This window comes from Benincasa hispida, chromosome 4 (genome assembly GCF_009727055.1).
Source record: "Benincasa hispida cultivar B227 chromosome 4, ASM972705v1, whole genome shotgun sequence".
Classification (NCBI taxonomy): domain Eukaryota; kingdom Viridiplantae; phylum Streptophyta; class Magnoliopsida; order Cucurbitales; family Cucurbitaceae; genus Benincasa; species Benincasa hispida.
The window spans coordinates 12,562,020-12,706,198 of NC_052352.1; the positions used below are offsets into that span (position 1 = coordinate 12,562,020).

The 144,179-nt window shown below is 34.4% G+C and overlaps 6 protein-coding genes across 15 annotated transcripts; 2 read left to right on the plus strand and 4 right to left on the minus strand.

The window, feature by feature from the left end:
* The first annotated feature begins 4,034 nt into the window (after positions 1–4,034).
* Positions 4,035–7,974, plus strand: LOC120075455 (protein NDL1). Of its 2 annotated transcripts, none has more exons than XM_039028863.1 (11): positions 4,035–4,312; positions 4,898–4,997; positions 5,586–5,683; positions 6,006–6,094; positions 6,268–6,328; positions 6,451–6,537; positions 6,612–6,689; positions 6,874–6,930; positions 7,027–7,082; positions 7,219–7,354; positions 7,461–7,974. In XM_039028863.1, exons 1-11 carry the CDS (start codon positions 4,253–4,255, stop codon positions 7,680–7,682), a joined length of 1,044 nt encoding a protein of 347 aa, XP_038884791.1. In that variant the 5' UTR covers positions 4,035–4,252; the 3' UTR covers positions 7,683–7,974. The 2 variants fall into 2 exon arrangements, with proteins under 2 accessions (XP_038884791.1, XP_038884792.1); XM_039028864.1 differs by having other exon boundaries at positions 4,289–4,312; positions 4,898–5,001.
* A 132-nt stretch (positions 7,975–8,106) lies between these two features.
* On the minus strand, positions 8,107–13,487 carry LOC120075453 (homeobox protein ATH1). 8 transcript variants are annotated; one of them, XM_039028855.1, is made up of 9 exons: positions 13,043–13,486; positions 12,839–12,935; positions 11,465–11,660; positions 10,676–10,768; positions 10,123–10,237; positions 9,055–10,052; positions 8,620–8,975; positions 8,476–8,536; positions 8,107–8,392 (listed from the first exon to the last, which is right to left on the minus strand). In XM_039028855.1, exons 5-9 carry the CDS (start codon positions 10,145–10,147, stop codon positions 8,261–8,263), a joined length of 1,572 nt encoding a protein of 523 aa, XP_038884783.1. In that variant the 5' UTR covers positions 10,148–10,237; positions 10,676–10,768; positions 11,465–11,660; positions 12,839–12,935; positions 13,043–13,486; the 3' UTR covers positions 8,107–8,260. The 8 variants fall into 8 exon arrangements, with proteins under 8 accessions (XP_038884783.1, XP_038884790.1, XP_038884788.1 ...); XM_039028862.1 differs by lacking the exon at positions 10,676–10,768 and having other exon boundaries at positions 9,055–9,962; positions 13,043–13,487; XM_039028860.1 differs by having other exon boundaries at positions 9,055–9,962; positions 10,676–11,660; positions 13,043–13,487.
* Positions 13,488–74,934: 61,447 nt separating this feature from the next.
* Positions 74,935–75,375, minus strand: LOC120076076. The gene has a single exon (XM_039029857.1). The coding sequence runs from the start codon at positions 75,373–75,375 to the stop codon at positions 74,935–74,937; it is 441 nt and encodes a 146-aa protein (XP_038885785.1).
* A 16,508-nt stretch (positions 75,376–91,883) lies between these two features.
* Positions 91,884–94,340, plus strand: LOC120075239 (probable transcription factor At5g61620). 2 transcript variants are annotated; one of them, XM_039028450.1, is made up of 3 exons: positions 91,884–92,273; positions 92,778–92,977; positions 93,854–94,340. In XM_039028450.1, the coding sequence occupies exons 1-3, from the start codon at positions 92,006–92,008 to the stop codon at positions 94,166–94,168; spliced, it is 783 nt and encodes a 260-aa protein (XP_038884378.1). In that variant the 5' UTR covers positions 91,884–92,005; the 3' UTR covers positions 94,169–94,340. The 2 variants fall into 2 exon arrangements, with proteins under 2 accessions (XP_038884378.1, XP_038884380.1); XM_039028452.1 differs by having other exon boundaries at positions 91,895–92,273; positions 92,781–92,977; positions 93,854–94,244.
* A 4,429-nt stretch (positions 94,341–98,769) lies between these two features.
* On the minus strand, positions 98,770–108,653 carry LOC120075657 (K(+) efflux antiporter 6). Its single transcript, XM_039029250.1, has 20 exons — positions 108,118–108,653; positions 107,545–107,588; positions 107,313–107,371; positions 107,143–107,218; positions 106,992–107,053; positions 106,844–106,919; positions 106,654–106,728; positions 105,643–105,714; positions 105,477–105,560; positions 105,117–105,185; positions 104,931–105,008; positions 104,715–104,803; positions 104,028–104,124; positions 103,861–103,914; positions 102,770–102,865; positions 102,076–102,264; positions 101,905–101,982; positions 100,163–100,207; positions 99,316–99,405; positions 98,770–99,213 (listed from the first exon to the last, which is right to left on the minus strand). Exons 1-20 carry the CDS (start codon positions 108,353–108,355, stop codon positions 99,130–99,132), a joined length of 1,755 nt encoding a protein of 584 aa, XP_038885178.1. The 5' UTR covers positions 108,356–108,653; the 3' UTR covers positions 98,770–99,129.
* Positions 108,654–112,642: 3,989 nt separating this feature from the next.
* On the minus strand, positions 112,643–113,062 carry LOC120076077. Its single transcript, XM_039029858.1, has one exon. The coding sequence runs from the start codon at positions 113,060–113,062 to the stop codon at positions 112,643–112,645; it is 420 nt and encodes a 139-aa protein (XP_038885786.1).
* Between the last annotated feature and the right edge of the window lie 31,117 nt (positions 113,063–144,179).

The following is a 144,179-nucleotide window of genomic DNA, read 5'->3' on the forward strand; positions in this document are numbered from 1 at the left end:
CGGGGAAGGAAGACGACCTGCAAGACAAGAAAATAAAACATTGATGGGGTGTTTGCCACAAGACCTCCGATGTCTAAGTTAGCATTTAGCAAAAGGTCAGAGCAAACTAGAGATGAAGGAGATGAACTTACCTCTAGATGTATATATGGCTCCCTATTTTATGGTGTGGTGGCTTTGGATTCCTAACTCCAAAGAGGAGTAGGAAAGATAAAAAATGAGTAAGAAACGTCGATTCAGGTCGGCTAGGGGGACTTGGATCATGACTTCATAAAGGCAAACCTTTCGGAGTGGAAAAAGGTCCGTCTCGACCTCAGTCTTCAAGGGGCGAGGTGGGCAAATTGGGCAAAATTAGCCCAAGGCCAAAGTCGAGATGGGCAAGTTGGACCAACTGGCTCACCTCGCCCCAGCCTCGGCCTCGGCCGTGGAGGGCAAGTTAGGCAATTTGGCCCAACTTGCCTCAACCTTGGCCTCTGAGGACGAGGGGGGCAAGTTTGATCTTTTGGCTCGATGCCTCTCACTTTCTTCTTACAGGTCTATCGGTCCATTTTTTAAGCTCCTCCCGTATTTATAATTTTTGGTCTGAAAATCCCAAGTAGTATAAAACTTTTGTTGTTTGACTATAACTAGAATAGGATAATTCAAACCACAAACCTTATGGTTCCAGCACACTCTTATATCAAAATTTTTCATTATATTTTCTTTATAAAGTAAGGCCTTAGATATATATATATTTTTTTAATAGTCTATGGAATTAAATATCCGTGGTAAAAAAAAAAAAAAAAAAAAAAGAAAATCTAAAATACACATTATGGCGTACAATCAAGTTTGGGCGAAGAACGGTGCGTCGCATTGGGTGCGTCATGAAACCTCACTTCCATGGACTGACGTGGACATTTCAACATAACAAAGGACTTTATCAAATAAACGAATGAAATTCCTCCACGTGTCTTGTTTTAAAGTTACGTATCACATCATTTTCCCCGCCCGAGTGAAATATTTGGGTATAATTTATAAAACATAATATTGTATTTTATTTATTTTTCTTTATCAGGCATTCTTTTCTCTTCATTTCATTTTTTCTTAAAGACGCATTCCCTCCTCTTTAGTGGACCAAAATTCCAAAACAAATAAAGCATAAAGAGAAAAGAAGATAAGAATGATAATATATTATATGCTTCCACTTCTCTTAACAAATAGATGTTATGCTTATGTGTTAGATTTCTGTGTAATTGTTTTATTAGAAAGATAGAAATGTTTCGATAGACTAAGAAAAATCTAATACATGTTCAATTGTAATGATTAAAATGATAAATTGAACATTCTAAATGAATGATAAATTCGACATTTAAAAATATAAATACTAAAAAATAATATTTTAACCTTTAATTTAAGATTAAGTTTGATAAAGTAAAATATTTAAGGTATTAATTATCCCATAAAATTGTGAGGGACAACATACCTCTATACATCTCTATGATGTTACGGTATTGTCCATTTTAGACATAAATCCTCGTGTTTTTGTTTTTTGGATCCATCCAAAATGGTTGATATCATTAGAGATAGTTGTCATCCTTTTATATACATATGATAATCTATTTATTTAGCAAATTATGAGACTTTAATTGCATTTCTAACAATTCCCTCCCTCAAACAGAAGACCTTCGAGTCTCCCTCCTCAAGTTGTCCTTTTCTTTGAATTATACTTGAGCACATTGTCTGTCCAAAAATTCACAACTACAAATATATACCACCATGATTACGTCTTCCTCTATACTCTCCACTTCTTTGTTTGGTACTCAAGGAATCTACTACATGGTTAAGTCAATGCATGATTTTGATACCACCTCTTAAGTACATACAGATCTCATTATCTCTATGTAATATGATACTATTCATTTTGGATATATGCCCCTGTGATTTTACTTTTGGTTACACCCAAAATGCCTCATATAAGTCATCATTCACTTGTGCCACACTTGTATGTCAGTTGAACTATGCTCGCTTTAACATCGGTATGACTATCTTAATCATCTATATAGTGATATATAATATCACTCATTTTTTAATTTGTATAACAATTTTATTTATTAAAGAAAAAGCGTCTCATTATAAATGTACCTCATTAAAACGATGCAATCCAGGAAAAATATTATAGTAGTAGTTGGTTTGTCTTCGTGCATTACTGTTGGTATTTTCTTTTCATGAAAAAATTTATTTTATTTCTCAATTGACCTAACTCACTTACCATCACAATACACTTCGTCCATACTTAAAAATACATACATTTTAAAGATAGCAACAGAGCGGAGCAAAATTGGGGATGCACTCCTCATTCTCGTCTTTGTGGACATTTTTCATCTCCATCCCCACTCCATTTCCCATTTTGGAATATCGAGATCAGGGTCGGGAAATCCCGTTTGGGGATTGGTCCCCGTGGAAAAAAAAACACTATTTTTATTTGTATCTTTAATTATTATTATTTTTTTAATTTAAAATCAACTAAATTTTAGTATTCATATTGAGATTGTCAATATTTTATATAATGAATTTGTATTACTGTTGTTTATATTTATTTAAATAATATATCAAACATATTTTAGCATTTTTATTGCAAAATTAATAAAAAAAATGAACTTTTAATATTATGAAATTAAATTTAAGAAAAAAAAAAAAAAACTAACACTAAACTAGTATGCTATTGAATAAAAAGAACAACACTAAAATTAAAATTTTTAAGTTACTGTTTATCACAGGAGCTTTGTAGGTTAGCTTAGAATTATACATATAATGTTACATGTATATGTATATGTATAATATATTATGGATAATATTAAGAAATATATTAAAAAACTATTTGAGGCGGGGATGGGATGGGATCCCCTGTCCAGACCCAACTTGACTCCGGTCAAATCGGAGATTCTCTACGGAGATCGAATCCCGTAGAAAATTTTGTCAACTCTAATACATTTTCATTCTTTAATATAAGAGTTTGGTCTACCATTCTTCATTTGTGGTAAAAAAAAAAAAAACTTTATTATATTTTTTCTTGAGCATTATGAAAAGTTTAGGCCTCGTTTGGTAATCATTTTTGTTTTTTAAAATTAAGTCCATGAACACTACTTCCAACTCCAAATTTCTTTATTTGTTATCTACTTTTCATCAATAATTTAAAAAAAAAAGTCAAATTTTGAGAATAACTTTTAAAAAGTTAATTTTGTTTTTAAAATTTAGCTAAAAATTCAACAATTGTATTTAAGAAAAATGTAAATCATAATAAATTTGAATGAAGTGGGTTTAATTTTTAAAAATAAAAAAAATCAAAGGATTATCCTAAGGAATTTTAATAAAAACAAAATCATTTATTATTCGATAAAATGATTAAATCTATTTGCCCAAGAAAAGAAGGTATTTAATAACTAACTGTACTAAAAGAAAAAAAAACCTCAACTTTAATGGCGCAACAATACTATTAAAAGCTCAACTGTATTTCTGCACAATATTTAACTAAAAAAAAGTTTTATTTAAAACAAATTAACAGACACAGAAACTAATTTAAAAACACAATTAGATCCTGTAAAATGATTTTCATGAAATCCACCCTAATTTTAGGCAATGCAATAAACAACGAAATTACACTACCATATTATAAAGGGAATTTCTTTTTTTTAAAAAAATTCTTCCCAAATTTGTGACAGATTATATAATATGATATTAATGATTACGTTACTTTAAATAAACGCAGAGACAAAGTATGGGGCCCACAATAAAATACACATCCTTATTTTATTTTTATCCCTTCCTAGTCAAAGCTTAACTACTTACTATTTCCCTCTTTATTACTAATTAAAAAATCAACGTGAAGAGACGGAAATCACCCTCGTTCGTGTGGCAGGAGAGCGGGTCGCCATCAAAGGAAAATGTGGGTATTTAAGTAATTTCAGTTGAACTGTCGGCTTCCTAACCATGGTTCAACCAACCATGGTATCGGGTTAGAGTTTGTTCGTTACAGGGCGCTCGTGAGGTTTCTGTCAATGTGCGATGAAGGGGAACGCGGCGTCGGTGACTCGTCTCGACTCGGACGATTCGATGCGACGAGTTGAAAAATTTTCCCAAAATAATGTAGAGGAGGAATTGTTGAGGAGATTTGGTGATATATAAAAGGAAGAAGAAGCATTCTGTGTATTGAGTAGCGAAGAAGGGAAGAAGGAATTAGGGGAAGAGAGAAAGGAGAGACAAATAGGGATAGAGGGAAATGGGGGATTCGAGCGATTCGGTTTCGGTGGATATGGAGTCGATCTCTTCTGGTGGAAAGGTACCTGCATTTCCGGTCTCTTGTAAATTCATATGATTAGATGTGTTTGAACACTGTTCTTTGTTTGCTTGCTGAGAAAATGTTGGAAAATTTGGATAGAATTGAAACATGGGGTTCGTGATGTTTTATTTGGACGAATTCGTGGTATCAATTATCGTTTTAGACGAAGTTAATTAACGTTTCTGTCCCGGGTTACTGGCTGCATTCGTCCCTTTTCTTTTAGGGTGTGCATTGTTGATTTTAGTTAGGTTTTGGAAGGATTTTTGTTTGCATTTCATGGAGTTCCTTTCTTTGTTTTCAAAATTCAACGGTCTACGTCTACCAAAATTGGATGGATGTTGGGTTTTTACTAGTTTAGACATACATTTTGAATTTGCGTTGACAAAGTTTTTTTATGGGAAGCAAAGATATTATGTTTGCGTCTTCAACTATGAATGTTTATATATTTAAGCTTTTGTAATTCTCTTTTAATAGTAGTTCATATATGTTTCTCTACTGCTTGCCGCCTTTTTTAGGTGCTTCAATTCTCTACTTCAGATGATTACCTATCGAAATTAATGTTTGTCCAATCAATTTTTTTGGCAGGAGTATTTTGTGAAAACCTGTTATGGTGTTGTTTCTGTCACTGTGGTTGGAGACCAGGACAAACCAGCTCTAATCACTTATCCTGATTTAGCTCTAAATCGTGAGTATGTAGAATGTGTCATGTAAATTGTTATTCATAACTTGATTTTGAGAGCAGAAGTAGATCTTTCAATAAATTAGATACACTTTGGAGTTTTAAGGTTGATAAGAATAGAGTTTTTGCATCTTTTCCTTATTTCAGAATAAGTATATACATTTTTTTTTTCGTTACTTGTGTTACATGGTCTTGTTTTTGTTTTAAATTTTACATGCTTAATTTTTTGGAATCGAGAATATGGGTCACCTCTATTATCTACCGTCCTTTTGCTGGTAACATCCGACATTTTGGTTTATTTCTCTAAAAACAATTGTTTTGTTTTCACCTACATAATTGTTTTCTCTCTTTCAATAGTAGCTTTTGAAGTCCATTTATTTTCGTTAGACAAGCTCATTTTTTGAAAATAGAAAAAAAAAAAGTTATTAAATGAGGACATAGCTATACGAAATCTAGAGGTTCATAAATCATAATATGGGATTAAAAAGAAATGAAATGATCTATGACTTATAACTTTGAACTTTTAGTATCTATCTTTAGTTTGTTCTGGTAATTTACCAATGTTTAAATGTGTTATGTTTCATTATTTATCAGATATGTTCTGCTTCCAAGGATTAATGTTTTGTCCAGAAGCTTGTTCGTTATTGCTTCACAACTTTTGCATATATCATATCAGCCCTCCTGGACATGAGGTTTGTATAATTGGCAGGGTCTGATCTCTCTACTAATGTCATTATTTATTTGTTCATTATTATTACTATTTTCCACTGTGTGTGTATATATATATATTGAAAAGTAATTACTTTGTACGTGTGAATTACTTTTTAATCTATGCTATGTAGAAGATAACCTATTATATAATTTTTTTTTTATTTTTTTATTATGTTTTTTTTAAAAAAAAATTATTTCTTGTGTTGCTTCAATGAAACTGAACTTTCCAACAAGTAGAGTACGCTGTTTTTTTTACTTTCACATGAATTCTTCTCATAATGGGACCTTGTTCAAGAGTTGCAGTTAGGAGCTGCTGCAATTTGCCCTGATGATCCTGTACTTTCTGCAGATGACTTAGCAGATCAAATTGCTGAAGTTCTTAACTATTTTGGGTAATTTGATATTCCCTTTGGGTATCTTCAATTTAGTATATAACTTAGACTTAAATTACTTTAGAATTCCGCTCGCCTGATGCTAGGAAGTTTTATTTGTTTTCACACGAGTTCTATTCAAAATGAAATGCACAAATCCGATGACTTACTCTTCTTCTATCCCTTTCTCCCAGACTTAGTGCCGTGATGTGTATGGGTGTTACTGCTGGGGCATACATCCTCACTCTCTTTGCCGTAAGTTCTCTCTTTGTTCACCATGCTCGTGATTGCTTTATTTTTAAATTCTTTTTTCTGTCTTGTCTTTCAATTCCTCTTGGAAACTTCTCTCATATATTGATTTCACTTGTTGGTGACAGATGAAGCACAGGCATCGTGTTCATGGTTTGATATTGATTTCTCCCATATGCACAGCGCCCTGTTGGACAGAATGGTTGTATAATAAGGTCTTCTTTCTGAACTATTACGATCATCTTCTGGTTTACTGGAATCATCTTATAACAGACTTTTCTATATGCAGGTGATGTCAAATTTTCTTTATTTCTATGGCATGTGTGGGGTAGTGAAGGAGTTGTTGCTAAAGCGGTATTTCAGTAAGGTAGGTCTAAATAGCTTGCGGTTAGACAGCAGAATTTACATCGTGATGTTGGTTTTTTCTTAACTCAGTTTTTGGATTTGTTAAATCCTATACAACTCAGGATACTTAAATCCAGGCTTTTAAAACACTAGTTTAGGTGACACATTGATTGCAAACTTTTATTCTTTTGGTTGTTTGGTTGTAGGAAGCTCGTGGTTGTTCTCAAGTACCAGAGTCCGATTTAGTTCAAGCATGCAGAAGAGTGAGTACTCCAGCATTTTTCTCGTTTTCTTTCAGCAACTTTAAACTGCCAGTTATTTTTTTGATCTGACATCATGCACATGTTCTATTTCAACAGTCGCTTGATGAGAGGCAAAGTTTAAACGTATGGAGGTTTCTTGAAGCGATGAATGGGTAATGTATCGAACTCCAATCTTTGATACGTTAAAGAATTTGTGCTTGTCAATTGTTGGGGTTGATTTTCATCAAGTTATACTTTTGATGTATGGGGTTTTAAGGTCCTCCTGAACTTTGTTTTTCTTCAATGCAGGAGACCTGACATATCAGAAGGGTTGCGAAAACTAAAGTGCCGTTCGTTGATATTTGTTGGGGACAGGTCCCCATTCCACTCAGAGGCTCACCACATGGCTGTTAAACTAGATAGAAGATACAGTGCCCTAGTGGAAGTATGTTGAACTTTCTGTTTTCTTTTTTGGAGATTAAATATACACGAAAATCTTAAACCGAGCTTTATACCACAATGAATTAAAAGGGGCTATTCTCACTACTCAGGTTCAATCATGTGGGTCAATGGTGACGGAGGAGCAGCCTGATGCAATGTTGATACCTATGGAGTATTTTCTCATGGGATATGGTATGTATAGGCCATCTCATTTTAGCGTCAGCCCAAGAAGCCCTTTGAGCCCTTCTTGCATAGCTCCTGAGCTTCTATCGCCAGAAAGCATGGGCTTGAAGTTGAAACCAATAAAAACAAGAATCTCCTTGCAAGTCTAGACGATGGACGATGAAAGGAGGCAGAAGAACAGAAAATAAAGATCACTTTTTGTATTTATGTGTACGTGAGGACAGTTTTTTGGTTTTTCTCTGGCAATCCATCAGTTCATGAGTAAGAGGTGTGGGCTTGGGGTGTAGATAAAGAAGGAAACAGGATAATTGGTAATGAAAACTTTTAGGCAGAAATCAGAATTTGTCATTCTTTCATTTGTAATCAAAAGAGTTAGTTGAGGAGGGCCATTCTCTGTAAATCCAAGAATTATTTATTTCCAATAAATAAATAATGTTTTTAGATTGAAAGTTCGCCTCTTGACCCTGTTCTTTTTACCTTTTCCTTTCAGAATGAAGTTTGTGATGATGCTTTCTTGCTAGTAATGTTTCCTTTCCTTAAATAATTGCAAGGAAGGCGAAGCTAAAGACATTCTTCAGGTTTAATTGTTTCAATTCGATTACCAAAAAGAATATGTAGTTGGAATTCGGTCCAATACACTTTTCTAATCTATTCAAGTCCCCCATACAATGCTCAATCCCGCTTATCACATTCACAGTTCAAGCTACCATCTTCTTGCTGCTATTGCTTATCTGGGTCGATGAATTCTTTCGATTCCTTCCTCGTTTTGACTGGATTTTCTTCTGCTCATTTCAGCATACATTTCTTCAATCATCGGTTTCCACAACCGGACACGAGCATTGATGAACCAATTAGACACCTGTCCAAAGTCCAGAATAGCAGAACTCAGTAAAAGTGACAAGAACTCATGAAAGTTGAAGGAAATCTTGTAGCAGCAAGAACCTGATTTCTAGTTAATCCACTTTTTACTGCAAGTAAATGCTTCTCTGTGTCCTTGGGATACCTGAAAATCCCCAAAGAAAAACATTCCTTCAACTTAATTTACATATCTTCAAAAAGTAAACCAGATTTGTCACAAAATCTTACGGATGGAGAAAGTTTTGAAACATCCATGCCCTTAGAACGGAGACAGATTTCTCAGGCAAGCCTCTCTGTGGCCTCCATAATTGATTATCTTTCCTTTTCAATTGCTGTAGAGCCCACTGCTTCTGGATGAATGTTGCCTCAAAGGATTTTTCCTTCTCCTTGGTGCACATTGTGTTAGAATGCATACCCATAGCAAAAATACAATTGGTAATTTTCTCCCTCAGATTTTTATACACTGAAGTGATTGTCTGGAGAGTATAGTGAGTATGCAAGCAAGGGTCCAAATCAGTGGCGGCATGAAACGCAGATGTAACGGTATGAATTTCGTCTAGGCATTGAGTGTACCTCTCATCAATCTGAAACATTATTAAGTTGTTCAGTATAAGAACGGTACAAAGACCAAAATCAGAGAGACATTATATTTAATTAACCTACCAATTGTAGTAGAGTCAACAGATGGGATTTCTTGGCATCAACCGATGGTTTTTGACATTCAGGCTCCATTTGAGAATTGTATCTAACAGTTACATCAGAACCATATTCAATTGTAGCATCATCCAGGGATGGCACAAACCCCACAGTAGTAGTTGAATGACAAGCTTGCTCCGAACTTTCCAGTGGATATCTTGCAATTTGGGAGAGTACGTCCTGAATGACAGAAAGATATCTTGATCCTGCTATTGCACGAGAAAGGTGAACAGGACTACCACATCCATAACTAAGAGGGAGGTCCCTGGAGCTGCCTGAATTCAGGTTCGAGGCTAATTCCGTGCTGTTCAAACAAGGCTGATTAGAATCAGAAAAGGTCAACTGTGGATACTGGTCCAGGAAATTGGTTCCTCCACTGAGGACAGGTTCGGATGTGGCAAGGCTTAGAGAAAGCTCATTCCATAACTTGGAGTTCATAGTGTTAGATGGCATCCAGCCATTCTGATGCAGGTGTTCCATTGACGAGATGGTCTGGAAATCTGATCTTTCTGGATTCTCCCTAGAAAGTTGCTGAATACAATGAAACCTATCACTTTCCCACTTGTTATTTGCATTACAAAGAGACTCATCACCTTCACATATCAGAGAACTTGCAAATGAAGAATTAGAAGCATTAGAGGAACTGTGTAAGATGCACGTTCTAAAGGTTTCTAATTGCTGAAACTGAGGGTCTGGAAATGCTGAATCTTTTGCATTTTCACGAATATCATTTACTGGAGCAAGAAAGGTGGATTGAAAGAGAGAAGTAACAGGAATTTCTCCTGCCAACTGATTTTGAAACTCGACATTACCAGATGGACTCAAACAAGCATCCCCCAAATCGATTCGTTGCAGGGCAGTAGACATTGGAGAACCTAAAAATCCCAATTGATCAACTATGTGATTATCAGCACTAGTAGCAGAGCGTCCAGATTCCCGCAGAGTCAAAAGGATAGGAAATCCGGCTGCAATATGGCTCTGATCACTAACTGAGCATATCAACTGAGTTTTGAAAGCCAAGAGGAAGAATCTCACCTACAACAGAATTTGGGCTTGCCATATCCAATCCACCAGAGCATTCATCAAGTCACTCTCCAACAATCCAAGCAACAGCACAAGTTAACATACTCGAACTACTATATCGTTTTGGCTGCAATTCGAAGTTATTTTCAACATTGATTGTTATGTACCAAACAAAGAATAAACTTTCTTTCCCAGTTCAAGGGAAAAAGAAAAATCATGCAGCTCAATCCAGACATCCAAATTCACATTAGATGAGAGACTGTCTAAAATATATGAAGATTCTTCAATGTTGGAAAGGGAAATTAGCAGTTGTCCCATGTCCAGACGCAATTGCCACAATAAGGAAAAAATTAGAACAGATAAGGACAAACCAAAAATTTATATTGATAAGTCATACTCTGAAGCTTTACAATTTATTTTGACACACAATGCAGACGAGGGAACAATCACAACAGCATACAAGACACAAGGAAATAGTGGTCCACATCAAAACTCACTCTGTAAACCACAAGGCAGAACATAAAGATTGGACACTGATTAGCACAAAATGACAAAAGAAACCAACCTTCCATTTGATAAATATTTATCATCCTAAAATAGGATGAGAAACTTAGAGTGAAAGCCCCACAACAAATCTTCTGAAAGGAACACCGTGGTCCTGAATTAGGCAAATAAATGGATGTGATGGCTTAGTGAAGAACTTCAAACTTGCAACGTATAAAACGCAAAAAAAGTTGTTATACTGTTCACATGCTTTATGGTTCTTCACTCACAGGAGATCAAAGACAACCTAACAAAGCAAAAGGAGAAGATTCAAAGAACTTGGTTTCTTGTTTCTCCAGAAAAGGGTAACATTGTGAAAATTCAGATAAAGTGGACGAGAAGCTTTGCTTTTATAGAAAAAAAAACAAGCGGAAAAGAAGCAATAATGACTGGTGCTGTATTCCCACTTTTCCGGCTTCTGCCAAATCACAACATAAAGCTGATGGTAAAAGAAAAGTGATACAAAATTTTGCATGAAAAAAGGAGAATGGAATAGCTTCAAGTGCCCAAACCCCGAGAAGCTTAAGTTTGGAGCATTGAACACCAGGGAGGTGTATAATCTCAATCTCCGGTCTCAAACTTTAAAGCTAAAATAGGTACAGCTCTGGAAAATGAATGACATCCATCTCAGAGAACCATTAAAAGGAAGAAAGAGAGAGTCAAGAGGCAAAAAAGAGGACTCTGCATGAAGGTGAAGATGGAGGAAATGAACCCACTAAATAAAGATAGAAGGAAGTAACAGTCACATAAGAGAAAACCGGGGGGTGGAGAGAGAGAGAAAGCATTGCTCTTGGGTGCAGAAACCACTTACTCTTTGTTGCAGGCTTTAAAGGGCCCATGCCCTTCCTCTCTGTGCCATCTCCTTTGTCCTGCTCATAACCTCTTATTATCTGATCCACTGCAATCATCATAATCAAAATATCTGGATTCTCTCTGTTGAAACTCCTGTTCCTGCCAGGTCTTCTCAGCACCATTTTTCAGACGAAGTCACTTTCTTTTTAGCCATCCTGAACAAGAAAAACCAAAGTGATGAGAAGCAAGAGTAAATACAGTAACAAAGTATCACACTTTCTCTTCGGAATCAAACAACTAAGAACTTATGGCAATCAAATGTGAAAAGAGAGAGAAAGTTTACTGTTTCAGCAGTGTACTTTTGAACAGATATAGTCTCAGAGAAAAGGGAGAGAAAAGAGTCTGATAAAAGATGATGCAAGCAAACCAAAACTGACGAGAAAATCTTGTGGGATATCTTTGACGAATTTAATGGCTCGCAATAAACCAACACCCATCTGTTAGTTTTGGTCGTATGTACTTCTTGAATTATCAGGGTAACCTTCCTTAATGTTCATATTCTAACCATAATGGTTATTGATTAAGTAGCAAGATAATGATGAAACAATGCAATTAGATAGTCTTCATTTCTCGTATCAGGATTCCATTTTCCATTACCATGCCTTCTTGTTAAATCTAGAGCTCTGCCATTGGATCTGATGTGATACAACCCCACTTTTTCCCCCATTTTATAAATCTTTTCTCTGATTTTTCTTTAGATTTCTGACCAAGTGGCTATAATGGGATCTGGGTGATGACCAGAAATAACTAGAGGAAATAATGTGTACCTACAACCTCAATGCTGGCGCAACTCTTCCATCTAGCTGTTATTAGAGAGAATGCCTTCTGGTTTCTGCCTTTTTCTCTGCACTGCAGGCTTGGTAAGTGAAACCATTAAAAGGGTTTAATTTCTAACCATCTCAATTGTCTCTCTGAAGTCTTAATCCAATCTCTGTCCTGTCAATGTCAACTAACATTTCAGGTTCAGGAAGTTCCAAGCCAGACCTCTCTCTCTCTCTCTCTCTTATAAAGTGGCTTTAATAATTACCCAAGTAAGAAAGAAAGAGAAGGTTCTTTCTTAATGAAATAAGAGTTTATTGGACAAAATATGCTTCAAAGAGTACGGTTCTTGAAAGGATTAAGAGAAAATATATTTTCACAGAAAAAACAGTACATTCATTAAACTCAAGTGTAATTATCTTTAAGCTTCCACGTTGGATGATTGAAGAAAGAAACTCAAAGCTCGAGATTGATTTCCAAGAACAAATTCTTTGACAGCACAATGACAAAAAAGAAAACTAAAAAACTAAAAAAAAAATTGACAGTAAAAAGATAAAACATATGGATTTCTTACCATTACCACATGGTTGAGTGTGAACATTTGGGGACGTGGGGTCTGTTCCTCGCTTGGTTACCTGCAAACCCAAACAGAGAAATGCTGCCAATCCACACTGCAAGACAAAATAGTTCAAATTCAATGTCTCTTGGCTCTTTTTTCCTGACCCATTTTTTGCTTTAGCATACCGTACTACTACTAAAAGAGATCACTGATTACTACCTTTTTCTTCTCTACTTGGGTTTGCTTTTTGTGTATTTCATAACCCAGAAATTGGAATCGATTCGAAGAAACAAACAATTATGACGAAGAAAAAGGGGTTTCAAGGGTTTTGGGTTGGTCAAAACACCCCAACACCACCCCCCAATTCTCTCTCTTTAAGTAGAAAATTTCGACCCATGATTAAAGAAAACAAAATTGAGCCAAAAATCGAATCCATTTGGTGAAATTGAAGAAGGGCAGAAAGGGTTATGAGAGGTTCACAGAGGGATTCAGAGAGAGGTCCCATGGTGGGTCGCCAATATCCGGACCTCCCCATGACTCAGAGTCAGTGTGTGCTCAGTTGAAAAGACGCAGAGACAAATCATACAAAGCAATATGGGGGTTCTCTCTTTTCTTCTTGGGCTTCTCATTTTCTTCTCATCTTTAGGTTTTTTTTTATTCAAAATGATAACTAGACCATGTATAATTCGTAATAAAAACAAAATATAATTGAATTATCAATCATATGTCTAAATGATAAATATAATCGAATTATTTTTAATTACATTCATTTTGAATGGGTCATATTTGCTGTTTCCATTTGACCCTAATAATAAAAGTAAATATGACAGATTTATAATTTTATATTATAATGATCATCGTGATAATAACGATAAACATAGTGAATCCCATGTAATTTTCAAACACAATCAAATTGAAAATTAAATTTCACGTTTTGATTAAAATTTGGAGTTGAGCCCCCAATTATGAAACACAAGTAAACAACCATAAATGTAATCCGATGAGACACACTTTTCAAACTATCACATATGAATTACATTGTCCTTGGTTAAAATAACATCTTGGTATCTTTAAATAAATCTAAAAAATCAGAAGCATAAAGTACAATGATAAAATTTAGATGATTGTAAATATATTGGCTAAAATGAATCAAGGTTAGAAGTCACATTTTGTTCAATATATTTTTCTAAAAATAATTGTTTACTCATAAATTTTATCTAATAACCTTAATCATTGTATGTTAAATTTTGTAACAATTTAGTATTTGAATAGTAGTATGTGACAGTTTAATTTCTATGCTTTAAATTTTGTTATGATTTAATGAAATTTCGTAAATGGGTAGATTGATAAACTAATTAGGAACTTATTGTTCTTATACAATAAAAAAATTAATATTTAATTTTGAAACTTTATATACAATAAAATTTAAATTATTATAAATTTGAGACTACATAAATAGAATTCAAAATATACGAATTAAATTATTACTTTTAACAATGTAAAACTAGTTTTAAATATTGTTATTATAATTATTTTGAAGCATAAATTAATGCCTTTGCAAGGTCTCTTTAGCAATAAAGTGAGAGAATGGATGTCCCCTAATAATTAGCATTTTTGCGTGCAAAGTGCTATGATAGGTTTTAAACGACTCTTTTCGTTTTGTCCCAACCAACTTTTTACTATCCTAAATATTAACTCTCTCTCTATATACATATATACCTGTCTCTTATACACATCTAGATGTGTATAAGAGACAGACCATGAAAAGTACCTTAAAAATTATGCAAGTCCACAAACTCATAATTATTTTAATATTCAAGGACTAATGCTACATTTCCAATTTAAAATTTTATTTGACATGAAATTAAAAGTTGGACCAAGTTTATGGTCTATTTGATAAAATTCTCGTTTCTTGTTTTTGTTTCAGTTTCTCATTTTTTTAAAAACTATCTTGTTTGATACCTATTTTCATTTCTTGTTCTCAAAATTTGAGAAACGTTTATGAAAATTGAGCTAAATTTTTCAATATAAATATTTATATATTATTTTAAATTTAAAATTATTATTTTTAGTATATTCAAAACTGGTTAGAATCTTACGTTATATAAATTTTCTTTACTAAGACATTCATTTAGGTTCATTTTAATATTTTACAATCGTGATATTTACATAATAATATAATTAAATTAAATTTGAGTCAACATCATTTAAGATAAATAAATTAAGTGAGAAGTAATATTTCAAATCAGATTTTAGCAACAAATGAATGATAGAAACAAGTGTATTATAGTTATTAATTTTACATTAGGACTTATGTGTATTTGATTATGTAAAATTTTTATAATTATTTTTTATATTTTAACGCATGCTTTATTTTTTTATTTACATAATTAAATTATATTTAACCTATATGTTGGGAATGTTCTAAAACTCACAGTTCGTAAATTTGTGTTAAACATTCTATTTATCAATAAAATATTATTGAGTATTTTATTCAATAAAGTTGATATTGCATTTTATTATGAAAATCCAATAAACAAATCTATTGCTATAGTATGAATACTTTAACTTTATGTAGTGACATAAATAGGATTGTCATAGTATATAGCCTAAATGGTCTGTGAGTATATGGATGAAATTGGATATCTCATCCTAGTAACACTATTGGATGCGACCCATTTTGTATGTTGATACAAATGATGTGATCCACATATCATTCATGCAGAGACATGTGAGTGAAAGCATCCTATGCAAGTGAGTTTGCATAAGACCGAACCTCGAAATAGTCACTTTTTCTTTATAACGACCGTTTACTGTTAAAACTGATTATTCATGCCAAAAAAACTTAGGATAACTCTATCTTAATCCTAAGCTAACTATGAACTCCTGTTTATTCGGGATTATCCTTTGATCTGCATAGGTGAGAGTAGTCCAACAACACTGTTCAATAAGCCTCCCATTATGGGGATAAGATCGGATAAATAGCTGAGGACATAGCCTTGCAAGATGGTATTTACTACTACCCGTCTAAGGGTTATAAGATAGGTTTTTCTCTTAAGTGTTGATTCTTGGTATTGAACAACGGGGCCCCGCCCTCTCTTGGTAGAGAGGGACATGAATCAAAAGTGGAATTGTGAATTAGTTGTTCAATAGAGAGTCAGTGGGAGCTAAAGGAACAAGATGCATTCACAGGGGTAAAACGATAATTTTGACCCAATTGTAAATATGAACGGCCTGTGAATGATCGACTTACCGATTATGGTTAAAATGGATAGAAATATATCTACAGTAAGGATAGTGTAACGGTAATTTTGACCCAACTGTAAATACGAACGGCCTGTGAATGATCGACTTACCGATTATGGTTAAAATGGATAGAAATATATCTACAGTAAGGATAGTGTAACTATCGAGCTATAGTGGTATGTCTTGATAGTTAACGAACTATGATTCATTCGGTTTTAAAGAGTTTAACCAATTAATTACAAATCATTGAAGTTCATGATCTGTAGATTCATTAGGTCCCTCTACTAGCTCATAAATTGGATTAATAAATTGAGTATTAATAGACGAAACTAGGGTTATGAATTTGAAATGTTCAAATTCAATTTTAGAATTTTTCAATTGATTGTATATGATACAATTAACATGTTTAATTTAGTCGAAATTAAACAAAATTGGATAATCAATTAATATTTAAATTATGATTTAAGTATCAATAATATGAAATTGAATCATATTGATGGAATTAGTGTTTTATTAATTTAATACTAAGATATTAAATTAATAACAATTTAATTTAAATAAAAGATTTAATTAAAAATTGAATTTAGTTTTATTTAAATTAATTATTTTGAATTAATTTTATAAAACTAAATTATTTAAATAAAGTTGTTTTATTTAAATAAGAAAATCAATTTTACAAAATTGATTAATTGAGTTAGTGGATTTTAAACTCATTTAGGTGTTTTATCACCCAATTCCACTTACCTCTTCAATTAAACTCCCAAGTAGAAGTTGTCCTACATGCAGACATCCTTCATGCATAAAATTGGTCTATAAATTAAACTTTCATGCTGAGATTTGAGAGGATCTCTGAGTTTTTGATATTGATATGCTGCTGAATTGAAAACCCTCAAAACCCACCAAAGTTCATTCAGAATTTAGCTCAATTTGAGTGTTTTCACCACACATTCCTTCTTGAGTTTAGTAGAGAAGATCTTGGTGGTGATCTGCTTGAAGACTCAAGCTCAAATTCGTGGATATCCAGCTGAATTCGTGGAGAGGTATTCAAAGGTAATGTATAGTACAAACCCTCTTATGAACTTCACTTGTGTAGCATGTTTAAAACTCAAATTATGTGTAATTAGAATGCTTATTGATTTTGAATTCTTCCGTTGCGTGTTATTTTACTCCTTCACAATAAAATATGAAAAAATGTTCGGAAAAAAATACAATAAATGATTATCAAACAAGTTTTCAATGTTTTTTTTTTCCAAGAAACAGAAATAGTTACCAAACATATTTCAGTTTATAGTTATTAAAAAAATAATAGACAAATAACAAGAACAAAAAACGGAAATATTATCAAACAAGCCATTAAGATACTTTCTAAAGTTTGATGATCTACTGTACACATAAGTAAATATTGATGAACTAAATATTGTGATTTAACCAAATTGACCTGAGACAAGTTGGGGAAAAAATTACTTCTGTAATAAAACATCATGGATGTTTAAAATATTCTTTAACATTTGTTTTGATTTTTTTTTTTTTTTTTTTTTTTTTTTTGTAAGTTTGATGATATGTAGAGTGAGAGATTTGAATATTGGTCACCTAACCAATTGAAGTATACATAAGTTAGCTCAATGTTAAGGAGAAGTGCTAAGATATATTCACTCTGTCTTACTAAACCTATCAAAAAAAATATTGAAAAAAGGGTTACCCTACCATTTTGGCATCAATATTTCCGTTGTTCCTTATTTGGTACTTCTGTTTATCCATTAATTTGTGTCTTTCAATGTTCAAAAAAACATTTTTGGTTCATTCTTCTAAAATGTGATCATTTCGTCATCATGTTTTTATTTTTTGAAAACTCAAAAGTTTCTCACATTTGAACACGATATTCTTGATATATATCTTCAAAATATTACATCTTTTTTGTTATGAAATTGAGGAGCACAACAGGAATACGAATATAGAAAAATATAATATAATAATATATTTATATTATAATAATAAATAAATAAAAACTAAAATTATAAAATTGGACAATGAGAAATTTTAGTAGAATTTGTTGTGGATTTTCTCACCAATTGGTATATCATTTTAAGATCCACCAAATACTACTATTTATAGGCAAAGTGACAAGTAGGATGTGGACTTACATAAACACCATGAATTACTACAAAACACATGGACAACATGAATGATGACACATGACCTTTGAGACACTAAGCAATGGACATCTATTTTTTTATTATAATATTCATAATACTCCCCCTTAGATGCTCATATATATATATATATATATATGATATATACCTCGCTAAAACCTTTCTAGGAAAAACTCAATGGAAAAAACTCTAGTGAAGGAAAAAAAGTACACATTTCATATAATACATACTCTTAAAAGAATACAATATATTTACTCCCTCTCATAAAAACATCACTTAAGATCTTTAAGTCACCGCAACACCAATTTTTCAAAAGTTGCGGTTGGTAATGCCTTTGTAAATAAGTCTGTCAGGTTATCATTCGAACAAATTTGTTGTACAGTGATATCATCATTTTCTTCAAGATCATGAGTATAGAAAATCTTCAGTTGAAACATGTTTTGTTTTATCTCTTTTAATATATCCTCATTTGATTTGGGCTATGCAAGCTATATTGTCTTCGTATAATATTGTTGGAAGATTTTTATTAGAAGACAAATCAGATGTTTCACGAATGTGTTGAGTCATTGACCTTAGCCATACGCATTCTCGACTAGCCTCATGGATTGCAAGAATTTCAGCATGATTTGAGGAAGTTGCCATTATGGTCTGTTTCACCGACCGCCATGATATAGCAGTTCCTCTACATGTGAACATATAACCTATTTGAGATATAACTTTGTGTGGATCAAATGAATATCCAGAATCTGCATAACCAACTAGATCAAAATTTTATTTGAATAAAACAACTCATATTGATTGTTCCTTAGAGATAACGAAGTATATACTTAATTCTGTTCCAATGTATTTTTGTAGGAGAAGAACTATATCTAGCTAATAAATTTACTGAAAATATAATATCTGGTATTGTATTATTAGCAAGATACATAAGTGTATCAATTGCACTAAGATATAGTACTTCAGGACCAATAAATTATTCATTATTTTCTCGAGGTCGAAATATATATTTCTTTATATCCAATGAACGGACTTCCATTGAAATATTTAATGGATGTGTTTTGTCTATATAAATTTTTTTCAAAATTGCTCCGGTATAAATTGACTAATGATTCCATCTGCTAAATGCTCAATTTGCAAACCAAGACAAAATTTTGTTTTTCCGAGATCTTTCATCTCAAAATCTTTCTTAAGATATTCTATTTTCTTTGAAAGCTCTTCAAGAGTTCCAATTATATTCAAGTCATCAACATATATAATTATAATAGCAAATCCTGATTATGATTTCTTTATAAAAACACACTGACATATTTTGATATCATTCTTTCAATAAATAACCACTCAGGTGATTGTACCACATCCGTCCTAATTGCTTCAATCCATATAGTGATCTTTGTAACTTTATTGAATACCATTCTCGAGAATTTAATGTATATGTTTTAGGTACCTTAAATCATTCTGGGATTCTCATATAGATATCATTATCAAGAGATTCATATAAATATGTTGTGACTGCATCCATAAGATGCATATCCAGACTTTTATATACAATCAAGCCAATTAAATATCTTAAAGTAATTGCATCCATCACGGGATAATACGTCTCCTCAAAATCAATATCATGTCTTTGTGAAAAACCTTGTGCAGCTAGTCTTACTTTATATCCTGTGACCTCATTATTTTCATTTCTTTTCCTCACAAATACCCATTTTTATCCCACAGCTTTAACACCTTCTGGCGTTCGGACTACTGGTCCAAAAATCTGACGTTTTGAAAGTGAATTTAATTTTGCCTCAATTGCTTCTTTCCACTAAAGCCAATCTTTTCTATGTCGACATTCTTCAACAATTTTTGGTTCAGGATTCTCATTTTCAGATATAATATCAAGAGTAACATTATATGCAAAAATTTATCAATAATTACATTAATTCGATTTTTTTTCCTGTCATAACATACTTTATTGAAATTTCATTATTATCTTTAGGTATTTCACCTTCCTCACTAGTCATGTCAATGATTTCTTTATGGGTATTTGTATCCTCAACCAAGTCTTTTTCACTATTAATTATTTTTCGTTTTCGAGGATTTTTATCTTTTGAACCCACTGATTTACCACGCTCTTGGTGTGCTCCAGACTCATTAGTGACAACTTGTTGTGTTGGGATATCAATTTTTTATGAAATATTTGCAGCTGGTATATGTGACTTAGTTACTTTATTTGCATCTATAAATGGATTTGTTAATTGATTTGCTAAATTATGCAAATGAATTATTTTTTGAACTTCAAGTTCACATTGATCTGTACGGGGATCTAAATGAGACAATAATGATGCATTCCATGTAATTTCTTTTTCCAACTTCTTAATTCCTCCCTCTAATGTTGGATTAAAATGACAATCAATAAATCTTGCAGTAAATACATCACTCGTTAGAGGCTCAAGATATTTAATAATTGATAGAGAATCATATCCAATATATTTCTAACCTCCTTTGAGAACCCATCTTAGTACATTATGGTGGAGCAATTGGAACATATACTGCACATCCAAAAATTCTCAGATGAGAAATATTTGGCTCATGACCATAAGCTAATTGTAATGACGAGTACTTATGATAAGCTATTGGTCTAATGCGTACAAGTGAACACTACATATAAAATAACATGTCCCCATACAGATGAAGGAAACTTAGCTCTTATAAGTAATGGCTTTGCAATTAATTGCAAACGTTTTATAAATGATTATGCTAAACCATTTTGTGTATGAACATGAGCTACAGAATGTTCAACACGTATCCCAATTGACATACAATATTATCAAAAGCTTAAGATGTAAATTCACCAGCATTGTCAAGACGAATGATCTTAATTTTATATCAGGAAATTGTGCTCTTAACTTAATTATTTGAGCAAGTAATCTTGCAAATGCAAGATTTCGATTTGATAATAAGACGTATATGACCATTTGCTGGATGTATCTAGTAATACCATAAAATATCTAAATGGTCCACTTCGTGGGTTAATGGGTCCACATATATCACCATGAATTCGTTAAAAAAAATGTAGGTGATTCAGTCTTCACTTTAGTATATATTTTTTAGTTAATATATTTCAATTACCCGTATATGAGTATAATACAATCCAGAAGATAAAGCAAACAAGTCTTCCAATATACATTTTTTATTTGAGACAGTAGATATGATATATAGATATTCCACATTATTCTTACTATCAGTTTCAATATAATAACCATTGCAATGTATATCTTTAAAACTTAAAAGATTTCTCTTTGATTAACTAAAAAATAATGCATTGTCAATTATAAATTTTGTTCCTCTAGGTAAAATAATATTTGTTTTTTCAAAACTATCGATCAAGTTTGCAAAATTTGATATTTATTTACTTTTGCTTTCAGCATTGTCAATTTGGAAAAATATTTTTTATTTGTAAGTTTTATGTGTGTAGTAGCACTATCTGCCAGACGTAGGTCTTCTTTACTCATTTTTTAAATATCCAACATATGAAAATGATATATGTTTATTCATTAAAAGAAAATAATTACAATAAGAAAAACAACACTTAAACTATATAAAAGTTAATAAAAAAACACGAAGATAGATAAAAGAAAACAACAACATCAAATCTAGATATTCTCAAAGTCAAAAGAAACACTTGATGTGCCACCAACTTGAAGGAACTCTTATTCAAGAGAACCGGCGAGCAGAAAAAAAATCTTTCCAAGCCCATTGTGAAAGAATAAATGCATTCACAAGCATACAAAATAGTTATGCATCTTTAACAAAATTACAGTGCTCTCTTAATCAAATACAAAAAGAAGTGAGAGACATACCCTTGAAGAACTCTTCTTCTGGAAATCTCTCGCTCTCGTGATCAATCGACCAGCAACCTCTCGCTCTCGTGAATAATCGCCTAGCCAATCATCTAGCAATCACGAACTGTCTGATCCTTAACACTACCACTCGACAACATTGGTATTCTCGAAGTGAGAATCTAGGCGGTGTGAGCTCTGTGTGAATTTGGTAGAGCGAAGGAGGAATTAAATGAACGAACTACACGATAAAGTAAGTGGAATAATGGTTTTGTCTATCGCATAGACTGAGAGTACTTGATCATTTAGTAAATCTCGCTCTTGTGAGAATCGTCTAGCAAATCTCGCTCAAGTGTTTAGTCTCTCGCTCAATCGTTTACACGATCATTTAGTAAATCTCGCTAGATCGTTTACACGATCATTTAGTCTTTCACTAGATCATTTAGTCTCTTGTGAGTAAACGATTAGTAATGCAACTAATGAAGTGATGGTTCATAGAATGAAAACTCTTTTCATTTTATCCTTCAGTTATTCAAAATTGAACATAATCTCCCACTTCAGGCACGGTTAAAGGAGAAACCAAATAACCAACTAAACAATTATCTTATAATTGTTTTTATTATAAATAAATATAATAACCAACTTATCATATTATATTTATAACCTATAGTATTAATATCACATCATATGTAATATTTAAACCATAGTTCTTTTCTCCTTTATTTAATATAAATCATATTTATATCAATTTCTCCAATCACTGTATCCAATACATTAAATCAATTACATCATATATAATTGAACCAATTTAATTATATAATATATAATCAAATTTCCTCTTGTTAATTTGAACACTTCAAACTAACCCAAAAATTGGTTCTCAACTTGAATCCATTAAGCTACCAAGGGGACCTTATGGACCTGTAGCTTGAAGCTCCAACATTACGTGAATAACTGACTGAACTCTTTAATCACAAAATCTACCATCCGTTAACTATTGAACACTCCACTAAAGACCGACAACTGCACTCTTCTCACTATAGATATATTTTTGTGTCCATTAGATATAACCAATTTGTTGGGATTGGTGTCCTAATTCTCCCAGAGTCTCATTGTTTTGTAAAGATGCACATTGTTCAATGAATAAAATAAGTGTTTTTTAATTCTGGCATTTACTCATATCCAATAAACAAAGCTCCTTGGTTATCTTATGTGAACTTAAGCATGTATATGTGATATACAAGTGGATCATGCCTTAAGTGATAACCTAAATCGGTCTGTAGTATAAGGATTAAGGTGGGATACCTGATCCTGGTGACACTACGAATACAACCCACTTTGTAGAGGTTTGCAAGTGTTGTAAACTACTATAGATGGTAGATTCTAACCATTCATGTGGAGACGTGGAGCGGGAGTGTTGTATACAAAGAGTTTGTATAAGACCTGGACCATGAAATGACTAGACTCTATATATAACGCCATTGATACTAGAGACTTGCATATCACCTAAACGACCATAGGTGACACGACCTCAATCCTGAGTGTTTTTGGTGAACCCTGCCCTTGAGAGGGTCCTTTGATTATGGGTGAGAGTGGCCAGATTGCCAACCAATATGCCTACCTATTTTGGGGACTTGTCTGATCTAGGAGCTGGGAACTCAATCCACAATATGGAATTCACTCCTTTCCTGAAGTAAGGGATAAGTTAAGAGGATTGCTCCTTTAAGGACTGATTCCGAGGCTTGAACATAGTAGTCACAACTTCTCTTTGGAGAGAAGACTCAGTCAGTAGTAGGGCTATGACTTATGTTCATTGGAGGGATTAGTGGTATTAAGAAGATAGATGTAAATAGGGGCATAACGGTTATTGGAGCCAGCCTGTACTTGACAGTGATCTGTGAAAATTTGGTCGCATTGTTGATGGTAAGATGACAATAATATATCTTATAGTGAGAAGGATTTAGCTTCGGTCTTAAGTGAGTGCTTAGTAGTTAAAGATGGTGTCCGTGACTAAAAGAGTTTAATCCAGTTATCTCAGTATGTTGGAGCTTCGAATCTATAGGTCCATGAGGTCCCCTTGGTAGCTTGGATTAATGTTGAGGATTCCAAGTTCTTAGTGTGGAGTTTGAAATGTTCAAATTCACAAGAGGATATTTGATTATTATATGATATAATCGGTCAATATATATGATAAGATTTACACTGTATTGGATAATGGATGGAGATTGAAAAGTATATTTAGCTATAAATAAAGGAATAGAAAAAGAACATATGGTTAATGTATTCATATGATGTGATATGAAACTATAGGTTATAAATATAGATATGATAAGTTGGTTATCATTTATGTTATAAAATAATATTAATTATTGGAAATAATTAATACTTTTCTTTAAATAACAAAGTAGTGGGTGGTTATTTGATCATGGTAACCGTAGTTTTTAAAAGAAAAGTGGTTTTCCTATTTTGAAAAGAAGTTTTTACCAAAAGTTTGGAAAAGGATTTTTTTGAAGTTTTCTCTCCGGCAAAAAGAAACTCAGCGGAAGTCGTCAGTAAATACAGATTTACTAAACGATGGCTTAAACGATGCTAAACGATCGTGCAGTATTTTACTAAACGATCGCAATAGCTTTGCTAACGATCGCTGGCCCAAGGTACACGATCGTGTAGAGTCTGTAGGCGAAGACCGAGCTAAAACGATAGAGCTAAACAATCGCATAGCTTTTTCTAGACAATCGCTTAGTTTTATCTAAACGATTGGGCATCGACCTATACGATAGGTCTTCGAATTCTCCCACTTGCCCAGTCGTGTACGCGATCGTTCTTTCTTCCGTTCGTCTGCCTCACACCAAGTCTGAACAGAGCCCACCCTTTGGATTCTCACACTAAGAATCCCAAGGTCGCCTTGTTGGTGGTGTCAGACACATCTCGACACCGTCGAGATTTTCCGGAGGCCGTTCGTGGTACTGTGGTGGCCGTTCATGTTGCGGAAGAGTTCGTGACCGAGGAGATCATTGAGGACGAGCGCGAAGTGTTAATGTTGTGTTCGTGCAGTGTTGCAGTCGTGTAAATCGAGCACTCGTGGTTACAGTTGTTCGATCAGAGTCATGTATCGGAGCGTTGAGACGTTTCTGCATATGTGCGTAGAGTTCTCTTTATGCATTTATTGTTCATACTGTAATTTTTGGAATTATTTGTATAACTGCTTGTATGCAAATCGACTGTAATGATTTGTTGATTCATGATTGTAATTTGGAATAGTCTTGTTCTATTGCTCATAAAAATCTCGATTCCGATTTCCTTCAATTGGTATCCGAGCTAGGTTCTCTGATATTTCGAATTACAAATATGAATTGAACGATTTTTTACAGTCACGGTAGGTTTCTGCATTTGTGGTTAACCGTTTTCTGCATTTGTTGATGAGTTGATGAACATTTCGGGTTTGATTGCCTTTTTTTATTAAAGCTTTCGGTATTACAAAGTGTTACTTATAAGGGCCCCTGTGTTTTTTTGGGCGAAATTAACTTTGCAATCGAGTCTGTAATTCGAAAAGTTCGAGTTCGTTGAGTCGTTCATGATGAAGCTTCGACGTATGGTGATGCAGTTCTCAACGAAGAAGAAGATCAAGCATTGATCGGATTGTGTAGCCTCAGGTAAACGATCGTAGGGATTTTACTAAGCGATCGTTTAGATTTTTCGTTCTAGACGATCGTGTAGTATTTTCTAATTGATCGTTTAGCTAATGCTAACAATGGGGTAAATCGTTTACCATATCGCGTGGCTTGGTTGCGTGATCGCATAGGCGCTGGAGGTAGGCGATTGTAGTGGGAGCATGTGATTATCATCGTTCAGTGGAAGGTGCACGCTAGACGATCATATAGTTAGCAAGCTTCATCGCTTAGTTACTACCTATGCGATCATGCATATGTGATACGGAGACGCTAACTAAGCAATCGCTTAGGCAATGGTGCTTCACGGCATCGTAGTCACTTAGACGATCACGGAAGGCGGGTGTTGTGTGAAGCGCGCTAAGCGATTGTGTACTTCAGGTTTCATCGCTTAGTAAAGGTAGACGATCGTGTTGTAATATCTAAACAATCGTTTTGATTTTTCTAGACGATCGTATAGTGATTACTAAACGATTGTTTAACTCTATGAGTGCTGGTAAGCGATAGAGCAAAGAGTTTATTTTATCGTGTAGATGATCGCGGGGTGCTTAGTACACGATAGATGGTTGGAGAAGCGATGCTTTGCCGAGCAGTTCAAGACCCGGTTTGCTTGTTTGTACCAGAGACTCCTTGTCTTTGTAATAGTTAGCTTCTCTTTTGTCTTTTAAGGCAATTTTACCTAGTTCATCAACTTTTATTGCTTATACATGTGATGTATGATTCTTATATGTCAAAGTGTTTGTCATATAGTTAAAAACCCACCTTAGGTTGTGCAATTACTCATGCATCATGTATTATAAATGTTATAATATTGCATGAAGAAATTACTTGAAAGCATGCGCATGCACCATAAAATATACGAGTTATATTTTGCATGCATTGAGCATTATCATGCATCATCCTTTTATTATTATTGTTATAGTCTAAGGGTGAATGAAAGCATATTTTGCTTGTTTCATTGTGGATTTTGTATAAGTGTTATATAAAAGAAGTAGCAATGAATGGACAATGCATTGAGCATGACACTTAGGCCGTTTATAAGCGTTATGAATGTCTTGCATGTATTAGCTTCGTGTTATGGTTGTTTCCGTTTATAAGTGTTATAAAGGAAATTAAACCTAAAAATCAATAATTCAGAGTTACATGCGGACTTAGGGTGAACTCAAGTTTTTAAAAGGGTTTTAAAATTGGATTGAGATAGACCTAAGTTCAAATTATTCTAAAGCGTTTAGTAACCTAGATTAATCTTTTAAAATCGGTTTAATAGGATTAAATTGGTTGGAATAAAAGATTAAATTTGTTGTAAACCTATCTATAAGGGACCTTTTATCTAAGGTGGGTTCTGGCTAGGCTGGGGTTCTTAAGTTGATAGAAACGTAACACTCATACTTAGGAACCTACCTAGAAAGGTGAATTAGATAGATTTTCAAAAAGTATGCGACGATTTGGTCAAAGACTCCATTAAAAAGTTTAATGGATGATGATCAAAAGTTGTTCAACTATCCAAGGTAAATGTTACTCTTGGGAAAACCTAAAAGTCACTTAGTTAAAATTCTTCGCCGTGTTTTTTCTAAGTAAATTAAACCCTAGGTTATAAAATACTCAGTGGGAGGAGGAGGCGTATCAGATATGTTTATGATTCCACTCACCTTTCTCCCGTCTATTCACATTGTGAGATTCATGCTTGGCCTGAGATGCCCCCAGGATGCATCCCCCTTAGGATGGTGTTTGCATGAGTCAATATCAAGGTGAACAGAGAGTATTTACAGTAAGTGGGTGAGGAGTGTGTGTCAACACGTCCTATGGTCTCTGTCATTGGTTCACACCGTGAGAACATTCTGTATGCCCTTGTGTTGCCCTGGTAGCGGCCCCCTTAGGAAGGGTTAAGTATAGTTGGTCAATATAAAGGTAAACTCCAAAAATGGATAGGGTCGCTTTAGGTTTTGCCCCAATCATATTTTTTCCCTTAGGATTGGCCTTTTGGGACGGACCTCTAGGGCTTAAAATGGCGGGTCACACTTACGGGAGATTGTTAAGTAAATTAATGATCTCTTGGCCAAATCAAATGGCTAGTCGTCTATACGGAACAAGGAGTCCTGTCTGGTCATTAATGACTGGTTGAGATCTTCTCAATTCAGAGGAGGAAACTGACCTCCTAAGGCGGCTTTTGTCTTTGAAGCTTCATTGCGAAACTAGATGTCACACGGGGTTCATGTTAGTTTTGCTAAAACCTTATTGGATGTTGTTTTGTTTTACAACGGGTATTTGCTTAAAACCTAACATAGGTCAATGTGTTTTTCTTTTCAGCAACTCGTTAGTATTTCCGTTTAAAGCTTTTAAAAATGATCGATTTATTATAGTGGAAAGAATCATGTGAAACAAATTTTGTGGCAAACGACCTCCATCCCACTACTCTCCAAAAGAGGAGACAAGACAGTAAATATGATTTATTAGTTTTGGAGACATGTCTGGTAGAGAATGATGATTCTACCTGGATCCTTGATTCAAGTGCTACCAATCATGTCACTTTCTCTTACCAAGGATTTAGTGTAACGACCTGACCCCCTAGGACTTAAGTCAGGCCATTACTAAATGCATGCATGCATGGAACTTAAAACAACACTCTTTTATGGTGAAATAAATGCTAAATAAATAAGGTAAGTGCAAAAGGCTTTCATTAAATTCAAATATTAAAAACAACAATAGGGTACCCATAAATCATAAATGATAATAAATAAGTCTGAAAATGATTCTTAATAGTAAGTTTCAAACATCAAAACTGAAATTTAAGGAAAACATGAAAAGAAATCTAAATCTCATGAGTGGAAGCATAAAACTAGTCCCAGTGGCTCGATCATGAATTCCGCTGCGCCATCGCCAGTGCATCTCTATCCTTACCTAAAATAACAACATGAGAAAGAATGAGTATAAAATACTCAGTAAGTAACCTCACTATTGGGGTCAGGTTAGGCATCTATATCCTTTAGATGCCTACCTCTAGTGGAACATATAAACTATCCTAGTCCTCATGGGACACATACATACATGAAAAACTGAGTTCTATCCTATTGTAGCTAAATGTGCCCACTACCTTTAGTGAATCCCGAAGGAAACATAATCTGGTGAATCTCGAAGGGAACACAAACTGGTGAATCCCGAAGGAAACACAATATCTGGTGAATCCCGAAGGAAATACAAACTGGTGAATCCCGAAGGAAACACAAACTGGTGAATCCTGAAGAAAACACAATATCTGGTGAATCTCGAAGGAAACACAAACTGGTGAATCCCGAAGGAAACACAATATCTAGTGGGCATTCTAACTAATCAGTAAAATCACTATCACAATCTTGACATCACAATCTCAACTTGATTCTATATCATACATATACATCTCATCATCATGATTCTACAATATATATATAAATTTCTTCATCATAGCTTTACAACATATGTATGCATCTCATCCTCCTCAAATTTAGCAGGATCTCCAATAAAAATAATATACGCAAATCATACTAGTATTCAAACATCTCTATGCGCAACTAGCCTTTTAAACTCTCATATCAGCAAGGCATACATAAACATCAAACTATCAATATATCCTCTGTAAATCATATTTGTCAATTCTTGACTCTAGTCATTTCAAAACCATCTACATAAAATACAATGCTAACTAATAATCCTCAATAAATCATATTATCATTGTCGGCCACTTAAGGCAGTTCAGTAATAAACTTACTTCAACTTGGTAAAAAAAAACGCAAAACAAAATCTCTTAGAACTTCTTTAGCACACTGAATCAACCTAAAGTTGTGGCTTGGTCCAACACAATTCCAATACTCGATTTAATTAGCCAATCATCATGAAATTAAATCCAAAATCAATAACTTAATTTTCCCACTATTATTCTCAATCCAAAAGAATACCATCCAAACAACTTACAAAACTTACCGATCTTCACCAATTTTCTGTAAAACAAAATGGTATCTAGGTTGATGGTCAATGGCCTCAAAATTTCTAAACCTTGAATCTAAGTTTCAAACTAAAGAAAGGTTACTAATTTAACCCAAAAATCAAAGGGGTGAACTTCACCTCCCAAATTATAAGGAAAAATAAGTCTTACCCAAGATTTTCCTCAAAATTCCGTATAAAGATCGGGACAATGGTGGCCGACGGTGCATCGACTTGTGCACTGCCATAGATAGCCAGTGTATGTTTCTGTCGGATGGCATAAATTGTTTAGGCTAGCTTGCATGAGGAGGGTTTGCGAGAAGTGGGAGAGAAGGGGAAATTTCTAGTTTACAGATTTTATTCACGAGCGATTACGAACAAACAAAAGCTTCAAACAATGATCCAACCGTTCAAATGAAACTCTATATGTCTCAACAGACTGACCAATTTGAGCACAATCCAAACAGTTGAAACTCTGGCAATCAACAATTTTTGTGGAAGCTGTCGCTGAAAAAACCGAATTGCTTTCTCCCCAATTTTACCTTTTTTCACTCTCATTTAATTTCGAAAAATTTTCAATTCTTTTTATTTTTTTTCCAATTTTGAAATATTTTATCAACAATATCTCCAAAATCTCCAAAAGATTCTATTAATTTAGAAAATTATTAACTTTTCAAATATCTTAATTTAGTTTCAAAAACCAAAATTAAAAGGGCATAGATCCATCATTTTAATACAAATTAAATCCTTCCAATATTTTAAATCAAATTCAAACAACATGAAATTAATTATCTGTTTATTTATTTATTTATTTTTAAGTTGGCCCTAAAATCTAAAAATCAAAGAGAAGCAAAATTCAATATTTCCAAGATAAATCAGTTCGAAATCTTCAATCATAAAATTTTAAATTCAATTTAATCAAATAATTTTTCAATTTTTCATTTAACCCCAATTTTCCAAATGAAAGAGAAATTTAAACTCCATAATTTAGATAAATTTAACTTAAATTTTCCTGAAATTCGGGATGTTCATTTAGTTCCTGACAAATGTTGCACAGGGAGAGATTAGGGTTGGCAACGGGGCCGGGGCGGGGCGGGGAGGGTACCCCGTCCCAACCCCATGGGGAAAATTTCCCTATCCCCGCACCTGTCCCCGCCATTTGAAAGGAGGGGACGGGGACGGGGATTACCCGTCGAGGAACCCGCGGGACCCATTCCCTGTTTCCCCACGGGGATTCCCTTACTAATTCCCTGCGGGAATCCCCTATTAGATCCCGCGGGGATTTTCATTTTTTTTTCTTTTAATTTTTTAAGTTTGGACCTGACTTTTGGGCTTAAATTTAGAATTATATATATTCAATATTTGAGCTACAACACTATAAGTCTATAGTATCCATTTATAAAACTACTATAAATAAGTTATTTTATATATTATAAATATATATTTATAAAATATTAAAAATATAACTATATAAAATCGGGGTTAATGTTGGGGTGGGGATACGATACCCATCCCCACCTCATCTCTGGACGGGGCCCCGAAAAAATTTTCCGGTTTGACCACATCCCCGGTCAAACCGAGGATCGGGGCGGGGCCCCGCAGGGAATTTTGCCAACCCTAGGAGAGATGACTATTCGAGTCGGTAATGGTGAGGTTGTTTCAGCTGTTGCTGTAGGGAGGCTGAAATTATTTGTTGACAAGAAACGTTATCTATTACTAGATAATATTTTTGTAGTTCCTCATATTAAGAGAAACTTAATCGTCTTATTGAACAAGGCTATATCGTCTTCTTTTCTGAGAATAAAGCGATTATTTTCAAGAATGGAATGAAGATTGGTTCTGATTCAATGAAAAATAACTTATATGTACTAATTTCGTTAGTCATAAAAGCCTTGTTTAACACTGAAATGTTCAGTACGGCAACAACAGCTAAAAAACCAAGGTTTCTCAAAAGAAAAACTCCTATCTTTGGCATCTAAGATTAGGTCACATCAACCTCAATAGGATTGAGAAGTTGGTGAAAAGTGGACTTCTAAAGAGTAGAGAAGAAAACTCCTTGCCACTGTGTGAATCATGCCTCGAAGGGAAGATAACCAAACGACCTTTTACTGGAAAAGGTTATAGAACCAAGGAAGCCTTGGAGCTTGTACATTCAGACCTCTATGGTCCGATGAATGTTAAAGCTCGAGGTGGGTATGAATATTTCATCTCTTTCATAGATGATTGTTCAAGGTTTGGGTATCTCTTCCTAATGCAACATAAGTCTAAAGCCCTTGACAAGTTTAAGGAGTATAAGGTTGAAGTTGAAAACTTGTTAGGTAAAAAGATAAAAACACTACGATCTGATCGTGGTGGAGAGTATATGGACTTCCAAATCCAGAACTATATGATAGAACATAGGATTGTGTCCCAACTCTCGGCCCTTGGTACACCTCAGTAGAATGGTGTATCAGAAAGGAGAACATAGGACCTTGTTGGACATGGTTCGAAATCTATGATAAGGTTGGTGCTCATCTTTCAACGACTCGGTTTGGGTTATGCAGTGCAGACTGCATGTTATGATCCTGAACAACGTTCCCATCGAAAAGTGTGTTTCTGAAACACCTATTGAGCTTAAATGGAGAGGCGTAAAGGTAGTTTATGCCACTTCAGATTTAAGGGCTATCCGGGCACATATGCTAGCGATCTACCCAAAGAAGTTGGAATCGCGTTTGAAAGGTTGCCATCTTTGTGGGCTACCCCAAAGAAACGAGGAGGAGGATTACTTCTATTAGATCTAAGTTGAGAATAAAGTGTTGTTTCTACTAATACTATCTTCTTCGAAAGAAGATTCAACATGAAGGATTCATAATGCCACGAAGTAAGTCGTTTACTTGATGATCTTCAAGTGAGGACTAAGATTTGCTGAGGGTTCAACAAAGAGTTTGGTTGAATAGGCCGACAGATCAACAAGAGTTATTGAACAGGACCGACAGATCAAAAAGAGTTTTGAAGTCGGGACGTCTAGTTCAACCAGCTCAAAAGTGAGACTGCCTCGATGTAGCTGGGATGGTTTATGAACCCACCAGATCGCTACCATGGGGTTGACTGAAGCCATAACGTCATTACGAATGATGGGGTCGAGGGATCCATTGTCTTTTTTAAAGAAAGACAATGGCAGATTGTGACAAAGATGTGGGTTAAGGCCATGAACCAGGGAAATTGGAGTCTATGTACTTCAATAACATTTGGGTGCTTTGTTGATCTACCTGATGGGGTCAAAACCTATTGGGTGTAAGTGGATCTATAAGCGAAAGAGAGGTGTAGATGGAAAGGTGCAAACCTTTAAGGCTAGGCTCGTGGCAAAGGGTTATACCCAGGTTGAGGGATTTGACTATGAGGAAACTTTCTCACCTGTTGTCATGCTTAAGTCTATCCGGATTCTACTGTCCATAACCACATTTTATGATTATGAAATATGGAAAATGTACGTCAAGACTTCCTTTCTTAATGGTAATCTTGAGGAGACCATCTATATGATTCAACCAGAGGGGTTCGTAGTTCCAGATCAAGAGCAAAGAGTTTGCAAGCTTAATAGGTCAATTTATGGCCTGAAACAAGCATCTTGATCTTGGAACATCAGATTTGACACTACTATCAAGTCGTTTGGCTTTGACCAGAACGTTGATGAGCCTTGTGTTTATAAGAAGATCATCAACAACTCAGTAGCTTTCCTGGTACTATATGTGGATGATATCCTAACTGACATTAAGAGTTGGCTAGCTGCCCAGTTCCAAATGAAATATTTGGGTGAGGCACAATATGTTCTTGGGATCGCAAGAACAAACGCTTAGCCTTGTCTCAGGCATCGTACATTGATCAAATATTGATCAGGTACAGGATGCAGGATTCCAAGAGGGGTTTATTACCTTTCAGGCATGGAATCGTTCTGTCTAAGGATCAATGTCATGAGACACATCAAGAGGTTGAGAAGATGAGACGGATTCCCTATGCTTCTGCTGTAGGAAGCTTGATGTATGCAATATTGTGTACCAGACCTGACATTTGCTATGCAGTAGGGATTATCAGTCACTATCAGTTCAATCTAGAATTTGATCACTAGATGATGGTCAAGACGATCCTCAAGTATCTTCGGAGAACAAGGGACTACATGCTTGTGTATGGAGATAAGGATTTGATCTTTATAGGATACACAGACTCTGACTTTCAGACCAATCGAGATTTTCACAAATCGACATCGGGGTCAGTGTTTACTCTGAATGGAGGGGCTGTAGTTTGGTGAAGCATCAAGCAAGGAAGCATCGCGGACTCCACTATGGAAGCCAAATACGTAGCGACTTGTGAAGCAACTAAAGAGGCTGTTTGGCTGAGGAAGTTCCATACAGATTTGGAAGGTCTTCCAAATATGGATTTGCCTATCACTCTTTAGTGTGATAACAGTAGGACTGTGACAAATTCGAAGGAGCCTCAGAGTCTTCGTCGAGGTAAGCACATAAAATGGAAATATCACCTGATCAGGGAGATTGTGCGTCGTGGTGATGTGATAGTCGAGCAGATCGCATCGGATCACAACGTTGCTGATCCCTTTACAAAGGCCCTCACGGCTAAAGTGTTCGAGGGTCATCTAGAGCGCCTGGGTTTGCGGGACATGCAACATTTTGTCTATGGCAAGTGGGAGATGATACTGGGGCATGCCATAGTTTATTGTATATTGTACATTTTTATATTGTATTGTACATTAGTCTCCTACGTCATTAGGACAAGTGGGAGATTGTTGGGATTGTTGTCTTAGTTCTGAGTCTCGTTGTTTTTTAAAGATGCACATTGTTCAATGAATAAAATAAGTGTTATTTAATTATGGTATTTACTCATATCCAATAAACAAAGCTCCTTGGTTATCTTATGTGAACTTAAGCATGTATCAGTGATATACAAGTAGATCATGCCTTAAGTGATAACCTAAATCGGTTTGTAGTATACGGATTAAGGTGGGATACCTGATCCTGGTGATACTACGGATACGACCCGTTTTGTAGAGGTTTTCAAGTGTTGTAAACTACTACAGATGGTAGATCCTAACCATTCACGTAGAAACATGGAGCGGGGGTGTCCTATACAAAGAGTTTGTATAAGACCTGGACCACAAGATGACTAGACTCTGTATATAATGCCGTTGATACTAGAGACTTGCATCTCACCTAAACGACCATAAATGACACGACCTCAATCCTGAGTGTTTTGTGAACTCCTGCCTTTGAGGGTGGTCCTTTGATTAGTATGGGTGAGAGTGGCCAGATTGTCAACTCAACATGCCTACCTTTTTGGGGACTTGTCTGATCTGGTACCCGGGAACTCATTCCACAATATGGAATTCACTCTTTTCCTCAAGCAGAGATAAGTAGAGAGATTGCTCCCTTAAGGGATGATTCTGGGGTTTGAACATAGTGGCCACAGCTTCTCTTTGGAAGAGAAAACTCAGTCATAGTAGGACTATGACTTATGTTCATTAGAGGAATCAGTGGTACTTAAGGAGACAAATGTAACTACAAGAGTATAACGGTTATTGGTCCAGCTGTACTTACGAGCGATCTGTGAAGGGTTGTCGCACTGCTGATTAGTTAAGATGTACACATAATATATCTGTAGTAAGGAGAGTCAGCTGTCGATCTTTAGCGAAGTGCCTAACAGTTAACGGATGGTGGATCCTGTGACTAATGAGTTTAGTCAGTTATTCATGTACCGTTGGAGCTTCAGATCTACAGGTCCATAAGGTCCCCTTGGTAGCTTTGATTCTATTGAGGATCAATTCTTGATATTGAATTGAAATGTTCAAATTGACAAGAGATATTTTGATTATATATGATATAATCGGTATGATGTATAAGATACATCTAGTGGAGGATTGATGTAAATGAGATTTACATTAAGTACCATGGAATAGAAAAAGAACTATGGTTTATAAGTTTCATGAGATGAGATATTAAAATTATAGGTTATAAATATAGTATGGTAAGTTGGTTATCATTTATGTTTATAATAATATTAATTATTGGATAATTAATACTTTTTCTTTTAAATAACCAAAGTAGTAGGTGGTTATTGGATCATGGTAACCGTGAGTTTAAAAGGAAAGTGGTTTCCTATTTTTAAAAGAAGTTTTACAAAAGTTTGAAAAGGATTTTTGAGTTTTCTTTTCGGCGAAAAGAAACTCACGAAAGTCGTAAAGTAAATACAGATTTACGAAACAACGGTTGGGCGAGCTAAACGATCGTGCAGTGTTTACTAAACGATCGCATAGCTTTACTAGATGATCGCTAGCCCAAGGTACACGATCGTGTAGAGTCTGTAGGTGACAGATCGAACTAAACGATAGAGTTAAATGATCGCATAGCTTTTGCTAGACGATCGCATAGTTTTATCTAAACAATTGGGCATCGACCTATACGATAGGTATTCGAATTCTTCCACTTGCCCAGTCATGTACGAGATCGTTCTTTCCTCCGTTCGTCTGCCTCACACCAAGTCCAAACAGAGCTCACCCTCTGGTTTCTCTTACTGAAAATACCAAGGTCGCCTTGTTGGTGGTGTTAGACACAACTTGACACCATCAAGGTTTTTCGAAGCCCGTTCGTGGTGCTGTAGTGGCCGTTTGTGTTGTGGAAGAGTTCGTGACCGAGGAGATCGTTGAGGACGAGCGCGAAATGTTCATGCGGTGTTGCGATCGTGTAGATCGAGCGCTCGTGGTTGCGGTTGTTCGATCAGAGTCGCGCATCAAAGCGTGGAGACGTTTCTACATATGTGCGTAGAGTTCTCTTTATGCATTTGTTGTTCATGCTGTAATTTCTGGAATTATTTGTATAACCACTTGTATGCGAGTCGACTGTAATGGTTTTTTGATTCATGATTATAATTTGGAATAGTCTTGTTCCGCTGCTCATGGAAATCTCGATTTCGATTTCCTTCACAATTAACAGTACGATAATCCTTCACAGATCGCTCGTAAGTATAGCTGGGCCAATTTACCATTTTGCCCCTGTAGTTACATCTAACTCCTTAAGTACCACTGATTCCTCTAATGAACAATACATCATAGTCCTACCATGAGTGAATACCTCTTGGGCCATGAGAAAGTGTGTGGAGCCCTAGAATCAGCCCTTAAGAGAGCAATTTATCTACTTACCCCTGCTTCGGGGAAGGAGTGATTCCATCTTGTGTAGTTGAGTTCCCAACTCCCTAATCAAACGAATCCCCAAAGTGGTAGGTTGAGTCGACAATCTGGCCACTCGCACCCATGCAAATCAAAGGACCGCACTCATAGGCAGGAGTTCCCAATTCACTTAAGATTAAGGTTATGTTACCTACGGTCATCTTAGTGAAACGAAAGTCTCTGTCGTGAATGACGTTATATAACGAGACTAAACATTTCGTGGTCCGATCTTATACAAACTCCTTTGTATAGGACACCCCCGCTCGCATGTCTCCACATGAATGATCAGGATCAGACCATCTGTAGCACTTTATAACACTTGTAACATCTACAAAGCGGATCGTATCCGTAGTGTCACCAGGATAAGGTTTCCCTCATTTATCCATATACTACAGACCATTTAAGTTATCACTTATCACTTAAGGCATGATCCACTTGTATGTCTCCATATACATGCTTAAGTTATAACGATAACCATGGATCTTAGTTTATTGGTTTGTGGTTAATGCAATTAAAATATCTCATATTACATAGACAACATTGAATAAAATATCTCATATATTATTACATCACTAGTGTTTGTTCATACAGGTGTTTACAAACTACGGGACCCTACGATATTTAGGGCATCAATCCCAACACAATTGTGCCAATTTTCTCTTCAGGAGATTCAAAGAAGTCCGTCACATACAAATTTGTCGTGTGGGATAGGTCAAATATGTCATTATCTCGGTATGCAAAATTTGCTTCCACATTTTTCTTTTTTTCCTTCAATGAGACTTGATAGAGGTCAACTAAGTATTTTGATGTACGACAGGTACGTGACCAATGCCCAGTTATTCCACATCAGAAGCATTTATTTTCAACACTCTTTGAACTTTTATCTTGTGGAGCTTTTCCTTTGTGATCATCCTTTTGTGTGGTTCTATTGAAATTTATTAGAACGACCACTACGAAAATTATAATTATTTCTTCCTCTGCCACAATCATGACCTCAACCATGACCACGACCTTGACCACGATTATTATTAAAATTCACAGCATTCACTTTAGGGAATGGTGTTGTTCCGATTGGTTGAGATTCAAGATTTTTCATCAATAACTTGTTATTTTGTTCGACCACGAGAAGACATGAAAATAATTAAGAATATTGTTTAAAACCTTTTTCTCAATATTGCTGCTGTATGAGCATATTTGAGACATGAAATGTAGAAAACGTCTTCTCGAACATATCAACATCAATAATTTTCTCTCCGCATAACAACAATATTGAACTGATTTTAAATAATGTGGAGTTATAATCACTTATTGATTTGAAATCTTAGAGCCTCAAGTGCATCCACTCATCAACAAGCTTTAGGAAGAATAATTGTTTTCTGATGATCATACATCTCTTTCAAAATTTTCCACAAATACGAGGATCTTTTATTATAAGATACTTTATTTTCAATCTCTCATGGAGATCATGACGATGGAAAATCATAACTTTTTTTTTTTCGTGACTGGATGTCGTATTTCCTTCTTTAATTGTTTCTCCCAAGTTCATAGCATCCAGGTGAATTTCGGCATCGAACACCCATGACATATAATTATTGTCATCAATGTCAAAGGTTGCGAATTCTAATTTTGTAAGGTTTGTCATGGCAACATTATCACGAAATATTATATTTATATTAGAATTTTAATATATACTAAATATGCAAAATAACATTTAATTTATTAATCATAACGAAAAGGGGAAAACCGACATACCTTTATGACTTACCTTTAGTGGAGAAAATGACAGGAGCTCGTGCTAATAACGTGTTATGAAATTGAGAAGCACAACATGAATACAAATATAGAAAAATATAATATAATGATATTTATATATAATAATAATAATAAATATTGGACAATGAGAAATTTTAGTAGATTTTGGTGTGGATTTCTCACCAATGGATATATCATTTTAAGATCCACCAAAGGCCACTATTTATAAGCAAAATGACAAGTAGGATGTGGACTTACATGAACACTAAGCATTAATTACTACAAGGCACATGGACAACTGATGACACATGGCCTTTGGGACACTAAGTAATGAGCATCTATTTTTTATTATAATATTCATGATATCTTTGTATTTGATTTTTCTTTTTTACGAGTTAGAATTTCACAACGGAAAACTAAAATAACATATATTATAAGTACAAAAATAAATATTGAAAAATGTCTAAGTATATCATACAAGAGAGGGAAAAAAACCTAAAAAAGAAAACTAAAAATATAGTTAGAAAAAACCAACCTTTTCTCCATTGAGTTTATATGTCATAATCAATTAAGCCTATTAATTCACTTGTGAAAGCGGCCCAGGGTCTTACGGCCCGGCCCAAAATGTAAGAATTTTCTATTTTGGTTAAAATTCATTTTTAGTCTAATACAGGTAACAATTTAGTCTATAAAATTTGATTTCTAATGATATAGTCCCTATACTTCCAATTTTGTAACAATTTAATCCTTAAACTTTAGTATGTAACAATTTAATCCCTATCGGAGAAATTAATCTTAAAATTTTATCAGATTTCTTACACAAATAAACTGATAAACTAATTAAAGACTCAATATTTTTATAAAATACAAAATCTACAACATAAAATAATAAAAATTAACATCTAATTTTGATAATATATTTTACGTTGAGGACTAAATAGTTACAAATTTGAAAGTACAAAAACTAAATTGTTACATACTAAAGCTCAATGACTAAATTATTATAAAATTGAAAATATATGGACTAAAATATTACACATCAAAGTTCGTGGATTATTGTTACTTTCATCAACGTTTAGGGACCAAAAGTATTTTTTAACCTTTTATTTTATTTTTTTATTTTTATAAAATACGGTTACATATAATTGTAAAATATTTTGGTGAAAATTGTGTGATATATATCTCGATTAAAAGATTAAATATGCAATTTTTTTACACACAACTACAAAATACAATAAAATTTAAAGAGAGATCAAATCACTAGACAAATAACATTGACTCATGAAGGATAATCTTCAAACCATACACTAGAGACGTTAATTCGTCGTTCATTATACGTCAGAATGTGAGCCATGAAATTACAGTTCTATGGACAATAAAGAGAAGCTTAAAATAATGTATTGTCAATGAAAAACTCGAACGTCGTCAATAAAGGTTTGGACTTCATTGTTGAAACAATTAATTCCGACCTTCAAATAAGTTTCATAGAATCATTGAATATGTATCAAACTCATACAAGATTTTTTTCTTCCCCAATTATTATAATTATTTCCAGGACAGGAGCACCTTCAACGAATTCAACAATACCAATAAATTTTAGAACTTTATTTTGCATATTTTGTAGAATGTTTTTAACTCGACCTACATTTATGTATTAAAATTTTTTAATTTGATACATCTAATTTAATTATATTTTTAATTGATAGTAGTTTTCTAATTTTCAATATCATCATCATAGTTTGGTTGAATTTTACTAATGGTCTCTATCATTACGTTACAATACATTACTACTTAAATATACGACAATACGTTAATGTGTTCATTCTTATATTAGAAGATGATATCAAATAAAAATGAAAGAATTTCAAGCATTAACAAAATTATAAGGACTCGATGGAAATTTTTAAAATTATAGGGACCAAATTGAAACTGAACCTAAAACATGAAAATCAAATTGAAATTATACGCAAACACTAGGGACTAAATATAATTTTATTAAAAAAAAAACCTTTTTGGTCCCTAGGTTTTGGGTCTAATTTCTATTTAGTCCATAGATTTCAAAATGTTATACATTTAGTCATTAATTTGAGTTTGGTTTCAATTTAGTCCCTTGGTTTCAAGATGTTACAATTTTACCCATTGACATTTGAGATTTGTTTCAATTTGGTCTCTATGTTTCAAGATTTACACTTTTAATCTCGATTTTTCACTAAATACTCACTTTTTGTCTTTAGAATTAATTTATGTTAATCAATTAAATGTCGTTAAATAATTATAATTAATTAAGTTTTACTGTGTTTATCAATTTTGAAATTAAATTAAAAAGTTTACTTCATAATTATTTTAATTTATTAGTAGAAATTGACATCAATGATTAAAATAAGTATTTATTGAAAATTTGAAGCTAAAAATGTAAAATCTTAAAATCCATGATCAAATTAAAACAAAACTCAAATATCAAGTATAAAAATGTAACATTTTAAATTATGAACTAAATTGAAACAAAACTCAAAACTCGAAGATTAAATGTGTTACATTTTAATACCTATGAACCAAATAGAAATTAGAACAAAAATTTATGGACCAAAATGTATGGTTTCCTATCATTTTAGCTAAACTTTTAATAATTGAATTTATAGAATCTATATGACATCAAAATTATATAGAAATAACCAACAATTCATTGGACAGAAAAAAAGAAAAACATTGAATAAAGAAATTTTCATTGGCCGTTTGTTCTATTATTTTAAATGCAACTTTAACAATACTCTTTTTTTCCTCCAAAAAGTATTAAGATTTTTTTTTTTTTTTTAAAAGAAAGATATGCTTAAATAATAATCTATACTTGTTTTGGTATTTATCTATTTCTTTATTCAACAATTATAAGATGAATGATCAAATCATCTGACTTGTAAAATAATAATTAGTCTTTTTATTGATTAGGTTCGAATTCACTTTTTTATTTAAATTTAAATATACTTTATAGTCAATAGATATTAAAAAAAAAAAAAAAAAAAAAAGGAAGTCTACCCTATAGGTTGTGAAAGTGCTGAGTGTAATTTAAGCATTGTATTTTTATATGAATGTGCATATGAAAACAAAATTAAAAAAGAAATATGTAAAAGAAAAGTAATTAACAGAAATATTCCAAATATATTAATAAAAAGAAAACTTCCAAGCCCATTTGATTATTGTTTTCTATTTATGTTTCTTATTATTTAAGAAACTGAACATGTTTGATAATCATTCATGTTTCTTGTTTCTAAAATTTGAAAAACATTTTTAAAAGTGAGACCAAAATTGAAGAACTACAAAAAGTGGTTTCATTTATATGTTAATCTAATTCTAAATTTTGATTTTTCAAATATTTAGATTTATATATTATTTTGATTTTCAAATTTTAAATTTTCAATAGAGTTATTTTCAAATAGAGGAAAATAAACCAATATATATATATAAATATAGTAAATTTAATTTTGAATTTTGAATTTTAAAATATTTAGATTTATATATTATTTTGATTTTCAAATTTCAAATTTTCAATAGAATTATTTTCAAATAGAGGAAAATAAACCAAAATATATACAAATATAATAAATTTAATTTTGAATTTTGAATTTTAAAATATTTAGATTTCTATATCATTTTGATTTTCAAATTTCAGATTTTCAGTTAGGTTGTTTTCAAATATAGGAAAATGAATAAAAATATTTATAAATATAACAAATTTATTTTTGAATTTTGTTTTTTCAAATATTTAGATTTATATATTATTTTGATTTTCAAAATTCAAATTTTCAATAAGGTTTTTTTCAAATATAGAAAAATAAACCAAAATATTTACAAATATAACAAAATTTCACTGTCTATTGTAGATAGACTGTGATATTTCGCTATTATTTGTAAATACTTTCAACAGTTTTGTCATTTAAAATAATTTTCCTTTTTAATATGTATATATAAATATTTTTTGACTTTTGAATTTTAAATTTTGCAATATACATTTTCATATATTTTTTTAATTTATATATATTTTCATTTTTCTTACCTACGAAACCAATTATAATTTTACAATAATATAAATTTTGTTTACTAAGATATTCATTTAGGTTCATTTTCATATTTTTACAATCATGATATTTACATAATAATATAATTGAATTAGATTTGAGTTTACGTCATTCAAAATTTAAAACAAATGAATTGAGTAGGAAATAATATTGTAAATCAAATTTTAGGAATATATGAATGATAGAAACAATTGTATTATCGATATTAATTTTACATCGGGACTTATGTATATTCGATAGTTTAAATATTTGATAATTTTTTTTAATATTTTAATGCATGCTATATATATTTTTATTTTATATAATTAGATTATATTTAAAATAAAATATGGAAAAAATGTAAGGGAAAAAAAGAGAATAAACGAGAAATAAGAAATAGTTATCAAACAAGTTTTTGTTATTATTTTCTTTTTCAAGAAACAAAAAACATGAATAGTTATCAAATATATTCATATTTTTTATTCTAAAAATAGATGAAACAGAAAATAAGAAACAAAAAATGAGAACATTATCAAACGGATCTTCACACTCACATTCGTAGAATTTCAAATGGTCGCTAGATTCATAGATTCTGAAGCAAACTTCATGGAATAATGTTTAAAAGAATTATTGAGTCATTTTCAAATCGATATTTTAATTTTTCATAAGACTTATTTAAATGATTAATAAAATTTTGAAGTTGTTTCCCAAAGTAATCCTAAGTTTTTTTTTTTTTTTTTTTTTAAAAAAAAGCAAAAACAGGCCAGAACCTTGGACGATAGGAATTAATTAAATACATTATTCCTAAATAAATACATACAAGAACTCAATCCATGAATAATGTAAAAGGTTGTTTTCAAAGGAAGATGAATAAAAATATTTATAAATATAGTAAAATTTTATTGTCTATTTATTATAGGTCGTGATAGATTAAGATATATTTTTAAATATTTTTAATAATTTTATCATTTAAAATAATTTTCCTAATGTAATTGTTTTTTCAAATGAAATTTTATCAAAATAATTCAACGAGAAGAACTCTATTTTCGTTTAAATTTAATTGTCAATAAAATGTATCATTGCATAGTGCTGTTTATATTTATTCATATATAATTAGCTGTCATAAAATATATATCATCCATCAAACAAAATAATTACACTAATTTATATTTGAACTCATTAATATAACTAAGATCTCGTTTGATAACTATTTTGATTTTGGTTTTTGGTTTTTAAAAATTAAACTGTCTTCCTCCTTTCTTACAATGATTTCCATCTTTCTTAATATAATGATTGAATTTTTAATCAAAATCCAAAAACAAATACAAATTTTTAAAAGCTACTTTTTTACTTTTTAAAATTTGGCTTGTTTTTTAATCAATCGGTAAAAAGTAGATAATAAATGAAGAAATTTAGAGATGAAGGTAATATTTTAGGCTTAATTTTTAAAAACAGAAAATTAAAAATCAAATGATTATCAAACGGACCTAAATAATTATAATTGGTATAATATAAGTAGAGATCCACTTTTTGACTAAGACGGCAAAGTTTGGCTTGGTTTTCAATCATACCCAAAGTTTGTTTACCAGAGGGTTCGGTTTATGAATGTTTTTCCAATGTTTATTTGTTTTATTTGGTTAGATAAGATGTAGACCTGAGATCAAAGACAATTTAAAAATAAAACGAGAGTTCTAAAGTTGCATCGATTGTGTTGAATAATCATTTAATTTTTTTTATTTTTAAAAATCAAATCTATTTCATCCACATTTCTTACTAAATTTCAAAAACAAAAACAACTTTTTGAAGCTATTTTTTTTTTAGTTTTCAAAGTTTGATTTGATTTTTTAAATTATTGGTGAAAAATATATAACAAATGAAGAAATTGAGAGATGAAAGAAATATCCATAGGTTTAATTTTAAACAAGAAAAACAAAAAATAAAATAATTACCAAATGAGACTTAAGTTATGTTATAGTTGTCTTTAGATTATTGGATTTGTTTGTTTTGGGTATTTTTTCCTTTTTAACTATTATTTTATTTACGTAATTACGAGCAAATTTTGGATTGATCAGTATATAGAAAAATTATTTTTATTTAAATCTTTTTCATTAAAAAAAATCGTTTAAAATACACTTTAAAAATATTTTAAAAACTATTTTGAGTTCACATGTCACACTTTCCATTAGAGTTGGTTAAGAGTTGTAGGTAGCTTACCCGAAATTTTTCATACCATTTTCATTTTTCTCTAATTTTCTTATTTACTTAGAAAGAATTATGTGATAAATTTTCTTTCTACTTCTAGAATTCGTGGTGAAAAATAATTTTATTTAGGTGGCTTTAAATGGCTTTTAAATGAAATTAAGTGCAAAATACCGAAAGGGTTTAGATTATATTTATTAAATAAGATTTAAGATAATATAATTATTAATTTAAATTTGGTTTAAATCCTATTTTGGTCTCTAAACTTTGAATCTAGTTTTATTTTGATCCCTAAATTTTAAAGACCGTCCATTTTAGCCTATGAATTTTAAAAAAGTGTTTTCTTTAGTCCCTGTTATTAATTCGGTTAACTCTTAAACATAATTGTGAGATGACTTGTATTTTTGGAGGATTAGCTATCAAATAAGTTAGTCATGTTAAAAAGAATCTAGGTTCCAATTTAGATTTACGTAGTAAAGAATTTTCAATAGGAGATCTCAAAAGTCATTTTGCGTCCAAAATTTTCGTTGTTCACTATTTTAGCACGTCGATCGTTGATATATAATTCACCTTCATCTTGCTCAACCCATGCAAGATGCAATTTCATTCTTAAACAGATTTCATCTTTAAAAATTTAACATAATCTTAATAGCAGACCAAAATAAACTCTTTTAAAAGGTTTTTAGAGACTTAAAATGACGTTTATGAAAGTTTAGGGACCAAAATAGAATAAGGTTCAAAAGTTCAGGGACCAAAATGAGATTTAAACCTCTATAAATTTAACTAACTATTCAACTTGTTCTATTTTTTAAAAAATACCACTTTAGTCTCTGTACCTTTGTTTTTGGTTCATTTTGGTCTCTATATTTTTAACTTTAGTTCATTTTAGTCCCTATACTTTCAAAATGTTCATTTTGATTATTGTATTTTCAACTTTTGGTTCATTTTGGTCCCCCAATTTTTAAAAAGTGACTATTTTGATATCTTGAAAATGAATGGACTAAAATTGTCACTTTTTAGAAATACAAGGACCAAAATAAATATTTTGAAAATATAAGGATCAAAGAAGTTAAAAGTATAAGAACCAAAATAAACATTTTAATAATATAAAGACCGAAATAAATTAAAACAAAAAAATACAGGGCCAAAATAACATTTAAACCTTAAAATTTTAATTGATACCTTCCCAAAATTATATGCACTAACCCTTGTGATATTTCTCAGGTCTTCAATAATGTGCATATATGTTAATTATTGCTTATGCATGAAGTTGAGAAAATTAATAGATTATGTCATCTTTTTTTGTTGGGTTGTTGATTTAAATTTTAATCAATAGTAAGGATTGAATTTAAACCTCATTAAAATTTGAGTGACTAATATAAAATATTTTAACCAAAGACTCTACATCTCTTCATTATAATAGTAATTTAGTAGTATGTGTATTCAACAAAGTTCAAAATATCATTTTACTTGATGACCGATATACCTTTTATTTCTAGTATAAGATTTTTCTTTTAAATAAATTAAACTTTATTAATTTTAATAGTTTTTTCTTTAAGAAAAAAAAAAGTAGATTAGTTTAAGGTGAATGATCAATTTAAAATTAAGAAAATTGATAACTTATAATTAAGAAAAAATCTTCTTAATTTCTTCTTTAATTTCTTCTTTCATTTTCTTGCATGTCACTCTTACAAATCAATAAATGATAAAGTGGGCAGATGCAACAAGTAACCTAAAAAGGCTAATTTATATTAATCATGAGAGTAAATTATTGGTAAATTTCATATGGTTGCTTATAATTTAAATAATCCATCCATTTTCAAGTGACATCACACGTAATTTATTCATTCTTAAACTATACGTAAAATTAATTAAGCTTAATGTCAGTACTAAAAAAAATTAATTAACAAAAGAAAGAAGAATGTCAACATGAGGGAATATTCAACCATCCTACTCAACTTATTATTATTGGTATTATTATTATTATTATTATTTGGATAGAGAACTTTCCTTGATTCAATGCCTTAATTACTTGTTTTTTTTAAATCCTTAATTACACAATTATTTAGACCATATTCAATGAATTAGCTAATTTTATTTCAGTAATATTCATCAAATATCTATTACTTTGATATTTCAAATAAAAAACAAAACATCAATTATTTTTGTTTAGTTTTACATGGGATAGAGAATTTATACCGACCTGTTGATTAAGAGCAAATGATGAAATATATTGTTTAATTGAGGAAGTATTTTTATTATTAATTATAAACATTAATTGTCCTTTTTTTTCATATTAAGAATTATAGAAGTAATATTTAGATTAATATGATAGGTTAATAATATGTCAATCACGCTCTCAACTATGTGTACATATCCATTTGAAAATTTTTAACTAATTAATTAAAGTAGGTCTCGAAGAGATTAGATGTTCACGTCTTACATATAATCAACTGTAAAAAATCTAGTTTTAGAGTATCAAATTTTAAAATTTATTCATCATTTTTGTAAATTTTCCCCTCATGAAGTACTTTATAAGAAAAAATTGAAAAAAATGAAACAAATATAAAATCTTAGTACCAAAATAGGTTTAAAATCAAAAAGTTCTACCCACGTAAAGTTTAAATATCAAACACACAGATAGAATAAAGATGTCAACTTAAGCATAAATAATATAGGTTTTTTTTTTTTTTTAGTGTTCGAATTAATTTACATGCACTTCAACTAATTTTACAGGACAACTTGTCTGATTCTATAACATTCGAGTGTAAAAAAAACTCAAAGCATAACATAAAACAATATAGTTAATGTTATAAATTTGTTTGAAAAAATAGACATTTAAGTCTCATCATTGCATTATGAACTTAAATTAAATAAACAAGAAAAATTTGAGATGAAAAAAAAAATATATATATATATTTTAAAACTAGGCTTTAGTCATAATACACATAGTCTAATTTTGGAAATACATATGGCTTGATTAATTAATACCCACGATGTAAATTAATTACCTTAGAAATTGTGGTTTGGATGTTGAGTTGGCCCCATCACTCATAATTTTTTTATTATTTATTATTTACTTTTTTAAAGGAAAGACTTTAAAGAAAAAAAAAATGGATACACTAGATTATGGAATTCAAGGTGGGATTTTTTTTTAAGCAAATGGTCCCCAAACAACTCCATAGGTTTTTGTCAGTTTGATTAATTGCTTTTTATCTTTAAATTAAGCTTTTAATTATTATATTTGATAGGCTCATTTGCTAATGATGACTAGTTGATTTATTAATTAATTGTCTATAAAATTATTTAATTAATAGAGGTATTTAACTTTGGAGAAGCAAACTGGTCCACCCTTTTTGTTTAAAACATTATCTTACACTTCCATTATTATTACTTCCATACATGATTTCTTTTTTAATATTGCTTTGCAATATGTTTGTCGTTTTTCCCTAACATTGTTACTTTATTTAGTAATTTTGTACCAAACGTGAAAATTAATTTTATTTAACTCATTGTCCTCTAGAAGATTTTCAATAATTTCATATATAAGACTAAACTTATTCCATATAAGAATATTTTAATTTAATGGGGTTAAATTTTTGTTTTAGGTTACAAATATTAATTTCAAATTTTGTATATGAACCTTAAATACGTAATAAATTCATAAACTTTTTATTTTACCTCTGTTATAGGTCCATGAAATTACAATTTTATCTAATAAGTCATTAACCTATTTAATATTTTTATACGTTAAATTGAAAGTTTGAAGTTCAATTAGACATAAAATTCAATTATATATCTAACCTATCATTTTCTTTATAATAGAAACATTTCATTGATGAATGAAATAATGGAAAAAAAACCCACAACTGAAAGATTTTAGAAGAAAGTCCTCAAAAAAGCTAAAAGGGATCTTCTTGGTACTAAAAGGATGATTGACCTGTTAATCATATCAAATATTTTTTAAAATTTTCGAATTTGCTGACAAAAATAAAAAAGTTCAAGGATGTTTTATATATACCCTTCAAAATTTTAGGGATTAAATTTGTAATTCAACTTCTATTTTAAATTATTATGTTTTTATAACATATAATTAATATTTCAGAACGTTGTATTTGACGTTATGTCACTTTAACTATCTTCCTTCACTCACCATATGGCAAAAATAGAAACAACTTAATTGTATCTGACGTTATATTGATTTGCTTAATTTGGCCCACACTAGAGAAAAAGTTTTAATTAGTTTTATTAAACCCTATTCACTGCCTTTAAGGTTGCTATACCGGTCTTACAATATCAAGAGCAACATTATATACAAAAATATTGTCAATAACTACATTAGTTCGATTTCATTTTTTTCTGTCATAACATAGTTTATTAAATTTTCATTATTATCTTTAGGTATTTCACCTTCCTTACTAGTCATGTCAAGGATTTCTTCATAGATATTCACATTCTCAACTAAGTCTTTTTTTTACTATTAATTATTTTTTGTTTTCAAAATTTTTTTATCTTTGGAACCTATTAATCTACCACGCTTCTAATGTGTTCTAAATTCATTAGTGATAACTTGCTGTGTTGGGATATCAATTTTTGATTGAACATTTGCAGCTGGTATATGTGATTTAGTTACTTTCTTTGCATCTATAAATACATTTGGTAACAAATTTGCTATATTTTGCAAATGAATTATCTTACAATAATTATCAAAAGCATGAGATGTAAATTCCCCAACACTATCAAGACGAATAATTAGAAAATTATGCTCTTAACTTAATTATTTGAGCAAGCTATCTTGTAAATGCAAGATTTCGACTTGATAATAAGCACACGTGTGATCATCTGTTGAATGCATCTATTAATACCATAAAATATCTAAATGATCCACTCGGTGAATTAATAAGTCCACATAATCACCATGAATTTGTTCTAAAAATGCAAAGGATTCAACTGCCACTTTGGCTAGTGATGGTCTAATTATTAATTTACATTGAGAGTAAGCATCATATGATAATTCATTAGATTGAAGAATCTTCTAGCACATCAATGGGTGTCCATTTGAATTCTCAATGATTCTCCTCATTATTATAGATCCTAGATGACCCAATCGGTCATGCCAAATTGTAAATATGTCTAGATTTATGAACTTTAGGTTCATTGTTGCATATGTTTCAATTACTCGTATGTGAGTATAATATAATCCAGAAGATAAAGCAAACAACTCTTCCAATATGCATTTTTCATATGAGACAGTGAAAGAGTTAAACAATATGCAGCGAAAGTATCAAGGATCTATAAGCTTTCTCATTCACTAATTTTAGCAAAAACTAAAGCATGCTCTTCTCAAAAAGTGGGTTTTTAGAACATACCTTTGATGAACTCTCCAAGAAAACGTCTGTTCAGCTGCTGTCTTCACTTAATATCAACGTGAAACACCTCAAAACCTTCCATACTATACCCTTGGAGCTTTAGGCAGAGTTGTGGGACTCAAGAACAGCTTGAAGATGTGAAGAAACCAGAAAAACTCACAGCAGCACAACTGAAGAATACAACTTCTTCTTTAGAAAAATTTCTCTCGAAATTATGTATTCTCCTTCATCTCCAACAACTCCACCCTTCTTTATATATAATAGATGAACATGCAAAGAGATGGATTGCATGGCTTGCAGCTCATGCTTGGAGAATCAGAGTAAAGAAGATAATGCATTTTGTGTGAGCATAAAGATGATGGTAATGGAAAAAACCCATTTTCTATTTTTATGCAACATGCAAACGAATTTCTATTTTCTTTTTAAAACAAAAAAAATATTAAATCATTTAAATTCAAAATTTGATTTTCTTAAATTAATTTCATAAATTAATTTTAAAAATTAATTAATTTAATATCAAATTTTAAATTAATTTTTGCACAATAATCATTTTTAGATATTTAAATTATATTTAAATATTTATTCTCTTGTTCCGTTTAATTTGAACGTTTCAAATTAATTTCTCATGCTACCCTAAAGCTTATCCATTTACGAGCTAGTAGGGGACCTCGCGGACCTACAAATCATGGGCTCCAATGATTTGAGATTAATCGGCTAAACTCATTAGTCCAATCTAATCCCCATTTGTTAACTAATGGGACACTCCACTATATCCCATAGTTGAACTCCCCTCACCGTAGATATATTATGTCCACTCAATAACCATAATCAGTAAGTCGATCATTCATAGGTTGTTTGTAATCACAACTAGGTCAAAAATACTGTTTTATCCCTATGACTACATCTTGTTCCTTAAGTTCCTACTGATCCTCTAATGAACAATTCTGATTCATAATCTCTATGAATCAAATCCTTTCTCTATCATGAGAAGGCGAGGCCCCGATTGTTCAAGACCTAGAGTCAGTACTTAAGAGAACAATTTATCTGCTAACCTTAAATAGGGTAGGAGTGAATTCTATCTTGTAAGGCTATGTCCCCAGCTATTCATCCGGTCTTATCCCCAAAATGGTAAGCTTATTGAGCAGTGCTGTTGAACTACTCTCACTGTTTGTAGATCAAAGGATAATTCCGAACAAACAGGAGTTCATAGCTAGCTCAGGATTAAGATTGAGTTAACATAGGTTATATAATAAATGAAATAGTCAGTTTTGACAGTAAACAGTCGTTATAAAGAAAAGTGACTATTTACGTGGTCCAGTCTATATGCAAACTCATTGCATAGGACACCCCCACTCTCATGTCTCAATATGAACGATTTGTGGATCACATCGTTTGTAGCATCTTACAACTTCTTGTAACAACTACAGAGTGTGCCGGATCCAATAGTGTTATCAGGATGAGATATCCAATTTCATCCATATACTTATTAGACTATTTAGGCTATATACTGTCAACTTGATCCTGTTTATGTCACTACATAAAGTTACAACATTCAGACTATAGCCAAGAATGCGTTTATTGGATTTTCATAATAAGATGCAAAATCAACAAGTCATTGTTATTGATAAAATAGAATGTTTGAACACGAACTACGAGTTCTAGGACATTCCTAATAGACAGTAGATATGATATGAAGATACTCCATATTATTTTTTTTTATCAGTCTCAATGTGATAACCATTGCAACGTATATCTTTAAAACTAAGTAGATTTCTCTTTGATCGACTAGAGAGTAACATATTGTCAATTGTAAATTTTATTCCTCTAGGCAAAATAATATTTTCTTTTGCAAATCCCTCAATTTGATTTGCAGAACCTAATATTGTATTTACTTTTGCTTCTAGCATTGTCAGTTTGGAAAAATGTTTTCTATTTGTAAGTATAGTATGTGTAGTTGCACTGTCTGCCAGACATAGATCTTCTTTACTCATTTTTTAATCATCCAACATATGAAAATAATCCACGTTTCTTCATTAAAAGAAAATAATAACAATAAGAAAAACAACCAAAACTTAACATTTACTAAGAGAAAAAAAACATGAAGATGGATAAAAAAAACAATAGCATTTGTTGGGGTTTGTGCCTTAAAGTCTCATGTCCTGTAGTTTGTAAACAACTTTGTAAGAACGCTTGTGATGTATAATATATATGATATTTACTTCACTTTTTGACTTTGCACATTTAGATATTTTTTATTTTACCACAAACCAATAAACTTAATATCCTTTGTTGTCTTTATGTAACTTAAGCATGTATGTAGTGACATATAAGTGGATCATGTCTTAAGTGACAACCAAAATGGTATGTAGTATATGGATATAGGAGGGCAACCTTATCCTGGTAACACTACAGACGTGACCCGCTTTGTGGAATTGTTACAAGTGTTGTGAATTGTCATAGATGGGTTGATCCTGATCATTCGTATAGAGGACATGCGAGCGGGGGCGTCCTATACAAAGAGTTTGTATAGGACCTAACCTTGAAGTGTTAACATCTTGTCATATAACTCCGTTCATGGCTGAGACTTCACTTCACTAGGATGACTATAGGTAACATAACCTCAATCCTGAGTGAGTTGGAAACTTCTGCCATTGAGAGCGGTCCTTTGATTTGCATGAGTGCGAGTGGCTAGAGCGCTGACTCAAACCTACCACTTTGGGGATTCGTCTAATTAGGGAGCTAGGAACTCAACTTCACAAGATAGAGTTCACTTCTTCCCTGAAGTAAGGGTAAGTAGATAAATTGCTTTCTTAAGGGCTGATCATGGGGCTTGAACGATGTGGTGCCACACACCTTCTCATGGCCCAAGAAGTGTTCACACATAGTAGGACTATGTTGGTTCATTAGAGGGATCAGTGGTATTTAAGGAGTAAGATGTAACTACAGGGGCAAAACGGTAAATTGACCTGCTATAATTACGAGCATCTGTGAAGGGTCATCGTACTGATGATTGGTTATATCCAATGGACATAGAATTATATCTATAGTAAGAAGAGTTCAACTGTCGGTCTTTAGTGGAATGCCTGGCAGTTAACGGATAGTGGATATCATGACTAAATAGTTTAGTTAGCTATTCACGTACCGTTGGAGCTTCGAGCCATAGGTCCATAAGGTCCCCTTGGTAGCTTGGATACAAGTTGAGAGTCAATTTTTGGGTTAGTTTGAAGTGTTCAAATTGACAGGAGGGATTTCGATTATATATGATATAATTGAACTAGTTAATTATATATGATATAATTAACTTTATGTATGAGATACATTAATTTGGAAGAAATTGGATATAAATATGATTTATATCTAATGGAGGAAAAATACTATGATTAATATATAATATTAATTCATAAGTTATGAATATGATGTGATCATATTCATTGTCTATTAATTGGATGGTTAAATGGGTAATAGGACAACGTCTCTTCTATTTTCATAACGGATGAGTAAGTTGAAAGATCACTTTGAGATGCTTAAATAGCCCACGTAATGTTAAGCATGGGATGCACGGATATTGTATTGAAGTGTGTCATCGCTTAGAAAAACTTGTGCCTATACGATAGTGCTTAAACGATCGCTTACCTATACGATAGTGCTAAGCGATCGCTTAACGATTACACCTATGCACGTTATTTACTAAACGATCATTTACCTTTTCGTAAACGATTGTTTAACACCCGATATTTACTAAACGATCGTATAGACGATCGCTTATCTTTTTCCTACACGATCATATACTTCACCTAAATGATCAAGCATTTTGTCTATACGATAGACAAGCCTATCTCCCACTTGCTTGATCGTTGTATATGATCTCCCTTCATCCTTGCCTCTACCAAATTCGAATAAAGCCCACCCTTTGGATTCTCACTCCAAGAATACTGAGGGCTCTGAGTGGTAGTGTCATCCCGTTTTCTTCTGTTCGTGTGGAGACTGTTCGAGGTAGATGATTGGGTTTTGTTGAGCAATAGCTTACTTTCTCAGCAAAAGTGAGATTTGCTGTGAAGAATAAGTCTTCAACTGGTATGATCTTTCGATCTTTTATTTATTGTTCTTTTGAGCATGTCAATAATTTAGCATTATGAATGCATTTTAGTATGCTTGAATGTATATGTGGAAATTCTAACACAATGAATTGAAAAGATTCGTTTCCGCTCATAGGTATCTTGAATAAGAGTTCCTTCAATAGCACTAAGTCTAGATATTTTCAAAGTCAAAAGAAATGTTTGATGTTCTATCAACTGTGCCGATCTTCTCTTCAGGAGATTAAAAAAAGTATGCCACATCCAAATTTGTCATATTGGATGGGTAAAATATATCATTATCCTAGTATGCAAAATTTTTTTCCACATTTTTCCCATTTTCTTTCAAGGAGGCTTGATAGAGATCAACTAAATGTTTTGACGTATGACAGGTATGTGACCAATGCCTAGTCATTTCGCATCGAAAACATTTATTTTCAACACTTTTTGAACTCTTATCTTGTTGAGCTTTTCCTTTGTGATTATCATTTTGTGTGGTTCTTTTGAAATTTGAGTGATTAAAACAACCACCACGAAAATAGTAATTATTTATTTCTCTGCCATGGTCACGACCTCAACTTCGACCACGATCTCGACCATTATTCACTTAAGGGAATGGTGTTGTTTCAATTGGCTAAGATTCGTGGTTCTTCATCAATAACTCGTTATTTTTTTTCGGTTACAAGAAGACATGAAATTAGTTTAGAATATTGTTTAAAAACTTTCTCTCGATATTGCTGCTACAGGAGCATATCCGAGACATGAAATGTAGAAATGTCTTCTCTAACATATCAACATCAGTAATTTTCTCTCCGCATAACAACAATTTCAAACTGATTTTAAATAATGTGGAATTGTAATCAAGAGCCGAAACTTTGAATATTGGATGCTGATCCGGCAATAAGCTTGTGGTGCGAATGGAACGGGTCATTTTGACTTGTTTCTTCTGACCGGATTGGGAAGATTTCGCTTTCGTCTCCTGGTGAATGAGCCAAGGGAAAGCATTTGAACAAGAGGAATGAAAGAAGAGCAGCTAGCCACTCACAGAAGGATTTAGGATAAGTTGTTGCGCTCAACTGACTTAGCTTGGGCATAGTTGGTCGAAAGGTTTGAGTTTATTCGACGAACTGTGTTCATAAACTTCTGCCAGACCCAAATCCCCTTTCCATTCTATCTTTTCTTACTTGAGAAGAGGTCAAATTATCAGTTTCATGAATCTGAGCCCGAGTACATATGGTGCAAATGCATCCACTCATAACGAGCTTTAGGAAGAACAACTTTTTTTTTTTTTTTTTTTTTAATGATCATACCTCTTTTTCAAATTTTTCCACAAGATACGAGGATCTTTTATTATAAGACGCTCCATTTTCAATCCCTTGTGAAGATGATGACGAAGAAAAATCATAACTTTTGTTTTGTCCTAACTGAATGTCGTATTTCTTTCTTTAATTATTTCCCCTAAGTTCATAGCATCCAGGTGGATTTCGGCATTGAGCACCCATGACAAATAATTATTGCCATTAATGTCAAAGATTACGAATTCTAATTTCATAAGGTTTGTCATGACAACACTATCACAAAACATTATATTTATATTAGAAATTTAATGGATATTAAATATACAAAATAACATTAAATTTATTAATTATAACGAAGAGGGAAAAAACAACATATGTTTAGGACCTACTTTTAGCGGGAAAAATGACAGGAGCTCGTGCTAATAATGTATTATGAAATTGAGGAGCACAAAGGAATGAGGATATGGAGAAAATATAATATAATAATAAAATTTTAATTAAAATAAAATAAAATGACTATATAATTAAAATAAATAAAGAAAATTATAGGAAATGGGAAAATATGGAAATTTACTCCAAGTCTTTTGGATTTCTGACCAATATATGTGTCTTACAAAACCCACCAAATGTCATTATTAATAGGCAATTTGACAAATACGAGGTGAATTATATAGACATTAATAGTGTATAATCTTGAGACATATGGACAACACTCGAAAAATTGAGGATATGACACATGATCAATAGACACCCTGTGTATTTTAGATTTTGTCCATTGATTAATGATATAAAAAAAAAGAATATGGAAAAAAGGATGGGGGATTAAGTCAACCACTTTAGAAAAGAAAAAAGATACGTAATTTTTTCTCTATGCAAATTAAACTACTTTAGGATTGTTGGTAAAAAGTTGGACAAACGATCAGTTAAAAAGAAAAAGAAAAAGAAAATGTGGGGGGTGAAAGAAACTTTCACCTGCCCACAATGCTTAATAGTCAAGTAAATCAAAACTTATATACATTGAAATTTCGAACCTTATTTATTTATGTTTTTTTTTTTAAGTAGTGAGAACAGAAAATTTGAACTACTTAAGTATATTTGTATCGATAAAATGTTGATCATTTTAGTAGTCTTATGAAAATTTTCTCTATATATTATCTCTCAAATCCAAACTTAGTTAACTACTATTTCACACTCATATTTTTACTCTCAAATAAAATAAAAATCATATCTTGGCTTCAGTAAAAAGAAAAAATGCTCATATAGTAGAGCTAGCCTACTATATAATTAAACTAGTTTAAGATTGTTGTAAAGTTGGACAAATATCAGTAGTAAATGTGGGGTGAATAAACTTTCACACCTACCCACAATGCTTAATACTTAAGTAAATCAAAGTTTATATATTTCAAAATTTCAAAGGAGACTTATTATTGGTGTTTTAGCCATTGAGCTCGTGTTGGTAAAATTTTGATGGGCAATTTTATAAATTTTTTCTTTATATATATATTATCTTTCACTAAACTTAATTTACTATTTCACACTAATATTTTTCTCTCCAACAAAAACAAAACCATATTTTGGCTTCAATAAAAGGAAAAATCTCACATGTATAGTAGAGAGTTATATGTCACGCTCCAAAAAAAAATCTTTTTTTTTTTTTTTTTTTTTGCAAAAGCTCCCTAGCATCAGCCAAGGGGGAGCCTTGGAACCCTGTAAAGTCTAAGAGAAACATAGGCCTAGCCATGACACGCGCACGTGCTTGGCCCAGCGCTCGGGCTCCTGCCGAATGCCATCCACGCGACCCTATCAATGTGCACGTGTGCACACGTTTGCTCTCCAGTGCTTGGTGAACGTCCTAGCCGTCTCACCCATGTCTTAGGCGAGCTCGAAAGCTTCTAGAGAAATCTGGACAGTGCCAGCGTCCATGCTAAGCACCCAGACGGCCCGAGACAGGCTTGGAAGGCCTTAGATGGAGCTAGTGCACACGAGAAGGATCTAGACAGTGTTGATGACCATAGATAGACCTGGACACGTTTGGAAGGCTCTAGAAAAACCCGAACACCTCTGAAAGACTCTAGAACGTGTTGGATGAGTCCAGACAAGGCAATGATAGTCAAAGACAGAAAGATGCTAGGAGAGTCCATGTCTGAACATTCTAGAAGTCTCTAGTATGTACTTAGATGCTTGTAGAAAGGCTTAGTATGGCCTAAGACATGTCAAGAAAGCTCTAGAAAGAGCCACAAGCACAAGTCTGTTTAAGGCCCTAGGACAGTGGGAGCACTCCTATAAATAACCAAAGGCCCCATTCGTACACTCATCGGTTGTAAGCCCAAACAATACTACATACATCCTCCCAAACTCTCGCACCAACTCTTTCCTTGTCCCTTTCAATTTCTTTCATATCGTAGCACAATTAAAACCTCTTTAAGGCTTACTTAGAATGTCTTATCCACTGAGTTCACCCAAGTGTCACACGATTGGTTGCTTGCAAATAATAACCACGTGACAAATGGTATTAGAGTAACGGTTTTGAGACCTAGGTACCCCTTCACACCCTTGTTGCACCTATAGAATATGAGGAAGGACACACATCACCAGAGTAAGTCATCGAAGGCCCCATCCTTTGAGGATGTAAAGAACATCACTCCCCAACCAAGCGCTCAAAATCTAAAGGTTCGACAGTAAGAGAGCACGTTGTCGCTTGCCTTACCCACCTTGAGCAAGGCTTGGAATATGTTTAACTTATTGTTGGTAGGTAAGCTTAGACGCTTAAGACTAACCAGCAACATCCTTGACTATGTCAAGGAATTCAAAATTCTCATGCTTGAGATCGAGGACCTATCTTAAAAGGATGTCTTTTTCCACTTTAAAGATGGCTTGAAGGATTGGGCAAAGGTGGAGTTGGATAGAATAAATGTCCAGACATTGGATATTACTATTTTCGTGACTGAAACACTCATCGATTACTCCTCCCAAAATAAAGGGAAGAAGCCTAGTCTAAGTAAAAGTGGGGGACACAAGTCCCACCAAAGGAATAATCATCATAAGAAGGATGGAGGAAACTCAAAGTCCTCCCATGGCAAACATGAGAGGCCCCATAATAAAGGTCAGTCTTCTAAACCTTCCAAACCATGCTTCATATGTGATAGGCCTTATTGGAAAAGAGAATGTTCAAATCGTAAAGCTATGAATGCCCTTATGGCCAAGATCAACGAGACTAATGAAGAAGCAAGAGAAGCCATGATGGGATCACTACAACAGTTGGAAGCCCTTACAAAGAGCCTACCTCGAAAGAGGGCAAAGAGGGTGGCCTCCTCTACGCCGATACCACACTAAATGGGAAGCCTGTGTCGGTCATGCTCGATACTGGTGCCACACATAATTTCATGGATGAACATAAAGTCAAGCGACTTGGCTTGAGCCTCACAAAAGAACATGGCTTCATTAAAGTTGTCAACTCGAGAGCCAAGTCTATAAAGGGAATAACCAAGAATGTCCCAACCAAGGTGGGCAACTGGAAAGGTACGCTAGACTTTACCATTGCACTCATGGATGACTTCAAAATAATCCTTGGTCTAGCATTCTTTCATAGTGCATTGACCTTTTCTATTCTTTTCTCAATGTCCCTGGTGATATTAGATGAACACAAGCTCCGAGTGGTTCCTTTGAGAAGTAAAGAGAGATCCGTCAATATGATCTCCACCCTACAATTCAATAGAGGGATCACAAAGAGTCAAAACTACATAATAGCTTCAGTAAGGGACCTTCGAGATGAGGAAGAAGAAAGCCCAAGCCAACCTCCTGCGTCGGCATGTATACAAGGAGTCCTTGACGAATACAATGATGTAATGCCCATCGAGTTTCCTAAGAAATTGCCCCCACGGCGCGAGGTAGACCACGAGATAAAGTTGGAGCTAGGCGCCAGCCTTCAGCCACAACCCCCTATCACATGGCTCTTCCGAAGCTTGAGGAGGTGAAGAAACAGTTAAAGGATTTACTTGATGCATGTTATATCCAACCCTCAAAAGCACCTTATGGTGCCCTGGTGCTCTTCCAAAAGAAGAAAGACGGTTCTTTAAGGCTATGCATAAATTACAGGGCACTCAACAAGACCACTGTCAAGAACAAATACCTAATTCCCTTGATAGTTGATCTCTTTGACCAACTTGGTAAGTCCTGGTATTTTAGCAAGATAGACCTACAATTAGAATACTACCAGATGAGGATCAAAGCAGGAGATGAAGCCAAGACCAAGTGTGTGACACGGTACGGTGCCTATGAATTCATAGTCATGTCGTTTGGTCTAACTAATGCCCCAACCACCTTCTGCATGCTCATGAACAAGTTGTTCCACCCATTTGTAGATCGGTTCATGGTGGTTTATTTGGATGACATGGTGATGTACAGTCAACCCCTTGAGGAACATGTACAGCACTTGAAATAGATCTTTCAAGTACTTAGTGACAAAGAGTTATACATCAAAAAGGAAAAATATTCATTTGTTCAACCAGAGGTGGAATTCCTTGAACATTGGATAAAAGATGGGAAGTTGATGATGGACACAGTCAAGGTACATGCCATACAAGAGGGTTGGAGCCAGGCGCCCGACCTCCAACCACGCCCTCTATCACATGGCCCCTCTGGAGCTTGAGAAGTTGAAGAAACGGTTAAAAGATTTACTTGATGCAGGTTATATCCTGTTGGGGAGGTCTTAAAAACTCGCATTCGTAATTCATGTTAAACATTCTATTTATCAATAAGATATTATTGAGATTTTTATTCAATAAAGTTGTTGATATTGCAATCTATTAGAAAATCCAATAAACAAATCCATGGCTATAGTATGAATACTTTATCTTTATGTAGTGACATAAATAGGATCAAGTTATAGTATATAGCCTAAATAGTCTATAAGTATATGGATGAAATTGGGTATCTCATCCTGGTAACACTATTGGATGCGACCCATTTTGTATGTTAATATAAATGATGTGATCCACAGATCATTCATGTAGAGACATATGAGTCGGGGTATCCTATGCAATGAGTTTACATAAAGACTGGACCTCGAAATAATCACTTTTCTTTATAACGACCGTTTACTGTTAAAACTGACTATTTCATACTAAAATAACCTAGGATAACTCGATCTTAATCTTGAGTTCTTGTGATGACATGCTAGGTGCTTAAGCAATAAAATTCCATCGAATCGCGAGATGGATGAATGTCGAACATCTCGCTCGGATGAATCCCCTGCCAACCAACTATGAACTCCTGTTTATTTGGGATTATCTTTTGATCTGCATAGTTGAGAGGAGTCCAACGACACTACTCAATAAGTCTTCCATTTTGGGGATAAGACTGGATAGATAGCTGGGGATATAGCCTTGCAAGATGGAATTCATTCCTACCCGTTTTAGGGTTAGAAGATAGGTTGTTTTCTTAAGTGTTGATTCCTGGTCTTGAACAACGGGGCCCTGCCCTCTCGTGGTAGAGAGGGACATGATTCATAAGTGGTATTACAAATCAGTTGTTCCATAGAGGGTCAGTGGGAGCTTAAGGAACTAGATGCATTTACAAGGGTAAAACGGTAATTTTGATCCAGTTGTAAATACGAACGATCTGTGAAGGATCAACTTACCGATTATGGTTAAAATGGACAAAAATATATCTTCAGTAAGGAGAGTGCAACTATCGAGCTATAGTGGTATGCCTTGATAGTTAACGAATATTGATTAATTCAGTCTTAAAGAGTTAACCAATTAATTACAAATCGTTGGCGCTCATGATATGTAGGTCCATTAGGTCCCTCTACTATCATAAATTGGATTAACAAATTGAGTATGTTTAGATGAAATTAGGGTTGTGAATTTGAAACGTTCAAATTCATTTTTTTTAGGGTTTCAACCAATTGTATTCGATATAATTGAAACGTTTAAGTTTATAAAAAATTGAACGAAATTGGAAAATCAATTACTATTTAAATTATGATTTAAATATTAATAATGTGAAGTTGAATCATATTGGTGGAATTGGTTTTTTTATTAATTTAATATTAAGATATTAAATTAATGGTTTTTTTTAATTTAATCAAAAGGTTTAATTAAAATTAAAAACAGTTTTATTTAAATTAATTATTTTGAATTAATTTTACAAAACTAATTCATTTAAATGAAATTGTTTATTTAAAAAGAAATTCATTTTAACTCAAAATTGAATTAGTGGATTTTTCCAACATTTTTTGGGAAAAATCCACTAAGCTCAAATTTTGTGAAAAATCACCCAGTTCTACTTACTTCTTCAATGATAACTCTTAGTAGGAGTTGTCCTACATGCACTATCTTTTCCTTACATGGTTTGAGTCTATATATTAAAGTTTCATGCTGAGATTTTGGGGAGATTAGAACTTTTATGCCGAAAGCCTGTACCTTTTGTAAACCCTTGACAATCCACTTAATATCATCGAAAATTGAGCTACTCAATTAGAGTATTTTCACCACACATTCCTTCTTAAGTTTAGTAGATAAGACCTTGGTAGTGGTCTACTTGAAATTTCAAGCTCAGTTAAGTGGAGATCTAGCTAAATTCGTGGTGAATTCTATAAAGGTATTGCACTATTCAAACCCTCTTATGAACTTTACTTGTGTAGCATGTTTAAAACAAGTTTGGTTAGAATGCTTATTGATTCTGAATTCTTCCGTTGCATGTTATATTACTCCTTCAATATCCAACCTCAAAAGCACCCTATGGTGCCCTGGTGCTCCTCCAAAAGAAGAAAGATGGTTCCTCGAGACTATGCATCAATTATAAGGCACTCAACATGATCACTGTCAAGAAAAAGTACCTAATTCCCTTGATAGCTGATCTTTTCGACCAACTTGGTAAGGCCTGGTATTTCAACAAGATAGACCTACAGTCAGGATATTACCAGGTGAGGATCAAAGCAGGAGATGAAACCAAGACCACGTGCGTGACACGGTACGGTGCCTATGAATTCCTAGTCATATCTTTTGGTCTAACCAATGCCCCAACCACCTTCTGCACGTTCATAAACAAGTTGTTCCACCCAGTTCTAGATTGATTCGTGGTGGTTTATTTGGATGACATTTCGGTCTTGAGGAACATGTGCAACACTTGAAACAAGTCTTTCAAGTACTTAGTGACAAAGAACTATAGATCAAAAAGGAAAAATGTTCATTTGTTCAGCCAAAGGTGGAATTCGTTGGACATTGGATAAAAGATGGGAAGCTGATGATGGATACAGTCAAGGTACGTGCCATATAAGAATGGAAACTTCCTACTAAGATACATGACCTACATTCCTTTTTAGGCTTCATAAATTACTATAGACAGTTCGTCAAGGGATATTCGTTCATAGTCGGCCTCTTACCAATCTGCTGAAAAAGAACCAACCTTAGGATTGGTCAGAAGAGTGCCAAAAAGCCTTTGAAGACCTCAAGGAAGTTATTTCACAGGAACCAGTCATAATACTTCCAGACTATTCAAAACCCTTTGAGGTGCATATTAACGCATTCGACTATGCTATTGGTGGCATATTAATGCAAAAAGGGCACCTGATCGCATATGAAAGTCGTAAGCTGATGAGACAAAGTGGCACTATACTGTACAAGAAAAGGAGATGACGGCTATCTTACATTGCTTGCAAACTTGGAGGCACTACCTACTTAGGAGTCAGTTCACCTTGCGAGATAACGTTTCTACAAACCACTTGTTGGGTTGTATGTTCTAAAACTCGCAGTTTGTAATGTTAAACATATTCTATAATCAGTAAAGATGTTATTGACGTTTATTCAATCAAACTGTTGTTGAATATGTGAATTGCACTTGTAAAGACTAAATCTAATAAACTAAAGATCCATGGCTATTATATGAATACATGAACTTTATGTGGAGACATAAGAGTGGATCAAGTTTGCTAAATAGCCAAAATGGTCTATAAGATGCGAATAAGGCTGGGTACCTTATTCTGGTAACACTATCGGATGTGGCCCACTCTGTAGTTGTTACAATTTGTTGTAAAGTGCTACAAACGAAGTGATCCTGATTCGTTCATGTATTGACTTGAGAAGTCGGGGCGTCCAATGCATTGAGTTTGCATAAGATCGGACCGAGAATTAAGTCACTCTTACTTTATAGCACCGTTTACTGTTTAAGATTGACTGTTTCAAAATGACGATCTAGGTAACTTGACCTTAATCATGAGCTAACTATGAACTCCTATTTATTTGGGATTATTCTTAGATTTGCATGGGTGAGGGTTTGCTCAACAGTGCCGACTCAATAAGCCTCCAATTTCAGGGGTAAGATTGGGTAGATAGCTGGGGGCATAGGATGCAAGACGAAATTCACTCCTACCCACTTTTAGAGATAGTAGAGAGGTTGTTCCCTTAAGTGCTAACTCCAGGTCTTGAACAAGGGGCCTCACCCTTTCATTGGTCGAGAGGGACTCGGTTTAGTGATTGGATCACAAACCAATTGTTCGTTAGAGAATCAGTGGGACTTAAGGAGCAAGATGTAATCTCGGGAGTAAAACAGTTTTTGACCAAGCTGTTATTACTACCTGTGAAGGGTTAACTTACTAATCATGGTTATATCGAGTGAACATAATATATCTACAGTGAGAGGAGTGCAACTACGAGGCTTTAGTGGAGTGGCCTAGTAGTTAATGAATTGTGGTTATTTAGGTTAAAGAGTTTAGCCAATTAATCACGAATCATTGAAGCCCATGATCTGTAGGTCCATGAGGTTCCCCTACTAGCTCATATCGGACTAAACCTTAGAACAATGTGACAAACGAATTTGAAGTGTTCAAATTCGATTTTTGGAGCAAAGAGGTAAATATATACGATATATTTAACATATTGTTTAATTGTGAATTAAACATAAAGAGAGAGAAAATAGGAGATATTTAAATAAGATTTAAATATCAAGATTATGAATAGGGATTCATATTCATTAGGATTATTGTTGGATTTAATATTAAATTATTTAATATTAATTTAAATTTAAAATTGATTATTAGAATTAATATTGAAATTAAATGGAATTGGTTAAAATTGAATTAAAAGTCAAATTGTTGATTAGGTAAAAAATGCAATGAAAGTCAAATTGTTGATTTTTGACTTTGAAAGTCAAAAAGTCAACTTTGTTGACTTTGGACTTTGAGAGTCAAACTTTGACCATTGACCAAGTTAGTGGAAAGATCCAACAAATTATGAGTGGGAAATGCCAACTTTTGCATTGTTAAGTGTTGTCTTCATTTGAAGACACTTGCCCCACTAAATCTCACTTCGAGTTAGTGGATTTTTTAGTGTCAAATTCTCATCAAACTCAAAGTTTCATGTTTTGCATGTAATGATCTTTAAAAGGAAGAGTTTATGATTGTATAGAACTCTTGGTCATAGTGAAAATTGATGAGATTATGTGATAATCTCATAACAATTTTCTTTCTAAGACTTAACCTTTTCCTCTCCAAATTAGTCACTCATTGGATTCCACCATCCCGTTCGTGATGGTCTACAAACTGTTTGTGAGGAAATTGGATCTAATTTGGAGAAGCTTTGGGACTACAAATGTTGTATTTCTTCTCTCCTTTTTACTTGTTTTTCTTGTATGCTTATCCTTTGTAACTAACTTAATTAGAGTACTTTACATCTGTTTTTTCTTCCATTGCACATGTGTTCATTCCATCACTACTTTCAAACACAAAAGAAATTGATAGAAAAACAATGTCGATGGCAAGACTTCTTGGCAGAGTTTGATTACAAACTCGAGTATAAATGATACATTCTATACATGCGATGAAATAATAATGCTTATGAGATTTAACGCTCAGTTTTCTCCAGTCACACCCAAGTGAAAATCTGACCAAAGTTCCTGGTGAGTCCAGGATCAAAAGCAGGGATTGCTTGTAAGCACGCGATGAAACTAAAACTATGATCTTGGCACGAGTTAAAATGTTCAAGGGGATGATTGAGTAAGCTAACTTAAACCTAAATATGCGATGGGAATTGTGTTTAAATGAAGCAATGTGAGTTGGATAACAGTTACGTGATAAGAGGGTTGAGAAGGATTTTTACTAACTCTTTCTAAACAACTAGATGGATTATGCGATCAAGCTATACACTTAATATTACGACCATCATTTCTCAATGTTCTTTACCACATTATTTTATCTCTAAGATGCATGCGATAGGTGTAATATGCAGAGAATGTACTTATTTCTAAGGAATATTTTCTCTTGTTTTATGAGGTCCTAATCTAAATTCTTTCAAACTCATATTAACTTTACATAGAACCATTTCTCAATTGATTCAAGCAACAAATATAAGCATGCATAAAACAAGTTGATCACATGATTTCTCTAGTTATTTAGTCGTGTTAGCTACAATCTTCTCAACCCATGAGGCGATTTAGCTATGCATGATGTTGGTAAAAACGATAGACAAGATATATAACAAACATGTATTCATACTGCAAATCTGAATTTATTAATACAAGAAATACAATATAAATACACAAAACAAAGAGAAAGGGTCAGAGAGTCAAGCCGTGGTTTGCAATGTCTTTCTTCCTCCAGCTGGTTTTACAGCTACTTCACTTAGACAATTAAACAGTATTATCCTCTTCTTTCCCTAGAATCTTAAGCCCTCACTGAGGAATTTCTGTGGAAAATTGGTAAGGGTTTCTAGCAGAATCCCTTCTCATGGTATTCTTCTCGTCTCCTACAATGTATACCACGATATATGTATCATGATGTCTGTATGTATATCTCTTATGCATGGCATTTGCATGGGTATTTATAGGCGTTCACGAGCACTTCTTTTCTCTAACTCATGATTACGTTGATGGGGCGCATTAAATTCCATATCCTATTGCGCTGTCTGCAATGTGTCAGGGGTTTTATTGAATCTTCAACAAAGTTTTCCCGTCGGCCACCAACGAAACTTGTGATGTGACACCCATTGCCTATGTCACTTTAACGCTTGCAGCTTATGTGATCATCTTTCCTTTTCTTCTCTGGCAATTCTTGTTTGATTGCATCAGTGGGTATGTAACATGCGATCACACGTTCATCAGACTGCTGAAGGATATTATGCATCAAAGTAGCGAAATTAGTATGAAATTTAAATATGTTATGCGTTAAAAGTATGTGATCACATGCTTCGCTTTTTTTTATATATAGATTTATTGGTAAAAATTATCTAAATTTCATGCCTTTGCCTTATTATTTTAAATGAAAAAGATACAATAACTTGTATTTCTAGAAGTTATCAAATCCCCAAATTTAAAATAATGCTTGTCCTCAAGCATATACTTAAGACTTCTTATGATTTCGATTGCCTTCAAGAATTGCCTAGACCTCTCAGAATACCTCACCCAGTTTGCTAGACTAGATTTTTTTTTTAAGTTTTATTTCTTCTTCCAATAAATTTACTTTTAGCCTTGAGAAGTTGCAAGCTTATTCTTAAAAAAATCCTTTACTCATTTATGAAACTATCTCATATTTCTGAAAATAAAGATTTGGAACGAGATAAAAATATTTTCTCCTTTCTACTTCTTGTTTTGATTTTTCACTGATCCAAACATCCAATATTCGTTTTGGCTTACCCCCACGGGTGTCATGCAGACATGCAACTACGAGTTCATCGTTTTTTTCAGTCTAAACTCGTGTCGTGTTTTTGAGACAGTGGAGTTTCGATCACTTATTTTTTGCGTCGATCATGATTCTTGTTAGGAATGTCCTAGAACTCACAGTTCGTGTTAAACATTCTATTTATCAATAATAATGACTTGTTGATTTTGCATCTTATTATGAAAATCCAATAAACATATCCATGACTATAGTCTGAATACTGTAACTTTATGTAGTGACATAAATAGGATCAATTGACAGTATATAGCTTAAATGGTCTAAAAAGTATATAGATGAAATTGGGTATCTCATCTTGGTAACACTATTGGATACAACCCACTCTGTAGTTTTAAAGTGCTACAAACGATGTAATCCACAGATCGTTCATATTGAGACATTAAGTGGGGGCATCCTATGCAATGAGTTTGCATATAGACTGGACCACGAAAACAGTCACTTTTCTTTATAACGACCGTTTATTGTTAAAACTGACTATTTTATTTATCAAATAACCTGGGTTAACTCGATCTTAATCTTGAGTTAGCTATGACTCCTTTTTGTTGGGGATTATCCTTTGATTTACAAATGGTGAGAGTATTCTAACAACACTGCTCAATAAGCTTCCCATTTTAGGGATAAGACCAGATGAATAGCTGAGGACATAGCCTTGCAAGATGGAATTCACTCCTACCCGATTAAGGGTTAGCAGATAGGTTGTTCTCTTAAGTACTAATTCCAGGTCTTGAACAATCGAGGCCCCGCCTTCTCATGATAGAGAAAGGATTTGATTCATAAAGATTATGAATCAGAATTGTTCATTAGAGGATCAATAAAAACTTAAGGAACAAGATATATTCACAGGGGTAAAACGGTTATTTTGACCTAGCTGTGATTACGAATAACCTGTGAAGGATCGACTTGCTGATGATGTTTATAAGGTGGACATAATATATCTACAGGGAGGGGAGTTCAACTATGGGCTATAGTGGAGTGTCCCATTAGTTAACAAATGATGGTTAGATCAGTCCAATGAGTTTAGCCGATTAATCTCGAATCGTTGGAGCCCATGATTTATAGGTCCATGAGGTCCCCTACTAGCTCGTAAATGGGTTAAGCTTTAGAGTAGCTTGAGAGATTAATTTGAATTGTTCAAATTAAAACTAATGGATTGGGAGAATATATATTTAAATATGATTTAAATATATAAAGATGGTTTTGTGCAAAAAATTAATTTAATATTTGATATTAAATTAATTTATGAAATTAATTTTTCAGTTTTAATATCAAAATGATTTTAAAATCAAGATTTTAGTTTTAAAGATAAAATTGGAAAATCGGATTACATGCACAAAATGGAAATATGAGATTTTCCGTTATCATCTTCTTCATGCTCACACAAAGCCCACTTTCTCTTCTTCATTAAACTCCAAGCATAAGCTACAAGCCATGCACATTTTCTTCTTTTCATGTTCATATGCAATAAATAAAGAAGAATAGAGTGATTTGGAGGCATGCATTCTACAGAAAATTTGAGAGAAAATTTCAGCTGGAAGAAAGAGTTCTTTGTTAGTGTGTTGTTAGGAGCTTTCCTCTGTAATTCCGTTGCTTCGAGCTGTTCTTGAGTCCCACAACTTGGTCTAAAGCTCCAAGAGGATGTGGGGAAGATCTTGAGGTGATTCACGATGATCTTTGGAGAAGATTGCTGCTGTTTGATCAAGATCTTGAAGAGTTCTACAAAGGTATGATCGAAAACCCTCTTATTTAGATGAGCGTGCTTTAGTTTCTACCAAAATTAGTGAATTTGAATGCTTATTGATCCTTGTTACTTCCGTTGCATGTTATTACACTCTAACAATTCTTGCCTTCGTTTTGGCCTCCCACGGGTGTCATACATGAAGGAACTCTTATATACAAGAGTAACTAAGCAGATATTTTCAATTCATTGTGACAGAATTTTTACATATACATTCAAACATACAGATATGCATTCACAACGCTAAATTACTGGCATGCTTAAAGGATCAATAAATAAGAAACCGAGAGATCATACTAGTTGAAGACTTTTCTTCACAGCAAATCTCGCTTTTGTTGGAACGATAAACTACCGTTCAGCAATACCCAATCGTCTACCACGAACAGTCTCCACACGAACAAAAGAAAACGGGGACAACATCACCACTCGGAGCCCTCAGTATTCTCGGAGTGAAAATCCAAAGGGTGGACTTTGTTCAGATTTGGTAGAGGGGAGGAAGAAAAGAGATCATATACAACGATCAAGCAAGTGGAAAAAAGACTCGTCTATCATATAGACAAAATGCTTGATCATTTAGGTGAAGTATACGATCGTGTAAGAAAAGGTAAGCGATCGTCTATATGATCATGTAAGAAAAGTTCAGTATCGTTTAGTAAATAGCGGACGCAGGTGTAAGCAATAAGCGATCGTTCAACACTATCGTATAGGCTTTGATTTTACTAAGCAATGACACATTTCCCTTGAAATCTCGCACTCCACCATGAGCAATTTAAACGTCTCAAAACGATTCTTCATCTTACTTATCCGTTACGAAAACAGAAGAGACGTCGGCTAATTATCCCATAACTATCCAATTAATAAATAATAAATATAATAACATTATATTCATAACCTATGGTTTAATATCATATATTAACCATAACATTTTTCCTCCACTAGATATAAATCATATTTATATCCAATTTCCTCCAAATTAATGTATCTCATACATAAAGTCAATTATATCATATATAATTAATTAGTTCAATTATATCATATATAATCAAACTCCCTCTTGTCAATTTGAACATTTCAAACCGATCCAAAAACTGATTCTTAACTTGTATCCAAGCTACCAAGAGGACCTTATGAACCTATGGCTCAAAGCTCCAACGGTACGTGAATAACTGACTAAACTCTTTAGCCACGATATCCACCATTCATTAACTACCAGGCATTCCACTAAAGACCGACAGCTGAACTCTTCTTACTATAGATATATTTCTATGTCCATTGGATATAAACCATCATCAGTACGATGACCCTTCACAGATGCTCGTAAGTACAGCTGGGCCAATTTACTGTTTTACCCTTGTAGTTACATCTTACTCTTTAAGTACCACTGATCCCTCTAATGAACAATACAACATAGTCCTACTATGTGTGAACACCTCTCGAGCCATGAGAAGGTATGTGTAGCGCTACATTGTTCAAGCCCCGGGATTAACCCTTAAAGGAGCAATTTATCTACTTACCCTTGCTTCGGGGAAAGAGTGAACTCCATCTTATAAAGTTGAGTTCCCAGCTCCCAAATCAGACGAATCTCCAAAATGGTAGGTTTGAGTCGGCGCTCTGGCCACTCGCACCCAAGCAAATCAAAGGACCACCTTCAATGGCAGGAGTTCCCAACTCACTTAGGATTGAGGTCATGTTACCTATGGTCATCCTAGTGATGTGAAGTCTCTGTCATGAATGGAGTTATATGATGAGATGTTAACGCTTCATGGTCAAGTCTTATACAAACTTTTTGTATAAGACTCCCTCGCTCACATGTCCTCTACACGAATGATCAGAATCAGACCATCTGTGACAAGTCACAACACTTGTAACTATTCCACAAAGCGGGCCGCATCTGTAGCATTACCAGGATAAGATTTCCCTCCTATATCCATATACTACAGACCATTTTGGTTAAAACATGATCCACTTGTATATCACCACATACATGCTTAAGTTACATTAAGACAATCAGGGATTAGTTTATTGGTTTGTGGTAAAGCAAATAAAACATTCAAATGTGCAAAGTCAATAAGTGAAATAAATATCATATATTATACATCACAACTGTTCATAAAAAAAAAAAAAAAAGTTTACAAACTACAGGACACGAGACATTAGGGCATCAACCCCAACAATACAGACATCCAACTACGAGCAAGTTCTGATCTCAATAGCTCTTTTTTTTTCTTTTTTATAACAAAATACTGAAGGAGATTAAATATTTTTGAAAAGTGCTCAAGTTTTCAAACCTTTTGCACCCCAAAATTTAGAAGGCATCAAGGTTCTTAGAAAGAATAATGCGGTGGTATTAGAAATTATTGCCAAAGACTTTTTTTTGAAAAGCTTGCGTACTTGCTAAATCCTAGAAGTAACTTTAAAGGAAAAACAATCTTAAAACTTAATACTAATTAGTCTAGGCGTTAGTGTTATGACATAATTTCAACATTGGGGTCATCAGTGGCAAACGAGGTAACAGAAAAAAAGTAAGCGATCAAAAGTATGCACATGATATAAACAAAAAGGAAAGATACAAAAGATAGACAAAATTTTCAATATATTTATACAATGCGGCAAACTGATAATAAAAGAAAGAAATAGCATCAAGCTTAAAACAAAAAGGAGATAAGGAAGAACATTGCCCTGAATTCAAGTTTCTCCTGCAGCATTTTTGTGGTCCTACGATGGATTCTCGTTGGGAAAATGCAGTGGATCTTGAAGATGGGGGGGAATTAGTGGTACCACCATTAGGGGAGCAACAACGTTCTGAAATAATTCAACCATATAATGGAACTAATCGTGCTTCCTTTATGTCATTCATCGTATGAAGTCGTGCATTGTGTTTCATTGGTTCTAACAAAATCTCTTAATTCGCTTTGTTGACGCATCAACTCATTCATCTACATTTGGAGCGATTGTTGGTGCCATGTCAAGTAATCAAGACCTCCTAAAATAGGTTCACGGAGGTCATCATGGAGGAATTTGAACCATTTGGCCTCAGGGTCAATCCCTTCAGAGTCATTTGCTTGCTCTTGTTGCGAGTCTTCAGGCTGATGCTCACTTTCCTCGCCAATGGCAGATCCAATGCCTGTTTCAATCCTAGGCATTGGAAGTCTTGGGTCATCAGAAGTGAAGTGCGGAGGGCTTTTGGAGGGCAGTGGTGGACTTGGTGGTCTGGATGCAAGGAGGAAGATAAGAAGGGGTTGATTCTCAAGTGTTGATGGCGTTGGTTTGTCAAGTGTTGGAGGGCAAAGGTTGAGGTCAATGCTAACTTTGACAGATTGAGGGTTTTGCTGAGGTGGGGATTTTTCTAATTGAGGAGAGGAGATCATTTTTCTTCAACTTCTGGGGCGATAGTTACTTTTCGTTTCTTGCGTTGGGAGGTCTTTGGGGTAGTCTGAGTCTGCGGCTGCCACTTTCCTGTTGCTTAGGTTGGACGTTTTATGCAGGCAACCTTATTAGGCAGCAAAGAGAGTTATTTGTAAATGTGCTCTTCACCGCCATATCTTTCTCTTTTTCAAACCATCCCTGAGCCATGTATAGCACAGTAATGAATGAAGAGAAAAAGAGCTGCCCCCTTGGTCTAGAGAATGAAGCCCAAATCTGATCTGTGATCAGGCGACCAACGTTGATGGGGATTTGTCACAAAATACAGAAGATTTCCATGACCTTTCTCTGGAGACTGAGTGGTCATGCGTTGTGGGGAGCAGCTTTCTCTTGATGAAGTACAACCACACGTTAGCTTCTGGTGTCAAGCTATGTGGTGACAACGTTTTTACTCTTTTAGATAAGATGGTCCACTTCGTCCCAGGTAGCACCACTACCTTCAACACTTCTTTCTACTCTTCAGACGATGGGTTGTCAATTATTCTATTTCCCTTGTTGTCAGGGATGTCTTCCAAGTTGTATAGATGATTAATTTTTCTGACGCTGAATCCAACCGTTACCTTCCTAACGTTCGCTCTATATCGCCTAGAATGCGATTTTCCCTCGTAAAAAGCGATCACTACAAATGGCTTGACCCTTTTGGCCCCAATGCAGAAATCTTTCCACCCCAACACGTTGACTATTTTAGTGATGAATGATGGTAGAGGTGAGCTTTTTAGAAAGAATCCCATCTCGATCAGGATTGGTGGTTGTTTCTTCGGAGCTCTTTCCTCCTCTACTATGGGCGCCTTGCTCTTTTCCTCCTTTCTGGCCACCGCTTGCCTTTGTTTTTTTTTCTTTTCTTGGGGCGCCACCTATTGCTCCTTTCTTCTTTTCTTCTTTCTTTTGTTTTTCTATATCCTTTTTCTTCGCATCCACCTTCCCTGCCTTTTTTATGCGAATCGCTTTAGCGCGTTGAACATTCTCCTTTCTGATTCTCTTCTCTTCTTCCCCTTCTTCTTGGAGTTCCTTTTCAAATTCCATTGGAGCACGTTCCGCGCTATCTATTGATTTTTCAGGCTGCGATGGAATGTTCATGCGATCAAGCTCCTCATCACGAATCTCGAGATAGAGTTATGTCGCCACAGTTAGACATTCTACCTCCTTCCTGATTTCACCAAGGCCTTCCCTCACTCTTTTGGCCTTTTTCTGGAACTCTTTCCCAACGCCTCCATAGCAGAGGTAGAAGCGTTTACTCTATTGCTTCTTTTCCTTCTTTCTTAAAGGGCTCTTCCATTTCAACCCCTTCGATGTTGCCTTGTGTCTCCCTAGCCATCACGTTGACTTATACAAGCAGTAATGGCTTGACCTCAACTTGTTGACCGCCTGGTTGATTGACCACACCTTCGTCCAAGGATTCGAGAGGGTTTAGATTCTTAAGGATTGCTCCATAGACTTCTCGCTCATCCCTAGGCCTTGCCTTGCTTGTGGTGGAGGCAAATGGTTGAAGGTGATTGTGAGGCGATGAGAACTGGGACGCTATTGTGGCCGATGGGATGTGTATGGGGTTGAATGGTAAAGGTGGTGCCATCGTGGATGGTGGCATGTAAGTTGGAGCTACAACAACCAATAATGAGATTGGGTTGAACACCACTTCGTAGGAGAAAGTGGGGGTGGTTGATCGGGCTGAATAAGGGGTATTTTGACTTGCCATTTGGATCATGGATAGAGTAGGTATGATCGAAGAGAAGGTCAGAGGGATCTTTAAGTTCACGAGGAGACTTTTGGAATGTAGAGGATTTAGGGTTTTAGGTTCGCATAAAGAAGAAGGGTGTTTAAAAAGGGAGAGGGGTTTAAATAGGCGAAGGGTGAAGAAGAAACAAATGGCTGCCTCATGATTTGAGGCAATGATAGTGCTGCACACATTAATGACAAATTGATAGAATGTCTAGCAGTACGTCTTTTCACCGCCCTATGGTGGGATGATGTATCATCCTCTCACCTGCTATGGGTTCTCGAGATGCGTTGGGATATAATTCACCTGCTATTGCTTAACTCTTTGCATTAAGAAACCCCAATTCCCTTTTTTCTCTAAGGTTTAAGTTTACTCAGCAACCAATGATAACCAAAATAGATAATAAACAAAGAGAGCAGTAATAATTAAGCAATAAGAATAAAGGATAAAAAAAGAAATGAAAATAAAGGATACGATATGTCTCTTGAAGTATATTTCTTTATTGCACAGAGACTTCCTTCTATCGCATCATTCGGGATTTTCTAGGTCTATGGAGGTCTTTTCGTGATCGAGATCCCCTCTAGAGTAAGGTTTGATGCGTTAACTTTGAAAGCATTGGCTCCGTCCTCACTGATCAATTCCATTGCTCCATGTAGATAAACTTCTTTGATGATGAATGGTCCTAACCAACATGATTTTAGCTTGCCTGGAAAAAGACACAATCTAGAATTAAACAAAAGAAATTTTTGGCCAATTTCAAAATTTTTCTTACGAATGCATTAATCATGGCAATGCTTTGTTCGCTCCTTGTATATTTTGGCGTTCTCATATGCTTGCAGTCTCCAATCATCCAATTCCAATGATTGCAGCTTCCTCGTGTCTCTCGTAGTCTTCAAGACAAAATTGAGCTTTTTTGTAGCCCAAAATGATCTATGTTCAAGATCTAACGGTAAGTGGCATGCTTTGCCAAAGACGAGAACGTATGGGGACATCTCTATGGGAGTTCTGTATGCGGTGCGATACGCCCATAACACATCATCGAGTCTTTTAGCCCAATCTTTTCTTGTCAGATTAACCACTTTCTCTAAAAATATATTGATTTCCCTATTTGATACCTCTGTCTGACACTGCACTAGGCTGACCCATATGCTATTTGAGATGGGGTAGATAATTCCAGCATCCGGCCATTTGATGATTTCCTTTTTTACCACTTCTTTCATCACAGGGTTCAACCTGCGTTGAGCTTCAACAGAGCCCTTCTAACCCTCTTCCAATATAATTTTGTGCAGGCAATAGGATGGGCTTATTCTCTTAATTTCAGCAAGGGTCCACCCTATGGCTTTACTATACTTTTTTAACACCTCAAGGAGGGTTGCTTCTCTTTCCTTAGTAAGCGTGGATGATATGATGACTGGCAAGGTTTCATTTTGTCCCAAGAAAGTATACTTTAGATGAGCTGGTAACACCTTCAGTTCCAGGGCTGGAGGTTGTTCCAGAGAAGTTTTATTCAATCCTTTTTCTTCCTCTATAATCAGCAGTTCACAAGTTTTTTGTATCACAGTCATTGCATTACATGATTCGACTGCAGTATAGGCCTCCTCCTTGGGTCCTAATTCTTTATCTACTTCCCAATCAAAGTTCCAGGGCCATTCCTCATCTATATCATATGAGTGTGCTTCATCTGGGTAGCTCATCGCCTTAATGATGTTGAACTTCGGCTTTTGACCATTGACATTCATTGCAATTTCTCCTTTGTGTATATCGATCTAAGCTCTTCCAGTAAAGAAAAATGGTCGTCCAAGGATAATAGGAATATCTTTATCAGCTTCATAATCAAGTATAATAAAGTCCACAGGAAGGATGAATTTATCTACTTTAACCAACACGTCTTCCAACTTCCTTCTGGATGAACGAGTGATTGGTCTGCTAATTGGAGCGTCTCTAATGTGGGTGTGAGTTCTCCAATCTCCAATTGTTTGAAAATTGACAGGGGCATCAGATTTATACTTGCCCCTAGATCGCATAGTGCATGCACAATATAAACTCCTCCGATTGAACAAGGTATTGTAAAACTTCCAGGATCTCTCATATTGGGAGGAATTATCGTATTGCTGACTTGCGTTAGAGCCACCATCCCATATTTCCCTATGCTTCTTTTCTTAGATATAATATCCTTTAAAAACTTAGCATAGGTGGCCATTTTCTTTATTGCTTCCACAAAAGGGATGTTGATGTGCAGCTATTTTAATATTCCAAGAAAGCGTTGATATTGGTTTTCATCGCTTTTCTTCTTTTTCAGCCTTTGTGGAAATGGAGGTGGTTGCTCGTTCTGTAGTGATAATAGTGTAGGATTTTTTGTGGTTATTTCTTCCTTAAGAACACTTTCTTTAGATGCATGATCTTTGCCTTGTTAGATTTTAGATTCTTCATGCGATTTTCTTTTTGCAGCCTCTGTTGTTATACGTCCACTTTTAATGTCACTACCTGACATTGTTCCTTGCCTTTGTCTCTCATATGGTGGGGAATTTTTGTGGTGTTGGGAAATGCTCCTTGTGCCTATTCTTCAACTTGCCTTCAATTTGGCCCATTTGTACTTCAAGATTACAAATGGGTGTTGCTTGATTTTGAAGAAATGTTTCATTCTTTTGAATGTATTCCTTCAGTAAATTTTCTAAAGAAGAGGATGGGGATGATTGAGATGAATTGGTTGTCTGCTGAGATTTTTTTAGTCTTTGTTGAAACCCTGGGGGTCCATCTTTATGGGCATTGTGAGTATTAACCTGTGCTTGTTGTTGATTACCACCCAAGAGAAATTCGGATGGTTTATCCAGCCAGGATTATATGTGTTGGAAAAAGGATTGTTTTTAATGAAGTAAACAGATTCAGGATTGCTTGAGCATTCCTCAAAGGAATGAGGTTCATCGTAAAGGACACAACTTCGTTGATCATTTGGGCAATCACATTCACTTGTCCACCTTTTGTGCTGGTTTTTGTCATGCTCATCGATTGCAGCAAGTTTGTCATTGCATTAACTTGTGTCTGCAGAGATGCGATAGCATCGTTATTCTGAGTTCTTTTTGTTTTTTTTATCCATATTCATTTTCCTGCCAATCTTCATGATTCTTTGAGATCCAATCCAAAATATTTTTTTTGCCTCGATGTAAGTTTTATCTAGAAGTCCACCTGCCACCGCAACGTTCATAACGGTCTGCGATCCTGAGTTCAAGCCATAATAAAAGATTTTCTTCTGGAGACAATCAAGGCGTCTATTATGCGGACAATCCCTAACTAATCTTTTGAATCTCGCCCATGCATCGCTGAGCGTTTTTTATTCTCCCTACTAAAAGTTTGTGATTAGCCTTCTTCTCTTTGCATTGTCTGTTGGTGGGAAGTACTTTTTTTCGTAAACTTCTCTACTACTTGTTCCCATGAAGTTATCTCCCTTGGTTCAAGCTAGTACGCCCATTTTCTAGCTTTTTCACACAGTGAAAATGAGAATAGTATAAATCGTACTTCCTCTGGTGTGATGTTTAGGAATACAAAGGTGTTGCATATTTCAATAAAACTCCTCAGGTGAGCGTGGGGATCTTCACCGCGTCTTCCCCCAAATTGACCGGCCGCTTGAATCATTTGAAGCATTACAGGCTCCATTTCAAATCTTGTTTCATCCAAGACTGGTCGCATGATTCCTGGAGAAATCATACAAGATGGGTGACGCATAGTCCCTGATGGGTCTATTGCGATCATTTTCCAACAAAATTGGGTTGGCAAGTGCTTCATTATGATTATTTTCCTCTCGTAGTTCCTCCAGGTGGTTCTGTTGTTCGGCAATCCTACAAACTCTGTTTTGTCATCTTCTTCAGTTGACTCTATGTATTCTGTGAAAAGTTCTCTCTATTTCTGGGTCGTATACAAGCTTGGGAGTATTTCCTTCGTTCATACAATGTTTACGCCTTTCTTGCAGTCAAGGTACAATACTCCAGAAAGTCGAGGTCTGCAAAGATCAATAAAAATAGCTTTAGCACACTTAGTTACTACAATCCTTGGCAGCAGCACCAAAAACTTGATGTATTCTATACATGCGATGAAATAATAATGCTTATGAGATTTAACACTCAACTTTCTCTAGCCAAACCCAAGTGCAAATCTGATCAGAGTTCCTAGTGAGTCCAGGGTCGAACGCAGGTATTGCTTATAAGCGTGTGATGAAACTAAAAATATGAACTTGGCGCGAGTTAAAATGTTCAAGAGGATGATTGAATAAGCTAACTTAAACCTAATTATGCGATGGGAATTGTGTTTAAATGAAGCAGTGTAAGTTGGATAGCAGTTATGCGATAAGAGGGTTGAGAAGGATTTTAACTAACTCTCTCTAAATAACTAGATGGATTATGTGATCAAGCTATACATTCAATGTTACGACCAGCACTTCTCAGTGTTCTTTGCCATATTATCTTATCTCTAAGATGCATGCGATAGGTATAATATGCAAGGAATGTACTTATTTCTAAAGAACATTGTCTCTTTTTTATGAGGTCCTAATCTAAATTCTTTCAAACTCATATTAACTTTACTTAGAACAATTTCTCAATTGAATCAAGCAACAAATATAAGCATGCATAAAACAAGTTGATCGCATAATTCCTCCGGTTATTTAGTCGTGTTAGCTACAATCTTCTCAACCCATGAGGCGATTTAGCTATGCATGATGTTGGTAAAAACGATAGACAAGATATATAACAAATATGTATTCTGTTGAGAATGTCCTAGAACTGCAGTTCGTAAATTTTATAGTAAACATTATATTTATCAATAAAATATTATTGAGTATCTTAGTTAATAAAGTTGCTGATTTTTCATTCTATTATGAAAATCCAATAAACATTTCCACGGCTATAGTATTCTTTAACTTTATGTGGTAGCATAAACAAGATCAAGTTATAGTATATAGCCTAAATGGTCTATAAGTATATGGTTGAAGTAGGGTGTTTCATCCTGGTAACACTATTGAATACGGTCCATTTTGTATACTGATACACATGATGTGATCCATAAATCATTCATGTAGAGACATGTGAATGGGGGTATCCTATGCAATGAGTTTGCATAAGACTGGACCTCGATGTAGTCACTTTTCTTTATTACCATCGTTTACTGTTAAAACTGACTATTTCAAAGCTAAAATGACCTAGGATAATACGATCTTAATCTTCAGCTAACTATAAACTTTTGTTTATTTCAGGATTATCCTTTGATCTACATAGGTGAGAGTAGTCCAACAACACTGCTCAATAAGCCTTCCATTTTAGGAATAAGACTGGGTAAATAGCTGGGGACATAGCTGTGCAAGATGGAATTCACTCCTACTCAACTTAGGGTTAGCAGATAAGCTGTTCTCTTAAGCGCTGATGCCTAGTGTTGACCAACGGGGCGCCGCCTTCTCTCAGTAGAGAGGTCTATGATTTATAAATGGTATTACAAATCAGTTGTTCAATAGAAGGTCAGTGGGAGCTTGTGGTGCAAGATGTATTTCCATGGGTAAAATAGTAATTTTGACCTAACTATAAATACGAACTGTTGGGGTTGCCTTAAAGTCTCGTGTCCTATAGTTTGGTGTCCTGTAGTTTGTACGAATGCTTGTGATGTATAATATATGATATTTTACTTCACTTCTTGATTTTGCTCAGTTATTTGCTTTATTTGCTTTATTTGCTTTACCACAAACCAATAAATATAAAATCTCTGGTTATCAGTATGTAACTTAAGCATGTATGTGGTGACATACAAGTAGATCATATCTTAAGTGATAGCCAAAATGGTCTATAGTATATAGATATAGGAGGAAAACCTTATCCTGGTAACGCTACGGATACGGTCCACTTTGTGGAATGGTCACAAGTGTTGTGACTTTTCATAGATGATCTGATCCTGATCATTCGTGTAGGGGACATGCGAGCGGGGGCATCCTATACAAAGAGTTTATATAAGACCTAACCACGAAGTGTTAACATTTCATTATATAACTCCATTCATGACAGAGACTTCACTTCACTAGGATGACCATAGGTAACATGACCTCAATTTTGAGTGAATTGGGAACTCCTGCCATTGAAGACGGTCTTTTGATTTGTATGGGTGCGAGTGGCCAAGTCGCCGACTCAAACTTACTATTTTGGGGATTCGTCTGATTTGGGAGCTAGGAACTCAGCTACACAATTCACTCCTTCCCCGAAGCAGGGGCAAGTAGAGAAATAGCTCCCTTAAAGGCTGATTCCAGGACTTGAACGATATGGCGTCATAAACCTTCTCTTGGCCTGAGAGGTGTTCACAATAGTTGGGCTATGTTGTATTGTTCATTAGAGGAATCAGTGGTACTTAAGGAGTGAGATGTAACTATAAGGGCAAAACGGTAAATTGGCCCAACTGTACTTATGAGCATCTGTGAAGGGTCATCGTACTCATCATTAGTTATATTCGATGGACACAAAAATATATCTATGGTAAGAAAAGTTCAATTGTTGGTCTTCAGTGGAATGTCTGCCAGTTAACGGATGGTGGATCTGGTGGCTAAAGAGTTTGGTCAGATATTCACGTGTCATTGGAGCTTCGAGCCACAGGTCCATAAGGTCCCCTATATAGCTTGGATAAAGTCAAGAATCAGTTTTTGGGTCAGTTTGAAATGTTCAAATTGACAAGAAGGAGTTCGATTATATATGATATAATTGGACTGGTTAATTATATATGATACAATTGACTAAATGTATGAGATACATTATTTTGGAGGAAATTAGATATAAATATGATTATATCAAGTAGAGGAGAAATTACTATAGTAGATATATGATATCAAATTATAGGTTAAGAATATAATATGATTATATTCATTTATTAACTAATTGATTAATTATGTGATAATTGGCTGAAAACTTCTCCTAATCGTGCGTCAGTGGGAAAATCTTATTCGGTTATTGTAACTGAAGAATAAAATGAAAATTGGTTTCATTTTGCAAAGAATCGCAAAAGGTGTGAAAACATCACCATTGCTTAGCTGAGAGCCTATACAATAGTGCCTTATCGCTTAAACGATCGCATGCATTCTCTAAACGATTACTCAGTTTTTCTAAATGATCGCTTAGCGTGCAGAGTTTTCTAAACGATTGCTTACTAATTACTAGACGATCGCTTAGTAAAACCTACACGATCGTGTAACTTTCTCTAAATGATAAGCATTCGCTATACGATAGCCTTCTCCCACTTGCTTGTCATTCTATACGATCATCCCATTCCTCCTTCCTCTACCAACTCCATCAAATACCACTCTTTGGATTCTCACTCCGAGAATACCAAGGGCTCTAAGTGGTATTGTCGTTCTCACTCTTACTTGTTTGTTTGCTGTCGTTCATGTAGACGATCGTGCTGCTAGTAACCAATTGATTGTTGGACGATAAAGAACGTAGAGGGTTGCTTCCGCTGGGTGGAGTTCAAAGTGAAGACAGTCTTCAACTGATATGTGAACTCAATCTCTTGTATTTTATTTGTGAAATTATGCTGTTAATTAGTGTTAAATTGAATAACTGTTTGTTAGAATGTGTGTGTGGTAATTCAGTCACAATGAAATAGGAAAGATTCGAATGCGCTCATGGATACTCCTCTTTAAGAGTTCCTTCAATTGGTATCAGAGCCAGGTTCTGATATTCCAATTTCATTGATGCAACGAATTACATATACATTCGAGGGGGGTGCATATCTGCTTTATTTAATTGTTAAATTGTTGGGATGAGCGGACTAATGGAGTTTTTTGGGATGTTTCCTCGGTTTGATTTAATTCTTTTGCATTTTCGGTTAATTGTAAAGGCCCCTACGTTTTTTGGCACAATTAATTAGTAATCGAGTATGTAATTCAAAGTCAGTTTGAGTCTTGAGTCGTTCGTGAAGAAGTTCGAAGCAAGGGTAGCTGTTCTTCGAGGAAGAAGACGATCAAGGGTTGATCGGGTCGTGTAGACGATGGGGTAAGCGATCGCTGAGTATCGGATGCTCGGGTGATGTTTACATGTGCGCGCACTAGATAATTCGTTTAGCTCAGCAAGCTTCATCGCTTAGTTACTGACTAAATGATAGCTTAGCAATGCACGGTAAATCGTTTACCTTTCGCCACGTTAAGCAATCGCCTAGAAGATCAGGCTTCACAGCCTCGTTGTCGTCTAAGCGATCGTTTAGCTTTTGCACTATCGTCTAGTGTGTGTTGAGAAATCGTTTACATTCGGCATTTACTAAACGATGGAGTCCTCGGCGGTTTAATACCAGGTTTACTTGTAAACCGATTTGCTCCAAGTAAAATATAATAGATAGAGTTATTTCATTCTGGTTTTTGTAAAGGTTCATCCTGGTCATTTAACTTTGGTTTATTATGTCATATGGTATGCACATATAGTAAATCCCACCTTAGGTATAGCATTGGTCATGCATCATCTCTTTATTGTAAATGTTATAAATTTAGAGAAGCATGATTTATTATGTAAGAGCATGTACATGCATTATATAATATAGAGTTATATTTATGCATGTATAAAAGCATTGACATGTATCATCTTTATATTATAATGTTATAATACAAGGTGAATGGAAAGCATGTTTCTTGGTTATTATGCGTATATAAAAGTTATGTATAGTAATGACTGGACATTGCATGAAGCATGACACATAGGTTTCTTTATAAGCTTATATAAACACCTATTTGCACGATGTATTTTAGTTACTTCTTTTAAGGTTAAAGAGAAATTGGAACTAAAGCAATAGAAAGACATGCATGCTCACTTAGGTTTACTTCATGGTTTTAATAGTTTAAAAACTTGGATCACATAGATCTAAAATCACGATTCTAATATGATTAGCAACCTAAGCTTTAATCTTTTAATCAGTTTAATAGGATTAAATTGACTAATAAAGAGTTAAAGTGTATCAATCCTATCTATAAAGGACCTTTTGTCTAAGGCGGATTCTGTCTAGACTGGGTATTTAAGTTGACGGAAATGTAACACCTCCTACCTGGGAACTTACCTAGAAAGGTGAATTAGATAGATTTGATGCATGCATGCAAGTTAAGGACAGTCCATTAAAGTGTTTAAATGTGACTACTTGAACTTGTTCATATATCATAGACAAAAGTTGTTTATGAGTGGGACTTAAAAAGATGACTTAGACTAAAGTCAGTAGCCGGATTGTTTAAGTTAATAAACCCCTAGGTAGAACATTCAGTGGGAGGTACTTAGGGCATATGATGCTTCACTTAAAACCTTTCACGTTTCTCCTATATAGTCTACACCGTGAGATCTACCCTCGGCCTCGAGGCATCTTTAGCGTGTCCCCCAAACGAATGGTATTTGGGAAGGTAAATATCAAGGTGGATGAAGAGAGTTTTCGTAGTAAGTGGGAGTAGAAAGTGCGACAGCATATCCCTCAGTCTCCCTCGTTGGATTGAATAAAGTTACTACGCATCGCCTCGAGGCATCCTGGAAGTGTCCCCCTATAGGATGGCAGTTTTGCGCATTTCTTTATTTGATCTCCTGTAAGAGGATAATGTTACTTATTCTCTTGTCATAATCTGCTTCTTCCCTATGGTGGGCTCATTAGGGCAGGACTCTGGCACCAAAAGCGAGGTGTCACACTTACGCGAAATTGTTAAAGGTTAACAGTTCTACACCAAATAAATGGTAGTTGTTAGGTTCAGTTCCAAGAGTTGGTTCTGCCTAATGGTTGAGAATGTCTTATCCCAGCGAAGGGGTACTTGATCACCCCACCGATGACATTTGTCCTGCCTCACTAGGGCATCATTGCAAAATAGAAGTCTTTCACTTAGGGTACTTGAAACTGTTTTGCAAAATTAATTAGTTAAATTATGGTTTAGAAAAATCTAATAAAGTTTTGTTCGTATTTTCAGCAACAATCTTTTCAAAATGGCCACAACCATGTTACCTTTGCTTAACACCGAAAAATTAACTGGCGATAACTTTTCAACATGGAAACACATGATCAAGATAATACTGATCATTGAGGATCTCATGTTTACCCTTACAGAGGTCTGTCCTCCTATTCCAGCTCCCAATGCCACTCGAAATATTCGGGAGGCATACGAGCAATGAAAACAAGAGAATGAGAAGGCTCGAGCCTATATCTTAGCGAGTCTTTCTGAAGTCATGGCCAAGAAACATGAGCCCATGGTCTCAGCGTGTGAGATCATGGAGTCCCTGTAGGGGATGTTTGGACAACCGTATGAACAGCTTATGCATGAGGCTCTTAAGTATATATTCAACTCCAAAATGGAAGAAGGCGCCTCTATTCATGAACATGTGCTTAACATGATTGTCCACTTTAATGTGGCGGAGTTAAATGGGTCTACCATCGATGAGGGCAGCCAGGTTAGCATAATCCTGCATTTTGTTAGCAATGTGATACTTAACAAAGTGAAATATAACCTAACAACTCTCCTAAACGAGTTGTAGACCTACCAATCTTTACTGAAAAGTAAGGAGAGAAAGAAGGGTGAGGCAAATTTTGCTTCATCCTCCAGGACGTTCCATAGAGGTTCAACCTCAGAAACGAAGTATGCACTTTTTACTTCTCACTCTGCAAAAAGGAAGAAGAAAAAGTGTGGTAAGGAAAAACAGAAGGCGCCTACTAACCTGCAGCCTATCGTCCCAAGAAGGCGTTCACCGCCGGTTGAAAAGGGAAAATGTATCCATTACAACCAGGATGGACACTGGAAAAGGAACTGTCCTCGCTGGCTAAAGGAAAGGAAAGCCACCAAGGCTAAGGCTAAGACAGATAAAGGTAAATGTGATTTACTTGTACTTGAAACTTTTTTAGTGGAGAATGATGATTCTACCTAGATAATTGATTCGGGCGCCACTAATCACATTTTTTCTTCTTTCAGGGGATAAGATCCTGGCGACAGCTGGAGGCTGGTGAGATGACAATGCGAATAGGCACCGGGCACGTCGTCTCAGCTGTGGCAGTGGGAGGGATCCAGTTAGCTTTACAGAATAGGTTTCTAGTTTTGAATGATGTATATATTGTTCCTGAACTTAAGAGGAACCTTATTTCTGTAAAGTGCTTGTTACAATGTAAATACATTGTTTCTTTTAATGTGAATAAAGCATTTATTCATAAAGATGGTGTTAATATTTGTACAGCATATCTGGAAAGTAGTTTGTATGTGCTAAGGCTGTTAGCCATTAATTCCCTCCATAACATAGAATTGTTTAAAACTGCCGTAACTCAAACTAAACGTCGACATATTTCTCCAAAATAAAATGTCTAACTTTGGTACCTTCGATTAAGGCACATAAATCTCAATAGGATTGAGAGATTGATGAAGAATGGACTTCGAAGTGTGTTAAAAGAAAATTCTTTACCGATGTGCGAATCTTGCCTTGAGGATAAAATGATTGAACGACCTTTACTGGAAAAGGTTATCGAGCCAAAGAGCCTCTTGAGTTAGTACATTCTGACCTTTGTGGTCATATGAATGTGCGAGCTCGAGGTGGATATGAGAATTTTATCAGTTTCACTGATGATTACTCTAGGTACGGGTATGTTTATCATATGCAACGAAAGTCTGAATCCTTTGGAAACTTCAAAGAGTTCAAGGCTGAAGTTGAAAACGCATTGGATAGACGGATTAAAACACTTCAATCGGATTAAGGTGGAGATTTTTTGGACTCGAGATTCCAAGACTATTTGGTAGAACATGGAATTGTTTTCCAACTCTCATCGTCGGGTACACCTCAACAGAATGGTGTAGTGGAGAAGAAAAATAGAACCTTGTTGGACATGGTTCGTTCGATGATGAGTTACGCTTCCTTACCGGACTCGTTTTGGGGTTTCGCAGTGGAGACTGCGGTATACATACTCAACTGTGTTCCCTCTAAGAGTGTTGCGAGAACACCTTTTGAGTTGTGGAATGGGAGTAAGGCTACCTGTGAAGGATCAACTTACTAACTATGGTCGAAATAGATAGAAATATATCTATAGAGAGAAGAGTGCAACAATCGAGCTATAGTGGTGTGTCTTGATAGTTAACAAATAGTAATTAATTCGATTAAAGAGTTTAACGAATTAATTACAGATCGTTGGAGCTCATGATCTGTAGGTCCATTAGGTCCCTCTATTGGCTCATAAATTGGAATAGCAAATTGAGTATTAATTGGATGAATTTTGGAATTACGGTTATGAATTTGAAATGTTCAAAATTCAATTATTAGGGGTTTTCAATTGTATTTGATACAATTAATTAAAACTGTTTAATTTAGTTTAAATTAAACGAAATTGGAGAATCAAATAATATTTAAACTATGATTTAAATATGAAATTTGAATCATATTGGTGAAATTGGTGTTTTATTAATTGAATATTAAGATATTAAATTAATTTTCTTTTAATTAAAAGGTTTAATTAAAAACAAAATTAGTTTTATTTAAATTAATTCTTATGCATTAATTTTATAAGAACTAATTTTTTAAATAAAATAGTTTTATTTAAAAACAATTTTATTTTTAAATTGTTTTTCAAGTTAGTGGATTTTTCCAATTTAGGAAAAATCCACTAACCAAACATATGGTGGTTTATCACCTAATTCTACCATCTTCTTCATCAATTCTCCAAGTAGGAATTGCCCTCTATGCAGCCTTACTTTGCTACATGATTACAGAGTTTAAATTGAACCTCCATGCAAAGAGGTTAGTGGGATTCTGGGATTTTTGATACTGAACTGCTGCAAAGTTGAAAACCCTCTCAAACCATAAAAAACCATCCCAAATTCAGCTTGATTTGAGTGTTTCCACCACACATTCCTTCTTGAGCTTTGTAGAGAAGCTCTTGGTAGTGGTCTTGTTGAAGTTTCAAGCTCAATCTTGAAGTGATTTTGTTGAATTCATGGATTAAGTCTTCAAAGGTAAGTTTTTCTTCAAACCCTCTTTGAACTTCTTTTGAATAGCATGTTTAAAACTCAAATTAAGAGTAGTTAGAGTGCTTATTGATTCTGATTTATTCCATTGCATGTTAGATTACTCTTTCATATTCATACTGCAAATTTGAATTTATCAATACAAGAAATACAATACAAATATACAAAACAAAGAGAAAGGGTCAGAGAGTCAAGTCGTGGTTTGCAATGTCTTGCTTCCTCCGGCTCATTTTACAGCTGCTTCACTTAGACAATTGAACAGTATTATCCTCTTCTCTCCCTAGCAGAATCCCTATGAAAAACTGGTAAGGGTTTCTAGCAGAATCCCTTCTCAGGGTATTCTTCTCGTCTCTCACAATTTATCCACGATATATGTATCACGATGTCTGTATGTATATCTCTTTTGCATGGCATTTGTATGGGTATTTATAGGTGTTCGCGAGCACTTCTTTTCTCTAACTCATGATTGCGTTGATTGGGCGCATTAAATTCCATATCCTGTTGCCCCGTCTGCAACGTGTCGGGGGTTCATTGAATTTTTAACAAAGTTTTCCTGTCGGCCACCAAAGCAACTTGTGATGTGACACCCACCACCCATGTCATGTCATGCCTCAATGCTTGCAGCTTATGCGTTCATCTTTCCTTTTCTTCTCTGGCAATTCTTGTTTAATCGCATCAGTGGGTATGCAAGATGCGATCGCACATTCGTCAGACTGTTGAAGGATATTCTGCATAGAAGTAGCGAAATTAGTCTGAAATTTAAATATGTTATACGTTAAAAGTATGTGATCGCATGCTTCGCTTTTTGTATAGATTTATCGGTAAAAATTATCTAAATTTCATGCCTTTGTCTTATTATTTTAAATGAAAGAAATAAAATAACTTGTATTTCTACGAGTTATCAATAAACTAGGACATACCAATGTTGTAGCTGATGCACTTAGCCCTAAGGATGAGCTTGCTCCTCTTACTAGCATGCGCAACCAACTTCCTTGATAGAATTAAGGAAGGGATGGATCAAGATGTCATGGCTTAAAGCCTACTTAAACTGAATCATGGTACCAAGATGGGGGAACCTACAGAGAGATATCTTGAGAAAAGGCCACGATTCTCTTTGGGGAGGCCATGCAAGTATGAATCGACTCTTGCTCTCGTCTAAGACAAATAGTATTAGTCCCAAATGCAAGATGATGTTGAGGCCTATGTGAAGACTTGCCTAGTCTGTCAATAAAGCAAGGTAGAGAAACATCACCCCGCAGGCCTATTAGAACCAATACCTTTTGCCAAAGAGCTTTGAGATTGTATTACCATGGACTTTATCCTAGTCTTACCCAAGTCCAATGGTTATGGGAGCATTATGGTGGTGGTAGACCGATTTAGAAAATATGCTACCTTCATCTCTTGCCCTGCTGATGTGAAGGTTGAAGAGGCAACCTGCTTGTTCTTCAAGAACGCGGTGAAGTTATGGAGGATGCCCAAAAGCATCATCAGTGATTGAAACCCCCGTTTCACAGAAAAATTTTGGCAAGAGTTATTCAAGTTGATGGGGAAAGACTTAAAATTCTCAACAAGCTTTCATCGCCAAAGCAATGACTAGACTGAGAGAATCAATGCCCTACTAGAACAGTACTTGGGGCACCATGTTAATGCACACCAAAAGGATTGGGCTAGTTTCCTCGACATAGCTCAATTCTCTTACAACCTCCAAAAGAGTGAGTCCACGGACAAAAGCCCCTTTGAGATAGTGGTTGGACGACAACCCAACACACCTAATATCCTCATTGCTTCTTATGAGGGAAGCAACCTTTCGGCTTACAAGTTTGCTAAGGAATGGAATGAGGAACAATATATCGCTCATGCCTGCCTGGATAAGGCTACCTCAAAATAAGGAAATGAGCAGATACCAAAAGGCACTCCAAGGAGTACCAAGAAGAAGACAAGGTAATGATCAAGCTCCTACCTAACCAATTCAAGTCTCTACAAAAGGTACATAAGGGGTTGGTACGAAGATTCGAGGGCCCATTCACCATAACTAGATGCAGTGTGAAAACAACCTATCAAGTGGTATACCACCAAGGCTCAAAATACACAATGTCTTCCAAGTGAGCATGCTCAAGCCATTCTATGAAGATAAGGAAGACCCTGAGTGAAGCAAGTTAGATCGAGCCCCAATTACTGTAATAACGAAGTTTGAGAGAAAGATTGATAAAATCTTGGCAGATCAGAAAAAAAGAAGGAGAGGAGTCCCATGCTTCACAGAATACTTGGTAAAATAGCAAGGCTTGCCAGAGAGTGAAGCTAGCTAGGAACGAGAAGACTTGTTGTGAAAATTTGAGGATGACATCAGGAGATATCGAGAGAATAACGCAATGGGGACATTGCGAAATTAAGTGGGGAAGGGTGTCATGCCCCACAAAAAGTCCCTAAAATTTTTGCAAAAGCTCCCTAGCATCATCCAAGAGGGAGCCTCAGAGCCTCGTAAAGTCCAAGAGGAACGTAAGCCTAGGCACGAAACATGCGCGTGCGCCATGCCAGACGTGCGCCACTACCAGATGCCATTTGCATGCCCCATCCGTGCGGCCCTGTCAATGTGTGCACGCGCCCATACACACGTGTTTGCCCACTAAATGCTTGGCGAATGTCTTGGGCATCTCGCCCATGTCATATGCAAGCCTGGAAGCTTCTAGGGAACATTGAACAGTGTCAGTGCCTATGCCAAACACCCAAACAGCCCAAGACAGGCCGGAAGGCTTTAGATGGAGCTAGTGCACACGAGAATGATCTAGAAAGTGTTGGCGACCAGTAGACAGACCCAAACACATCTGGAAAAGCTCTAGACAAATCCAAAAATCTCTAGAAGACTCTAGAACGTGCTAGATGAGTTTAGAAAAGGCAGTAATGATTAAGGATGGGAATGTGCTAGGAGAGTCAATACATGTTTGAACATTCTAGAAGGCCCTAGTATGTACTTATATGCTTGTAGAAAGGCCTACCCAAAACATGTCAAGAAGGCTCTAGAAAGAGCCACAACCTTCCTAAGTCGGTTTAAGGCTCTAGGACGGTGGGGGCACTCCTATAAATAGCCAAAAGCCCCATTTGTACACTCATCGGTTGTAAGCTCAATCAATACCACATACATTCTCCCAAACTCTCGCGCCTACTCTTTTCTTGTCCTTTCAATTTCTCTCGTGCCATAGCACAATTAAAATCTCTTTAAAGATTACTTGGAGTGTCTTAGGCATTAAGTTCACCCAAGTGTCACACGATTAGTTGCTTGCAAATAATAACCACGTGACATATAGCTCTCTTATTTTGTCAGCAAAATCCTTTTGGAACAATAACCTTAAAAGGACAAATTAGTTTAGTGTTTAGGGTTATGTTTAATGACAAGAGATAAGTTGTACCATGTTAGACAAACACACAAGCATATTATTTATGAGATGAAAATACAAAGTATAAAAATGTAGATCATATTTTGGCATTGAGATTTGGTCCACCATGTTGGGGACAACATGGGATTCCTACAGAGTGAGATTTGATGGCCAAGGCCTTACTTTGTTCTCATATACCAAAATTAATGAATTTTAGACTCATATGGAAAGTAGTTTGTCCTTTAAAGAATTTTTAAAAAAACATTTCATTTTACTTTTTGAATTTTTAAATTTATTTTAAAAATACTCTTTGAATGAGATTCTTTTCGATCACTAAAATATGATGCTACTTAAATTTGAGTTTTATATATGATTTAACTTTAAAATAAACAGATGGTATTATCTTCATTATCAACGAGACAACTAACACGATTTCTTATATTTTAGTAATCCTTTAACTATAGAAATGTATGGCCGTGTTTGATTTTGAGGTGTATAATCTCTTTAGCTTCCCCAACTTAAAAATGTATGGCCGTAATGTATTAAATCTTGATATTGAGTGAGTAGTTGTTCTTCCAACTTGCTTGTAATTATCTTTTCTTTTTATTTTTCTTTTTCTTTTTCTTTTTCTTTTTTATGTGTGTGTGGGGCACGTTTCAAGAAATTTCAACATTTTTTTTTTCGCGAATCTCCAACTAAAAATTGCGTTTTGTTGGTTGATATCAACATCAATCCCCTTTTTCCATCACAATAATGTAGGGTGGGAATTTTGTGTAACCCCACTTCAAAAAATATATATATTTTAAAAAATCCATATATTTAGCTAACCATAATAAATAAATAAATAATTACATTTAAAAATATCTCTAATACTTTAAAATTTTCAATACATTTCCTCTAAATATATATATATATATATATATATGCATTACAAAATTATTCTTAAAATAAAAATCCTTAAAAGTTTGAATAGATCAAATCATGACTTTGATCAATCGGTATGACAGTAATCTAAAATAGTTTGGTGATTTAAAATTTCGTTATATATATATATAATTTAACCTATTTAGAATACATACAAATGGCAGTAAAAAAAAAACAGTGAAAACGAATAAAAAAGAAAATAAAAAGATACGAGAAATCCGACAAATACCTCACGTTGGTCATGTGCGAGTTTGAAAAAAGATGCCCTTTATAGGATAAGGTTTTTTATTTTTTATCTTTTTAAAAAAATCATCCAACGAGAGACACACACACCCCTTGACTTGCTCTTTACGACACTAAACAACATTTAAAAAAAATAAAACAAATAAACATAGGAGGAGAATATGTGTTTCCTTTCTTAATTAAGATAAAACCTTAACTTTAATTTAAATTTAAGGTCATGCATAAAAGCAAAACAATCCTCCATTTATACCTTATATATTATATTATGAAAGAATTGAGATTCCCTTTGAGACTTGAGAGAGAGAGAGAGAGAGATCAGAATAATATTTTGTAGAGAGAGAAAGATCAGAAATGGTGAGGAAATGCTCACACTGTGGAAATGTGGGTCACAATTCAAGAACTTGCACTTCTCAGAATCATAGAGGAACCAAATTTAAGCTATTTGGAGTTCAACTTCATAATGAACCAACTGCTTTGTTGAAGAAGACTATTAGCTTGGATTCTTTGCCTTCTTCTTCTTCTTCTTCTACTTCTTTATCTTCTTCTTCTTCTTCTGAAAAATTGTCAACTGGGTATCTCTCAGATGGCCTTATCACCAAAGCCCATGAAAGAAAAAAAGGTACTTTTCTTCAACTATATATATATATATTCATCGACATACCGACTCACTACTGAATTTAAAAACTTAAATAGACGGTCTTTCTTCTTTCTAATTGTGTCAAAACTGATATACGTACGTTGAATCACTGTTAAATCCAAAAGTTTAAACCCTCATTCTAATTTGTGTCACAATCCCCTTCTTATTCTTCTTTATTTCTTTTTTTTTTTTGTTAGTCATGTATGATTATTATTATTATTTATATTATTTTTATAATCCATCAACTTAAATTCTTGGGTCGATTAGTGATTTTAACATAGTATTCGAATATGAAATTATGTGTTTGAGTTCATGTAGTGTCATTTTTTCTCTTCTATCAATATTGATATCCACTCATTTGATTTTTTTTTTTTACAAACTTTCAAGCTAATGTACAAAGTGATCAAAGGAGTATTATAGTGTTAGATATATAGTTAATTTTTTTATAATCCATCAACTTACTCGAGTTGTTTTTGGTGATTTAAGTAGGTGTTCCATGGAGCGAAGAGGAACATAGGGTGTTCCTAGTTGGGTTAGAAAAGCTTGGAAAAGGAGATTGGAGAGGAATTTCAAGGAAATTTGTAACTACAAGAACTCCGACTCAAGTGGCTAGTCATGCACAAAAGTACTTTCTTCGACTCACTACTCTCAACAAAAGAAAACAACGTCGTCCCAGCCTCTTTGATGTAAATTTTCCTCTCAAAACTCTCTAATTTTTCGTATCTCTTCAACTATTTTCTTTCTATTTTTTCTCTTTTCACTTGGATTAGCTAGAATATTTTGGTGCTGTGCCAAGATTGAATTTTGAAGAATAACCCAATTTCTAAGTTAGTGAATATTCATACAAACAAAAAAAAAAGTTTTTTTTTTTTTTTATTTCAACAATACTAAGACAAAGCCAAATTTTGTCCATAGAAAACTTAAGTTCGTCAAGAATGTTTTTTTTTTCTTCTTCCAATCAATAATATACATTATCGTATTAATTTTAAATAACCCATTTGTATGTGTATACTTAGACTTTACTTTTTCATTGACTAGTCATTTAACACACATAAACTACTCTCAATAATAATAATATACAAGAAGGAAGATGTAGTCCAACAATCATAGTTTAATATAATTATCAATGTGTATCTATATAATATATGATACTAAATTAATAATTAAAATATTTAATTAAATGTATTCCTTTTGAGTCGGATGTTGAATCTTAATATTTCTATTTCTACTATAAAAAAATAATAAAAAATTAAATTATATTGATTTAAAAAAAAGGTTAGAATTTAACCTTTATGATTTTTTATAAAATTCTAAAAAATTAATAAACATAACAACTATAGCTAGTTGAATTATTTTTTTTAACTTGGTGTAGACATAGTATAAAAGTTTCAATTTAGTCCTTTTATTGTTGTGTAATTTAGAATGAATCCTTTTGTAGGAGGGTTGGTGTCAAATTCAATGATGATTAGGTTTTGATCATTGGGATTGTAAATGACTTTCTCTACTACAAATAAAAACAAATATAAAAATAAAAATATGTTTTATGATTATGAATGACACAGGCTGCTGCAGCAAGGGACAAATTGACAGTGCAAGTGGTTGAAAAAGGCATCAGCAATTTGAAACCAAGCAATAATAATATGCAACCTTCATCCAATATTTCCTTTGGGAATCCAAATCCTCCAATTCAAAATATTTCCAAATCAAATCTTTGCAATTGGTTTGGTCATGATGAAGATGAGCCATATTTCAAGTTTCAATCTTCAAGCTCAATTATGATCAACAATTTTCAAACAACAACCCATCATCATCATCAACCACCTGATTTGCAGCTAAGTTTGTCCACTCCAAAGCCAGTTGAACAAGTAGCTCAGTGAACATTATTATATATATATATTAATATTAGTATAGTTTGTACTTTTGAAGTGGAATAACAATGTTTCTTTTCTAATATGTTTATGTTCGTCATTATTGTATCATCAAAACTCACTTGTCCACAACCAAGTTGGGCTTTATTGATTATCGAAAATAAAATATTCTTAAACAAAATTGTTTGAATTGAAACATTCAATCAAACCCATTAATTTGTTTTAAAATTTGATGCATTGGTGAGCTTAATTAAAGGAGTCATTTAGTCAAAGACTCAAAGGTGGCCTACCCTATAAAAATATGCTGCTTTTTTCTTTTTTTTTTTTTTCTGCAAGAACTATACAATTTTTGTCTTGCTTGTAGGCTAGTTGGGGTTCTCTCTCTTTTAATGGCTAACCCAATTAATACCAATAAAAATTTGAGTGCTTCTTTGGATGCATTTATCTTGGTACATTCTAAATATAATCCAATAAAATATTGTCTATGGTATTTTTATTTTTTTTAAAAATAATTTTTTTCTAATTTCTTTTTTTTGTGGTAGAGATGTGGGGAACACAAGAGTTAGGTTGTATCTAATCCTTGTTTATTAACATTTATGACTATCTCTAGCTGAACTATTGAAGGATAGTACATTTGGTGCATGTTTGAATGTGATTTTGAAATCGATAAAATCAATTCGAAATACATATTATTTAATCACTCAAAATCGAATATTTAGTTCTACATCTTTAAATGCAATTTTCATATCATCAAAACTTATTTTGAATTATTAAAAGTATGTTTCAAATTGAGTTTAACAAATAATGTATTCTTGTTTTAATCACTACTTTTGGTATTTACACTTTTTGGCCTTAGTTCATTTTTATTCCTATACTTTCATAATATTCATTTTGGTCCATGTACTTTGAAAATGTGACAATTTGGGTCTTTCATTTTCATTTTTGTTTCATATTTAAAAACTAAAATAGTCCCTTTTTAAAAGTTTGAGGAACAAATTAAAATAAACATTTTTTTTAAGAGACAAAAATGAGCATTTATGTATAAAGACTAAAATAAACTTTTCAAAAGTACACAAGCCAAAATAAATCAAAGCTAAAAAATAAGAACCCAAAGTATATTTAAGCCTTATTCTTTAAAGGGCAATAATTAAATATAACCTAACATATACATTTTACTAAATACTAAATTTCGTCTTTTATTACATAGAAAAACAATGGAAACAATTCAATTTTTATTTAAAAAAATATTTTCCATATGATAAATTCTTATTCGACAATTACCTAAAAAAAAATGCAACCAAGACAGAACTCATATTTCTTTTTTCTTCCATGAAGGTTGGTGGGTAAAATTTGAGTGAATAGATTGCCTCATCAAATTAATTTGATTTTATAATTTTGGAAAAATAGAATTTGATTTTGTTAGTTTTATTTAAAATTAATTATTATTATTTCAATAATTTTTAAATTTAAAAAAAAAAAAAAAAAAAAAAAAAAAAAAAAAAAAAAAACCCTATAGTATGATAAAATAAAGCCCTTAGTTTTCCAATATTTTGTCCTTATAAAAGCAAGCTGGCCACTAAATAAAAAAATCTCAACTTGGCTAAAAAAAAACGATTGAGCTTTCAGGGCTCAACTTTGTCTCTCTTAACACAATTTGGAAGAATACTACTTGGAAACTTTCTAAGAACTAAGAAGACAATTGAACAGAAAAGATCCTTTTTTTCTTCCTATGGGAAGAATTAATGTGGACAGAAAATGATGCAAAGTGCAAAAGTGCATAAAGCCAAGGGTAAAAGGCTCCCTTATAATAATTAACCTCTTTTCCTTTCTTTCCTCTAGGGGGAAAAAAATACATTTTCGTCCCTACATTCTTTTGTTTAGTTTCTATTCGATTTCAAATTAGTTCTTTTAAGTTTTGAATTCCGTTTCAATTCAATCTCTAAATTTCAGAATACTACAATTTCATATTTGAGATTTGAATTTTGTTTCAATTTAGTCTCCAGATCTCGAGATTTACATTTTTAATCTCAATTTTTCACTAAATACTTAATTTCGTCTTTAGTAGATAAAAGAATTATAATTAATTAAGTTTTACTATTTTTTATCACTATTAAAATTATATAACATAAATAAATAATAAAACAATGCGTTTGTTTTGACCTACCTTCCAATATGATTTCTATCATGTTAATGCTTCGTTTATTGTAATAACTTATTTTTTGTATGATATTTTATTCTTTTGTCCTCATACTTCTGTAGAGAATTATATTAATAATTATTAGATATTTAATTAAAATATAAATCGATGTATCGTTTAATCAAAACAAATCAATTTAGTAAATTTAAAACTTGGAAAATAATTTTATTGTTATTCTAAACAAGTGTTTGACATCTAAAATTTGAGTGAAATGATTTTAACTTATTAAATTTCAATGGATCAAAATGAATCGAAAATGTTATTTTAATTAGAAACTCAATCAACTTCAACAAAATCTAAGTTAGTAAATAAAATATAAAATTTATTGTTAGGATATTTAGGGGAAAAAATTAATTGTACTCCTATAGTTGTTATTCTTTAGGGAAAAAAACAATAGTAATCGTCTTCTTCTATCCAAATTTTATTACATATCTATATTAAATAAATAAAATAAACCCTAGAATGGCATTTATAGATTTACAGCCGAATACAGCCAATCTCGTCTTCTTTTATTTTTTCAATTTTCACTTCCAACCACGCCATCGCCGCCTGATTCTTTCTTCTCCCTTCTCCCACTCTCTACTGACAATCTCACACCCCAAGCTTCATTTTGTCACAACACTTCCATCTTGAGGTCTATTTTGGTGATCAAAGATTTTTTTCCCCTTCTTTTCCTTTAGTTAATATCTATTTCGATAAATGATCAATTCAAAATCCAACCAATTTTAATTTGAAATCTTGCCAAATCCGAAGAAAAATTTTTGGAACAAGATTGCAAATCATTTTGAATTTTTCCATGTTTCTTTATTCAAATGTTCAATAAAAAAATAAGTCATTTTCAAAAAAAAATTACAACACTCAAAAGTGTATTTTAATCCATTTATATCAAAAGTACGATAAAAATGATTTTTTTTTTAAATAACATTTTTTTCTCAGAAAATTCCAGTGGCATGATATTTACTCCCCACAAAGCTGTTGCATTAGCAAGAAAGTAAGTAGCCTGAGATTAAAAGAGAAACCTTCATTAGATGTTAAATTAAAATAAATAAATAATTGGTATATTCCCATTGAAAAGTAGAGGACAGAATACAGGGTGGATGCCCAAACAAAACAGGCAAAAGTGGACCATCGCCATTTTTGTTTTCAGGTCAGACCTATCACCATTTCTCTTCATGTGGAAAGAATCTTTTCATGTTAATATTTATTTATTTATTTGTCTGTTTGTTTACATTTTTGTGGTTGTAAGCACATAATAATAATTGGGAACAAGTCCCATGCTGTTCTTAGATAGAGAATAGAGATGGAGAATTGTACATTTTAATTGTTAAATGGTTAAAATATCATTTCAATCCTTTCCTTTATATTATGTTCTACTTTATAAAGTTGAACATCAAATGTTCAAAATGTTTTTACGTTCCTAATATTAATTTGATCTTGATTTTTCAAAAAAAAAAACTATATTAAAATTTCATTTATTTTAAAGAAAAAAAACATAAAACTTCAAAATTAAATTTGAATGACAAATGATATGTTTAGAACCAGGACTATCCTAATACTATAATAACCAAAATACTATTTTATATTTTCCAATTATCAACGTCAACACTATTTTAAAACCCTCATTTGTTATAGTATTTACTATTTGCTAGTTTTTATTATTTTACATTCATCATTTTTTTCTATGCTATAGTCTTTACTATTTTCTTCTAAGCTAAAATAATTTAACCTCAAACACATTATTATAACTCAAACTAAAGTAATCTACATCCCAAACATAAATAATTATAACCCAACTATAATAACTAGGACTATATCCACTAAGATTTAATGAAAATAGACGAACTAAATTAAGACAATTGAAAGCGTAAAATCAAAATGATATTTTAACCTATTAAATTCAATAGCACATGTCAGTTCCTGCAGAAAAATCTTAAGAAATAGTGACATTTCAACTATAAAGGATTCTCTCATTTACTCCCTGCAACTATATCATCAACATCCAGACGCCCAAAAAGATAAAACAAGAGTTAAAATAGTTGAAATCCCCAAAATATAAACATAAATTCTTCCATCTCTTGTTGAAAAATCTTATTCTACGGCAACCATATGTGCATAAAAGATTCTATTTTCAACTTATTTCTGAAGCCTAATCATTCTATCCTCCCATTTTGGTTAGGTTGGTCAAATGAAAAATATATTGAAGTTACGGTTATAACCAATTCTTTCAATCAATTAGACTGATGGGATTAGATGGTCTTTTTTAGGGAATCGATGAACTTACAGCCTTGGAGCTTTTTTTTTCCCCTTTTGCTGATGACCATCTGATGAAGAATCTTGAAGTAGCAACGGAAGGCTGAAATCAGATGATATTAAATGGGAACTTGGTAAAAATCAATATTTACACTGCAAAAAAAGTAAAGTGATTATTTTGTGCAGTACCATTTTCATTATAAATATCCAAACTATATTACATTTTACAAAGAATCGGGTCATAGTGAAGACGACAAATACAGTAGTTCCTCTATTGTACTGGCTCCTCACTGGTCATCCATCTCTAATACTCTCTCTAATCTGATTTTTCCATATCTAATGGTCAGTTAAGTGTAACAAAAAAAATGATTGATTCTGGACACGCTTTTATATGGCTAGAAAAACATGAACAAATATACAGAGTGGTTCAATTGACTTCACTTGCACATGGGGAAAAGCTGGCCAGAATTTGACTTCTTCAGCAGAAAATGATGTTTCATTTTCAATTGACATAAAATCAGTGTCATGAATCGTGAGGTCCCTGGACGATCAACATAACACGCTGCTTTACGCTGTCTGAGCGGATGATGTCGCCTTTAAATCCAATCTGAATTATCACGTGGGAAAATGAAGATCAATTTTGTTCAAGTTGATTACATTCAAGGAAAATAGTGGTGTATTAAGCTAGATTTAAGTAAAATGTTTGTACCTCAACGAGACTATCTGGAGAGAACCACCGCAATAGCACGCCTAAATGTACAACAGCAGGTATCAGCTTGAAAAGAAAAGGAGTTGTCACCTGCACAAAATTGTAACAAATGCCCCATCCAGAAATTTATTTCTAGAGATGATTGATCATAAATATAATGGTGAAACACAAGCTCATGCAAAAAAACATTAACGTCGTATGTATTACAAATCACATAAGATTTTCTAGATCTGCCTCGGAACTTTCTGAGATCTAGATTGGTTCATGGCTCAAGGATAAAGCTAGAGTGCTTTGGGAAAACAAACACCATAAGTACTATTAGTGATTTATATGGAAGGAAAGAAACGCAAAAATCTTCTTGAAAACTGAGAAGTCATAACTCTTCCGAGTATATCTGTGGCATTGTATTTTTTGCCCCCCACACCCCCCTAGTTGGCTCCTTAAATGAACTACTTTGGCAGTCAGTTTTTTAGGCAATTATTGATCCTTTTAGCCTTAACTTCCAATACAATACCTTCCTTCTGTCAAATCATATTGAAGAAATCACTTTCAACTATTTCTTGTTTTTCTGAGGACAAATTGAACTAACAAACGTATAGGAGAACAGCCAGCATACTTTCAACTATTTCTAAATTATTCATAATTCTTGAGTACATTTGTTACTTAAAAAACTCAACACTATAGCAGATAGCTCCAAATAAGCTAATAAAAAGATCTAATAAGAAACCATGCTGAGAAAAGAAATCTAATGTAATAGATTATTACAGCAGCATACGAATGACACCTATGAAGCCATCATACATACACACACACACACACACACATGCAGAAATGAATTACATCTCACCAGACTGAGAGCTGTGGTCCCAATAAGCAATAGATACAGTTTCCCCTGAAAATTTTCATAATATCAGTATCCAGCATGTGTATATATATATATATATATTTCATTTATTGTGTAAGTAACAATAGTTTAAAAGATAAGTATATTTGGAACTCCTAGAAAGAAATAATGGAGGTGTTTAAAGCCCTAACTGGGTAGTATAAATGCTCCTGAGGTTGGGGTTACGCACACCACCAAATTTCTGTATCACTGATATTGTTAAATAGTTTAAAAGATAAGCACACATAACTGAGTGATCTTAACAATATTTCCATTTTTTCAGTTATTCAACACTTTTGTCCAATTGGAGAAGTTTATTGTAACTTATTAAGTACTGAAAGTAAACCTTCGCAAGGAGAAAAATAAGTAAAAAAAAAGTAAACGGTATTTTATTTTAAAACTTAATTAAATAAAAATAGTAAAACAAATTATATTTAAGATAAAATTAGCCATATTAAAAGAAGTATTTGATTCACAATATTTAATTTAATTTAAAATTAATCACATTAAAATATCACAAATATATAGAATTTTATTTTTGACCAATCATTTTAAAACAACCTGGAGAAAGTAAGTACTTTATTTTGAAGCTAGTCAATTAAAATAACAGTTCTAACTTCTAAGAAAAAAATTATTTCTATAAAGAAATTCTAAGTTTGGTAAGTTCAGAATCTCTTTCACACCTGTTCTTCCAATGTGTTTTTGCAGAAAACTGCTGGATTAGTTTATTAAACTGCTTCAAGGTTAGCTGGGTTTTCGATATTAATTTTAAGGATAATGTGCTTCTAACTCCTGATCATTTTAAGGATAATGTGCTTCTAACTCCTGATCGGTCCAAAATTGAAGAAGAAGCCAAGATTACTTTGGGTCAACACAGTAAAAGTTTTGTTATCAGAATTATGGTTTGAAATGAATCAAAGAGTGTTTCATGATAAAGTATCTCTTAGCCCCCTCAAATTTGATATCGCTCATCTCAACACCTCTTCTTGGTGCTCCCTTGCAAAAGAATTTAAAGATTTCTCCATTCAAGACATCAATCTCAATTGGAATGCCTTCATTTTTCCGCTTTCATGATTTTGTAATAGCTTAGTTTTTGGCTTTAAGTTTATCTTTCAGTTCCGCATTTGATGTAAGCCTGTGTATCAAGCATGATTTCTTTCAACTTAGTTCTAAGTTTAAGCCTCGTTGCTTTAAGAGTTAGGAGATGATGAGAGTGCTAAGGAGGTGTCAACCTAGTTGAGATGTCCTGGTGCACTTGTTGATCCTTGTTATGTTATGTTTTAGTGTTTTGCTCTAGCATTTGTTTCCTTTCTTTCACTTGTATCAGCTTTCATTATCTTAATGAAGTGGCTTGTTTCTTGTTAAAAAAACTTTGGACTTAGTCATATTTGAATAATAAGAAATATATTTTGTTTTTGAGAAACTTGAGTAGATTCGAGTCCCAATGCTTTGTTTAACATATAGTTTTCATAAACTTGTACACCAAACACAATTTTCTTCAATGCAGACTTTCTAAACTCTCAAATTAAACCCACCACGGCCAGACTAAAGTCTTTGCTTAAGAAACTGAAGTCTGAACCTATACCCAAACAGCCCCTAAGGATCTCAGAGATCATGCATTGTCATTTATGATTAACAGGAGAAAAAAATTTCTTACATGCATCTCTTTTCATGCTTTTCCTGAGAAGCAGTATAATGGCACTGACCTCAACTAGATGAAGATTAGAAGCACGGCTGAGAAGAACAAAAGCAAATTCTCCTATCTGAGCCAGAGACATTCCAACCTACACATCACAAATCAAAATCCAGAAGAGAGAACACTAATTATAACATATCGTGAACAAAGGATGGAGGCGGATATAGTAAAATAACCTTACCAGTAGTGCTGTCCTGTTATTATACCCAAACCCCTTCACCACTGTGCTAATTACAATTGTTTTTACAATTATCACCAGTATAACAGCTGCTAGTAATATATCAACATGGTTCCACAAAAATTGAACGTGGATCAGCATTCCAATGCTGGCAAGAAAAAGGGCCGCAAAAAAGTTCCTTATAGGCTCTATCTGTAGACAATCAATTATAAAATCACTCCATAGAAATCAACACACTGGTCTTGGGATACAGAAAAACAAACATTTCAAACAGAATCATAGCATGTAGTCTATATTGAAGTGCAAGAATCAAATTCCCTTATTCAACTTCACCTTGCCCTTCCAAATTCCTGTCAACCTTTTTTTTTTTAATTTCTTTTCACACCCATTCCTATCAACTTAATTAGCCAGTCTTTAGATCTTGTGATACCACTTTCTGAAGGCCATAGAAAGCTGCATTTGAAACCCCCACCAAAAATACTAGTAATAAACATCTTCTATAGCAATAACGCCTTATATACATACATACATCCATCCATCCATCTAAAGCATACATTTAAAGCACACATGCACACACACATATATATGATACATTCATATGCATGTAATATGTGTGTATATAAGACCAGACCATCATGCTTTTGTAACATTACAATTAACTCGTGCATCTTTCGAAACAAAGTATGGAATGCCTTACTTGTTCAAGTGTGTGTTGAGCAAGATCAGTTGTCGATATCATCACTCCAGCAGCAAAGGAACCCAATTCTAGACTTAGCCCCAACTTATCACTACACTGAAATTGTAAAAACAGTTGATAAAAGAAATGTGCATGCAAAATAACTTCAATCAATCATATTGCGACCAATAAAATTATACAAGTTCATCAGACATGGGCATGGTATGCCCATCGAAGTATGCATACTTCAAACAGTTGTAATTTGAAAAAAAAAAAGAAGAAAAGGTGCCACAATAAGAGGAAGTTGTGTTGTTCCCTCCCTTTAAAAGGATAAAGGGAAAGTACTTTGAAAAACTCTTTTCTTTTGTTTTTTTGTTTTTTTGTTTTTTGTTTTTGTTTTTTTTATTTTTTTTTATTTTTTATTTTTTTTGAAGATGTATTTGGTGTGAACCAAATAATAGGATCATTAGGGGTTGAACGGTCATTGGTGCATTCTTCGGAAAAACACTGAGTTTAATACCTCCTAGTGAACAGTGGCCTCTAAGGCCTTATGTCATAATCCGTTGGGCATTTTTTTAGTAGGTTAGGGCTCTCCTTTTTTTCAATGAGAATAACCACTTTCATTAAGGAGAAAAAAACAAAATACAAGATCATACAAAAAAAACAACCCACAAAAGGAAGGTGCACCCTCAATGAAAAGAGGCTTTCAACCCGTCCCGTGGGGACGAAGGGTCGCTTTTTCTGACTTGCAGAGGTGTGTACTATTTTGTGGATTTGTGGGGTGAGTAGAATAGTAGGATTCTTAGAGGTGGAAAGGGACCCTAGTGAGATTTGGTCTCTGGTTCGTTTTCATGTTTTGGTTTCAATTTCAAAGGCTTTTTGTAACTAATCTATAGGTTAGGGTTCCTCTTGTGTGGGATGTCTTCTCAAATGCCCTTATATGAACTTCATGTTTCCAAATGGAAGCTTGGTTTTTAATTAAAAAGAACAAAGTTCTTATTATCCATAAAGTTCTTACTAACCTGAATGATAGAAATGATGACAATTCAAAGTATGTCACCTTCACATGCATAAAATCAAACTCACATTGAAAAAAGAAAGTAGATACTAACCCATGCTACAAGTAAGCAGAACGCCACTGAGGCTAATTGATAGAGTTCGTTGGTCTGCAGAGAAAAATAAATTAGAAAAGGCATCTGAACTTCTGCCAATTGTCCAGTTGTTAAATCAGGTTTATAAATTTCAAGAATAATAAATATATCTATGCAATAAAGCATACCTGTGATGATAGACTTATCATCAACTTTAAAAGCCAAGGAATACATGTACGGGATAAAATTGACAAAGCAACCAAAAAAGTAACCAAGATCACCAACCTGATTGAGAATTACAAAACCTTATAAATAAAAAAGTTTCATACACCACAATCTCTCATAATCTACATGTCATACAAATCTAGTTCCTGATCTTCTTTATTAAGAATAAGTTTAATGACCAACCATTTGCAAAAGGCATAAAAGCTAGTTCCATGCGCTTCTGATAGTAAATGGACAATATGGTTTTATGCACCTAATTTCCCTCTACTTTTGTAATAAACAATTATCTCACAAGAAGGAATGGCATTCACAAACTCAAAGGTGCTTAAACTGAACCTTTCAGCTCCACAAGTTTGTAATCAAAACAGAAATATCTCAGACCTCCCTCATTCCAAACATTTTAGATAACTCTCCGGTCCATTCTTAAAGTGTTCTGAAAAGAACACCTCCAATAGCATTAAGCCCAAGAATTTAAATTACTATTTTATTTTTATTTTTTTAAAATGCGCAAGTGTCCACAAGCCAACTTGCAAGCACCTTGAATATTCTCATGAGATGAGACAACCATTTGATCCTACTATGTTTAGTTGCCAACATAACAAGATTTGAAGGTATGCTCATGTGTAAAAAAAAATCCTATTTATACGTACACTTTACTCATGGATATTACTCCTTGAAGAATACCAGAATTCCCACCTAGCACTGGAAGCAGAGCAAACAGTAACCCAACAGCGCAGTCCTGCAAAGCCAAGGAAAATTATGGGTTAGGTAAAAAAAAATTCCTTAAGAGGTCAAGATTACATGAAGAAAAGAAACAAAACAAAAAAACAAAAAAAAAAAAAAAGAAGAAGAAGAAGAAGTACTACCTGCAAAATAAGGGTGCCAATTGTGACTTGTCCATGAAGAGCATTAGTCGAGTTCTTCTCCATCAAAAACTTCAGCACCTACAATTCGAGACGATAGTTATTTTATCATACAGGCAAGAACATAGGCCATAAAACATGCCAGTGAACGTTGCTACACATGCATTCAAAATGTTATCAATATTCTACCACTGCTGTTGAGGACATTGATAGGAATGCTCCAACAAAAACTCCTTCAGAAGCACTCCCACCACATGACTGCCAAAAAAGGAAAAGATTCACAACCAATGTAGTTAAAGTGAAGGAAACGAGTCCTATGAGTGGTGAGCATTAGAAAAATAGGGGGCGACAATACAAGAACGCCAAACGTATCGTGATTCACACCGTCAACAACACAATAGTGAAGGTAAGCGTTAGAACCAATGCATAGAGCAGGATCCAAATTAATTGACTCAACAGGCAAAAAGTAGGATAGTCAACAACACAAGATCATCTGAATTTGCTGCTAATAGGAAAAAGGAAATAATACATAGAAGCACTAGTTATTACCGAGGCTGTGATCCCACTGAGGCACATAAACAGGAAAATTTGGAGCAGACCACCAAGAACAGCAACGGCACGAACAACTCGAAGCTAAAACATAGCATTGGGCTTAGCAAATGTATTGTGATTTTATAAACATCTATGAATGACCTTCAATGGAAATAAGACTGACCTTAGCTGTTGAAAACTCCAAACCCAGTGCAAAAAGAAGAAAAATTACACCAAATTGAGCTACCGTTTCAACCTAATCACAGAAATCAATAAGAAGGAACTTGAGGATGAAAGAAAGGACGCGGTTGTTGGTAAAGGCCACATGAAAATAAATCAACACAAACGTCTTTTTTTCTCTCTCAATAACCATCACAAGAAACAAATACATTTTGCATGCATTTATAACAGAATGATTTTCATAAATAAAACAACGTCAGAGAAGTAAAATCCAGAAAGATAGTGCCAGAGTGATATCTTTTGAGACGGCTACCTCTCTTCAATTAAAAATAAAAAATAAAAAATTTAAAAATGTTTGTTCTTTAATGGAAAATACCAACTTCCCTAACTCATGCTTTTTATAACAAACTTTTCATAACAACTAATCATCTAATGACTAATTGACCCCTGCCGATAGACCTAACAGATTAGAATCAACTTAAAGAAATTTGGTTAAAAGGCCAATGCACACAAAAATAATTAGCTTCCACTTTCTCGTGCATTCTAGAAAATAATTCAAAATCCATATATTATTCTTTTACCATGACCTGTTGGTTAGGATCAATAAGTAAACAATATTAAACATATATATATATATATATATATATATATATATATATATAGAGAGAGAGAGAGAGAGAGAGAGAGATATTTCTCTACTGGTTCATAATTCATTGCTCGCCATTTGAACAATGGATATGAAACAAATTCATTGGAGTTAAAACACACACACACACACAAATAAGACTAGAGGGATGGGTACTTATTATACTATACATCTGAGAAGATCTCATGAAGAGATAAGAACTCTGCACCTAATCTTCTCAGATGAGCTACTTGAAGACAAGTATAAAACATATAGAGTGGACATGCACCCAAAATAACATGCCAAATGTAATTGTTATCTTCCAATTTTTGGGAAGAGGAAAAAAGAGCCCAGGAAAAACCATAAATGATAGCTTCAGGAGCAACGTACCTGAACCATTTCACTGACAAAGTTAAACCCTCCAGGTCCAATAATAGATCCTGCTAGAAGGTATCCAGTTATAACCTGATAAAATATAACACAGGTTACATATATATTGGATTGTCTATATCATGGAAATCAGATCACATCCTAGACTTGTTATTCACAATCAAATAGCTTAGGTAAAAAGTAATCATACTGGTTGTCCAGCACATGCGAAGGCAATGCCACCACAAGTTGCAGAGACAATTACGATTACCAAATCAGAGATCAATCTGTCAACTCATAAAATCAGAAGTTAATATCAGTCATTAATTGAGAAACAATTGTATCAAATAAAAGCATACCTCAAGTCTAATTGTAGCACTGGATATTTAGACTTGAAGTTAGATATTATAAAGACGTTGTCCTGGGAAAAAGAAGGAAAAAAAGGTTTCAGCTACCTCCGAGCACAAAATGAACATCTGGCACAAAATACATAAAATGAAATACCTATACCTTTCGATCAATCAATGTAGGAGTATCTTCAGCTCTATTATCACTGTCCAAATTGAAAACGTTTTGAAGCTGAAACCTAAATTAGAAACACAAATGTTTAAGGAAGTGCACGCTTAATCCAGTAGCATGGCCTGAAAGTGAAATGTAATACTAAAGTAAGAGGCATATACTTTTCCTCTTTCGTATCATTTTTCTTTGACTTTACCCTTGCCACAGTCTCCAGAGTTGCCTGATTAACAACGCCAATCAATGAGGGCCAAATCAGCACATTATTGTGCCCGTATGTTTGAAATAGTTAATTTCACTCATTCAAAATGCGAATAAAATCCATATTTAACATGTTGTGCTCAAAAGTTCTTAAAAATAATGGTTACTACATTAACAAAACACATCACTACCAACCTGCTGCTCTGCTACACTGTTGTTGAAGCTTCCTGCATCAATTGCTGAAATGCAAGAGAGAAAAAAGTCCTCAGATTACTCAAACAGAAGATAGAAGATATTAACATCATACGAGCAGCAATAATGAAACCACCAACGATCGTATTGAACAACTTTCTCAAATTATTTGAAAATTAAAAAAAAAAAAACATGAGTAATAGAATAATAAAAATAACAAACGGGATCGATAGGCGTTGATCTAAATAATAAAATTGAAAAGCTCAAACCAAGCAGATAAAGAGAATAATTCATACAGCAGCAATCGTAATTACAGACAAATCTCGTACTAGCATCCTCTTGCTAAGCAAAGAAATTCCGTATCTAATATCTACAAAATTGAAACACACCAGATCAAAAATTAGTAATCTACTTCATCCTACTCCCAGGGCCTTATGTAGCAAACAGAAAACCGTTTGAACACTACCGCATACCACAATTAACTTGGATTCGGCACTATAACCGCAATTTGCTACATCAAACTAACGAAAACCCTAACACAAACGAGTGAAGAAACAAGATCTAAGATCTACTAACCTTCATTCTGGTCATTCTCCTTGAACTCATTCTCCAAAGCACGATCAATGATGTCAGCAAAACTACCTTCCTTATTCCTCGGAACCGATACATTATTGGACTGAAGGGTAGCGTTAGCGAGAAGCAGAAGATCGGAGTCGGAGAGGGGAAGAGCGGTGGAAGGAAGCAACGGCGGAGAGCAGATGAAGATGAAGATGAAGATGAAAATGCGAGGAGATGAGGATAATAGCTTCAACATTGCAGAGTGGGTGAAAGGGAATGAATGTTGCCGGCTAGTTGGACACCATGGGAGAGAAGTGGAAGGGAATCAAGGGATGAGAAGACAAGGATTCGGGAGGAGATTAAGAAAATGGGAGATATTGTGAAAAATGAATAAATAAAGCCTGCAGGAAGGAAGAGAGAGGAGACGGCAGGCGTTGAAGGAAGAGTCAGTGGCTAACTAGACCATGGAGTTAAAAGGGTCAATGTGTAGTCTACGTCTATCTATGAATCGTTTGTTCAGTGCCGCGAAGCCACCCGCATGGGCGACTTCTGGCGGTCCTCGTGGCGTGGTTATCGGTGACCTCCATCTATATGTTTTTTCTTTTTTTTAATATATTTTTTAAGTTTTTTTTTCTTTTTTTTTTTTTACTATTTGTGAAGTGATCTGAATCGAAACCCAGATCTAAAAGTTGATGGAATAAATAAGTTTAGTTATATTCATACTAGCATCATTTTTTGTCTCGAAATTTAAAAAATATGTGTATTTGATAGATTGATTTTTTAAAATATATCGTTTTAGACCTCAATAATTATTTCGTTTGTTGTTATTGATTTTTTAAAAAAATTAACTCTATTTTTTCAATTTTTTATCATGATTTACATTTTTAGTAAGTTTAATATTGAATTTTTGGTCGAATTTTAAAAATAATAATTTTTTATTTTTTAGAAACTGATTTGATTTTTAAAAATATGGGTAGAAAATACATATCAATTCAAAAGAACTTAATTTAGAGGTAGGAGAAATATTAATTAGTCTTAATTTTAAAAATTAAAAATAAGATTGTTACTAAACGATATGTTAGTTGTAAGAATATGTTTAAAATATTTAAAAAAAATTAATAATCCTGTTATATTTTAAATTAAAAGAATACGAGAATATTACCTTTTTAGTCCACAAAATTTTGAAATAGATATGTGTTTATAACTGTCGTGAAATTGAGGCATAGATATGAAAAAAATATAATATAATGTGAGAAATATGAGAAATTGTGTAAATAAAAAATATTAAAATGGAAGTTTGAAGTGGAACTTCTCATCAATATTGTGTGTTATTTAAAACCACCAAACGCCACTATTTATAGGCAATTGGCAGGAAGGATAAGTTGCAACATGCACACCAAGCATCAATAATTACAAAACACGTGGACAACATGAAAATTGACACATTGCTTCATCTATTTTTATAATATTTATAATACTCCCTCTTAGATGCTCATACATATATATGAAATATGTCTCATTAAAACCTTAGTAGGAAAAAAACCTAGTGAAAGGGGAAAAAAAATACATATTTCATATAACCTAATGCTTCTAAATAATACAATATATTTACTCTTTTCATGAAAACATTACATATATCTCTGAGGCGCTTCATTCTAATATTACGTACCAATTTTTCAAATGTTACAGTTGGTGATGATTTTTTAAATAAGTCTAATAGGTTATCCTTCAAACAAATTTGTCGTGTCATTTTCTTTAAAATCATGAGTGTATAAAAGATTTGGTGAAATGTGTTTTGTTCAATCTCTTTTAATCTGGGTTATGCATGTTGTGTTGTCTTTGTATAATATTGCTAGAAGAATTTTACTAGAAGACAAACCACGTGTTCTACAAATGTGTTGAATTATTGATCTTGGCCATGCACATTCACGACTTACCTCGTGAATTGCAATAATTTCAGCATGATTTGAGAAATTAACAATTATGGTATGTTTTATTGATCGTCATGATATAACAATTCCTCTACATATGAATAGATAACCTGTTTGAGATCTAGTTTTGTGTAGATCAAATAAATATTCATAATCTGCATAACCAACAATATTAAAAATTGATTTTTTTTTTAATAAAACAAACTCATATCGATAGTTCTTGGAGATAACGAAGTATATGCGTAACTTCATTCCAATGTATTTTCGCTGGAGAAGAACTATATCTAGCTAATAAATTTACTAAAAATGCAATACCTGACAATATATTATTAGCAAGATACATAAGTGCACCAATTGTACTAAGATATGGTACTTCAGGACCAATAAGTTATTTTTCATTATCCCAACATCAAAATACTTTTTTTTTTCACATCTAGTGAACGAACTTCCATTGGAATGTTCAATAGATGTGTTTTGTCCATTTAAAAACTTTTCAAAAGTTTTTCCGTTTAAGTTGACTGATGGATAAATATCTCATTTGCTATATGCTCAATTTGCAAACCAATGAAAAATATTTGTTTTTCCGATATCTTTCATCTTAAATCATTTCTTAAGATGCTCTATTGCCTTTGAAAACTTTTCAGGAGTTCCAATTATATTTAAATCATCAACATATACAGTTATAATATCAAATCTTAATTGTGATTTCGTTATAAAAACACACGAACATATTGGATTATTTTGATATTCTTCTTTCAATAAATATCCACTCAGGCAATTTGTAACGACCCTAGTTCCCTAGAATATTCTAGGATGCTACTTCATGCATGCATGGACTCATTTGTACAATGTCTTTTAAATCATCAAATTAAAGAGCCAAGATTTTATTTAATAATGCTCAAACGAGCAACGATGGAAAAACATAATTAAATAATAATGAATAAAACTAAAGCAAAATAAAATAAAATAATTTACTAGGTGGGGTACCCCTAACTTCTACTAAAACAACTGTTTGAAATTAAATAATAAAATTGATATATTTTGCATAAAAGTGAAAGATGCCTAACTCCTAAACCAGAATTCAGAATATAATACTATATGCAGAAGTAGTGAAACATCCTAATGGCCAGGTCACGGATCTCTCTTGTCATGCGTCAGTCTGTCATTACTCTTATCTGAAAAATAGAGAGAGAAAAGGGTGAGTATAAAAAAATATACTCAGTAAGTGGCTCATTACTGGGCCCACTCAATGACATATTAGTTTATCCATTGGACCAAAAATGCCCAAAGGCATCATAAACATAGGCATAGGCATATGCATAAGGGGCGAACCCGAAGGCACACTTTCATAAGTAATGACTCAAAGGTCACTGCATAATTACAAGTGGTGATCCCAAAAAGGATACCGTACATAAACATAGGGTGTGGCCCAAAGGCTCACACATGCGATGTGCATGGCCCAATGGTACACTAACAATCACTAAAATCTTCTATGGACATAAGCTTACAAACATCCAGTACATAATTAAACATAAGCATGCAATCAAGGTCATGACTCAACATTAAACTTTAACATTGTTCCCCATATTTCAATCAACTGTTTCAGTCTACTCATGACCCATACATCAATACTTACCCATAACTCGTACACATAACTCATACGTTAGTACTCAACATCAAGCCTTAACACATTATGTAACTAGCCTTAACACATTATATCCATGCTTCAACCTTATCACAGTATCCTTTAATCCTTACATCCAAATTCATCACAGCAAGAATACTTCAAATTCAACACATCGAATTCAGCACAAAACCCATAGCAGGTTTCATCACAGTTTCACAGGCCTAACAACATCCTAGGGCAACCAGCAGTAAACCACTTACCTCAGGATAACCCACTGTCTAAAACAAGACCCTACTCCGCTCGAGGACTTCCTTTACCGACACACACTCCTGAAACCAAAAGCAAAAATCATAAGTGAACGTTAACTTAGGCCCAAGAATCCCTAAATGACATTGAGCTGCCAACAAAACAGTGACAACAACTTACCCCCAACAGACCACTCGGCTGATGACAAACGGTGGATAGAGAATGGCGCTGGAAGGGAAAAAAAAAACTTCGGTGTGGCTGGAACCCACGGTCGACGGCGGCGCAATTGACGATGAAGATGATCGCGTTGGGAGGCCCACGATCGAGCAGCGGAGGAGGCGTCGTTGCCGCGTCGGAGATCAAGCTTCGGCTAGGTGGCGCGGAAGAGGAGCAGGTCGCGGCTGGGATATGTGGCTTGAGCGACCGTGGAAGGGGCTCACGCAGCTCGGACGGACGACCTGCGTCAGGTCGAGCGGCGGGCGGATCGGAAGACTCATAACGACTGGAGTAAAAAAAATAAAAGAAAATAAGGGGGGGCGCTGGAGGAGGAATAAGAAGAAGAAAAGAAAAAGAATTTTTTTTTTTTTTTTACACACAACCCAAGCCCCCCTCCCCCCCCCCCCCCCCCCCATTTTTAAAACCCTAACTCCTTATTCTCAAAATAGCCAACCATGCCCTTCTTTTTTGTTTTTTTCCCCTTTTTTTTCTCCCCCTTGGAGCGTTACACTCTTCCCCCCCTTTAATAAACTTCGTTCCTCGAAAGTTTTAATCCTGAAAGAGCTCTGGAAGCAAGTGTTCTCATCTTGTCCTTTTTGCTCCCAAGTAGCTTCCTCAAACTTTGATGATTCTGCCACAGAACCTTCACCAGTGACACCTCCTTGCTGCACAAAACTTTCACCTCCCTGGCCACAACTTGCACGGGCTTCTTCTTGTAACTCAAGTTTTCATTCAATTGCAAGGGCTCAAAGTCCACCATATGCGATGGGTCCATTAAATACTTCCTCAAAATGGAGACATGAAATACATTATGGACCGTGGAGAGGGACGATGGCAAGGCCAAATGGTAAGCCACAGAACCGACCTGCTCCAAAATCTCGAATGGCCCTACAAAAAGCGACCTTAGCTTGCCCTTCTTCCCGAATCTTAAGACACCCTTCATCGGCGCCACTTTCTATAAACTCCAAACTCGCTCCAAAATATCGAATGGCCCTACAAAACATGGACTTAGCTTACTCTTCTTCCCAAATCTCAGGACACCCTTCATCAGCGCCACTTTCTGTAAACCCCAAACTCTAAGTTTCCTAGATAAGCATGTCTAGTCAAGGGAATGTTATATTAAATACTTAACAATTAGAAATCTATGTTTATTTATAGGAGTTGTGAAGAAAGAAAAAGAAAAACATATTAAATGAGGAAGCTCATTTATTGGCTTTGGCTGGAGGCACTAAATGTGGGGGTGACATGACGGTTTAATCCTTGAACTCAGGAGGCATCAGAAAGATTAAAAGGAAGAGGAACTTCAAAAGTATGGTTTCAGCAATTGGCATGAGCAAATTTAGTGAAATTGGTGCCATTTGAAAGCGGAGAGAATCTAGTTTTCGAGGTTGTCTTGCCGGAGAAGATTGCAGGAGGAGGAGAATAAGAAGTGAAGAATTTGCAGAGGAGGCAGAATCTCAGATTAATCAAGGCTCGAGGTGAAGATTGGAAGCTCCAGGCCAAACTATAAGGAATTTTTTGCTACAGTTTTAAGGTAAAAAAGTAGCTCAATTATAAACAAGTTTATAAAAGGAAGTTCCTTGCAACGAGTTTTGGATTTTGAGTTATGAATTTTTGAAATTGAAACAGAGAATCTATGCAGAAGCAGACAACTGCTTGGGAAGAACAAGCAAACAGCTCACCGTGGAGAGCGAGAGCGAGATGAGGAGGATGAGGATCTCGCTGATTTTGTGATGAGTATCTCGCTCAAGGAGGAAATCTCACTAGAAATGAGGGTTGAATCTCGCTGGTGAGGAAGCCAAGTTTGTTAGAAGAGGTGAGTACTGCTAGGATGAAAATGTTGCTAAAAAAAGCTTGATCTCGCTCATGATGAGGATCTCGCTCATGAGGATGAATTCACTCATGATGATTATCTCGCTAGTAATGCTGTCTTTGTTGATGAAAGTTCCATTAGTAAATGAACTATTTAAGGTATTTTGCTAAGAAATCTAAGTAGTTTAACCGGGAATTGTGTTCTTTCAGGCCAATAAGAGCTAGGAGAGGCGTATAAACCGTTAAGAGCCCCGACGAGCTGTGAGTGACTAAGTGAACTTAATGTTTTCAATACTTATGCATATAAGGCCAAGTAAGTTACAGTGATGTTAATGGTGAATTTATACTCCCTCAAGCAACAAATGGTTAATGAATAGCTTAACGTATTTTTCCCGGCTTGTATATGTTTAACACAGGCCAAGGTATGTTGTGAAATCATTACAAAAGTTAAGTTTCTAATGTTAAAATATGCTTCCTAGAGGAAGGCTATGATAGATTGAGTTCTTGTGTAAATGACATGCAATGAAACTTAATTTGATGCTACGAAATAACCCGATACTGAAGGAAATGGAGAAGGTATCTGGGTAATAGTACCTAAGGTATTGACGATACTTAGAAAACTCCACGTGCACGTAGGTAGTTCTAAATGGGAGGCCAAAGTATGGGTCTCCTAGGCCATACACCATCAAAGGGAGGCTGAAGTATAAGTCTCTTGGCCAGTAATAGACGTTGGGAGCTAGAGCGTTATAGGCTTGTTCTTAACTAAGGAATAATGATGTTTAATGATGTCTAAGAATGGTTTAAAGCTACATTTAGAGAAAGTTGCTTGAGATATTCATCAGTATATTTACATGTTTATAGTGATGTAATGTGATTCTATAGTCACTCACTAGGCTACTAGCTCATAAATTTTCTGTGTTTCCCCTTTTTCAGGTAGCAGTTAGATTCCTCAAGGTTGATCCTGCTGCTTCTTGCCACTGAAAGGCCTGGCTTATTTAGAAGAACTTAGGTTGATGGTATGTTTATGTGCACATGTTTTAAGAGGGGCTAAGGCTTTGTTAGAAATGTTTGGGCCATATGTGAATATTTTTTCCGCAAATGTTATGCCATGGCTGTATGCATGTGTTTATATAATATTTATACAACCTCAAGGAGGCTTGTTGTATGCGTATACTATTAATGTTTTAAATAGGTTAGTATTTAGATTAGAAAGTTTTGGTGGTAGGTGCTGGCAGTAGGGCTAGTAACTACAACGATCATATCCTTTTCCAAATTAAAAGGGTAATCTAGGAGGGGTGTGACACTTTCAGGAACACCTTGTCGCCTGCTTCGAACTCTAAATCTTTTCACCTAACATTCGCGTAACTTTTCTGTCTACTTTGTGCTGCTAGCATTCTGGCCCTAATTTTCTGTATGGTTTCATTCGACAACTCCACTAACTCAATCCCTACCAGTTTCCTATCCCCAGTCTCGCCCTAGCAAATAGGAGACCTGCAACCTCTTCCATAAAGAGCTTCAAACGGCGACATACCAATGGTAGCCTGATAGCTGTTATTATAAGCAAACTCTTCCAAATGTAAGTGGGAGTCCCAACTCTCTGAGAATTCTAACGCACAAGCGCGCAACATGTCCTCCAATGTCTAATTTAAACGTTCTGTTTGCCCATCAGTTTGGCGGTGAAACGTTGTACTGAAGTTCAACCGCAACCCTAACGCTGCCTGGAGGCTCTTCTAAAAACTGGAGGTGAAACGAGGGTCCCTGTCGGACACAATTGACATTGGCACACCATGCAACCTTACTATCTCCTTCATGTACAACTGAGCCCACTTACTCACCGCGTAAGTGGGCTTTCCTGGAATAAAATGTGCCACCTTGGTGAGTCTGTCTATCACAACCCAGATCACCGAGAAACCCTTCGCTGTCCTGGGCAACCCCGTAATAAAATCCATAGCCACTCTCTTCCATTTCCACTCTGGCACATCCAAAGGTTGTAACAAGCCTATTACCTTTTGCCTCAGGGCCTTCACCTGCTGATAGACTAAACATCTACTGACATATTCAGTTATCTCCCTTTTTATATTGGGCCACCAGTAATACCGTTTTACATCTTGGTACATTTTGGTACTACCTGGATGCATCAAGAATGGAGAGTTATGAGCTTCCGTCAACAGTTCCCTTTTCAAGCCATCATCTGCTGGGACGCACAACCGTCCTTGATACAAAAGACTCTTGTCCACTGACATAGAAAATTCACTTGCCTGACCTGACCTTGCCTGACGACACTTCTGAACCAAGTCAGGATCACCCTGCTGAGCATCAATAATCCGCTGCCTCAAGGTTGGTTGCACTGTCAACTGGGCTAGCTGCGAAGTGACTTCCCCCACTGCCACCGCAATCTCTACTCGTTCCAGGTCTCTACACAACTGAACCTGCTTAGTGATCAAGGCGGCCGAATGAGCTACCTTTCGACTGAGAGCATCGGCTACCACATTCGCCTTACCTGGGTGGTAGAAGATCTCGCAGTCATAATCCTTTACTAACTTGAGCCACCTGCATTGCCTCATGTTTAACTTCTTCTGGGTGAAAAAGTATTTCATACTCTTGTGGTCGGTAAACACTTGGATCTTTTCCCCATACAAGTAGTGTCTCCAGATCTTCAGGGCAAACATTACCGCTGCCAATTCCAAGTCGTGGGTAGGATAGTTGCGCTCATGGTTCTTCAACTGGTGGGAGGCATAGGCGACCACCCTACCATGTTGCATGAGCACACAACCAAACCTTCTTGAAAGCATCACTGTAAATCACGAAGTTCCCTGAGGTTCGTCTGGTCGGTTGAGAACCAGGACTGAAACCAACCTCTGCTTGAGGTCCTGAAAACTGTCCTCACACGCTTTGCTCCAAACAAACGAGGCTCCCTTTCTGGTTAGTTGGGTCAGCGGCATGGCCATGCTGGAGAAATTCTCTACAAACCTACGATAGTATCCAGCCAAACCCAATAAACTACGCACCTCACTGACCGTCGTAGGGCGAGGCCAATTGGTAAGGCTTCAATCTTAGCTGGATCCACTGAAACCCTGTCCTTCGAGACCACATGCCCAAGGAAGGACACCTTCCGTAACCAGAACTCGCACTTAGAAAACTTTGCATACAATTTGTTTTCCCGCAGTATTCCTAGGACCTTCCTAAGATATTCCTCATACTCTGCCTCTATCTTGGAGTATACCAAAATGTCATCAATAAAAATGATTACAAAGGTGTCTAGGAAGTCCTTGAACACATGGTTCATCAAATCCATGAATACCGCTGAAGCATTGGTCAGACCAAAAGATATTACAATGAACTCGTAATGCTCATATCTAGATCGGAATGCAGTCTTCGAAATATCGTTGTCCCTGATTCGCAACTGATGGTAACCTGACCGTAGGTCAATCTTGGAGAATACGGGAGCACCCTATAGCTGGTCAAACAGGACATCGATTCTAGGAAGGGGGTACTTATTCTTAATGGTCACCTTATTCAACTTCCTGTAATCTATGTATAAACGTAATGACCCCATCCTTTTTCTTCACAAACAATACTGGTGTACCCCATGAGGAAACACTAGGTCCCATAAACCCTTTATCAAGCAGTTCCTGCAATTGAACCTTTAATTCTTTCAATTCTGTTAGAGCCATTCTGTACGGAGCTTTGGATATAGAAATAGTGTCTGACTCTAGTTCAATCGTAAAATCAATCTCCCTTGATAGAGGCAATCTTGGAAATTCTTCCAGAAATACATCAGGATAATCTCTCACAACTGGTTCAGAGGTTATTGCAACCTCAGTTTCCATTGTGTCAACTACGCTAGCTAATATACTCCAGACACCTTGGCTAATCAACCTCTTGGCCTTAACTGCTGAAATCACCTTGGGCAAAACTACTGTCCCGGCCCCTTTGAATTAAAGTTGGCTTTTCTAAGGGGGTTAAAATTTACCTCCTTACGAGATCAATCTATACTAGCATGGTTGGCAGCCAATAAATCCATGCCTATAGTTACATTGAAATCGTACATGTTTAATACTATCAGAGTCACGTCAAGATTTCTAACTGACATGCTTTTATCTTTTCACTAGCTATCATAATTTCTCTCGATGGTGTAGACACTGAAAAAACATAGCCCAAAGGCTCCAAAACTAATATGGCATGCTTTACAAACAATGACGAAATGAAAAAGTGGGACAAGCCCTAGTCAAACAATGTTAAGGCATAGTGCCCCAAGATTGGGAGTGTACCTGTCACCACTGTTCTCGAGTGCTCAGCCTCCCGACGACTGGTGGTATAGACCCGACCCTACTGCTGATGTCGGCTCGAACTTCCCTGATACGAATTCGAGGGCTGACCCCCCCACTTCCAGAAGTACTACTAGGGCATTGGTCTTCCGTATGCCCTACTTGTTTACATCTGAAGCATGTCTCTGTGCCAATCAGACAACGTCCCCAATGACGCTTTCCGCAAGACTTGCATATCGGCCTTTCCTTCTAAACTCCTTCTAAAGTCGTAGTCTATCGTTGAGCATGCCCTACTGACCTGCTTGTACTCTGGACTTTCTGCGGAGATCCCAAAGCTTTCTGCTCAACCTTCCTCTTCTGACCAGGGGTCGGTTCCTCCGTCAAGACTTCAGAAGCTCTATCCCTGAAGAATATCCCACGAGTACCGTCGCTCGGAAGGCTACGACAGAGGTGGGAAGCTCCAGGGCTTGCATGATGCCTCGCACCCCGTCTCGGAGTCCTTGTACAAACCTCTTAAGCCTCTTTGCTTCGGTGGACATCAGATTAGGGGCAAAACAAGACAATTTATCAAACTCCTCTTCATACTCTTCTACGGTCATGGTTCCCTGCTTCAAGTTCATGAACTCAGCCTGCTTGTTGTACCTCACATGAGCAGAGAAGTACTTCTCATAAAACCACTTCTTGAACCGATCCCACGTGGCTTGGCCTCTACCGGTTTCTATCATTCTCTCAGTAGAGCGCCACCAACGCTTGGCATTGTCGATGAGAATGAAAGCGGCACACTGCAGCTTCTGCTCCTCTAGACACCTCATGTACTGAAAGATCCCCTCAACAGTGGACAACCACAATTATGCATTTGTGGGGTCTTTTAAGGATTTATTAAACGTGGGGGATCGTACTTCTTGAAATCTCGCAAGTATCCAGCTTCCAACGAAGGGCCTGCCACGGTTCGACTCGTGGTCCTATCCTGATTCTGAACTGGTGGTAACGAGTCTGACGAGGATGGCGCCTACTATGACTGTACGTGTTGGGCGATCTGCTCGGCCACCATGACCCTTAGCTATCCTACCATGGCCTGCACGATGACGTTCCCAATAGCTGCAGCCATAGTCGTATATTCTATTAGGATTTCCGAGGACGACGGTCCTGGTGAGGGTACAGTTAAAATTCGAGGCCCGCTTCTTGGTCTAACTCTCTGCTAGGTTGACCTAAAGGGGTCCCGAGGTAGTGGGTCCCACACTTCTTGGCTCTGCACCTCGGGTTCTTGCAGGTTAGGGTCCCGCTCCCCAACTACTTTTCTGCCTCGACCACCCTTTCCTCTAGTTCATGGTGCCATACCTACATGCAACACTTTAATACACACTAGCAGGATACACCATCAAACGACAGCACACAAGTAGGATTCCATATATATATATATATATAATTCCCTAAAGGTTTTAAAACGACATATCTGACGATGACGAAAAATCCATTTGTGGCCATAAGGAACAAATTAGACTCAAGATGTAAGTCAGTCTACAAAACTTAAAACTTAGGCTCTGATACAAACTGTACGACCCTAGTTTCCTACAACATTCTAGGACGCTACTTCATGCATGCATGAACTCATTCGTACAATGTCTTTTAAATCATCAAATTAAAGAGCCAAGATTTTATTTAATAATGCTCAAACGAGCAACGATGGGAAATGAGCAATGATGGGAAATCATAATTAAATAATAATGAATAAAACTAAAGCAAAATAAAATAAAATAATTTACTAGGTGGGGTACCCCTAACTTTTACTAAAACAACTATTTGAAATTAAATAATAAAATTGATATATTTTGTATAAAAGTGAAAGACGCCTAACTCCTAAACCAGAATTTAGAACATAATACTATATGCGGAAGTAGTGAAACGTCCCAATGGCCAGGTCACGGATCTCTCTTGTCATGCGCCAGTTTGTCATTACTTACCTGAAAAATAGGGAGAGAAAAGGGTAAGTTTTAAAAAAAATATACTCAGTAAGTGGCCCACTCAGTGACCTATTAGTTTATCCATTAGACTAAAAATGCACAAAGGCATCATAAACATAGGCATAGGCATAGGCACAGGCATAAGGGGCGAACCCGAAGGCACGCTTTCATAAGTAGTGACTCAAAGGTCACAGCATAATTACAAGTGATGAACCCAAAAAGGACACCGTATATAAACATAGGGTGTGGCCTGAAGGCTCACACATGCGATGTGCATGGCCCAATGGTACATTAACAGTCATTAAAATCTCCTATGGACATAAACTTACAAACATCCAGTACATAATTAAACATAAGCATGCAATCAAGGTCATAACTCAACATCGTTCCCCATATTTCAATCAATTGTTTCAATCTACTCATGACTCATACATCAATACTTACCCATAACTCGTACTCATAACTCATATGTCAGAACTCAACATCAAGCCTTAACACATTATATAACTAGCCTTAACACATTATATCCATGCTTCAACCTTATCACAGTATACTTTAATCCTTACATCCAAATTCATCACAGTAAGAATACTTCAAATTCAACACATCGAATTCAGCACAAAACCCATAGCAGATTTCATCACAGTTTCACATATGAAATAAAAATATTTCATAGGCCTAACAACATCCTAGGGCAACCAGCAGTAAACCACTTACCTTAGGATAACCCACTGTCCAAAACAAAACCCTACTCCGCTCGAGGAATTCCTTTACCGACACACACTCCTGAAACCAAAAGCAAAAAGCATAGGTGAATGTTAGCTTAGGCCCAAGAATCCCCAAATGATAATGGGCTGCCAACAAAGTAGAGAAAACAACTTATCCCGAACAGACCGCCCGGCCAGACTGTCGCGAATCGATCACTACTAGCGCTGATGAAAAACGACGGACAGAGAACGGTGCTGGAAGGGAAAAAAACTACGGCACGGCTGGAACCCGCGGTCGATGGCGGCACAGTTGACGGCGATGATGATCGCGTTGGGAGGCCCACGATCGAGCAGCAGAGGAGGCGCTGCTGCCGCGTCAGAGATCGAGCTTCAGCTAGGCGGCGCGGAAGAAGAGCAGGTTGCGGCTGGGACGCGCGGCTTGAGCGACCGCAGCTGGGACTTGCGCGAAACGGAATCAGGCGGCATAGCGGATCGGAAGGCTCACAGCGACGGGAGTAAACAAAATAAAAGAAGGAGGGGCTGGAGGAGGAAGAAGAAGAAGAAAAGAAAAAGAAATTCTCTCTCTCTTTTTTTTTTTCCTTTTTTATACACAACCCAAGACCCCCCCCCCCCCTTTTAAAACCTTAACTCCTTATTCTCAAAATAACCAACCATTTTCCTTCTTTTTTGTTCTTTATTTTTCCCTTTTTTTTTCCTTTGGAGCGTTACACCATTGTACCACATTCGTCCTGATTATTTCAATCCATATGGTGGTCTTTGTAACTTTATTGAACACGATTCTCGAAAACTTGATTTATATGTTTTAGGTACTTTAAATCCTTTTGGAATTTCATATAAATATCATTATCGAGAAATTCATATAAGTATGTCATGACTACATCCATAAAATGCATGTCCAGACTTTCATACACAATTAAACCAATTAAATATCTTAGTATAATTGTATCCACCACCGGAAAATATGTCTCCTCATAATCAATACCTGATATTTGTGAAAAAAAACTTATGCAACTAGTATTACTTTATATTTTATGACCTCATTGTTTTCATTTTTTCCTCACAAATATCCATTTGTATCTCATGGGTTTGACACCTTCTGGTGTTTAAACTACTGGTCCAAAAACCTAACGTTTTGAAGTTTCTTTCCATTTAAGCCATATGTCGGCATTCTTCAACAAATTTTGATTCAAGATCCTCATTTTCAGATATAATATCAAAAGCAACATTATATGCAAAAACGTTGTCAATAACTACATTAGTTTGGTTTCATCTTGTTCCCATCATGATATAGTTTATTAGAATCTCATTATTGTCATTAGCTATTTCACATTCCTCACTAGTCATGTCAAGGACTTCTTTATGAGTATTTACATCATCAACCAAGTCTTTTTTTTTTTTTTTTTTACTATTACTTGTTTTTCGTTTTCGAGATTCTTTATCTTTGGAACCCACTGGTCTACCATACTTCTAGCATATTCTAGATTCATCAGTGACAACTTATTGTGTTAGGATATCTATTTTCGATGGGACACTTACAGTCGGTATATCTAACTTAGTTACTTTCTTTGCATCTATAAATGCATATGATAATTGATTTGTTATATTTTTTAAATTAATTATTTTTTGAACTTCAAGTTCACGTTGATTTGTATGTTGATCTAAATGGGACATAATGATGCATTCTATGTAATTTATTTTTTTTCAACTTAGTAATTTCTCTTCCTAATGTTGAAAATTTTGTCTCATTAAAAAAACAATCAGCAAATCGAGTAGTAAATACATCACTCATTAGGGGTTCAAGATATTTAATAATTGAATGGGAATCATATCCTACATATATTCCTTGAAGAAAATCGGAAACGAGATTTCCGTGAGCAGCGGAAGTAAGACTATTCCAAATTACAATCATGAATCAACAAATCATTTACAATCGACTTCAAACAAATGGTTATGAAATTCATACAGACATTACAACATGTAATATAGAAATAAACAAAGATAAAACTGAACGCACAAATACAGAAGCGTCTCCACGCTCTAATCGAACAACAGCGACCACGAACACTCGATTTATACGACCACAACACCACACGAACACTTCGCGCTCGTCCTCAACGATCTTCTCGATCATAAACTCCTCCGCAACACGAATGGCCTCCACAACACCACGAACGGCCTCCAGAAAACTTTGATGGTGTCGAGTTGAGTCTGACACCACCAACAAAGCGACCTTGGTATTCTTGGTGTGAGAATCCAGAGGGTAGGCTCTGTTCGGACTTGGTATGAGACAGACGAACAGAGGAAAGAACGATCGCGTACACAACTGGGCAAGTGGGCTCTGTTCGGTCGTGTACGATTGGTCGCATACACGACTGGGCAAGTGGGAGACCAATCGTCTAGATAAAACTATGCGATCGTCTAGCAAAAGCTATGCGATCGTTTAGCTCTATCATTTAGCTCGGTGTGTCGCATACAGACTCTACATGATCGTTTACCTTAGGCCAGCGATCATCTAGCAAAGCTATGCAATCGTTTAGTAAACACTGTACGATCGTTTAGTTAACACCTGCACGATTGTTTAGCTCGTCCATCTTTCGTTTAGTAAATATGTATTTACTTGACGGCTTCCGTGAGTTTCTTTTCGCTGGAGAGAAAACTCAAATTCCTTTTCAAACTTTTGTAAAACTTCTTTTCAAAATAGGAAACCACTTTCCTTTTAAACTCACGGTTACCATGATCCAGTAACCACCCACTACTTTGGTTATTTAAAAGAAAAAGTATTAATTATCCAATAATTAATATTATTATAAATATAAATAATAACCAACTTATTATACTATATTTATAACCTATAGTTTGAATATTTCATCTCATGAAACATATAAATCATAGTTCTTTTTCTATTCCATGGTACTTAATGTAAATCTCATTTACATCAATCCTCCACTAGATGTATCTTATACATCATACCGATTATATCATATATAATTAAAATACCTCTTGTCAATTTGAACATTTCAAATCAACACCAAGAACTAATCCTCAACAGAATCCAAGCTACCAGGGGGACCTCATGAACCTGTAGATCCAAAGCTCCAATGATACGTGAATAACTGACTAAACTCTTTAGTCATGGGATCCATCATCCGTTAACTGCCAGGCAGTCCACTAAAGACCGACAGCTGAACTCTCCTCACTACAGATATATTATGTGTCCATCTTAACCAATCAACAGTGCGACAACCCTTCACAGATCGTTCGTAGATACAGCTGGGCCAATAACCGTTATGCCCCTGTAATTATATCTATCTCCTTAAGTACCACTGATCCCTCTAATGAACATAAGTTATAGTCCTACTATGACTGAGTCTTCTCTTCCAAAGAGAAGCTATGGCCACTATGTTCAAGCCCCAGAATCAGCCCTTAAGGGAGTAATCTCTCTACTTATCCCTGCTTCGGGAAAGAAGTGAATTCCATATTGTGAATCGAGTTTCCAGCTCCCAGATCAGACAAGTCCCCAAAAAGGTAGGCATGCTGAGTTGGCAATCTGGCCACTCTTACCCATACTAATCCAAGGATCATCCTCAAAGGTAGGAGTTTACAAAACACTCAAGATTGAGGTCGTGTCATCTATGGTCGTTTAGGTGAGATGCAAGTCTCTAGTATCAACGGCGTTATATACAGAGTCTAGTCATCTCGTGGTCCAGGTCTTATACAAACTCTTTGTATAGGACACCCCCGCTCCACATCTCCACATGAATGATCAGGATCTACCATCTGTAGTAGTTTACAACACTTGCAAACCTCTACAAAACAGACCGTATCCGTAGTGTCACCAGGATCAGGTATCCCACCTTAATCCTTATACTACAGACCGATTTAGGTTATCACTTAAGACATGATCCACTTGTATATCACGTATACATGCTTAAGTTCACATAAGATAACTAAGGAGCTTTGTTTATTGGATATGAGTAAATGCCATAATTAAATAACACTTATTTTATTCATTGAACAATGTGTATCTTTACAAAACAACCAGACTTTGGGAGAATTAGGACACCAATCCCAACATTCCTAACTTCCTTTAAGGACCCATCTTAGTGCATTGTGGTGGAATAATTTGAACATATACTGCACATCAAAAAAATTCTCAGATGATAAATATTTGGCTTATGATCATAAGTTAATTGAGTACTTATGATGAGCTACTGGCCTAATGCGTACAAGTGACGCTGCATGCAAAATAGCTTGTCCCCATACAGATATATGAAGCTTAACTCTCATAAGTAATGGCCTTGTAATTAATTGCAAAAGTTTTATAAATGATTATGCTAAACTATTTTGTGTATGAACATGAGCTATAGGATGTTCAACACCTATCCCAATTGACATGCAATAATTATCAAAAGCTTGGAATGTAAACTTACCAGCATTATCAAGATGAATTATCTTAATTGTATAATCAGGAAATTGTGCTCTTGACTTAATTATTTGAGCAAGTAATCATACAAATGAAAGATTTCGACTTGATAATAAACACTCATGTAACCATCTACTTGATGCATCTATTAACACCCTAAAATATTTGAACGGTCCACTTGGTGGGTTAATAGGTTTACATGTATTACCATGAATTCTTTTTAAAAATACAGATGATTCAGTTCCACTTTAGTTGATAATGGTTTAATGATTAATTTTCCTTGAGAGCAAACATTACATGGTAATTCATTAGTTTAAAGAATCTTCTGATTCTTCAATGAGTGTTCATTTAAATTCTCAATAATTCTTCTCATCCTTATAGATCCCTGATGACCTAATCTTTCATACCAAATAGTAAATATATATGGATTTATAAATTTCAGGTTTATCGTTGCATATGTTTCAATTACTTGTATATGAGTATAATACAATTCAGAAGACAAAGTCGACAACTTTTCCAATATACGTTTTTCATTTGAGACAGTGGAGATAATATATAGATATTCCACAATATTCTCAATATTAGTCTTAATATGATAATCATTGCAACATATATCTTTAAAACTTGGAAGATTTCTCTTCGATTGATTGAAGAACAATGCATTGTCAATTGTAAATTTTGTTCCTCTTAGCAAAATAATTTTTGTTTTTTCAAACCCTTCAATTAAATTTGCAAAACCTGATATCATGTTGACTTTTACTTCCAACATTGCCAATTTAGAAAAATATTTTTTATTTGTAGGTATTGTATGTATAGTTACGTTATTTGCCAGACATATATCTTATTTGCTCATTTTTTTAATCAGCCAATATATGAAAATGATATATATTTCTTCATTAAAAGAAAATAATTACAATAAGAAAAACAACACTTGGAATATACAAAAGTTAACATTTACTAGGAGGAAAAAAACACGAAGATAGATTGAAAAAAAAAAGAACAACATTAAGTCTAGATTTTTCTCAAAGTCAAAAGAAACATTTGATGTTCCATCAACTATGTCGGTCTTTTCTTCAGGAGATTAAAAAAAGTCTGCCACATCCAAATTTGTCATATGGGATGGGTCAAATATATCATTATTTTGATATGCAAAACTTGCTTCCACATTTCCTCCTTTTCCCTTCAGGGAAGCTTGACACAGATCGACTAAGGGTTTCGATGTATGGCAGATACATGACCAATGTCCAGTCATACACATCAGAAGCATTTTTTATCATCACCTTTTGAATTCTTATCTTGTGGAGTTTTTCCTTTATGATCATCGTTTCGTGTGATTCTCTTGAAAGTTAGATGATTATAACATCTACCACAAAAAGAAAAACTATTTATTCCTCTACCGTGCTCACGACTTCGACCACAATCATTATTAAAAAATTTATAGCATTCACTTCATAGAATGGTATTGTTCCGATTGGTCGAGATTCATGATTTTTCATCAATAATTCGTTATTTTGTTCGGCCACAATAAGACATGAAATTAGTTCAAAATACTGTTTAAAACCTTCCGCTTGATATTTTTGCTGCACGAGCCTATTCAAGACATGAAATGTAGAAATTTTTTTCTTTAACATATCAACATCAATAATTTTCTCTCCATATAATAATTTTTAAATGATTTTAAATAACGTGGAATCATAATTACTTACTTATTTAAAATATTGTAGCCTCATATGCATCCACTCATAACGAGTTTTGGGAAGAATAACTGTTTTTGAAGATCATACCTCTCTTTCAAAATTTTCCACAAGATACATGGATCTTTTATTGTAAAATACTTCATTTTCAATCCCCCGTGGAGATGGCGACGAAGGAAAACCATGGCTCTTACTTTGTCATGGCTGGATGTCATATTTCCTTATTTAATCGTTTCCCCGGGGTTCATAGCATCTGGGTGAATTTCGCATCGAGCACCCATGACAAATAATTATTGTCATCAACGTCAAAGGCTGCGAATTCGAATTTCGTAACGTTTCTCATGGCAACACTATCACAAAACATTGTATTTATATTAGAAATTTAATATGTACTAAACATGCAAAAAAAAAAAAAACATTTAGTTTGCTAATTATAATAAAGAGGAGAAAAACAACATATATTTAAGATCTACCTTCAGCAGGGAAACTGAAGAAGCTCGTGCTGATAACGTGTTATGAAACTGAGGAGCACAATGGAGCATAACACGAATACAGATATGGAGAAAATATAATATAATAATATATTAATATATTAATAATAAATATAATATAAGAAAAATGATATTATGCAAATAGAAATATGAAAACGGGAATTTGAAGTGGAACTTCTCATCAATGTTGTGTGTTTTTTAAAACCACAAAATGTCACTATTTATAAGTAATTTGGTAAGTAAGATGTGGTTTAGCATGGACACCAAACATCAATAATTACAAGATACATGGACAACATAAAAATTATCACCGACTTTTAGGACACTAAAGAATAAGTATCTACTTTTATAATTTTTATAATAATAACAAAATTTATGAAATCGTACTGAGGTTTTTCAAAATTTGTCATATCTAATTGTTTGTTCAAATTTAGTATAAAAAAAAAAAAAAGCAATTATCTTATTAAAAATAGACAATGTATTTGTTGAGTTAAAATAATTGTTTTAAAGACGACGACGAACAAGAATGTTTGGGGCATTCGCTTTGAACTGAATTCTTTAGACTTGGAAATTAGAAAAGTCATTTTGCTTTTTTATTTTTAGGTTTAGTTGCAAGTGTGAAGAATCGAAATTCTACCTTTAGACTATGATTGATTTCTTATCACTTGGAAGGAATCGAAATCCTTGCGAAAGCGAATTATTGTCGTGCAATTGAAATTCAATTTGAAAAACAAAGAAGTTAATATAGAGGATAAACACAAAAAACCTAAGTATGCTTTCTACTGGGAATGTGAAGAATAAAAAATTCACCCTTGAAGTACCAATTCTTTACGTTAATCTCCTCTACAAAACACAAACGGCAACTTTTATGGTTGAACATAAAAGTCTCCTCTTGAACCGGCAATAACACGATCTCAGAAAAAACAAATTCTTGAGGACACCACCATTCAATCTCCTTGTTGTTCTCAGGACACAAGGAATGATAGATGTGTGGACTCCAAAAACCTTTTTGGCAAAGGGAATTTGTAAAAGAATGAGAGAGGAAGAGATAGTTTTTTTTTTTTTAGGTCAGGTCTAAGTCTCACACCACTACTCTATTTTCAAAAGCAGATAAAAACATAAGAGCTAGGGAGAGGGAGTTACGATAACTCTCTCTCACAATCCACAAGAATAGAGAAGTTATTGAACTTTATATTATCAAAATATTAATACTATAATATTTATATTATATGATTAATTAACATAATGACAAAACATATAATATGCATTAAAATGCATTTCTCTTTTATAACTTATAGTTTTAATATGAATCGTATTCACATTAAATTTTAATCTATAGTATTTTATAAATCTTATTTATAGAAATAGTACTTGAATCCCATTTAAATATTTATCTCTCGCATATTACATAGTTTTAATTTGTAAATCATATTTATAATTAACTATACACTATAATGTCTGTCTCTTATACACATCTAGATGTGTATAAGAGACAGATCTTATACTTTATATAATATACATTAATTTAATCAATAGTTTAAATTCCCTTAAATAATTTGAACAATTCAAATTATTCCAAAAAAATTATTCCTGGTTGTTTATCTTTAGTGAGCTAATAAGATGATCTTATGTATCTACATATTAGAAGCTCAAATAATACGAGATTAATCAATTAAACTATTTAATTAGATTAATCAACATTTATTAATTATAGGTCACTCTACTAAAGATCGGCATTTGCACTTTTTACACTGTAGATATATTTATGTATTCACGAATATAACCAATCAACAGTAAGTTGACTTTTCACAAATGACTTATAATTACAATTGGGTCAAATTACCATTTTACCTCATGTAGTCATATCTAACTCCTTAAATACCACTGATTCCTCTAATGAACAAACAAATTATAGTCCAACTATAAACTAACCCCTCTCGTGCCAATAAGAAAGTGAGACCTCGTTATTCAAGACCCAAAATCAGTTATTAAGGGAGCAGTTAGTCTACTTTCCCTAACAACGAAAATGAGTGAATTTCATCTTGTGAAACTGTGCTCTCAACTCCCTACTCGAACAAATCTCCAAAATGGTAGGCATATTGAGTCGATAAAACTGGTCACTCTCACTCGTGCAGTTCAAAGGATTGTCCCATAGACAAGAGTTCACAACTTACTTAGGATTAAGGTAAGTCACCTATGGTCGTCCTAGTGAAATGTTAGTCTATTCAGATAACAATGTTATAAAGAAAAACCAATTATTTCGTGGTCCGGTCTTATATAAACTCTTTATACAAGATATCCGCACTCCATGTCTCTACATGAATAATATGAATCATATCATCTGTAACACTTACAACTCATGTAATAGTTATAAAGTGGGTCGTATTCACAGTGTCACAAGGATAAAACACTCAACTTTATTCATGTATTGTAGACCTTTTAGGTTATTACTTGAACATAATCCACTTGTATATCTACCACATACTGTTCATGCTACATTAAACAATATTAGATATTAGTTTACTGGACTGAGTCAATGAAATCTAAATGTCAAATAAAATACTTCTTATTTTATTAAATAAATAATTTATATTTACAGATTAGAAACTATGAGACCCACACAATTTAAAAAACTAAATCCAACATCACCCAGGTAGATATGAATTTGATCCTCCATTTTCATGGTTATATATTGATAATTTTATCATTTTATTTTGACTTTTGAACTTTTAAGTGCATCCTGTTTTGATAGTTCAAAATGCGTACTTTATCTAATTCTTTTATTTTTCAAAGTCTTTCCATTTTAGTCGTAAATTCTTAAAATATTCACTTTAGTTTTCGAACGTCAGAAAATACATACTTTGGTCATTGCTCTTATTTTTAATTTGACAAATTACTTACACGTCTTTCAAGCATGTGTATTCATATGTTGATACAAGCATGATCAAAATACATCAAACTTGAAAGTATAATAATCAAAAGATGCATTTTGAAATCTTATGAAACAAGATGTAACAAGTTTTAAACTTCATGGCCTTAAATGAGATCTAAACCTCATATTTTCAAAAAGTTGTCGTGAACTAAATTACAGAGTTCAATCCATTGACTTTCACGGTAGGCCACATTTACCAAATCATAATAAAAATTGATGTAATCGAAATGAGATTTAATTGATGAATGAATCGTAATAGGTTTGAAACGCAAACATAATTAGATTGTTTTTTATAGCGTTTATCTATAATTATGAATCTGTCATATTTTATTGTCATCGTTATCGTTTGACCATATCGATAACTATAACGGTAAATGTAACAATAGATGTGGAAAATTTATAATTTTCATACTGTTACAGTAATAACATTTGTAACGGTAACGATAAAGGTAGTAAGTCCCATGTAATTTTTCATCGCAATCAGAATAGGACCTTTTATTTCTCAAATTACACGGTTTGATTACAAATTTTAAGACAGGTTCCAAAGCAAGTAAATAACAACAGAAGTAATCAACCAGGACCCACTTTTTATATTACCATTGATGGATTACTTTTTAACCAGTGTAAACATGGCCTTCGTATTTAATAAATCCATGACCGTTCAAACTAGGGAGATCATTGTAGCTATAGTTTCATCAAGACTTTGGTGGGAGGTCTGGATAGTGACGTGATGTACGATTACCTATCATATTTGGTAGGACCATGACCTTCGTGTCTATGGTGCTATATTGTGCTTGCAAATATTAGTCAAGATGTATGGTTTGATGTGTTCATATGTTAATTATTTGACGTGATTTAGGGCATCAATTGAGGATATTTTTGTCTAATTTTCTCATTGGGATTTATTTATTTGAGTTATCCATTATTTGCTTATTTGTATTGTTATTATCGCGGATGAGGTTTATTTTTGCATTGACCTTAGATTGTGAAATCACATTTTCTTTATTGTAATTCAATACTATTGCAACAAAATAAAATAAAAAATAATAATTTCATACAACTGCGTGTAATAAGTCTCGTACGTGCCCATTGTTTTTTTTTAAAAAAAAAAATTTAATGAATATAGGACATTACATTTTCAATTGTTTGTATTTAATAATTTTCTTCGGTAGGACTTGGAAAGGTTGGTTTTTTGGAATGATATTATTATTTCTTTAAAAAAATCATGAATTAATTTTTAAAAATTGTGAAATAAATTAAGGACATATTAAACTCAAAATTTAAAATTTAATAAGCACAAAATCCAAAGTTTCAATACTTAATAGACATTTTTATAGTTTATATTAGACCTACTGATCAAGATAATTAATTTTAGAAAAAATTGTACAAACCACTCCTGAATTATAGGCTCAGTTATAATTACACATTTAAAATTTTAATTTGATCAATTAATCCCTACCATTTATTATTTGTTTCAATAAGCCCGTTGTGTGTGTTGATTATCAATTAGAAGAGGGCAAATTTGTCCAAAAAGAATGTGAAAGTAAAATCCACTGTAACCTGGACTCCTACACCCTCTGCCCTTCATAGGGCTGCTTGCAACACACCCCAATCGGGTAACTCGGAACCGACACACACATGTTTATTGGAGCCGGCAGCAGAATGTGAACCAGAGTGGGGTCCGACACGACGACCGACGAATAATCGAATTTCTTCGAAGGCGGAGGGCCTGCCGTTGAGGGTGGAGGGTCAGCAATTTTGGGCGGAGGAAGGTCGCCGGCTTTCTTGGTCGAGGATTGGCCTTGGGTGGAGGTGGGTCGACCTTTTGGAGGGTGGAGAATCAAATTTTTTGGGAGGCGGAGGATATGGCTTTTTAAGCGACAGAGGATCGACTTTTTTGGGTGGCGGTGGCAGATCAATTTTTATGGGTGGAGGAGGATCGTTGACGGTGGGAGGAGGCTTGGGACTTTGAAGCTCTTTGATTTCAATGCTCTTAATAGCCCCACATCCCTTACAACAAAGTTTATCTCCCAACTTCTAAGTATTGGAACAAACCACTTTGATAACGACAATGGTTTGTTTTTCTCGTGAATCTGGCGTTGAATACTTTGTCTTCTTCATACTCTTTCTTTCTTTTTACAGATATGTACATGGACGAGTTTGTCCTTTTTCTAAACAAATTAAACAAGGGGCTTATTGCAAGACTTAATAAACTTTAGGGGTTAATTGATCAAATTAAAACTTTAAAGATATAATTGTAACTAAGTCCATAGTTAATAGGTGGTTTGTACAATTTTTCCTTAATTTTATGAAAGCTACTAAACATTCATAGTCTTAAAGAGAGAGAGAATGTCAGAATGAAATTGACAAATTTAAGTGTTTAATTTGAAAAATAAGTCATTTTTTAAAAAAATTATAGTGTTTAACAATCACTCGAAATAGTTTTTGAAGTGTATTTTCAAGATTTTTTTTTTTTTGTCAAAAGTGGTTAAATAAAATTGAATTGTATGAAAATATTTTTTTTCTCAAGTCAACCCAAATGGGCCCCTAGTAAGTTGTGCTTATATGCACCGTCTTTCATGCATATTTGGAAGTGAACTTGAAATAGTTAGAATTGCATTTGTCATGTTTGAAATCAATTTAAAACACACATTTAATCATTAAAAAATATTTAAATGTTTAATTTTATATTTGAAACACATATTTTATGTTGAAAAAACAGCTTGTAACCCTAGGGGTATTTTAGTAATTGTGTGTACCCTAGGGCTTCCCAGTAGTCTATTTATTTGGCCTATTCTCTTGTACTTTGTGTATTAGAATCAATAATAAAAATCAGTGTCTATCGTGGTTTTTCTCTCTGTCCTAGAGTTTTCCACGTAACTGTATTGTTATTATCTTCCCCACTCTTTTATTTTTAACATGGTATCAGAGACAAGTTACGAAACCCTAACCGTCATCGATGGAGCTCCGAGCGTTGACATGAAGGCAGCCATTCAGGCGGCTGTGAAGAAGTATCTCCAAGCCACCCTACCACAGCTAATCTCAACCACCACCCACGTCCAGCCACCGCTGGTAGAGGAGAGATTTAACCCTGCTGAGATGTTCCAGCCGCTACGTGAGGGAGGAACGCCCGGTTTTTTCCAGATTGAAGCTGCCTTCGACGATTAGAAACACTCAATCGCTCCGTCCACATCGTTCCAGACCGAAACAACCTTCGTCAATCAGAGACGCTCAATCGGGGCGAGCCACGCCGGTGGGTTGCTATCGAGCCCTTCGTTCACGCCGATCGCGTCGCTCGTGCCGATCGTTTAAGCTCCTACCCAACAAATTTCGTGCACCGAGCCACTTCTATCTGTGAGTTATCGAGCTGATTCCGTGCGCTGACTGATCGTTCAAACTGTTTTTCGTGCACTAAGCCGAGCAGCAGAGCAGCCTCCGTCTATGAGTTACCCAGTCGGGGGATTGAGTCCAGCTTTCACGGCTGCTTCTGACTCTGTCCAGCAGTCCGTAGGAGCTTCTTTTCCAGTCGCGCCCAATCATGGTGGCTCGACACAATACCCAGATGAAAACTCGGTAAATTCTTTCCCTATTTTACCCACTACAAATATCCTGCATGGTTTTTCCTCAATTGACAGTACAACCAGCCTGAGTACAGTTGAAATCAGTACTATCACCCAGTCAGGAAATATATAGTCTTTTGGTCTTGTTAGTGTGAACGGTAAAAAACCTTGGATTGTTGACTCAGGGGCGACGGATTATCTTACTGGTACCTCTGATCAGTTTCTCTCATATTATTTAAGTGCTAGTAACGAACGAATTAAGATTGCAGATGGGTCGTTCGCACCTGTTGCAGGAAAAAGGGGATTTATCTCCGTTTGAGGGCTTGGTTTTGCGGGACGTTTTGCATGTTCCTAAAATTTCATATAATTTGTTATCCATCAGTAAGATTACAAGAGATCTGAATTGTTAGGCAGTTTTTCACCCGACTTTGTTTTATTTCAGGATCTACGCTCGGGGACAACAATTGGCACTGCCTGGCACGATGGGGGACTCTACTTCCTAACTGATGATGCTTCCTCTAGGAATGATTATAGGACTAGCCTTGTCTCCTTAAATTTTTCTACCTCTGAGAATGATTTTCTGTTATGGCATTACCGCTTATGGTATCCGAACTTTTAGTACATGAAATACTTATTTTTGCATTTATTTCACAATATTAATGTGTATTCTTTAAAGTGTGAAGTGTGTATTCGTGCCAAACAGAGTCGTGTCTCCTTCCACTCCTAGCCCTATAAACCATCCAAACCCTTCACCTTAGTCCACAGTGATGTTGGGGCTGTCTCTTATACACATCTAGATGTGTATAAGAGACAGGCCAAACAGAGTCGTGTCTCCTTCCACTCCTAGCCCTATAAACCATCCAAACCCTTCACCTTAGTCCACAGTGATGTTGGGGTCCCTCACCAACCACAACCTTCACAGGGAAATGCTGGTTTGTCACTTTTATAGACGACCACACTCGCTTACTTGGGTTTTTCTTCTCACTGATAAGTCCGAGGTGTTATCCGTATTTCAACAATTTTATGCCAAAGTGGAAATCCAATTTAATGTCAGGATTGGTATTTTGAGAAGTGACGATGGGTGGAAATTCTTTAACGCTTCCTTCTAGGAGTTTCTTGCATCCAAAGGGATTATCCACCAGAGTTTGTGTGCCTACACTCCCCAACAAAATGGGATAGTAGAGAGGAAACATCGTCATTTGGTGGAAGTTGCTAGGTCCTTAATGCTATCCATATCATTCCCGTCTTACATATGGGGTGATGCCATCCTTACTGCTGCTCACATAATCAACCGAATGCCTTCCCGAGTCCTCAATTTTCAAAATCCCTTAGACTGTTTAAAATATTCCTATCTGCGACTCGTTTAGTCTCCGATGTACCACTTCGAGTTTTTGGTTGTGTTGCCTCTGTTCACTCCCATGGTCCAAACCGCACGAAATTTACCCCCGTGCTAAAAAAATGTGTCTTTGTTGGGTATCCACTCCATCAGTACGGGTATAAATGTTACCACCCATCCTCTAAAAAATATTTTGTTTCCATGGATATCACCTTCCTTGAGGATCAGCCCTTCTTCCCTGTTAACCATCTTCAGAGGGAGACCTCTAGTGAATAGACTAACTGGTCCACATATATAGTTCCCTTGGAGTCTGCCCCTATTCCTGAACATGTTGGTCTTATCCTTCCTACCAATCAAGTCCCATGATAACATACTATAGGAAGAATCTCAGAAAGGAAGCAGCATCACCTGTTGCATCTCCGGCTCTGGTCCATGAGTCAAACCTGACATCAGGTACGTGTATTCCTGAAATTAATGAGATTGATACTTGTACTAACGAGTGCAAAGAGGAAAAAGGAGGAAAAGGTGTTGACAACACCACTATAGCAGATGGGAAAACGACATTGAATGACGAGTCAGACACGGCTCTAGAAAATGTGAGTGATACTAAAGATAATGGTGAAAAATGTGTGATTTCTGAAGACGAGAAACAGGACGAGGAGACGTGATCACAATGGAAATTCTGACAGTTTGAAGGAATATGATGCTTCTCTTGATCTTCCAATAGCCCTAAAAAAAGGTATTTGGTCATGTACAAGATACCCTATGCATAGTTACATGACTCACAGTAACCTGTCATCTGAATTTAGGGCCTTTACCACTAGTTTAGATGCAGGAGTGATACCAAGTAACATACAGGAAGCAATGGGAACTGAAGTTTGGAAGGCTGCTGTTATGGAGGAGATGAGAGCTCTGGAGAAAAATGGAACGTGGGACCAGATGATCCTACCTAAAGGGCACAAGACAGTTAGGTGCAAATGGGTTTTCACTACAAAGTACAAGTTAGATGGGACTGTTGATTGGTACAAGGCCAGGTTAATTATCAAAGGGTTTACTCAAACCTTTGGGGTAGATTACTCCGAGACATTCTCTCCCGTAGCTAAACTCAATACTATCCGAGTATTGCTATCAGTTGCAGTTAACAGAGATTGGCCTCTGCATCAACTGGATGTAAAGAATGCCTTTCTCAATGGAGAACTTGAGGAGGAAGTCTATATGATTCCTCCTCCCAGATTTGAAGATCAGTTCAAACAGCAAGTCTACCGGCTGAGAAAGTCGCTATATAGGTTGATAGTCTTCGAGAGCCTGGTTTGATAGATTTGCCACATTTGTCAAAGGAAAAGGGTATACCCAAGGGCACTCGGATCATACACTTTTTACAAAGAAGTCAACTTCAGGGAAGATAGTAGTTCTCATTGTGTACGTTGACGATATTGTGCTCTCCGGTGATAATGATGTTGAAATTGTGAAACTCAAAGCAAAGGTGGCCAAAGAGTTTGAAATTAAAGACCTTGGGAAGTTAAGATACTTTCTCGAAATGGAAGTAGCCTGGTATAGGGACGGAATCTCAGTGTCCCAACAGAAATACACAATTGATCTTCTAACGGGAACAAGAATGACTGGGTGCAAACCTGCTGACACTCCAGTTGAATATAATTCAAAGCTCAGCAATACTAGTAACAGTGTTCCGATCAATAAAGAAAGGTATCAACGGTTAGTTGGGAAATTCATATACTTATCTCACACGAGACCTGATATTTCATATGCAGTGAGTGTCGTCAGTCAGTTTATGCAGGCTCCTTGTGAAGAACACATGATAGTAGTTGAACGCATCCTTCGATATCTGAAAGGTACACCAGGTAAAAGGTTAATGTTCAAGAAGTCTGATAAACGTTTCATTGAAGCCTACACTGATTCTGATTGGGCAGGGTCTGTTGTTGATAGAAACTCAACATCAGAGTATTGCACATTTGTTTGGGGTAATCTTGTGACCTGAAGGAGCAAGAAACAATGAGTTGTGGCCAGAAGTAGTGCATAAGTTGAGTATCGGGCCACGAGTTTAGGGATATGTGAAAATTTTGGTTGATGAAAGTGTTGTCATATCTTCATCAAGACAATGAGCTCCCAATGAAACTGTTTTGTGACAATAAGGCAGTAATAAGTATTGCAAATAATCCTGTTCAGCATGACAAAACAAAACACGTTGAGATCGACCGATACTTCATCAAGGAAAGACTTGACAACGAAAGTATATGCATTCCTTATGTTCCCTCAAATTAGCAAATTGCAGATGTGCTCACAAAAGGATTATTGAGACAAAGCTTTGATTACTGTGTCAACAAGTTGGGTCTTATTGATATTTATGCCCCAACTTGAGGGGGAGTGTAAAAAAAAAAACAACTTGTAACCCTAGTGGAATTTTAGTAATTGTGTGTACCCTAGGGCTTCCCACTAGTTTATTTATTTGACATATTCTCTTGTACTTTGTGTATTAGAATCAATAATAAAAATCAGTGTCTATCGTGATTTTTCTCCTTATACTAGGGTTTCAACGTAACTGTATTGTTATTCTCTTCCCCACTCTTTTATTTTTAACATTTTATAGTATTAAACTCGATGTTGAATAAATTAAAATAATTTTCGGAGTGATTCTTAAAATGATAAAAGTGGTTTTAGATGTCTTAAAATCATATTATTAAATTTTCGTCAACATGTCAATATTTCTACATTTTGGTTTGACATCGACATGATAAGTGAATCAATATTTCCATATGGAACATGAAAAATAAGCAACAAAATGTCATTAATACAAATATAACATGAATAATATAGATATATTAACTTGTTTAAAAATATCATAAATAGTTAGGATTATTTTCAAATATAGAAAAATGAATAAACTTATTTGCAAATATAGCAAAATTTCACTGTCAGTATAGTAGATAGTGATAGACACTTGTAAACATCTATTAATATAGTGTTAGTGTCTATCACTGACACTAATAAATATCTATCAGCATTTATCACTGTTTAAAATATTTTTCGCAGTTTTTTCATTTAAAACAATAACCCAAATATTTATTTACTAATTTAAGTTTTTTTAAAAGTTTTTTTTTGAATTTTTACATTAATATCCATCAAAACCGATAATTTATCAATATTCCATGAATTTTTTTCTAAACCTTACTTAAAATTATTGTAATAGTATGAATTGCTCTGAGGGAAAAAAATTTGTTGGGTATTTCGTAGACTATATTTTGTATGTAATAAATGTTTAAGACAAATAATTGAGAGGGGATGGTCTATTCCACCTGCCCTGCATGTGCATTGTCTTTTCGAAATATGTAATAACAATATCTATATATAAATAGATAGAAAACCCATAGATTTGTTTGACTGGAATCAACTACCATATGGAAATGTTTTTTAATTAAAATGAAAAGAAAAAGCTATACAATACATCTTTAAATAAATAAATAAATATAATCAATAAATTCGTTTGTTTGGGTTCAACTACCATATGAAAATGTTTTTTAATTAAAAAAAAAAAAGCTAGAACGTACCGTACATCTTGTTCTTAAACTCAATTAAACTAAATCACATCTAAAAAGTATAAGAATATATATATATATATACACACACTAGAGTAAAGTATTTTTATAGCCAAATTCAAAAGTTAAATCTCTAACCTCGCTCATGAGCTCTTTTTTTTGTTCGGAGTCCATGCAAATTCAATGTTAGATTTATCTAACTAGAATTTGCAAGTAATTATTAAAATCTAACTTTTAAAATTATTATATATTTGTCGAGCATGAATCAATTGACAAAAAGGTATGTATTGACAACTAAAAGGTACGTGGTTTGAATTTCTATGTTTTTTATTGTATTTTAAAGAGTTATGTAATGTTGATGTCAAAATTTGGATGAGTTAAATATGGATTCAATCTTTTCGTAGCAACAACTATAAATTTGTAATCCAGGAAGAACACGACAACCGATCCCTTGGGTTGCGACATGTATGAGTCATGCCTTTAACCGTTTTGTGAGGATCTGCCTCACCTCGGCCAAGGCTGAGCATACAGGTTTGGGCCAATGCCTAACTGACTCCATTTTTTCTAGGCCAATTTTGATAATAAGTTACCACTTTCGTCACAATCACGTTATCTTTTTTACATCTTTGTTTCTATTTTTTGCTACGTGTTGATTATGTCATTTGATCTTAAAACACCCATTATAAGGATGTCTAGATCCACGTTACAAATCAAATAATAATAGTAGGTTATAGGACCTATGGTTTTCCTTTCAAGGGAAAAAAAAGAAGGAAAAGGACTTTTCAGTTTATTATGAATATTATAATAATAAATAGACGCACATTGCTTAGTGTCCCAAAAATCATATGTCACCTTTCATGTTGTCCACGTGCCTTGTAATTTATTCATGCTTGGTGTTCATGTAAGTCCACATTCTATTTGTCACTTTGCCTATAAATAGCGTCATTTGGTGGATCTTAAAAATACACATACATTGGTGAGAATTCCACTTCCACTAATTTTCATATTATCAAATTTTATAATTTTAGTTATTTTATGTTTTTAGTTATTTTATATTATATTATATTATATATATTTAATATTATTATATATTTTTTCTCTATATCTGTATTCCCGTTGTGCTTCTCAAATGCACAGTACGTTATCAGCACGAGCTCTTGTCATTTTTTTTTATATTAACGACAATAATTATTTGTCATGGGTACTTGATGCTGAAATCCACTTGGATGCTATGAATCTTGGGGAGACTATTAAAGAAGAAAATACCACATCCAATCAGGACAAAGCAAAAGCTATGATTTTCCTTCGTCATCATTTTCACGAGAGATTGAAAATGAAGTATCTTACAATAAAAGATCATCGTATCTTGTGAAAAAATTTAAAAGAGAAGTATGATCATAAAAAAAACAGTTATTCTTCCTAAAGCTCGTTATAAATGGATGCACTTGAGGTTACAAGATTTCAAATCAGTAAGTGATTACAACTTCACATTATTTAAAATCAGTTCAAAATTGTTATTATACGGAGAGAAAAATACTGATGCCGATATGTTAGAGAAGACATTTTACATTTTATGTCTCGAATATGCTCCTACAGCAACAATATCAAGAGAAGTTTTTTAACAGTATTCTGAATTAATTTTATGTATTCTCGTGGCCAAACAAAATAATGAGTTATTGATGAAAAATCATGAATCTCGACCAACCGGAATGACATCATTCCCTAAAGTAAATGTTGTGAATTTTAATAATAAACGTGGTCGAGATCATGGTCGCAGTTAAGGTTGTGACCGTGGCAGATGAAGAAATAATTTATTATTTTCTTGGTGGTCGTTTTAATCATTCAAATTTCAAAAGAACCACAAAAAATAATGATCACAAAGAAAAATTCCACAATATAAGAGTTCAAAAAGTATTGAAAATGAATGTTTCCAATGCGGAATGACTAGACATTGGTCACCTACCTATCTACGTTAAAACACTTAGTTGACTTCTATCAAGCCTCCCTGAAGGAAAAAAAGGAAAATGTGGAAACAAATTTTGCATACCAGTATAATGACATATTTAACCCATCCCATATGACAAAATTTGGATGTGGCGGACTTCTTTGAATCTCTTAAGGAGAAGATTAGCGCAGTTGATAGAACATCAAGTGTTTATTTTGATTTTGAGAATATTTAGACTTAATGTTATTGTTTTCTTTTATCTATCTTCATGTTTTTTTTTAGTAGCTACTGTATATTTTAAGTGTTGTTTTTTTTATTGTAATTATTTTCTTTTAATGAAGCAACATGAATCATTTCCATATATTGGGTGTTTAAAAAATAAGCAAAGAAAATCTATGTTTAGCAGATAGTGCAACTACATACACAATACTTGCAAATAAAAAATAATTTTTTAAATTGACAATGCTGAGAGCAAAAGTAAATATAATATCAAGTTTTGCATACTTGATCAAAGATTTTGGAAAATAAAATATTATTTTACCTAGAGGAACAAAATTTACAATTGACAATGCATTATTCTCTAGTCAATCAAAGAGAAATTTTATAAGTTTTAAAGATATAAGTTGCAATGGCTATCATATTGAGACTGGTAGTAAAAATATCGTGGAATATCTATATATCAAACCCACTGTTTCGAATGAAAAACGTATATTGGAGGAGTTGTCTATTTTATCTTCTGGATTGTATTATACTCATATACGAGTAATTGAAACATATGTATCAATGAACCTGAAGTTCATGAATTCAAACATATTTACAATTTGACATGATCGATTGGGTCATCCAGGATCTATAATGACAAGGAGAATTATTTAAAATTTAAATGGACATCCATTGAAGCACCAGAAGATTCTTCAATCTAATGAATGATCATGTGATGTTTGCTCTCAAGAAAAATTGATAATTAGACCATCACAAGCTAAAATGAGGACTGAATCACCTGCATTTTTAGAACGAATTCATGATGATATATATAGACCCATTAACCCACTAAGTAGACCATTTAGATATTTTATGGTATTAATAAATGATGGTCACACGTGTGCTTATTATCAAGTCGAAATCTTGCATTTGCAAGATTACTTGCTCAAATAATTAAGTTAAGAGCACAATTTCTTGATTATGCAATTAAAACCATTCGTTTTGATAATGCTGGTGAATTTACATCTCAAGCTTTTGATAATTATTGTATGTCAATTGAGATAAATGTTGAACATATTGTAGCTCATGTTCATACATAAAATGGTTTAGCAGAACCATTTATAAAACAATTGCAATTAATTACAAGACCATTATTTATGAGACCTAAGCTTCATCTGTATGGGGACATGTTATTTTGTTGTTGGGATTGGTGTCCTAAATCTCTTTGTAATCTCGTAGTTTGTAAACTTTGTATAAATATATTGTTGTTAATATAAGTGTTATTTTATAAACATATACTCAATCTAATAAACTAAGATCCGAGGTTATTTCATGTAATTTAAATAAATATGTAGAGACATACAAGTGGATCTANCCGAGGTTATTTCATGTAATTTAAATAAATATGTAGAGACATACAAGTGGATCTAATTTAAATAATAACCTAAACGATATGTAGTAGATGGATAAGGATGGGTACCTTATCCTAGTGACACTACGAATACAACCCGCTTTATAGGTGTTACAAGTGTTGTAAAGTGCTACAAATAATCTGATCCTTATAATTCATGTAGAGACATGTGAGCGGGGTATTCTATACAAAGAGTTTGTATAAGATCGAACTACGAAATGATTAGTCTCTTTATATAACGTCGTTAATAATAGAAACTTACATTTCATTAGGATGACCATATGTGACATGACCTGAATCCTCAGTGAGTTATGAACTCCTGCTCATAAAGGCGGTCATTGATTTGTATGGGTGAGAGTGGTCAGATTGCCAACTTAATAAGCCTATCATTTTGAGGATTCGTCTAACTGGAGAGCCGGGAACACAACTACACGAGACGAAATTCACTCCTTCCTAGATGCAGGGGCAAGTAGATAAATTGCTCCCTTAAGGGCTGATTCCAGGTCTTGAACAATGTGGTCACACCTTCTCCTGACCCGAGAAGGACTTGGTCATAGTTAAACTATGACTTATTGTTCATTAGAGAGGTCAGTGGTACTTAAGGAGTTGGATGTAACTACAGGGAAAAACAGTATTTTTGGCCTAGCTTTACGAGCAATTTGTGAAGGGTCATTGCACTTTTGATTGGTTATATGCAATGAACACAAAAATTTATTTGTAGTGCAAAGAGTTGTCAGTCTTTAGTGGAATGACTGACAGTTAACGGATATTGAGTAATTTAATTAAAAAGTTTAATTAATTGTCTAAGTACCATTGGAGCTTCAATCTACAAGTCCATAAGGTTCCCTTTATAGCTCAACAAGGATTTAATTGAAAATTATTATTGAATTAATTTGAAGTGTTCAAATTAATTAGGGGAATTAATTATATATGAGATATAATTAATATATTGTATTTGATACATTATAAGATAAGGTAATATGAGAGGAATTTGAATATGATTAAAAAAAAACTAATTATATGAATGAGTATTCATGTAATTAAATTTAATATAAATATGATTTATATTGAGAGGAATTAAATATTTTGATATGATCCAAATATCAATTATATGAATGAGATTTATATAAGTGAATTTAATATAAATGTGATTTATATTAAATGTCATGTATGGTTGAGAGAAAATACATCTATAGGTTATATTGTATTTGATAAAATATATAACTATAGATTATGTGTTATATGATATATAACATATAGTTTATATACATATAATAAGGTTGTTATTATATGTATAATTATTATTAATTTAATCTTATTAAATTAATATTAATTTATTAAAGAGAGGGGTTTACAACTCCCTCCCCATAATTTATCTCAGCCAAGTACGTGGGGTGTTGAAAAAGGTTGTGGTTAGAGATTCATCTTCTTCCTTAGATCTCTCTGAAAAAATTTGCAGAGAAGAAAAGTTATTCTCTTCCCTCTCCTCCTCTCCATCTCTTTCCCTCTTCCAAGGATTCAAGCAAAGCCCACAATTCTTGTTTGAATCATTTGTCCTAAGAGAATACAGTGGGTTAGAGATTTGTGACTTGTCCGAGGGATTCTTGAAGAAACTGTTCTTCAAAGGTAAGGGTTTTTGAAACCTTAACTTTTCCTTTATTTAAAGCATGCTATAATTTATGTAAATGCACATCTTGTTCTTGTTTTACTGTAAAACTTAAATTCAATGAAAAATGGAAATTAGGTC

Bases quoted from the DNA above. Each gene is read 5' to 3' on its own strand.
- LOC120075455 (XM_039028863.1), top strand. From the start codon at position 4,253: ATGGGGGATTCGAGCGATTCGGTTTCGGTGGATATGGAGTCGATCTCT. The intron at 6,095-6,267 runs GTAATTTGATAT...CCTTTCTCCCAG, and splicing joins GAAGTTCTTAACTATTTTGG to ACTTAGTGCCGTGATGTGTA. The intron at 6,690-6,873 runs GTAGGTCTAAAT...GTTTGGTTGTAG, and splicing joins TAAAGCGGTATTTCAGTAAG to GAAGCTCGTGGTTGTTCTCA.
- LOC120075453 (XM_039028858.1), bottom strand. From the start codon at position 10,147: ATGGCAAGCCCAAATTCTGTTGTAG. The intron at 10,053-10,122 runs GTGAGATTCTTC...GCCATATTGCAG, and splicing joins AAGCCCAAATTCTGTTGTAG to CCGGATTTCCTATCCTTTTG. The intron at 8,976-9,054 runs GTAGGTTAATTA...ATAATGTTTCAG, and splicing joins TGTTGACTCTACTACAATTG to ATTGATGAGAGGTACACTCA.
- LOC120076076 (XM_039029857.1), bottom strand. From the start codon at position 75,375: ATGAAAGAAGTGGTAAAAAAGGAAATCATCAAATGGCCGGATGCTGGA.
- LOC120075239 (XM_039028450.1), top strand. From the start codon at position 92,006: ATGGTGAGGAAATGCTCACACTGTGGAAATGTGGGTCACAATTCAAGA. The intron at 92,274-92,777 runs GTACTTTTCTTC...TGGTGATTTAAG, and splicing joins AGCCCATGAAAGAAAAAAAG to TAGGTGTTCCATGGAGCGAA. The intron at 92,978-93,853 runs GTAAATTTTCCT...TGAATGACACAG, and splicing joins GTCGTCCCAGCCTCTTTGAT to GCTGCTGCAGCAAGGGACAA.
- LOC120075657 (XM_039029250.1), bottom strand. From the start codon at position 108,355: ATGTTGAAGCTATTATCCTCATCTCCTCGCATTTTCATCTTCATCTTC. The intron at 102,866-103,860 runs GTTAGTATCTAC...TTACAATTTCAG, and splicing joins TCTGCTTACTTGTAGCATGG to TGTAGTGATAAGTTGGGGCT. The intron at 100,208-101,904 runs GTCAGTGCCATT...GAAAATTTTCAG, and splicing joins CTAATCTTCATCTAGTTGAG to GGGAAACTGTATCTATTGCT.
- LOC120076077 (XM_039029858.1), bottom strand. From the start codon at position 113,062: ATGAAGGGTGTCTTAAGATTCGGGAAGAAGGGCAAGCTAAGGTCGCTT.